This window comes from Coffea arabica, chromosome 1c (assembly GCF_036785885.1).
Source record: "Coffea arabica cultivar ET-39 chromosome 1c, Coffea Arabica ET-39 HiFi, whole genome shotgun sequence".
Classification (NCBI taxonomy): Eukaryota; Viridiplantae; Streptophyta; class Magnoliopsida; order Gentianales; family Rubiaceae; genus Coffea; species Coffea arabica.
This window is the reverse complement of record NC_092310.1, coordinates 50154177-50257532: the sequence shown is the minus strand read 5'-3', so window position 1 is coordinate 50257532 and position 103356 is coordinate 50154177. Positions and strand designations below refer to the sequence as shown.

At 35.9% G+C, this 103356-nt stretch overlaps 13 protein-coding genes and 1 pseudogene across 19 annotated transcripts; 7 read left to right on the top strand and 7 right to left on the bottom strand.

The window, feature by feature from the left end:
• Nucleotides 1–1984: 1984 nt before the first annotated feature.
• Nucleotides 1985–4627, top strand: LOC113726485 (uncharacterized). Its single transcript, XM_072075701.1, has 2 exons — nt 1985–2150; nt 3901–4627. Exon 2 carries the CDS (start codon nt 3908–3910, stop codon nt 4358–4360), a length of 453 nt encoding a protein of 150 aa, XP_071931802.1. The 5' UTR covers nt 1985–2150; nt 3901–3907; the 3' UTR covers nt 4361–4627.
• Nucleotides 4628–5269: 642 nt separating this feature from the next.
• Nucleotides 5270–7053, top strand: LOC113726476 (uncharacterized). The gene is made up of 2 exons (XM_027250218.2): nt 5270–5575; nt 6462–7053. Exon 2 carries the CDS (start codon nt 6469–6471, stop codon nt 6934–6936), a length of 468 nt encoding a protein of 155 aa, XP_027106019.1. The 5' UTR covers nt 5270–5575; nt 6462–6468; the 3' UTR covers nt 6937–7053.
• A 10952-nt stretch (nt 7054–18005) lies between these two features.
• On the bottom strand, nt 18006–20867 carry LOC140035299 (glucan endo-1,3-beta-glucosidase 14-like). Its single transcript, XM_072075692.1, has 3 exons — nt 20349–20867; nt 18510–19564; nt 18006–18399 (listed from the first exon to the last, which is right to left on the bottom strand). Exons 1-3 carry the CDS (start codon nt 20410–20412, stop codon nt 18349–18351), a joined length of 1170 nt encoding a protein of 389 aa, XP_071931793.1. The 5' UTR covers nt 20413–20867; the 3' UTR covers nt 18006–18348.
• A 3331-nt stretch (nt 20868–24198) lies between these two features.
• Nucleotides 24199–27438, top strand: LOC140035297 (biogenesis of lysosome-related organelles complex 1 subunit 1-like). Its single transcript, XM_072075689.1, has 4 exons — nt 24199–24397; nt 24525–24730; nt 26360–26458; nt 26991–27438. Exons 1-3 carry the CDS (start codon nt 24295–24297, stop codon nt 26447–26449), a joined length of 399 nt encoding a protein of 132 aa, XP_071931790.1. The 5' UTR covers nt 24199–24294; the 3' UTR covers nt 26450–26458; nt 26991–27438.
• Nucleotides 27439–29228: 1790 nt separating this feature from the next.
• Nucleotides 29229–34242, bottom strand: LOC113705800 (probable calcium-binding protein CML48). The gene is made up of 5 exons (XM_027227708.2): nt 33357–34242; nt 32125–32171; nt 29897–30072; nt 29763–29781; nt 29229–29554 (listed from the first exon to the last, which is right to left on the bottom strand). Exons 1-5 carry the CDS (start codon nt 33892–33894, stop codon nt 29447–29449), a joined length of 888 nt encoding a protein of 295 aa, XP_027083509.2. The 5' UTR covers nt 33895–34242; the 3' UTR covers nt 29229–29446.
• A 2320-nt stretch (nt 34243–36562) lies between these two features.
• Nucleotides 36563–47806, bottom strand: LOC140006626 (small ribosomal subunit protein eS19x-like; annotated as a pseudogene).
• A 1205-nt stretch (nt 47807–49011) lies between these two features.
• Nucleotides 49012–51842, top strand: LOC140035296 (DNA polymerase II subunit B4-like). The gene is made up of 3 exons (XM_072075681.1): nt 49012–49332; nt 49654–49772; nt 51500–51842. Exons 1-3 carry the CDS (start codon nt 49097–49099, stop codon nt 51652–51654), a joined length of 510 nt encoding a protein of 169 aa, XP_071931782.1. The 5' UTR covers nt 49012–49096; the 3' UTR covers nt 51655–51842.
• Nucleotides 51843–52430: 588 nt separating this feature from the next.
• On the bottom strand, nt 52431–59324 carry LOC113726442 (heterogeneous nuclear ribonucleoprotein Q-like). 4 transcript variants are annotated; one of them, XM_072075670.1, is made up of 10 exons: nt 59186–59324; nt 57423–57438; nt 56440–56943; nt 56244–56360; nt 55904–56044; nt 55599–55772; nt 54946–55156; nt 54683–54858; nt 53658–53743; nt 52431–52830 (listed from the first exon to the last, which is right to left on the bottom strand). In XM_072075670.1, the coding sequence occupies exons 3-10, from the start codon at nt 56851–56853 to the stop codon at nt 52680–52682; spliced, it is 1470 nt and encodes a 489-aa protein (XP_071931771.1). In that variant the 5' UTR covers nt 56854–56943; nt 57423–57438; nt 59186–59324; the 3' UTR covers nt 52431–52679. The 4 variants fall into 4 exon arrangements, with proteins under 4 accessions (XP_071931771.1, XP_071931765.1, XP_071931778.1 ...); XM_072075664.1 differs by having other exon boundaries at nt 56440–56886; XM_072075677.1 differs by having other exon boundaries at nt 54946–55153; nt 56440–56886.
• Nucleotides 59325–60707: 1383 nt separating this feature from the next.
• Nucleotides 60708–68059, bottom strand: LOC113726436 (protein transport protein SEC23 D-like). The gene is made up of 14 exons (XM_027250156.2): nt 67661–68059; nt 67104–67163; nt 66078–66131; nt 65808–65980; nt 65470–65656; nt 65078–65223; nt 64851–65005; nt 64564–64645; nt 64365–64480; nt 63893–63991; nt 63395–63518; nt 62413–62690; nt 61475–61689; nt 60708–61333 (listed from the first exon to the last, which is right to left on the bottom strand). Exons 1-14 carry the CDS (start codon nt 67986–67988, stop codon nt 61122–61124), a joined length of 2229 nt encoding a protein of 742 aa, XP_027105957.2. The 5' UTR covers nt 67989–68059; the 3' UTR covers nt 60708–61121.
• A 3627-nt stretch (nt 68060–71686) lies between these two features.
• LOC113726421 (uncharacterized protein At2g27730, mitochondrial-like) lies at nt 71687–74491 on the top strand. The gene is made up of 4 exons (XM_027250128.2): nt 71687–71822; nt 72244–72370; nt 73513–73551; nt 73980–74491. The coding sequence occupies exons 2-4, from the start codon at nt 72269–72271 to the stop codon at nt 74187–74189; spliced, it is 351 nt and encodes a 116-aa protein (XP_027105929.2). The 5' UTR covers nt 71687–71822; nt 72244–72268; the 3' UTR covers nt 74190–74491.
• A 4059-nt stretch (nt 74492–78550) lies between these two features.
• LOC113726411 (rho GTPase-activating protein 1-like) lies at nt 78551–85557 on the top strand. Of its 2 annotated transcripts, none has more exons than XM_072075633.1 (5): nt 78551–79826; nt 81868–81988; nt 82120–82239; nt 83827–84057; nt 84793–85557. In XM_072075633.1, the coding sequence occupies exons 1-5, from the start codon at nt 79297–79299 to the stop codon at nt 85369–85371; spliced, it is 1581 nt and encodes a 526-aa protein (XP_071931734.1). In that variant the 5' UTR covers nt 78551–79296; the 3' UTR covers nt 85372–85557. The 2 variants fall into 2 exon arrangements, with proteins under 2 accessions (XP_071931734.1, XP_071931737.1); XM_072075636.1 differs by having other exon boundaries at nt 78553–79754.
• Nucleotides 85558–88700: 3143 nt separating this feature from the next.
• LOC113741934 (uncharacterized) lies at nt 88701–90155 on the top strand. The gene has a single exon (XM_072075631.1). It carries the CDS (start codon nt 89037–89039, stop codon nt 89916–89918), a length of 882 nt encoding a protein of 293 aa, XP_071931732.1. The 5' UTR covers nt 88701–89036; the 3' UTR covers nt 89919–90155.
• A 2088-nt stretch (nt 90156–92243) lies between these two features.
• Nucleotides 92244–97449, bottom strand: LOC113726404 (N-carbamoylputrescine amidase). Of its 3 annotated transcripts, XM_072075626.1 has the most exons (10): nt 97115–97415; nt 96699–96771; nt 95960–96008; nt 95618–95709; nt 95326–95477; nt 95178–95224; nt 95041–95074; nt 94628–94794; nt 92954–93050; nt 92244–92850 (listed from the first exon to the last, which is right to left on the bottom strand). In XM_072075626.1, the coding sequence occupies exons 5-10, from the start codon at nt 95474–95476 to the stop codon at nt 92675–92677; spliced, it is 672 nt and encodes a 223-aa protein (XP_071931727.1). In that variant the 5' UTR covers nt 95477; nt 95618–95709; nt 95960–96008; nt 96699–96771; nt 97115–97415; the 3' UTR covers nt 92244–92674. The 3 variants fall into 3 exon arrangements, with proteins under 3 accessions (XP_071931727.1, XP_027105911.2, XP_071931718.1); XM_027250110.2 differs by lacking the exon at nt 96699–96771 and having other exon boundaries at nt 97115–97449; XM_072075617.1 differs by lacking the exon at nt 97115–97415 and having other exon boundaries at nt 96699–97108.
• A 1683-nt stretch (nt 97450–99132) lies between these two features.
• On the bottom strand, nt 99133–99931 carry LOC113725784 (uncharacterized). The gene has a single exon (XM_072075606.1). It carries the CDS (start codon nt 99822–99824, stop codon nt 99273–99275), a length of 552 nt encoding a protein of 183 aa, XP_071931707.1. The 5' UTR covers nt 99825–99931; the 3' UTR covers nt 99133–99272.
• Nucleotides 99932–103356: the final 3425 nt, after the last annotated feature.

Below are 103356 nucleotides of genomic sequence, written 5' to 3'. Positions count from 1 at the left end.
TTCTTTTAGGCGAGAAGCAAAACCCCATGTGGGCTTCATGCAACCTTATGCACGTTAAATTTATATATGGCCATTGTGTTCCTCGAGGGCTCTCGACTCTTCATCGCCCTTTTGCAAATCCGTTCATGTTACTATCATGTCCTTTCTCCTAGCTATTACTAGTATCTTTTTTTTCTTCTTCCTTTCGGGTAGAGTTCTAATTGGAGCAAAAGCATTTGAGCTTTCCTGCCGACTTCATCAAGATGACCCACCACTGAGGAGGCGAAGCAAATGACTGGGGAGCTGACAGAAACCACTACTGTATGGTAGTAATTCAACCACGGCACAAAATTAGTTCAAATCCCAAATTAACTTTTTTGAAAAATAAATAGATGAGCTTAAAAGACAAAGGTGATTGTCTCCCAAATCCAGACTCCATATCTTGAAAAAAGGAAAATAAAAAGGAGACGCAAACGCTCCGTGTCCTCCTACATGTGTTATTTATACATACAGCAACTTGAGAGAATTCTAGTAGGAGAAGAAATGGATTAGATAGCACGGAGGGAGGGAGTATAAACATGAGAATTTCAGTACTATTTTCTTAAAATTTGCTTCCAAAAAATGCAATTGAAATGAAACAGGAATATTTTGAGCCAAGAAAAACAAAAGTGGGGTTGTTGAAGAAAAAAAAAAAAAAAACTAGAAGCATAATGGCAGAGGAACATTTATATTGTTTTGAGAGAAAGTCAAATGAAAAAGTAACTACACTCCAAATTTCTCAAAAAAAAAAAAAAAGAAGAAGCACAGTCCAACTTTTAACTCCAAACCTTTAAAAGAAAAAGTGAAAGGGGGAAAGTAAGCACGAGATCTATTTTTTTTTAATAAAGTGCTCAAGTTCGCATACCTTATTTTAGAATATTCCTTGAACATAATTTTCAGTTAAAGTTTTATTATATAATTATTCCATCAATAAAATTTGCAATAGTAGCATATTTATTAGTAATTTTCTCAAGAACAGCTTCTGAAAAATACAATTAAAATGAAACCGAAATTTGTGAGTCAAGAAATACAAAAGTGTGATTGTTATATAGGACTAAATACTCTGGTCTGGTGTGTTTCAAAAGAAAAATTACGGACGACTGCGAAAGCGAGAGGCGGCTGGAATGCTAGGTTGGGGTTGCACCCCGTGCATCATAAACAGTAGTTTCATTCAATGTTGGTGGCTGCGTATGCTCTTTGCTGGATTGCATATAATTGTCAGCAAAAAGCCAAAGCGCAGATGCACGTCGCCTCCCTGCGAATCCCAAAAGGCATCTCCCATTTATATATGGCCCCTTTCAGTTCTGGTTAGAGCTCCCAACCAATCAACTTATTTGCAAAGGTGTTTGTGCTTGACTCGTTAAAAATTTAGGTTTGTTTGGACTGTATTTTTCTGAATTTTTTATGAAAAAATTACTATAACGATTTGATGTAAGTGAGATAAAATGATAATTAAAAAATATATATCTACTAAAAACGTAGCAAATTTTTTTAAAAAAAGAGGCAATCCAAACACACTCTAATCATTTAATAAGCAAATCGAATTCGAATATAATATTGGCTCTGTTTAATAATCCAATCGAATAGTTCATAAACACATATATAAATATAAATATAAATATATTTAATATTATTAAATATATATTATATTTTACTAAAAAAGTTATTATACATAAATTAGCATTATTTATTTTTAAAAATTAATAAATACAATTAACCTTTTTCTAAATAATGTATTATTTATTAAAAGTATAACTAAATCCTTTTCAAAATCAAATTCAAACTCAAACTCCATCTCAAATTCATTTAATAATCGAACTCAAATATTTATATAAATTAATAAATTAAATTCAAATAATATTTATAATTCATTAATATTAAAGTCGAACTCAAATCATGCTCACGTAGTATCTCAACACCAACCATTAGCCTCGTTCCACTCTTCAGTTTTTTGTCCTTCACCGTACTCGTCATTCAACTCTCCCTCTATAAATAATTCACATTTTCCACACTCCCTTCCGCCCCCCATCTGTTGCTACTACTGTTCAGTATTGGTCGCCACCTCTCCGCTCCGCCTGAATCTATCTCTCTCTTGTTTTCCGGGTCCTCCTCCCTTGCTGCCTTATAAAAGGGTAAGAAGAAAAGGGAAACTTTCTTTTCTTGTTTGGGATAGGAAGATCAGCGCAGTTCTTTTCTTTACTTTTTTTTTTTTTTTTGTAAGATTTCATTTCCGGGCTTTTTTTTTCTTTTCTTTTTTCCTTTAGGGTGTGCTTGCGGGCTTGCTTTATTTCTGTTTTTTGTTTTTGAGTTTGTGGACTATTTGTTTGTTTGTGGTTAGATGGAGAGATGTGGTTAGATTAGCTGAATTTTGTTAGATCCTGATTACTCCTAAATCAATCACGGCTTTTGGTTAATTAAATTTGACTATTGAGTATTTTAGGATCTAGTTGAGGAAAGATAAGAGCCCTTGTTTTATTTATTTTGACCGAATTAGAGCTGCTTTCTTGAATTCCAGTTTTATGGATTTTTAAGGTTGATGGTCTCACTTGGTACTGTATTAGCCAAGGTTTTGTGTGTGTGTGCTTGTGCCTAGAAGCTTTGGTATATCTTTGTTAAGTATCCTGACAGAATTATGGGACTTTTCCATGTAGTTTAAGCACTAGAATATAAGGCAATTCACTGGTGTGTTTCAATAGATATTTGCTGATTATCATGAATGTTTTCATATTCAAGACCCCCCTTTTGTCCGTGTGTGCTGATAAAGTTACTAGCTTTTTCCCTTTTTCCTTGCCCCTTTGCGTTGTATTGAGTGAAATTTCAGCCCTCCTCCCCAGGCCCTTCCTTCCATCACTAGTCTATCTGGCTTATGGCTATGTACGACAATAGACCTTGGATGCTGAATTACTTGTTTAGCGAACATAAATTGTAGTAATGAGTAGACCATTGGACAGGTTCTTGCTGATAATTATTGTTATGGTTTCCTTTGTCATTTGCCTGCGTAAGCTAGTTTGCAATATTACTGCATATCTTTTCTCCCGCGAATGGTTTTAATACTACTACAAGCATGATGGTACTTGTGCCCTAGATTGCAGATAAAGGTGGTAGCCAAAATTTCAAAACTTATTTCTCTGTTTCAATGTGTTGGCAAAAATTTTCCCTTTTCTGTCTCCATCCCCCTCCATACCTGGATCGTTCTTTTTCTTGGGTTGACATAGTTTGGCAGACAACGTGAATATCTGGCTTAATCTTTTGATAGGAAGCAAATGTCCCGCATCTTCTTGCTGTCTGTGTTTCTGAGTCCCTAGCACCAGTTAAGTAAAGCTTTAACTGGCGAAATGATACACATGGTGTCTTTCACATGGTAAAGACACAATATATGTCTTTCTGAACTTGACATGGAGCCTCGAGTGAAGAGCAGAGAGCTACTCCCCTGTTTCTTTTCATTGTGCTCCAGATAGCTACCGCCTTGATGTTATGAAGATGGAACATCATTTCCATTTCTGTTTGTCTGAGATAAGGCATACACAATATTCCTTACTCTGTTGTTCTTTTGGAATGTGTCCTCCCTCTCTTTCTCGTGTACGCATACAACTGGGATAGTTGCTGAATATGGTTTGAATCCTTCACTTCAAGGTTTTTGCATTGCTGTTGTATATTACTGTGTTGATTGAAACTGATTTACTTTTTTCCTGTACGGTGAGAAAGCATGATAATTTTAAAGCTGAGAGGTGGTTAGAAATTCTCTTTAGCTGTACTAAAGCGCCCCTAACCCCACCTCCCACCCTGCGCTTCCTTTTTGTTTGTGTCAATTCTATGTCTCATATGTTGTATATAGCCTTGGAGCAATGGCTTTGGACTGTATTCTAAGTTGTATATTTTCAGGTAAAAAATGGCCACCACCAGACTTCCAATCAACTGCATGGTGAGAGTTGCACCCCAGAACCAGAATTCAAGAGCCTTGATCAAAAGCCCACCATCCCTAACATCTGTTAAGAGCATCTCCAAAACCTTCGGTTTGAGAGCTAAACCTAATTTCAGGGCCTCTGCCATGGCAACATACAAGATCAAACTAGTTACTCCAGAAGGAGAGCACACTTTTGAAGCTGCTCATGACACTTACATCCTTGATGCTGCTGAGGCTGTTGGAATTGACTTGCCATATTCTTGCAGGGCTGGCGCATGCTCTACTTGTGCTGGGAAGATTGTTTCGGGTTCTGTCGACCAGTCTGATCAATCCTTCCTTAGCGACGACCACATCGAATCTGGTTATGCGCTGACTTGTGTGTCCTACCCCACTGCTGATTGTGTAATCCACACTCACAAGGAGGGCGAACTTTACTGAGAGTCCAGGTCATACCCATTAGCTTGCTAGGTAGATTGCAGATGGATGAATGTTTGGGTTTTGTCCTGAAGAATCATGTAAGGTTCAAGTGGGATTTCGGACACTTGTTGCATTTGTTTCTCAAATCTTTCTTTATCCCCTCCAACTGTTGATTTCTATGTATGCCATTGGGCAAGTAATTCTGGAGAATTGATACTCCAAGGGCAACTATATCATTATGGTATTATGCCACTGCCCGCAATTAATCATCAGTATTTTGGGGTTGAATCTTGTGAACTGCCTCAAGTATGCTTCTGTGTTGCTATGCCATTGCCAAGTGAGTCACATATGTTTGAGTCGGGTAATGCAAGTACATTGTGGTTGTCAAGAGCTAGGATTGAATTTTTCAGACTACTTGTTTTTGGCGTCTTAGCCTCCTAGGAAAGAACTGGCTTGCTTAGTCAGAAGCCAAAATACAAAACCTGATTCAGAGGACTTTAGGCAATTAAGTGCGGTCTTCTACTCTTGGTACTGCTTGCCTGCGTGAAAACCCAAGAATCTGTTCGTATGCAAGGAGCATGGATTTTTTTTTTGGATAATATTGCCCCATTTGTTTGATTGCTCTGATCTTTTGAAAAATGGTTGGTCAAGTTATTTCGTATTCCTATGAAATCAACCTCGAGGCTTTTATTGTGAATGGAGGGAGCAGTCGAATTTAAAGTAGCCCAAAGAATTTGAGTTTGGACTTTGTAGCGAAGAGTCATACTGGTCATAGTTTGCTCTTCCATTACCACACCCCCTTCCCCCCTCCCTCCTTCCCCCTCCTCTTAAAAACCCCCCAACGCAAAAAAAAAAAAAAAAAAAAAAAAAAAAAAAAAAAAAGGACTAGCATTTAAAACTTCACGAGAAATGTTATTTGTTAGTTATATTTTTATCATCTGTTTTATCATATAGTCTAATAAATAAAAATTATATAATTAGAATGATAGTTAGAGTGTAGCTAACAAAAATAGGAGTGCATAAGGACGTGCTTACAAGTTTGCATCCATTTTGAATGTGGATGGATATGGTGAATAAGGACATGTGCTTACGGCGAACTTGGGTTGGGTCACTGCTAAAGCATTGGTAGTAAGTGCTCTCAGCTGGACTCTTATCTGTTCTTGCTAAGCCACAGAAGACCCCTCCTCATCCGAGCCACATTAGAGCTGCAATCTGCTCCAAAACAATAACAACCCTGTAAGATTCAATGTCTCTAATGTGCAATTGCTATTGCTTCTCTGCACTTCTTTGCTCTATTTTACTTGAGTATTGAGTCAATCTTGTGCATTTTCATGTTTTTCAAAATCAAGATACGCGAAATTTATGATTATGTTTGTAGATGCAGTCAATTCTCTTGAGCAGTACTACTCCATATAGCTGTTGAAATTTAGTGCTGGTAGGAACCCACGATTCGATGGAATAATTCATACTGAAGACCCAAGAACGCAGCCTGCAAAACAATAGTTCACTCTGCTGACTGGTTTTGCCAGCTTGAGAAAACACTCTTTTAATTCTAAGCAGTAAAAGTATGCCTGATAATCTCACTGTTTTCTTCCTCTTTGGTACCCTTGTGAAACTTCTTGCCTAACCAAGCCTTGTACCTCATTGCGTTATCAATTGTTGAAGAACTTTGCAATTTTTGGTAGCAGTGAATGCAATGGCTGCTCTAGTACCGCAGAACTGCTCTCAATACTGTACCTAATGCTGCCAAGAAACTCCATCCTAGTTGGAGCAGCGAGACGTTTATCTTCTATTGATCACCAAATGGCCATTCTTTGGTGGATTATAATATCTGCATTCAGCCACTACCATTTCCAAATACTGATTTCTGAAGTATCTTTGCTAAAGTTGTCTGCTTTCTGCTTTGGCTTCAGAGTATTTGTGAACTGCAGCTTAACGCTATAAATTTACCAATCACTATAAGCTTGCAGATTTGGAAAGTTATGAGTTAGACTAGCTACATTTAATGTCTGTATTGAAAAACGGATGGTTGCCAAGAATCCAAGGGTACTGCACCTAATACTACATTAAAGATTTTCTCCTGATTCTCATTCATCTAACCAGCTGAAGATTTCTTGCACAGGTTAAAGATGTCAAGCTCAAACCTTAAACTTCCTGCGAGCTGTGTGTCCAGTAACCCACCCCTTAACCAAATTAAGAGTCCCTTTCTCAAGAGTCCCTCATCCTTAGGATCCGTAAGCAGCATCTCTAAAGTCCGTGGTCTGAAGGCTATGTCTGCCTCTGGTTTCCGGGCATCTGCCATGGCAGTATATAAAGTAAAACTGATTCAACCTAATGGTGAGGAATGTGTGCTTGATGTGCCAGACAACGCGTACATCTTGGATGTAGCAGAGAATAAGGAAATAGATATACCATTTTCTTGCAGGGCTGGTGCGTGCTCCTCTTGCACAGGCAAGATCGTTTCAGGATCTGTTGACCAATCTGATGGATCATATCTTGATGACAGTCAAATTAAAGCAGGATATGTGCTGACTTGCATTGCTTATCCGACTTCAGATTGCGTGATTTTAACTCACAAGGAGCAGGAACTTTTCTGACTACAAGTTCAGATTGGGAGTCATGCTTCAGGCTGCTATTGCATATTTGTCGAACAAGTAGATAATGCCTCTTGTGCATGATCATGATTGAACTTCAACTGACATTTCTTCATTGCATCTTCTTTGGTAGGCAGAAAAAGGAAGAGGGGTGGGGGTGCGCTTTCAAGTTTCAATCACATTATTTCCCCTTCTTAATCAGTAACATATTTTCCCTTCTTAATCAGAAATCATGATATCTGGGAACTAGATGGATGGCCAATCGAATTGCTGGCACGGTCCTTCAACAAACAAGTCTTTTCTCCATTTCCGTGAACTGCAACATTTAAAAGCACAGCAGAAATAACAATTTAGATGCCTAGTCGCGGTGTCAATTGGAGCAATGCTTGTCAAACTGGTTTCTAGAGAATTTTCAATGTTTTAAATAGGTCTCCTAGCAAACAAATAAATTACAGTCTTTAAAGTTTGAACTCTCAAGATTGATAAAACATTTGTCCAAATGGGGACTTAAAGAATGCACAGAAGATTTAACTTATTCCTTGGTCTACATACCCTTCACCCCATAAACATATTGTTCCCATCCCCCCTCCCCCCATGTCTAGTTTATTGTGGAACATAATATTCACGCACCATTGAGAATGTATTGATCTAATGACTAAGATTGAGACTTCAATAATTAGGGTTTTTCAGATTTAAATCTGCTTTTCTCTTCCCCACTTTTTATATTTCGTCCATCCCTAGCTGAAAAATGAAAATAATTTTTTTTAAAAAAAAAACTTCTTTTCCATGTACAACATTTATGATTTATTATCAAATTGAACATTGTATATACCATTTATTAATGTTCTCAATTTAAATGTATTGCAGCTGAATTGGAGTTATCTTTGTTGTTTGTGCCGCTTGGTCAAAAAATGCCTAGGAGTTCCAAATTGGGCCATTTTTCTTATTATAACTAAGACATAATCATCTAAAACCCAAATTGCTTCCTAGAAACATTATTCTATTCAATTGAATTCTGACAGGCTGAAACCCAACTAGTTCACGAATTGTAAAGAAGTTACAAACTGCGGCCTCCTCTGTAGTTTTGGGTTGCGTTACGAAGCCTGGCCCAATTCGGTAAATTCATAATAATTTCCAATTCGACATATGTTGAAGAGCCGGCTGAAAAGTTTTCATGCATTTTCAAAATAGTTTTACCATATTGTTTCCCCAGCAGGGATTTTACTTGACAAAGAATCTAAATGAAATCGGTTTATTGAAGAAAATATTAACAAATTTCCGCGAATCATGCAAAGAGATGAGGAGTGAATTACTTGCATATGCTTAATAATCTGCTTATCCATATTTTTCCACTCTAAGACCCTGTTTGATAACTCAATTCAGCATTTAGACTTAATGTATTCAGATCTTAATATGTTCAGATGCGTTCGATAACAAAAAATTGAGCATCTGAATTAATTAAGTGGCACTGAATATTCTAAACAGAATTTGCTCCCAAAATTAAGTAATAAGTTATTCACTTATTACTGAGTCTGATGTACACTCAAATGTATTAGATTTAATACTTAATAATTCAACAACTTAATGGATTCAAATTTCAGATTTCAAATTTCAGATTTCTGTTTTATCAAACGCACCCTAAGTCAACCTACTAATCCCACATTTAACTCCTCCCCTCCCCCCCCATCCAAAAAAAAAAAAAATTCACTTCTCGGTGATTTGAATCTTGTCAAAGTTATCTCATTGAATTTCTAAATGCTAAAGAATATATGGTCAATTTTCAAAAGTAGTCTAGTACCATCTCTTTCCTACCGCTCTAGTTTTTGACTCATGGGCACTGCAGAGTCTACATTAGTGTATTTATTTACAAGAAAAGACAAGGGCATAGGAATAACATATATTGGCCTTGAATTTATAACTTTTGGTAAAGTTTGGATTGTGACTTAGGTACGTTAAAATTATAATATATTTGGGAAGTGGCCAACTGAGACAGCTTAGACGTTATCTTGGATATCAAAAGCCACACATCTAAACTCAGGCCCATAGAACATTGTTGAAGAACAAAAAGGGTCCAACTTTACCAATTTGAGACAAATGAATTGGTTGCTAAAGTGATCAGAATAAGAATAAAGCTCTCATTTGTGACATTGGCCGAGAAAAAGTTGAGGAGATAAAAAGTCTGAAATGGCATGCATATCAATGTTATACCCTTTCATGAGAACCCTTTTGTAAAAGGGGCCTTTCTTGGCCTGACGATTTTTGTTCTGGTCAACTACAAGTCCAATTTGGGGACTAAATCAATGCACAAGATTTACTTCAAGAATCAAGTGGGCAAGTTTTTCTGGGTCCTAATGCGGATTTGCATCTGACATGCGAAAGTATCTAGTCCAATTTGGGGACTAAATCCAAGTAACAACTTGAAAATGCTAAATCAATGCACGAGATTCACTTCAAGAATCAAGTGGGCAAGTTTTTCCGTGTCCTGATTCAGAATTGCAACTGGCATGTGAAAGTGTTCATTTGGGGACTAAATCCAAGTAACAACTTGAAAATGGTAAATCGATGCACAAGATTTACTTCAAGAATCAAGTGGGCAAGTTTTTCCGTGTCCTAAGTCAGAATTGCAACTGACATGTGAAAGTGTTCATTTTGTTCAAGTGGACTACTAGCCCAATTTGGGCACTTGATGCACAAGACTTGCGTCAGGAATCAAGTGGGCAAGTTTTTTCTGTGTCCTAATTCAGAACTGCAATTGACATGTGAACGTATTTATGTACCTCAAATTCAAATATTTAGGCCTTGCTCTCAGTTACTCCCTCCGTCCCACTTTAATTGTCCTGTTTTTCTTTTTCGTCTATCCCAAATTGTAGTCTACTTTCCAATTGAAGAATGTAAATTTTCCTAAAATACCCTTATTCAATGTAAGTTGTTGTTACTATAAAATTACCCCATTTAATGAGAGTTGATTCTTTTTTTACTATCAATTCAAGTTCCCATAAAGTTGTACTCTATTTAATGTGAGGGTATTTTACAAAAATAGCAATCTAAATTTACTTTTCCAACAAAGTTAACTACTTTTTCTTAAATTGTGTGAAAAAAGAAACAGAACTATCAAAGTGGGACGGAGGGAGTACTTTAAATTTTACAAAATCTGATTATAGATAATAATCAGAATCAGCAAAAGCTGCTCTTTAGGTGATTTTATAGATATTAGATTTTTTTTTTGTCATTAAAAAATCTATAATCAAAATACAAAAGCAACCGAAAACATCACAAAAATTGATTATCCAAAATCAGAATCTATAATCAGTTAAAACAATTAACGGAGAACAGTCCCTTAGCAAAAGACAGGTCTAATTAATGACCACATTAGAAGTTCGTTTAAGAGCTTCAAAAGGAAAGATGACTATATGTTGGCCAGATGTGTTACAACGTTGTGATCGAAAGAAAATGCTGTTTCTTGCCTTTGATAGGTATGAAGCCAACTAATATATTTTGTCTGATCACAATTAACAGTCGCCAACCAAAGGGTCAGAAAGGAATAAGAGGTTGGCAGGTGAAAAAAGGTGAGGTCTCTTGTACCCTTACAAGAGCTCATTTCAAAGGAAGTGACTTTTTGTTATTTGAAATGTGAACAAAAAGAGTTTCATTTAATTAAGCAAGTGGCTTTTGTTTTCTTTAATCTACTGATAAATTCTCACGTAAGATGATGCCTTATCTACTGAATCGACAGGCCTAGTCAGATGCTAAGTGCTTTTCCATCGAATCCCTTGATTAGTGTAAGAGATTTCAAAGTCAAATCCACGCTTTTTTTTTTTTTTTTTTTGTCAAATCCACGCTTATTTGGTTATCATACTTTTCACCCAAGATTAAATATTAGTTTCTTACATTTCATTGTGAACCTCAAAACTTTTTAATGAGATGTGAAATGTTTTGAAATAATTAAGTTCATGTGTATTAATATATTTGTCAAATAAAATATTCTCAATTGATTTTCTCAATAACTTGAAGAAAAAACTAAAATTTTGAAGAAAAGTAGAAGGATTAAATGAAAAAAATAGTCACTAAATTATTGATAATTTCCCGTCGTAGTCACCGAACTCTTCATTTAGCCAAAATGGTCACTCAACTAATAGAACACTGCATTTTTTTTCACTCAACTAACAAAAACATAATTTTTTTTTATCATTCAACTAATAAAAAATGTACATTTTTTTTTGTCCAAATATATATGTTTCAATCAATTGATCGAATGACTAATTTGGACCAAGAAAAAAAGTTCAATAGCCAATAAGTAGAATGCCAAATTTGTCACGAAAGAATTAATGTCCAAATCTTGCCATGCCCTTAGCCATCATCCTAGTGATCGAGACTTATCTGTGGCTTTGAACATGTTATGTTTGACCAACTAAAACTTGTGTTTCATTTTTTTTTTTTTTCAAATTAAGTGCCAAGAAAACGTTTTTCTTCCATGCAGTCAAAGTTGAATTTGAACGTTATCCACTTATACCTCTTTAAAAAAAAAAAAAAAAAGGAGGAATTTGATTCTTCTAACAGCCGCTATTAGCCCTCCTTAATTGATTGTCAATTAGGCCCTTTAGAATAAAGTGGTGCATGGTGTATATTTAATTCTATTTATTCCTCAACCTACCCATTGAATTCTATTTTTGAAGATTCTACCCACATTTTCTGACCAAAATGTCACAAGGGTTTTGATTATAACCTCGGAAAATTCAAAGGGCAAGTTAGGAGCTATTCAAGAATCAAACGTTTGTCTGAGTCATCCAAAGTGTGATCATAGTAGGATAACAATTATATATAATTAGTTAAAGAACAACTTGAACTTATTTACTTTTGGAGAAAAAGGCATGACCTCTTGTTTTTATTTCATATATTTATAATCACTTTTACAGTTGTTAATTTTATGTATTAGGCTGAAGTCCACTAGAGTCCCAATCTTGCTTTTGGTAAATTAGACACTAAGAAAATATTTGAAATTTTTTTTTTTTTTTATCTAGAGGGCTTTGTTTTCTTTCAAGTCAGTCCCTTATGTATCTTAATTTTTTTTTCTCCCTCCCTAGAATAGGAGAGTATATGTATTATTGTTTTTCCTTAGAACGCTGCCATCCATTTGTTTTCTCACGACCAATTAATTTACAAAAAAAAAAAAAAGAATGGTGTTTTTAGTATACAATTTAACAATTACTTCTTTTATAAATGCACGTGTAAATACTGTGGGAAATAACAGAGAACCTTTTCTACGTACGTTTCTATAAAATTAGCAAACTTTGTGTCCCAATTAAATACGGAATCAATAGTTAGGAAAAGTGCAGGACGAAATGAAGAATGGACTAGACGAAATGAAGAGGACGAAACGTCTGTCCTCTAGTCACTAGAGGACAGACGTTTTTGACAACTCCTCTGATGGCTGATGATGTGTTAATTTTTGACCTGTGAGTGACTCCCAAGATTTCTTCCATTAGCTCCGTAATCAATTGAAATTTTGCCCTTCTTCGAAGCAACGTCTAAAGAAGATTGAGCTGACGATGACCACAACAACATAGCATTCATTGAAAGGTACTTTCTCTTAAAGCAACAATTTGGGCTTCCTTTTATTGAATATTACCCTCCCAATGAGATCATAATTATTAAAAAAGTTCGGCAAACAAACGATGCTGATTGGGTACTCGTTAATAGCGACTTCAAATGTTAGTTTTATTTTTAAAGTTTAATTAATTTAGAAAAATGTCCAAAAAAATACAATAATTATGATTGCGTGTATTTATATATATGATAAATTAAATATAATTTAGACGTGTGAAGCGGGTACCCATTAAAAAAAATTCTTATTAGAGATAAGAACAACATATAGTACTACTAGATTGTTTCTCAAGCTAGCGATTCTCATCTTTTACTTCGTTTGGAAAGAAATCTCTTCGCAAATCTCCATGAATTTTTGGGAAATATGAAAACTTTTTTGTTCTTTACTCTTCTTCTTTTCTTTTTTTAATTGTTACTAGATTAATTTTGGATTAAAAGTAAAATAATACTAATGACTGAGTCGAGACTCCAAATTTAGAGATTTTGGATTTAAGTTCCCTTTTTCCTTCTCGTTTTTCAAATTTCACATCTCTCTTATTAGAAAAGAATTTTTTTAAAAAAAATAATAGTTGAATAATACAATATGAAAAATATTTAAAAAAATGAAAAAATGAAAAAGTGAAAGACACATCAGGCCGACTAAAAGGTGCAGTAACCGTAGTACACATGCAAGAGTGGCTGCTAAGATGATGACATGGCGGTGCGTGGCGGTCCAGATCTCGCCGACCACTGCTTAGGAACACGCATTTTTAGGCGGATCTCGCGATGGCTGATGGAAAAGCACGTGCGCCTACTAAGATTCGTGTCAGCATTTGGTCAATCACGCAATTGACAGGTATTTATGTTTCTATTATTGGTAAAAATCACGGAATCAATTACAAGTATTACCTTAAAATCATAACATGAACATGTTTAGATATTGACTAAATTTTTATATAAATGTATATAATATCACCGTTAGATTACATTTTGTGATTACCAAAATGCGTTGATTACATTTTGTGATTATACCTACAACTAAGGTTGAAAGATGAACCCAATTACTTGATATTCGAATCGAGCTCGATTTAGTAAGAATTTATTCGAGTTTGGTTTGCCGATTAGTCAAGATAAGGATAAATAGCGTCTTATATTTAATAACATTCAAACTCGATAAAAGTCTCATTTAAATTTAGTTTATCAAATAAATAAGTTAAGTTTGAACAAAATTTCAAATTCATTAAAATAGTCAAACAAGTTTGAACATTAAAGTGTTGGGTTTGATTAGGTTTGTTTACATTCGTATCTGCAACCATAAAAGTTTTGAATATTCACTAAATTTTAGAATTAATCTTATATACACCGATAACATATATACGGTTAATTTTGGAGGAATGACAATTACGTAAATTTTAAATTTTAAATTCAATTTTTGCACATGTATCGTGGATCTAATAGTGATATTGTATATAAAGATTTACTCTAAATTTTATATTACTCGAGCAATGCAAAATCTTTGCAAAAATAGTGTCAACCTTGAGACCTTCCGAAAGAACAGCTTTGGATTTTGAGGAAAAACCATTCCCTCTCCACCCCTAACCTAAGGAGCTTCATTTGTAGTTAGCCTCATCTGTACATGTGAAAATTCACTATTATATGGCTATTAATTGCATTATGCGTCATATAGTGCTATCAAAACTTATATGTTTTTCTAAATGCCAAATTCCTTTTCATGCCTCAACTAATCTGTTTATAAAACTACAAATACTGAGAGGGCTTAAAACTATTGAGACATGAAATTCCTAATATTAGTTCCTACTACTTTTACCTGCTTCCTATGGGATTCTTTGCCAACCCCACCAAATTACTTGGAGATATAAAACCAAAGTACAGATGTACTAATATTATTGTTCCTTATATTTGTCGTCTGCTTTTCGGCCGCACCATTGAGAATGGGTACGGGATGCCGACATACGAAAATGCCCCTTGTCCTCTCGTAGGATTAAAATTACTGAGGATGACTCTAGACAAAAGGCCAACTTTTTGGAGAATGGGGCAAAATGTGCCTCCATTGCCCGTTGCTATGATTACTGGAAGAATTTCACTTCTATTATCATGAAAGTGTGTAATTATTGCGTGCACTATAGAAATTACTTTTTTTTTTTTCTATTTAATCTCTCAAGTCTAGATAAAACTAGTTTCAGGTGAATAAGGCTTAACTTCGGTGGTTAAAAACTATTAATAAGACCCAATTTAACTAATCGGGACGTTATTTTTTATTTTGAAGAAAGGAGATATTAATTAGGTGACCGTAAAATCTCTGATTTGACTCTTTTCCTTCCCGCTTATAAGGTTTAAAGTCAACCCTTAATCCCAAACAAAGAGTAATATTTCTAGCTTCTATCCCATAAAGATAAGTCCACTTTCATTTTCACACAAATTGAGAAGCGTAAGTTATTGCAGTTAATGCAATCATTTTTGTTTAGTACTTTTCTTATATGCCCCTGAATTACTACTAGTTTTATTGTTGCGTTTATTACTACTACTAGAATAATTGATGAATGAAGTAAATATTTGTTTAATATGAGTGTAGCAGGAAATGGGCTTATAATTTGTGAACGAGACAAATACAAATGAAAAGTGAATCTATTTTCATGAGACAAATTAAAGAGAGTACAAACATTATTTTTTTTAAAAAATTGAAGTATCATTTACATGGATTAATCTTATATATACTTTCAGTGTATACAGTATCACGGTTAATATATGACACACGTGCAAATTTTGAATTTAAAATTCAAAATTTATTCATTCATTCAACCGTGACCGTGTATGCACTGACAGTGTATATTACTTTTTTTTCATGCAAAAAGTCTTTTAGTTGGACTAAATTGCTTTTGGAATCAAATAATTGGCTTCTGGCTGAACCTAACAACCACTCCAACTAATAATTCAAGCCGGAGCCAGATCTTAATCCTTGCAAAGCAAATCCAAAATTTTGGAATTGGGTCTTGCTTGCTACACATTATTAGAGAAGTAGGACAAATTTGAGTAACATTATTTAATTGAGATGATTGCTCAAGATTAATCAGCTGCATGTAAACGGGTTTCAAAGCGTCACTCAAGTTCATGTCCCATTAAAATGCTTCAGATATTTTAATTCAATGTGTCACCTTCTTTTGACATTCAATTCGTATTTGGTGAAGTCTGGTGAGCAACAGAAAAGACATATGAACTACTGCAAGATAAAAATGCTTAACCGTTGAATCAGCACAGATGGAAACACAGATGCACAAAAATTTCTTGTCATGGTTTGGCCCCATGCAATCGAAGGAGCAGCACCACTGCATCACTATCATATTGCGTAGACAGTCAAGAATTGTAGCTAACAAAAGTTTGATTGCGTTAAATATCAAATCTCCATGTTGAATGTTCAGAATTTGTCTGTAAAAGATCACAAATCAGAGCCTTCTACATCATAGAATCGTAGAACAATTTAATACTGTACATGCTTGGATTAGTCGTAACAGTAACAGCAGGCCGATAATTTACAGTTCCCAATTCCCACTTCCAAGCGTATGATGATTAGATCAATTAATGTTATCCATCTCTATCAATCAATCAACTAATGGCCTGCCACAAATGAAAAAAGCAGCTGGTGTTCTATGTATACGAGTATGAAAGCTAGTTTCACACATGCATTTGTTTCTATAATTCACAACATGCAGAAGATATTCCACATTCTCGTTATGTCATGAACAGGCCATAAACATGTTCGACGAAAGAATCATCTTATTAACCATCCAGGTTGATCGGCATTTTTAGGCCACTTTTCTTGATAGAAGCAACAAATTTGAACAAACTCCAGGGCATCAGCCAACTGGGGAAGGTATGCAGTATTAGTTAAGCCTGCTGACATTGAAGAAAAATTTGTCCAAGTGCATTGGTCCATCTGCCACCCTTACCTTATTTTATAGTCATTGCTGATGTAGGATATGTAAAGTTGAAAATGCCTTTGATGTTGAAGCCCACAAAGCAGTTGTGTAACTTAAGCATCAATCTGATATTGATGCCCTAGGCTTTGGCATCAAAAGATTCCATCCCCACCAAATATAGGGCTTCTTGGAAGGTCTCTCAAGGAGCCCAGAAAAAAATATCCCAAAGGGAAATCATATCTAATCTGACCATGCATATCAAGAGCTAATAATAGTTGTGTTAGAAAAGCCTACAGCGATGAATGAGAAAATTGACTGCATATTGAGGCAAGGATTTATTGCTTGGAAGAAAACTACGACCACCCATTGAAAAGGTCAAGAAAAAGTATGCAAAAGATCAAGAAAAAGTATTCAGGGATGTAGAGTTGGAAATTGACATAGAGGGGTACAGCAGAGAGAGATTGCTAGTCGACATAAGAGTGATGCAATACATTCTCTTTACGAAATTAAAAACACAATAGGTAGACACAAAATGTCATTTTTCCGATGTGGGCTTGACGAAAACAGACATAAAGTTATGAACTTTCAGCTTTGGCGGTTTAGATTAAATATGTGCGGCGGTTGGAGAAAAGATAGAGACTCTCGAGGGCGGCTTCTTTTTGTGATAATTTCAGAAACCTCCCCTGAGTTTCTAATAATTTCACTGAGGTCCCTCAAAGTTTTAAAAATTATACTTACCTCCCTTATTCACCTAAAATGACAATACCGGCCTTAACAATTTAATAAAACTCCCTTGTTGAATATGCATATACAAAAAATGGTATTTATAGTCATTTTGATAGATAATTGCTTATCAAACAATGAATTTGATGGTGAAAACTTGACAATCTTTTCTTATATTTGTACTAAATATATTATTATTGCTTTAGAAAGTAATTGCATTCTACAAAGTGAGGGTATTTTGGGGTATTCATTTAAAATTTTGGCCAAATCTAAGCTTTGGATATCAAAAGCGTCAAATCAGGGGAAGGAAGTGTAAATTTTGGAATCTTAAGGGAGCCCAGTGAAATTGTTAGACACATCAGGGGAGGTTTATGAAATTATCCCTTTGATTTTTTCCTCCTAGAAGCCAATAATGACGAATATGGGAATTTCATCTCATAAGCATGATAGCAGGCAGAAGCAAGTGGATGGAGAGCCCCGCGTGAATGGTCCAGCGGCAGCGCCTCTCACCAGTGAACCTTGAGGTCACAAGTTCGAGTTTCCGCTTCGCTAGATTCCTCCGCGCACTTAATGTGTTCGGGCCGTGTTGGGGTGCTGGACTCGGGTCGCAGGAGATTAGTTGGACCCCGTAAGGATTGACCCGGACACCTCTGTGTCGACAAAAAAAAAAAAAAAAAAAAAAGTGGATGGAGACCTAATATTTCATGGTCCTATCTTCATTTAAAAAATGATGGTTGAAATATATGCAAGAGTTGGGTGTAACAGCCGACCTATACCACATCTTGACATTAATATCCGCTGTTGTAAAAAAATCCATTTCAGATAACAAATCAATGATAAAAATAAAGAGTCTATGACAGATCAATTGATGGATGTTCCCTCCTTACAAACTCCTAAAATTTTGGTATTGGTACAGTATGTACAGATATAGGGAATTTAAAAGACAAAACTGCTACCAAGTGCTATCAATTGCTATAGTTCTAGTCCTGCTTCCAGTTGAGCCACCTTGACTACTTATTACGATTAAGTTCCAAATGGATGGTCAAAGAATTCATGAACCGAGCAAAAGAATTGATCTTGTAAGTGGGTGGTAAACATCCCTGAGGTTCTGCCGAGGCTCCTCCTGTTCCCATTGCCTTTCTCTGGCTTTTAATTTGAGCGTCTCCCATTCTGAAGCTCATATTAAGAATGCTAATGCAATCAGCAGAAGAGAAAAACTGGAATAAACCTGCAAAACATCTCATATAAGTGTAAAAGTTAGGTCAGCATTCGTATGTGCATACATGAAGTGTGGGGCGCTATAGAAGAACAGATAAATGGTGGCAGGAGGATTCTTACGGTTTTCTGTTGACCAGAAGATGAATAATCGATATGGGGGAGATATCCCTGCTGTTGCTCCTGCAACTGCAACCCAATCCGATAAACTGGAGAACCATCTGGGTAAAGCAGGCCATAATTCCTCTCCGATGCTGGACCGGGCTTCAAATCCTCGTTGAAAAGTGCAAAAACATAGACATCAATTGGTATTGATGGATTTGCAGGGGTACCTTGGTTCTGTTCGATCCGTTGCAGCAAATTGCCATTATACAATGCAGCATTCTCGGGAGTAGCTCCTACCTCATCTGGGTCCCCCTTTGATGGCCACCCTGTTTCAGATATTTTAACTTGAACGTCCGTATGGCCCAGTGCTTTCATAGCTGAGTAAACGGCATCAATTTGTGCATATAACATGTTATCATAGTTTAAATTTGTAACTGGATCGCGAATTCCTGGATTTGGCTGGAATAGCACGTATTCCAGTGAGACTTGATCGGGGCTACCTTTGTACGCAAAGAAGGGATACGCGTTTATGAGGAATGGTGAATTTGTCTGAGAATGAAAACTGAGGATAGGCTGGATATATTCTGCAAGATCTTGTCGGAATGACCCTGAGGAAGGTGGGAAGGAGTTACCTAATATGCCTGTTGAATGAGCAGTTGTTACATAGACCTCTCGACTGAGCCCGAGATTATTAAGAGCATTGTTGACAGTTTGCATTGCAGGGAGGAGGTGAGATTTCATCTGGGTATCATTCCCAGTTAGGACCTCATTTCCGACAGTGATACAAGTGATCTTAGTCTGAGAAAGGTATGGTTGAACATGTTGCTGAATCCAGGTTTGAGCTTGACCAGGATCAGTCATTGCTTGAAGATTTTCATTCCCTAATCCAATGACAAAATCAACATTGGAATTGGAGAAGGCACTCAACACATTTGGATCTGCATCATATAGCTTCACCCTGCTTATATTGAGAGATCTAAGGAGAAGAGCAACCCGGGACGGTGAAGGTAGATTGTTGGCTATTTGGCCATAATTTATCCCAACTCCAAGGCTGAGCACGCCAACAGATAAATCTGAGCAAAAATTGAAGGCCATTGGTGAGTGTAAACGAAGAGGGTGATAAATGCTTGAGCTTATTCCCAAAGAAACAGAATAATAGTGATGACTATTAGCTTCAATATTCATAATCCTTCAAAATTTGGCAAAAGAGAAGATAGCTTCAACTGTTTTCTAGTTCATCTTATAGTATTAACTAACAGTGAAAATTCATAAGTACCAATACCAGGATAAACTTCCAGAACATAAACCAATCAGAGGACAAATAAAAATCAACAGGTCACATCATTCCTACGACGAAAACTCTGAAAAGAATCACAGAAACACGGTAGTAACAATAAATTCCTATTCTTTTGTGTCAAGAATCCAGGTCACCAATCCAATAGCAAGCATATCTTGAAGAATTTCAGAACATTATAGCTCAAATATGATAAAAGAATCATAAAACTCAAGGCCCTGCAACTTGAATGCTCAGATAATCAAACAAAAATTGAATCTTGAACATTCCAACTTCTTGCCACCGAAACCCAGCAAACCAAAATAAAGGAAAACAGAGAAAAACAAGAAAGCCCCACTTCAGGAAAGCTCCTCAGCTCGCAAAACCAGAAGAACTAGCTAGCTCAATTCCCCCAATCCAAAAGATCAGTAGCCAACTATTTTTTCACCTTGTTTTCCCCTTAACCAAATGGTTACGCACAACCAACCAAAACCCAGAAAAACCCACTTAAGAAGACTCGTAATATGATGAAAAATGAATTAGGAAAAAAAACAAGAGTAGAAAAGAGATGAAAGATGAAGGACCTGATAGGAGGGAGAAGAGAAGAACAAGAGCCCTGAAGCGGTTGAGGGACCTCAGGGAGGCCATTGCTGTAATGCCAGCCTAGCCAAACTTCAACCACGATGCCCTTTTAATGATGCCTCATGCCTTCCGATATTTATACGTACTATTTATTCTGTCACAGTATCCGTGTGGGACGAGGGGCCTGGACGGTGGTTGTCAGTGTGTGAAAGTAGCAACTGCACAACAGTACTAGTAAAACAAAAATTGTTTTCATCCTGTACTAAACACTTGCAACCATGATTGATTTTCACTTCAATAACGTTTCTATTCAGCAAGCGTTTCCAGGAAACTCTGATTCAGTTACCAAAGGCTGCACGCGACATGTTTTTCTTATTGCTTAAGGTGGAGTTTAGTTTCACCGACATTGGCTTGCAATTATTTCGTAAAAATCCTTTCTTTTAGTGCCACCTTCCTTCACTTTCTGCCGGGTGGAGGTAATGAAATATTTTTTGGGAAACTGGAAAAACGGAACCGTGTGTGTGACACAATGTGACTGTGTGTGGGGATGTGTAGCCCTGGCAGGTGTATCTATCTATCTTTCCTACTAGCTTTGATAGCTTGGACTTCTATTTTGGGGATCCGTGTTTTGAACTGAAACCTTTTTCGTTTACTCGATATGGTCAATGCCGTAGGACATTCAGGCACCAGGCCCTGGCTTGGAGTTCTGCAGAATTGGCACTTCCATGTGTTTCGTAGATAAGTCGGTATACGGTAAAACGCTATAATCTGTGTTTAATCTAACTCGGCTCGCTCCATCCTTTTTTTTCTTTTATGCGATAATTCTTTTTCTATCGGGGGTTTAATTCCTCGATCTACAACTTAAAAAGGATTTAAGTCGCTCCTTGATCGTATGAAATAAGATTTTCCTAATTATGGGTTTTCAAAATTATCGTTTGATCGAAAAGAATCGAGTACAAGACTATAACTAAATGTACCGCCCATTGAGATTTATTTTTTGGGGGTTTATGTTGAAAAACTACATTATAGCATTATTTTTATACAAAAAAATGTGATTAACAATCATGTCGAGAGAAAACTTTAGAAAATCCAAAAGAATTTTTTGCAGAAATGTAGCAATTCAAACAAGGCTGTAATTTCTTAACTACGTATTATAGAGAGTGATAGCAAATTTAACCAATATTTATTATGTAGAGAACTCTTATCCTACGGCGACAATAATATTTACAATCAAGACGGGTTGTGTTGAGGAGCAATGTGAGATAAAATTAATGTGATGTGTCCGCATGCATTATCTTTTAAATAAAAACTAGTAGTATTTGTTGAGGACAATCCTATGCAAATCACAAACGTAAGATGCAAAGTTGCTTGATTTTTCCTTCATTTCACCACGACAGTTGGATAGGGATCACAAAATAGATTCTTGAAAAAAAAAAAAAAGGATGACAAATAGATTCTTTAAAAAAAAAAAAAAGGATTAGAAATAGATTAATCTTAGTACGTAGAAATCGCCTTTTCTAATCTTTTTTTTTTTCACTTTCGATATGTTACTTCTAGTGCACGAGCATGAGGTTAATTTACACTTCACTTTTTGTAGATGTGCAAAAGATATAAAAAGAGATGGAATGCGATTAACAATATTCCTAATTTCAATGTAATGAATAAATTATCTCGTGACCCTCGCGAATCGCATGCAGGCAAGAGGAATCTCAATGCAAGGTGGACAAACACATCGTGATACTTTTCATTTATTCCAAAGCAATTTTGTTGGTAAAATCTAAAGGTCAAATGATAATAACCCTCGAGTTCGAATCTTTACTGGGACATCCGCCCGTCGTACAAGATTTGTCTTATGTGTCTTACCACTTCGTATGGTTGGCGGACTATTGCACGGCACGAAATTTACTCAGCGCGCACCTTCGGATAGTGACTGCAGGTTCCTTTGTCCAAAAAATAATAATAATAATAATAATAATAATAACCCTTCTTTCGTAAAATGACGATTAGCACATAGTTTTCACTTCAACCTAAGGTAGAGGATGCCAGAAAAAGGAAAACATATAGGAATGGATCCAGTTAACCTTTGTATGGAAAATAAATTGACTTGCAATGCCTTGTCTGACAATAAGAATTTTGAAAAACTAGGTGGTTAGGTTTGTATGATATTATCATAAGGAAGTTCCTAGTCTATTCCATTGCAGTTAAAATAAATGAATGTTATGGTGAAGAAATGTTTTGTTCTCATATATATATATTTAAAATCAAACGGAACTCCTACTCCTACTCTAACCTATATATATTAGGGAGAGTTCGATTGAGCCATGTTCCCATATGCAGTGCTTCAATCAATTTAAAGAAAGTCACATCACACATCTGCCAAATTCAGCAAATACAAAATTAACTGAGGTGTAACTTTAATCATATTAACTAACCGTATAAGTTAATCTTTAACTGTATTAACTAAAGGTGTAAGTTAATCTATCTCTAGCGTGAATACTACTAAAAACTGCAAGTTGACCACTTGTGATTAGTTGGTGAAAGCATTTCCTCATCCTTTTATCAAAACAAATGGGAAATTAGTTTTGCATAAACGCATATCTTTCAGCGCCCAGACAAGACACATGATTTTCCCTTTTTTTTTTTTTGATAAAACAAAAAAATTTATTAATGAAATTGTCGAATATTGTCCAGTACGATTTGCTTGACAAGACGCATAATTATTTTTTTCTTACGTAGCATGCAAATATCCCAAAGTCGGTTATGCAATTCATCACACTTTTCATAATATGTTTCATGAAATAAATGATGGATTTGCAAGAGGGGCACCAAATGTCATGCATGTGTGTTCATTATCTAGTGATCATTAGTGCTTTAGACCCCAGTAAAAATTATTATTTACTTAACATCCAACATCAAATCCATAATTTCAATTTGCGCTAACAAACAACAAATGTCCCCAACTTTTTGTTTCTTTCTCTAATTCATGATGTTTTTACCTCAATTGATAAGATGGTGGACCTTGTGGTTCACTATGGGCTGCATAATTGATGCGTTGCACCTAAGTAACTTTGACACATGATCAAAGACCATTTTGGGGTAGGATCTTTTACTCTCTTAGTCATTCTTCTAGATGCTAATTATCATGATCTTACTTTTGCCTTAGTGCGAAACCTTTTCTCCAAGATTTGTCATCTTGCCCCTACCACATCAATAGGTTATTTTCATTAACTCAGATTGGATTGGAAAGCAAATCCAAGCTTCTATCACGTACATGAGACAATCAACGATCAACTTTCATAAGATACATGAATCTATGCAATATTTAGTTTATATACAATTTTACATATACAATTAATTCATCAACGACAAGAAAAAAAATTATTGTTTTTTTTTTTATTTTGCAGGCACATTGAAACTAGGTAGTACTCGTGGAGCTAATAAACGAATCAAACAATTCAATTCCCTATGTGACTTCAATCTTGTATTTCAAATAATATATCGCTTGCATCATAAACACATTTCCCAACTCACATTTTTATATTCTCAATTACCTTTTTATCTCACATACATCACATCACCAAGTAATTATTTCGAATAATACTCTATCCAAACAAATGAAAAGCTAGTACAAAAAAGCATTTTATATTTTGACTCAAACCTAGTTTAACATATAGAAAGAGTATTAATTAGTCGAGTTATTCAAGCTTAAAATTTCATATGAATTCCAACTTATAAAAACTTAATGGCTCAAAATGTAATAATATTCACAAGTTAGACTCCAACACAATTTTTTTATATATTTTTTAATCTGCTACAATTATAATTTTAATCTCGTTAAAAACAAATCAAAACTTTTGTAATAATATATTAACACCCCCACAAAATGGGAAAGTGCATCAGAAATTGAAGCTGAATAAGGCTGCAACTGTATGCCCTTTACTTCTGGAGATGGATCGATCAAAACAGCCAGAAGTTGGAGGTTTAGAAGCTTCATTACTTCAACTGATGCATGCTCACAATCAATCATCAATCCAACTCCGGGAACATACAGGTCAACCCATTTGATTGCCCTGTCCAATCCTATTTTTTTATCCCTTAAAAGAAATTTCTGGGATTTTGACCATATATTTGAATTAAGTAGTATTTTTATTCAGCTGGGTTGTTGTAATTTTTTACAGACAAGGCAAAGAAAGATGCAATTGAAATTGCCAAAAGAGTTTCTGCGCTTTTAGTTGATTCGGTTGATGGAGGTGTTCAAGAAGCCTTTATCACGGAGAAAAGGATAGAAATGGAAATTCGAGCATTGGCAGCTGCTATTGTCCAATTTGGGAAGCAGACTGATCAGTGGCTAGCAGCTTCTCATGCTATCAATACAGCAATCAAGGTTGAGAAGCTTTTTTTTTTTCAATTGATCGTCTGTTTTGATATATAAACCTAAAAGTTGACATGGTTGAGGCAATGGTTACCAACAGAGTAATGCAAGTTTAATTATTTACTTGATATGTCAGTTATTTGTGTGATTATGTGCTAGCCCTTAACCATTTTGGTATTAAAGGAGAAGAAAACTGGGGGTTTATTTAAATGTATTGCATTAAATTCGGTTACTGCGATATTTAAATGACCAATATACAATAGTTTGCGTTGTTATTTTTTTCCTCTTTTTTTTTTTACCCCGAAATTTTCTTTGCACATCTTTTTTTGGGTGAAGTACCACGAGTTTTTGGTATTCACATGAAAAAAGTGGGGAGTGGTAGAAGCTTTCTAGCTGAGCTTTGGTGATCTTGCGGAGAGAGCACAGGAAGAGCTGAGAAAGGGCCTAAAGGCAGACGAATGGAAATAGTTTATGTGAGGTCTGAACCACGTGCCAACTACATCACATTTAATGTGGATGGGGCAGCTTCTGGCAACCCCGGATTTGTGGGAGTGGGGGGGCTGATAAGGAATGAACTTGGTGTCTTTCTGAGGGGCTTTTGTACAAACCTGGGAATCACTACTAATGTATAAGCTCAACTCAGGTATTCTGTGTGAATTGGAATTTGCTTAGGCTGAGGGATACAGGAAAGCAGAGGTAGAATCTGATTCTCTCACCAGCATTGGCTTGGTTAAAGAGGTTACAAAGGACAATGTACAGTTGAACCTAATTGGAGAAATCAGACAATGGCTTCAGAAGGATTGAGATTGTAGATTGCTACATACTGGAGACAAGGGAGCTTTGTGGCAGGTGGTCTAGCAAAGCTCTGGAATGAGGATTGCACAAGTTTGGGGATTCACCAGAACAGATTAGGAAATTGTTGAGTGACAATGTTGCATGGATGTCTACCCTGCATTTAATCACATTGTAATGGGCCGTTAGGCCCTCTAAAGAACCCCCCCCCCCCTTCTCTCTCTCCCAACAAAAAAAAAAGAAGCTTTGATGATCTATGTGCAAGATCATAGGTCATAGGCATTTTTGGAGACCTATAGTTGAAAGTTTACACAGATGATTTTCGAACGTGAAGTTTTTCTTTGTTTGAGGCTTGCTGAATAATGACTGGTTGGTTATTACCTGCAGTTGTTTCCTGGGATGCTTATTATTGATGGATGATTGTGTAGAAGTGGGAATGAGAAATTATTGAATCTAAAACGTTGTTGGTGTGTAGTTTCTTCTTTTTTAAGATTATGCTAGATGCTAAGCATTCCCAGCACTTAATTCTGCTTCATTATGGCCAGCAACAAAAGGTTAAGAAAGAAAAAAGGAAAAAGAAGTGTGATGCTCAATTCTGGTTTTATGCCTTCATCCCTAGGGATACAGGATACACTGGGTCACCTTGATTGCCAAGAAAATTAGGAATTTGTATTACCTAAAATTTTTATTTAGCTGTGATACTTATTCAGCCTCATGACCAGCTATTTCACTACATTACTGCTATTGTCCTGGACTTGTAATTATTTAATTTTTTTTTTCATTGTGAAGATTTTATATTTTAAAACCTGGACTTTCTTTTGATCTGATTGTCTTTGTTTTGCATGACAGGAAATTGGAGACTTTGAGAACTGGATGAAGACAATGGAATTTGACTGTAAAAGCATTAGTGCTGCAATCTACAACATTCACCAATCATGAGATCACGAGGTGAGCTACCTATACCACCATTTATGATGCTTTTGTAGTTCTGTGTATTTCCTTTTTGTGTGGGGGCGTACTCTTTTCTTGGAATATCTTAATGTATGAAATTTTCCCAAATGAAACTTCCTGGTTTTAGAATCTACTTGTATTATCTTGGCATATGTCATAAATCCGGTAGTTCAAAATTATAACACTAATAATTGACTTGTAATCATAAATTATCCTGTCCTTCAACCCTGGGAAAGAAAATAAGAACAGGAACTTACGCTTGGCGTTCAAAACCTTTTTACATTTCCATCACCACTTTAATTGAAGACAACAGTTATCCAAGACAGCAATTATCATGTTTGATTAGATGCTATGTTTTGATGGGTCTGAATCTGAATCAGCTGTTAATAGCTTAACGTCAATCCCAGTGCAAAAATTCTCCATTTCTACCGAACATATCTGCTATCAGATTTATGGTTAGCTTTCCGCATATTATCTTAGTCAAGGGGAACTTTACTGAAGATTTTGTTCATGTAATTGCTTTTTCCAGGTGGACTTTTGACTGAATGCAATGACTTTGGCAAAGCAAAATGAACATCATCCTTCTGCCACAGCAAAGTGTTAGCGTCAGTTTCTATGCACTTCTAGTACTTTGCATGATGAGCCATTTAAATCAGCAAAGATTTCGAGAGATTCTTACTATTGCCTGCCAAGTTTGTTGAAGCTGTTGCCTGATGGTGGGATAATCTCAATCTCTGGAGCAAGAGTGGCTTCCTGGAAAGCATCGGATCTACTTATTCCTGCTTTTTTGGGGTTTGCATAGTTGATGATTGCAAAGGATCACTTAGTTCCAGAATCGTTCATCTGATGGGATCACTTTATTCCTGCGTTGATATTCATGTTTACCTATAGATTAGTTTTCGGGTTTATTATAGGCAAAAACATTTTGGCTTATTATCTGCATTTCATCCTTCAATGAGAGTCTTATTTCTAGTCAATACTCTTACTATTAGTGTCTTTTCTTTCAAGATGCCAAGACTGGATTTTTACTGTGAACCTTGCTTTCGTGGTTTTGTTTAGTAGTTCAGAGACATGAAGAATCTCCTCCAGAGGAAGAGGTGCCTCATTTAAGCGTTCCCAACTTCAAAAGATCTGACATGCTATTTACTTTCAAGAACCAAGTGGCCAGAGTATCTGATCGTAATAGCCATGGTATACATGGACACGGTAGTTGTCTAGCACTTTCTGTTCAGTCCTCCAATTCATTTATAAAAACATCAGCCGCTTTGAGTTCTGGCTTTATTGAAGAAGGGTCAGACAGAATTTTGACAAAAAATCAGATGATTATAGACTACAAAACAATATCACAAGATTCTTTGTCGTGTTCAAATATCCCAAGTATTACGCGTCAATACAATCAGTTAACAAACACTTGATGTAGGAAATATGGTGCCTAATAAATTAGCAAAACAAAAATTGTTGCGAGCGAGAGGATTCACTGGAAGAAGAAAAATGGTTACATGTATGTAATTCGGCATCTTATTGCAACAGGCACCTTTCAATTCCTTGCAAGTCTTGTTAGGATTTTGATGCTCATGATAAGGTACTTTCATGATGGATTGTAGCCACCTTTTTAAATTTATCATGTGCGGCCCTTGATGCTATGCATGTGAGCATAACCATTATTGTCTCTCTCTTTTTTTTTTTTTTTTTCAAAGGCGATAACTGTTGTATAACCTAATTTATTCTACACTAGAGGAAGGGGACGGACCTAAGAAAGCTCAGGGTAATCCGGAGAGGACTGAACCACCACCGAACCAAACGGGTGCGTAGTGCACCCGCTTGAATTTTTTTAAGTAGTATGACAATTGGTGGGAGGCAAGAGTTAATGCTTTGGTGGTGGCCACCAGCCTTTAGACTGGTGGTTGCATAACCATTATTGTCACCTGGGCTGTTTTTGGTGCAGACCTGGAACGTCTGGTATTTGTTTAGAGGAACATGTGAACTTGTCTTGCCCGGGGGTTTGGTAGTAAATTGCCTCGTCCATCCATGTTCCCTCCTCCCCACAAACATCGAAAAGGACAGGCTCAAGCCCGCAGAACTGAAACAAAAACATAAACACTCTCTCTACACCTTAGTCATAGGAATTGGGCAAAGATCTAATCATCCATCTTTCTGTTTGCTTCCCACAGTATTCACACAGCATCATGACAATGAGAAGGCCATGATCCACAAGCTTCACAACCTACTCGGAAGTTTACGAGTGTCCAAGGTCCAAACAAAACGTTCCCAAAACAAAATTCTGCCAATTGGAGCATAATAAAGCATGATTGATTCTGCATAAGGGTACCCGACAATGCTAGCTTTGCCTGATCTGGCTGTGCTCGGACATTAACCATTCATGTCTAAACCCAAGTTGAAAACTCTCAAGAATATCTTGTACAAGTTCGTATGTACTAAATTGAACCAATTGGAGTCTAATTTACTTTCCAAGTAGTGAAAGTCTATGACTCTGCATTGAAAATTGATCTTCATCTATTCCATGTTCCGAAGAGAGAGAAAAAACATCAATACACTGGGGTCACAAACAAAAAAAATTTCAAATGGCCCTTCCCTCCTTGCAATCAACCAGAGTTTGAACCATTTCTGTCAGAGCATGGCAATATGGTCTTCATCTCTCTTCACCTTAGCTGGAAAGCAATTTGCTGATGCTCACTAGATCAAGCACGCACGAGAGAATGGTTGGGGGGAAAATCAATTTGAAGTTCAGACTTGCCAATTACTAGGCTTGCTAGAAAATTTGTCTCATACATAAATAAAATCTCGATTCTATCGAATCTCGAAAAACCAGTCAAACATGACAATAGAAAAACTCTGTACACAAAGATATACATCCCTTCCATGTCTCCTGAACATTTCACGCACCTCACCCTAACGATGTACAGTTTCACCTCAAACAACAGACAACAAATCAAGAATTGATAAAGATTGTTGATAGCAAGGTAGCTAGTACGATACAAGAAAAGGTATGATCATACTCATAAACGAATCATAGGTCATTGTAGCTGATCCAGTATAACGTGGATCCTTCTCCTTGAACTTTTCAGTCAAACCCTGTATTTATAACATGTGTAAGAATCAAGTCTCATAGAAAGGGACATCAATATACTAATAACTTTGAACTTGCAGAAAGAGTGTAAGATTGCAGATTCTAACAAAATTTCCCCCTGTTTCAGCCAACATTATTAAAAACTCTCACAGGACAAAAAGATTCCAACCGTGAAACAAAAGCGCATAAGAGAATTTGAATTTAGTTTCTTACCTTCACAATCATCCCACATCTGCACAAAAGAAAAGAAAAGGACTGAGATAAGAATATATCAAACCATGCTATTCAACAGCCAACAAAAAGCAGAAGACAAAAAGTTCATATACCAAAGGAGGAGGAAGCCTTACTCAACAAAACTGTCAAAACTCAGCTCAACTCTTCTGCCATTTCCTTCTTCGTATCTGGAAATGAGAACTTGGAATACAGAAGGTGGTACTGCATAGCCTATACCATTGAGAGCATCTCTTAGTTCTGTTGCATCAATTTTCCCACTTCGATCTCTATCAAACCTCTCAAATATGGCCTGCAGTAAAGAGTGAAAGAGTTATTCCAATAGAATATTATAGCTTGAAACAAAATATTGTAATAAAATTGAACACCAAAAACTGACTAGTTGAACAATTTTAAGCGGGGAAGAAAGTAAGACTGGAAAGAAAGCAAAATATTAGTTGCCTTTAAGATCGAACAGAAGCAGTTTACCCATTACCAAAGAAACATATTTACCACGAGAGAGTTTTCTGCTCAAATCTATTACCATAACACAGGCATATCCTCCACTTGTACAGAAGTTTACTTTCCCTTCCATCCAAAATCGAAGAGAGTGTAGCATGCCTTTTGTAAGATATGCACCCAACAATGTGTTTGGATTAAGAAATAATCCAAAAACAGACACTAAGCAAATTGTTTTCTTCACGGTGTCTTGCATCTGCTAAGCAGCATTTAAAGTAGCACCAAAATCTAAGAAGGTAAGAGATACTCTATTCTACCTGAATCAGAGTTTATACCTGAAACAGAGTTTATACTTAATTTTTTAGTTATGCTATTATATGCACATCCCCATGATGGAAAGTTTTAGTAACTAAACATTGCACCTTTCTCAACAAGTTACACACCTAACAGGGCAGTAGCATAGAATGTTGGGCCTCTTCTTCCTCAGATATAAGATAACAACACATGCATATCTTGCTAATTTCCTTCTTAAACTATGTTCTTCAAGTATTTCGCAATGTTTGGGCCAAATCAAACTAAACCATGAATTTTTAAATATAGTAGGTGTTTTTCCATACAAAATCAGAAATAACTTGTTAAACAGACAGGATTGTCATCCCAAGACAATGCAAAACTATGCAAGAATTCAGGAAAAGATATGAGCAGAGGTTGACGAAAATGGTTAAACATAAGGGGAACAAAAAAAGAAAAAGAAGAAACTCTTTAGGCCCCAATGTCTTCCCTTTTCTTAAAGGTAAGAAATATGTTATTACCATTAACTACTATTAAGAAATATGATCCCAAGAATCAACTGGGACTGAAAAAATTTAAAAGACTTCCTGCTGTGCAAATGGACCACTCCCAATTATGGCAGGAATTTCCTCATTTACCTCTTTTCTTAAGAATATGAATCACAACCCCTGATGCCATTAACCCATTCCTTGAGAGATTTATATGCTACCCCACGTTAGAAGAGTTCCAACCATGCTTTTGGCTATGACAGCAAAGAAAATTTATGCCTCACAACTATGTTTATAGAAGCATGTTAGTGTCAGACCGCTCTTCTAAAAGACAAATAGATTTAAAAACATACCACGCAATTTTCCCTCTTACTGCTCTTAAGGACCACAAGCATTAAATATAATGAATATGAATTTGTAAGTAGTGCTTTACAGAAGAAAAAGCACATAGCCATGTCAGTAAAGCAATTCTCCTCTTATTGTGTGCGTTTGACTGTTCATCTCTCTATCCAGGTCCGTTGTGTGATTAATTCAGGATAAACAGTTAATGAACTCCAAATTTAAATAAACAGGAAACTATATTGTGGTTTGGCTTACCATCTATCTCATGTATATAAAACTAGAAGATGGTAGAAAACTGGAGCATTACTTGCCATTCTATAGCTCAGTACATCTGCACTTGGTCTAATGAAGTCAAAATGACCTCTTTACACCATGTGCTATAGGTAGTTCAGAGTGAACAATATGCTTCACAGTTAATGTCATGGCCTACTGAATTTTAATCACACAGCATATCCTAGATAAAAATATATGTGCACGAGTAGAATTTACAGCCAATCATTTGATGATGCACTATATTTTGATTCTTTAGTATTTGAAAAGATGATGACCTGAAGATTTCAAGCACCAAAAATCAGGAAGTTATCTTGTATCTCATAGATGACATTGCAAACCAACAAAGAAAGTACCCTATAATTCATCTCAAGATGCATATATAGACACAACAAATATCCAATTTCCATCCTTCCTCCCAAAAAGAAACAATAAACAAACGAGCAATAGCAGAATAAACCAAATAATAGGGGAACAAAGAAGGAAATGTAACAAAGAATCAAAAGATCACTCACTCGCCATTGACCAAGACAACTCCATAAAGCAGAAAACTCCTTGGGCCCTGTGATTTCAAAACCAAGAATAAGCAACACAAGTAACCATAACCATTATCCAAAGTTATAGGAGTCGGTAAATAACTTGAAAGATAGCAAAAATGTTGTTTGTAGTCTTTTGGATGAGAGAGAATGGGAAAGGGGAATGGAGTTGAAATTAGACATCCATAAATTCACAAGTCAATGGGATTTTCCAAATAAAGCAAATTCAACCTACTGCATGCGTTACACTTCCAGAGCCAGTGAAACATATCAACAGCTCTTATCGTTCTCAAGTCCGCCATTGGACACAGAAAATTTTTATGGAGTCAAAAAAGACCACCACTTAAATCCTTTTACTTCAGTATTTTAAGTTTCTGATTCATAATCCTAAATATACCATCTCCGCATAAGAAATTTCTTCTGCATAGTAAATCGCCACTTTCCAGAACCAGAGCAAAATCCTAGTCATTAAGTGCAGACGAGTATCCCACATCAAATCAAATAAAGCCTCACATTTTTTCTCAGCTTTAACACACATCACACTCCCCCTACTCTTTCCTCATTTCTTCACTTCTTCTCCTTCTCATCTCCCACACTAGTAACAGTAGCCACAATTTGAAACAACGCTCTCAGAGATGTCAAGAATAACCTCTACAAACTACAATTTTATCAATTCAGGATGAAAAATATACTAGCTCACTAACCTACATAGGAAAAGCATCTTGTTTACCAACTCATTAGCACATTGAATCCCATTACCTTTTCTCTCTCATAAAGCAGCATCATCCAACCATAAAACCACACAGAACGAGTACCAGAAAAATTGAAAAAAAAAAAAACGAAATTATGCAGCCTAGTATTGGATATCCTAAATCTTCCAAAATATATCTAGCTCCTCAAATGTTAAATGCTACATAAAAGGTGCATCTTGCATTGGGATAAAGCATCATGGAGTATCGCATTAAAGAAAGGGATTCACTTAATATTCTGGTCTTTGATCTTTCAATTGTAATGTATTCACAAGCACCAAGGAAAAAAAGTATCAGTCAGAATCAAATGAAAGAAATAAAACCAAAAAAGATCACTTTTTTTTTTTACTCTGTAAACTTTGAATAACCACAATAAAAAGAATATTCTCTGGAGGGTAATAGCATAATATAAAAGAAACCCAGAAAAGACTCCATTGAAAAAGCGTTGACCAGAATATTTACCGATTCTGAGAGCAGAATCAGAAGGGTTCTTGAAGAGAAAGATTAGTAAACGGATAGTCCGCATGCTGAACCTTTGATAGCCCGAAGAAAGAGCTTGTCGGAGCTCCGATTCCTCAATGAACCCACTGCCATCCCTATCCACCATCTGGAAGGTCCGAATCACACCCGGGTCGGTCCCAGGTGGAAAGGAAGCATTGTAGTTATAGCTCTGATACTGCTGCTGCTGCTGGGGCTGGGGAGGAGGATAACCATACCCGTAGCCAGGATACGAATGAGATGAATGACCTGACCCATAATTGCTGCTCAAGCTGCCGGTCGGTGTAAGCGTCGGGTACTGACTCTGGTGATAAGTGTGACCCGCATAGGAGGAAGAGGAAGAGGAGGAGGCGGGAGGACGGTAATACTGGTCTTGAGAAGAACGAGAGGGGTAATACGGGTGGGCCAACCTGGGTTCCTGATTCGGGTCGGGCACGGGTGGGGCGGAGGGTGAGTAGGCAGCTCGGTGGCTGTCTAAAGATGATGATGATGATGAGTCCATTTGAGTGCGTGTTTCTTGTGGTGTGCTGGTGTGTGTGGCGTGTTTGCTTCTTCAGCTGGGAAATGAGAATGGTGATGATGATGAGTACATTTGAGTGCGTGTTTCTTGTGGTGTGCTGGTGTGTGTGGCGTGTTTGCTTCTTCAGCTGGGAAATGAGAATGAAATACTACTAGTAATTGCAAACTGAGCGATTAAAATACTTAATTCATAAGTACCTTAATCTGGTAGTATATAACTAATTCACTCGTTGAATTTTAGACGAAGCAAAGTCCAAATTTCGACAGGAGACGAGAGAAGTTTGGTGTACTGGTACCGGTGGCGGTGGTTGCCCATCCGATTGATTCGCCTGGTTTCATGTGGTGGGGGTTAAATCCCAATTTACTCTCAGAAGAAAACTAACCATCTTCATTGTCTCACCACTTAACACCGCCTTATGGTGCAATGGAAACTAATCAAATCGAGCAATCTAGTTTGATTATGTTAATGAGTTTAAAATTTTGTTTAAATTTGACTTATTTATTTGTCAAATTGAGTTTAAACAAACTTTTTTATCGAATTTGAATGTTTTTTAATATAAAGCAATATACTCTCGAAAGAAAACCTAATCATCTTCATTGTCTCACCACTTACCGCGCACCTAGCGGTGCAATGGAAACTAATCAAATCAAATAACCTAGTTTGATTATTTTAACTATTTTAAAATTTTGCTCAAATTTGACTTGTTTATTTGTCAAATCGAGTTTGAACAAACTTTTTTGTCGAATTTGAATGTAATTGAACATAAAGTGCACTCTTCAAGTTAAGTTTAGCTTAACTAATTGGCGAACCAAACTAAAACGAACATTTAGTTATTTGAAAATCAAGTAACTTGATTCATTTTTCAGCCCTACCACCACTATATGTTAGTGTATTTTAATTAAATCTTAAATTTTTCTTATCCAAATATTTACAATGAGTTATAATATAATTTATTTGGGAGTTATGGAAATTATAATGTTGGGAGTTACAATACATTTTGAATAGAGTTATTATACAATTATTTGAATAGGAGTTACAAATGAATTTTTTAATCAAATGAAGAATTTTTTGAGTCATTATAAACCATTCAAATATGAATCAATTTTTAGGTTACAAATTCTACAAATTAACTGCAATTTAATATGAAAAAAACCTTTATATGTTGAACTTGGACATTCAACCTATTTTCTAAAGTTTTTGTAGCCTATAAATAGTGAAATTCTTTAGAGAATTTCTTACACACTTCTCTCAATAAAAGATTATTCTAAATACTATTTTTTCCTTACACTCATTTCTTTCTCCCTGATTTTAATTTTCTTTAGACAAAGTAAGGTACTAGGAAGCTTTTGCTTCTCTTGATCGTGTAGATCAGAGGGAAGCAACAATCAAAGAGTTGACCTGTTGTATCTTCTAGGCGGCGCATTAGATCTTCTGCATTAGTTGAAAAAATACCATAAAGGCACGTATCGTCTTAAAGAGAGTGTTCTATGCGCCTCAACCTTACCAAACTTCTTAGTAGCTATCAAATCCAATGTGGTTAGCTTGAAAATCAGAAGTTGTTCGTGTACTATCCACCAACGACACACAAAGAAATAGCCAAAAAAGTATGGATTAATCCAATGTGGTTAGTTTGAAAATTAGAAGTTGTTCGTGTACTCTCCACCAACACCACACAAAGAAATAGCCAAAAAAAAGTATGGATTAATCTACTTAATCACCATCACTATGTTATCACTACCAATAAAGAGATGTAGTAGCAAAAATTAATCTTACATATATCACATATTGTAGATGTATACATTATCAATATACAAAAATTAATATAATAATGTAAAGTGTATTAAGTAGATACTATCGATGACTGATACGGTTTTGATTTAATTATTAAAGATGAGATTCAAGAATTAGAAGTTTTGGGTGCTAATCTCATGTCCTTTCCCTACTTATTAGAACAAATTGAGCTAAAAGTCACTAAACTATATGTTTGTGCTAGTGTAGGGTACTAGACTATTTTCTTAGCCGAAAATATCACTGAACTAACCAAAATGCACATTTCTTATCATTCCATGTAATTTGACCATCAAGTCAAGTAGAATGGATGCCATGTGAACACGCCTAAGATTTGAAGGGCAAAATTGCCCAAAAAATTTAAGCGCACTAAATAAACCACAATAGGCGGTCGCTTCACTCTAGAATCTCAACAAAAAAAAAACCACCCAAAAAAAGGAAAAGAAAAACACAAAATCGCAAGAAAATGTTTGCAGCAATGGCTATGGTGAAGGGATTGGTGCTGTCTCTACCAATGACTTTTATCTCTGGAAATGCCAAGAAGCTCAAGGAAGTTTGTGCTATTCTCGACAAGCTGATTCCTTTTCAATTGTTCAAACTTGATTTGTCGGAGCTGCGAGGTGAGCCTGAGGATATCTCCAAAGAAAAGGCTAAAACTGCTACCAAAGAAATAAATGGACTAGGGCTGGTGCAACATACTTGCCTCCGTGATGAATGGAGAAGATTGGAGATGAAGGTTCGAACAACTTATTGATGGCATATGTAAATAAAGCAGCCCATGCTCTTGGTATATTTTCTCTTGCTCTTGGGTCAAATACGTAGCTAATAACTTTTGTAGAAAAAACTGCAAGCAATTTTAGTCCTACCAGAGGACCCAATGACTTTGGATGGGATCCACTGGATGTGATTCTTCTTGGTCAAGATCTCTTTGTCCACTGGATGTGATTCTTCTTCCACCTTTTGGGTCCCTATCAACAATATTCATCTTGCAGAGTTGTTGAAGAATGTGACAAGCAATACTCCCACTACTTTTACCAAATTGAGGTGGACAGCTTCTCATTCCTCTTGCTTCCTCCATAAATCCTCCCGGAAGCACCAATTCCAAGGCTTTGTCTCAAATAAATTTTCCTAGCCATGGAAGCAGCTCTGATGTAGTACCAATTTGGGTCATACAAAGCAAGCTCCTTAGTGTACCTAATACACGTGAAATGGATTATGCGTGAAATAGGTTGCACGTGCGTGCATGGGGCTACATGTAGCTGTGCATGGAGTTAGTTACAGCTGAAGTTAGGTACGATAGGTTAGTCAATGATTTGTAAAATCTTATGACATCAGTCGACGTCATAAGTTTGTTAGCCGACTTAAGATCACTGCCTAAGTCACTTATAAAATATGAAGTTGGAAATCTATGGCGGTAGTGGATTCCATTTGTAAAGTTGCTTTTTTCACATTTCCTGTAATCTTTTTTGTTCATCATTCAAGGCAACAAATCTTCTCTAGTTTTCGAATTACTTCTTCATCATTTATGTGGTCCCTAGACCAGAGATTAACGACCTCCATTGCTCTTTGCATCAGTGGTATCAGAGCTGGGTTACGCCAGCTCAACTCTTCGATGGCAGAGGGCACTAGGTCGCAGGATGTCCGGAAAATAGAGAAGCACGTAAGATCCATGCTGAAGGAGCAACATGAGCAATTTGAGAGAGAAATGACGGTTCTGCGGAATCTGGTGATCGAATTGCACACACAGAAAGCTCAAGGGGAAGGAAATGGCTCTCCTCGCAACTTGGAGACTCCAACCAGCAGCAGGAGAGGATATCAGGTTCCTTCTCGTCTATCACAAATTGATTTCCCAAAATTTAATGGAGAAGACTTTAGAGGATGGTTATACAAGAGTGAGTTGTTTTTTGAGGTGGATGAGACTCCTAACGCAGTAAAAGTTAAGATAGTGGCGATGAGTTTGGAAGGTAAGGCTCTTTAGTAGCACCAAATTTTTATGAAATCTAGACTTACACATGAGTTTCCTACCTATAAAGAATATGTGAGAGAGCTATCTTCAAGATTTGGAGATTCCCTGTATGATGATCCAATGAGGGAGCTTAAGAGCTTGAAGCAGTCTGGGTCAGTAAAGAAGTACCACGATATGTTTGAGGAATTCCTCAATAAGGTGGATCTTCCAGAAGATTATGCTACTAGCTGCTTCTTAAGTGGATTGAAGCCAAAAATTCAGTTGACCTTACGAATGTTTATGCCTAAGAGTGTGCAGCATGCTCGAATCTTGGCCAAAATTGAAGAAGCAAAAATGTCAGTGCAGTCAAAATGAAAAGTAATGTCTAAATCATTCCTGAATTACTCAGACTGCACGGGTACCACACAGTTCTATGCGTATGCTCCTAGTCACAAGTGGAAAACAGACTCTAAGGCAGTACTGCCCCAACCTATGTTTCCAGCACTTCCCAACAATGAAAGGCAGCAGAAGTCGGGTGCTAAAAAGCCTTTCAAGAGGCTGAGTACATGGTTCGAAGACTCGGCCGAGACCGAGACGTCTCGACCGAGTCGTAACCGTCTAGGCCTAGGCCGAGACGATACCGCGATGAATCGAGACCGAGATACTCGTCTCGCCGAGAAATCGGCCGAGACGTCACCGCGACGGGTTGTCACGGTCGAGTCACCCCGAGTCATCCCGAATCAAGGTTAATTTAACAAAAAATCTATAGAAAAAAAAGCAAAATGGACACAGTACTATCACGTGAAAAGATGCGTTTTCTTTTCCACGTTAAAGTGAAGGTACTACCTTCACTTTACTTTGAAGGGTCCACGTTCACTTTACTAAATTATTGGACTAGTAGTGTTGCAGAACGTAGTAATCCTTTCCGTTTCCTTCAATTCTTCTTCATGGTAACTTAACTCTGTCTTCTTGCCGAGCTTTGGAATTCCGCCCTCTGAAACAAAGTAGAATGTAGCAAAAAGATAGTGCCCAATGGAGTCATTTGGCCATACCTTCACAGAGATAACCCAGATGGTTGTGATTCATGTCCTTTTTGCTTTGTTCTCCCTTGCCTTGTCAAGCTTCAGCAGGTAATTGATTTTCTTATTGTACCTTCAGATATTCTGCTTGTAAGGTGCTCTAAGACATTAGAGTTATTAAAAGAAACTGATCCATTACAAGGGCCAACTGTCGTGAACAACACATGAATTAAAGGGTTAAATGATGCCTTTTATTAAGCCAGCTGCATTTGTTCTTTATTTGAAATCATAAATTCGTAATATTACTTTATTAAGCCAGCTGCACAAAATAAACTACAATCACGACATTATTGCTTTGCTCATGTGTTGTTCAGTTGATGCCAGTAAGGAATTCTTGGGGGCCTAGGTTGTTGAATAGCTGGCCGTCCTGCTCTTCCCTCCTGCTGATAGGTATCCCTAGGTGGAAATTAGCAATCTGCATTCACAAGTGACTCCAAAGCGTGAGTAAATTTCTTGTCTTTTTACCGGCTTTTTAATGGTTAGCAATCTTGGAGGTTGGATTTGTACTTTGCTTACTAATCCATTGCGATGCTTACTAAATTATTCTTTTTTCCAAGAATAATTTTTCCTCTATAAATTTAGTAATCCTTATGTATAAAACAAAAACTTTTGTAATTCTTGGACGACTAGGTAGCAAAGTGAGTGAAAAATCATGTCTAGTTATATATATATATATATATATATATATATGACGATGGTTAACAAAGAAATTGGAGAGATATGAGAATTGCTTCCGAAGTTCTTATAATAAATGAAAAAATGATCATTGTTGCAGGTTTACATTATAGATTAGATGTTTAACTTACTAATATAATAGAAATAAATTATTATAATTACAAAATGTTAGAAACTGCTTGTTGTATTTTTTTCATATATCTTTAATTATTTTGTGATGTATTAACCATTTATATTGATATGTGTAATAGTTACAATGACGAGCAAGGATATTGGTTGGGAACATGGTAAACCCGTGGGAGGGAATAGAAAAATTGTGAGATGCAATTATTGTGGAAAAATAATGCATGGTGGCATTACAAGGTTGAAAGAACATGTCGGTCATGTCATAGGACAAGTTGAGCCTTGTCCAAGGGTCTCAAGTGAAGTTAGAGATTTAATGAAAATGCATCTAAAGATTGGTAAGATTCAAAGAGCTACAATAAAACAGAAAAAAGAAGAAATATTGAATTCTTTCCAACAAGAAAGTATGCATGGTAATTTCAACATGGTTGGCGACGAGGAGGACGAAGTCTTTTTTGAAATTGATGAAGAAAGTCGGATGGCGTTGGAAAAAAAACAAATGAAGCAAGCAATTAGAGAGAGTCAATACTTGCAATTTTTAGACGAACAACGAAGGCATTCGGTATCTGGGAGTCGACCTTCTATGTTTATGTCAGGTATGATTTGTAAACTAAAATATTATAACAAATTTGATACTATTTTATTAAATATAATTACATAAATTTGCAATTTAGTCATTCATTTTTTATTTGTTAAATATTGTGAATTTTAGGGAATATGGATGTTGGCACTTCAAACCCAACGAGTTCTGAAAATAAAAGAGGATTGTCACGTAATTTCAGTGTCAAACAAGCAGATGAAATGACAAGCAGAGGAATTGACTCACATATGTTTCCTTCGAAACAAAAATCAGTCAAATCAATGTTTGCGAAGGAAAATATAAAAAGAGTTGGTAAGGCAGTTTCAAAGTTTTTTCATTTCAATGCTATACCATTTCATGCAGCTGACAATCCTTATTATCAATCGATGATTGATGAAATTGCCAAAGCTGGTTCTGGTATTAAAGGGCCTTCAGCTTATCAAATTGGAAATGAATATTTAGATGAAGAATTTGAAGAGCTTGAGAAATATCTTGGAGATATTTATGATAAATTTTCAACTTTTGGTTGTACACTTATGTGTGATGGGTGGAGCACTCGTACAAAACATCTAATAATAAATTTTATGGTATACTGTGATAGGCACATGATATACCATAGTTCAGTTGATTGTACCAATATTAAGAAAACTGCTGAATATATTTTCAAGTTAATGGATGAGGTAGTAGAGGTTGTGGGGGAAAAAAATGTTGTGCAAGTTGTGACAGATAGTGAATCTAGTATGAAAGCTGCTGGACAACTGTTGATGAAAAAAAGAAAAAAACTTTTCTGGTCACCTTGCGCTGCGCATTGTATAGATTTGATGTTGGAGGATATTGGCAAAATGGATAATGTAAAAGAAACTATTGCTCAGGGGAAGAAGATAACAAGTTTCATATATAACAGTGACAAAGTAGTGAATTTGATGAAGACATATACAAAAAAAAAGGGAACTGCTACGTCCAGGTATCACTAGATTTGCAACTGAATTCATTTCTATGGAAAGTCTTCTTCGGCATTGTACAGAACTGAAAAGAATGTGCACCTCAGATGAATGGGCAGAGTTTAATAACACTACCAAGAAAAAAGCAGAAGCTATTAGAGTAGCTGAGTTGATATTGTCAGAGAAGTTTTGGAAAAAAGTTAGAAATGTGTGTGCAATAATGGAGCCTCTGGTCAAAGTTTTAAAAACTATTGATCAAGATAATAAGCCAACATTGCCAATTATTTATGAGGCAATGGATAGAGCAAAAATGGCTATTCAAAAGTCGGTGAAATCTTGGAAAACAATTTGGGAAGTGATTGATAATAGATGGTACAATCAACTTCATCGGGATTTACATGCGGCAGGTAATTTAAAATATTACATCCAATTTAAATATGTAATATTTATTTATTTATTTTCTAATTTTGTTATTTTATTGTATTTAGCATATTTTTTGAACCCGATCCTTCAATATTCTGGAACTTGTGAGTTTAATCTGAATGAAGTTCGAAGAGGGTTAAAGATGCACAAGTTTAGATGCACAAGTTGATTCAATAAATGAGGTATTCTTTTGATTATTTTATTTATTTATATTAATCAACAAATTTTAAAATTTTAACACTTGTGTATACATTATTTTTGTAGATCAAAATTTTTGCAGACAAAAAGGGAGGCTTTGGAAGTGCTATTGCAGCAAGAGCATTACCAAAATCTTTATCAAGTTTCAACTTAATTCATATTTACATAAACATCCAAATCATATAAATGAAGTTAATATTTTTATAATATTAAAATAATAATAATAAATGAATGTTATTATTACTTTGTTTGTTTAGCTGAATGGTGGCTTAACTACGGTGAAGATGCGCCAAATTTAAGGAATATTGCAGTGAAAATATTGAGTCAAACCTGCACATCCTCTGGTTGTGAGCGAAATTGGAGTACATGGTCATTAATTCATACAAAACTACGCAACCGTTTGACAGTTAAAAAATTGCATAAATTAGTTTTTGTGCATTACAATATGCGATTGAAGGTGAAAAATTTGATGCATCAAAGAGATACTGATGATTTCTACAACCCAATTGACTTGAATCACATTTTTCACCAAGATGATATATTGGATGATTGGATAAGAGAAAATGAACAACCCACATTGCCTGAAGATAATCTGGATTGGTTGGATAAGGGCATTCATCAAACTGAATCAGAAAATAGTGAATATCAAGAACATGACAACGATGGTTTTGGTGATACATTGTCCCAATATATTACCAAAAGAAATAAGAAAGGTCTTGCTGCATCCTCAAGTAGGAAACAAAAAAGTAAGACTAAACAAACCAGTAAGCAGACTGTTCCGTCATCTTCAAATAAAAGTGATAGCAGTAATGATGATGATGACAATGGTGACAATGGAGATGGAGGGAACAATTCTTCCAGGCATAGTGGTTACAATCGAGATAGCCAACAAGCAGGAGGTATGTCATGGGCTCAAGGACAAGATAATTATTATGCCACTCAAGATACTGATCATGGCTATCGTCCTGGTATAGAAGTACAATGTCAATTCCTCAATGATTTAACTCAATTTTCAAGTGAGAATACTTTCTCTCACCATTCAAGGTCACAAAGATATAGAGGAGTCAATGATCAGATGCAAAATTTGGGTATATACTCAACTTATGAGCATGAATCTAATCAAAACCGTAGTACTAGTCAATTGGGATATGATTATGACCAATCATATGGAATCACTCCTGACTATTACAGTGGATATCGGCCATTTGACAGACCTGGACAGATTGAAAGGCCTACTAGCATTCATGGTAGTGGATACTATGAAAAAGAAATAGATAAGTCTCATGATGGTTCTTCTTTTGATTCCAATAACATTGGATTTTATGGTCATGATTCTACTGCATCATATGGTACCAGCGATAGTGTTAACTATCGAGGGTTTGGATACTACCATCAACAAATCATCTCCAATCCAGAAGTTCTTCCGTCCAATGATTATGGAACATCTAGTCAATCCTCACATCCAGTAAATACACCAGATAACTCGTTTACACTACCTACTCAAGATCCTATGCCACTTCCACATCTGTTTTACCATTCATCGACCAATCAGGATGATTTTGAACCACATCGTCATTCTACTTGGTATTAACAGGTACGAAAATATAAAGTACTAGTATATCTTTTTACATATTTACCTTTATCTAATATGATTTCTTTTTATTTTTGGTAGGAGATTGATCAAAATATTCCAACTTTATGCTATAAATAAATCTTTAGTTTGTATTGTTAATGGTTGATATTACTTTTGCAATTATTAGTTTTAAAATTGTGGTCTATGTTATTTTGATTTTATTTGTGATGCCATTGTTTTAAATAATTAAAAGTACTTATCGTGTGTAATATGTATAAAAATAGTACATTTTACAAATTTTCTTTTGTTATTTTTTATTATTTTTGTTTAGCATATTTTTTTTTATATTATTAACAGTTTTTAGAATATTAAATGCTTTAAAATTTGCATCTCACCGAAACCGTGACCGATATGCCGAAACCGATGTGGAACGTTCCGGGCCGCGACCGCGACTTTGAACCATGGTTGAGTAGGGCAGAAATGAACGAGAAAAGGGCAAAGGGATTATGTTTTTGGTGTGATGAGAGGTTTACAGCTGGGCATAGATGTGGAAATAAGCAATTCCATAGGTTGGAGGTTTGGGATGATACGCCAGATAAGAAGGAAACGAAGACTGAGGATGAGAATAATGCAATAGATGAGGGGCAGTTAGCTCATATTTCTCTCAATGCCATGACCAACATAGCTGTCCCTAATTTTAAGACAATGAGGGTCACTGGACATGTAAGGTAGCAGTCTGTGAATATTTTCATAGATTGTGGCAGTTCACATAATTTCATTCATCCCAAGGTAGTGCAAAAACTGGGGCTAATCACACAAAGGGTTGAGCCACTAATGGTAGAAGTAACAGATAGAAACAAGTTGACTACCCACAATCTCTGCCCAGTCTTTACCTGGAAAATGCAAAGGCAAGAATTCAAGGCTGATCTGTTGGTGTTACCTGTAGGGGGTGCGAAATAGTTCTGGGAATGCAATGGTTAACCACCATTGGTGATGTGAAATGGAATTTTGGTGATCTCAAGATGGAATTCCTGCAAAGTGGTCACAAGGTGGTCTTGAGAGGAATGAAACAACACGGGTTACAGTTGGTGAAGCAAAAGAAAATGCAGAAAATATTACGAAAACTTGAGCAAATTGCAGGAGCACAACTCTGTCTGATTAGAATTGTCCAGGAACCGGAGCCAGGGCCATTATCTCTTTTTTCTATTATGGCTGGAACTAATGGAAGACAGGATAGTAACTTGCTGGATCTAGAATGTTTGCTGAATGAATATGGTGATTTGTTCAAAGAACCTAATGGTTTACCTCCTAAAAGATTGCACGACCATAGGATTGTTCTAAAAGAAAGCACTAAACCTGTCAATGTAAGACCCTATAGGTACCCTGTTTTTCAGAAAGGTGAAATTGAAAAACTGGTAGCGAAAATGTTTGCTTGTGGGATTATCAGAGCTAGCTCTAGCCTTTTCTCCTCTCCCGTAGTTTTGGTAAAAAAAGAAAGATGAATCCTAGAGAATGTGTATTGATTACCGGCAACTAAACAGGCACCATAAAGAATAAATTTCCTATTCCTCTAATAGAAGAGTTACTGGATGAACTTTTTGGAGCTAAGTTCTTTACCAAGTTAGACTTGAGGTCTCGTAATCATCATATTATAATAAAGGCTGAAATGTGAAGAAAACAGCCTTTGGAACTCATGATGGCCACTATGAGTTTCTAGTTATGTCCTTTGAGCTAACTAATGGCCCCTCAACATTTCAAGGTCTGATGAATGACATCTTTAGGCCTTTTCTAAGGAAATTTATTCTGGTTTTCTTTGATGACATTTTGGTATACAGTGGTGGTTGGAATGAGCACCTGCAGCACCTGAGACTTGTGTTTGAACTGTTGAGAAGGCATGAATTGCAGGTAAAAAGGAGTAAATGTGTATTTGCTCAGCAGCAAATTGACTACTTGGGGCATATTATCAATACAGAAGGTGTTCAGGCCGACCCTCAGAAAACTGTTGCCATTAAAAGTTGGCCAATACCGTAGACAATCAAGGAGCTACGAGGATTTCTAGACCTTACTGGATACTGTAAAAGATTCATACAAGGCTATGGTAAGATTACTAAACCACTGACAGACTTGGTTAAGAAGAATCAATTTCAGTGGCATGATGGGACTCAAGCTTTTAAAAGACTACAGGAAGTTATGAGCAGTCCCCCTGTCCTAACTCTACCAAATTTTACTCAAGAATTCATTGTGAAAACTGATGCTTCTGGAAATGGGATTGGCGCGGTGTTGATGCAAAAAAGGAGACCACTAGCTTTTTTCAGTTGGCACTGGGGACTAAACATCAAGCTCTGTTAGTATATGAAAAAGAAATGTTGGCCATAGGCACTACGATTTTGAAATGGAGAGCTTATTTGGTGGGACGGCACTTCATATCAAAACTGATCATCAAAGTTTGAAGTATATAATGGAGCAAATGGTACATACACCACTGCAGCAGAAATGGATAGCCAAGTTGATGAGGTACGATTATGAGGTACAGTACAAGAAGGGGAGTGACAACATTGTGGCGGATGCATTGTCCAGACAACCACAGGAAGGTAGCTCACTGTACGCCTTGGTTACTGTCACAACTTCTCTCATCAAAGATATCCAATAGAGTTGGCAACAAGATGCGATAGTCCAGGAGTTGATCCAAAAGTTAAGCAGCAATGGTCAGCATTCTAGCAACTATTCTTGGCAGCAAGGGTTGCTCAAGCGGAGGGGCAAATTGGTGGTTGGCAATGATCAGTCTTTAAGGAACAGGTTGATTGCCTTGTGGCATTCAAGTTCACAAGGGGAGCATTCTGGAATGGAAGTCACTTACAGGAGACTTAAGCGGGTTTTGTATTGGCCGTGCATGTTCAAGGATGTGGCCTATTTTGTAGCAGCATGTGACGTTTGTCAAAGAAATAAGTTAGAAAATGCAACTTAGTCGGGCCTATTACATCCTTTACCCATACTTGAGAAGATTTGGTCTGACATCTCTATGGATTTTATTGAAGCTTACCCCTCTCACATGGCAGGAAGGTGATCTTAGTGGTGGTGGACAAACTCAGCAAATATGCTCACTTCATGGTTGTGGCTCATCCCTATACCGCCATCTCAGTTGCCCAACTATTCATGGACCAAGTTTACAGGTTACATGGTCTTCTTCAGACCATTGTTAGTGATAGAGATCCCATTTTCTTAAGCTCTTTCTGACAGGAAATTTTTAGGTTGCAACGTGTCTAGTTAAACATGTCCACTTCCTACCATCCTCAGAGTGATGGCCAGACAGAGGTAGTTAACAGATGTTTAGAGAACTATTTGAAGTGCATGGCTGGTGATCATCCCAAGGATTAGAGTTTATGGCTACCAATGGCCAAGTACTGCTATAATACGAATTTTCATTCCCCTGCCAAATTCACTCCTTACGAGATAGTCTAAGGCCAGCCTCCCCCACTTCACATTCCTTACCTACCTGAGGCCACGGCAATTGAATCTGTGGACAGGAGCCTACATGCAAGGAAGAAAGTCATTCACTCCCTCCGGCATAATCTGTCCAAGGCTCAACACAGGATAAAACAGTTAGCTGATGGAGTTTGATGTGGGTGATTGGGTTTATATTAGACTTCAACCTTACAGGCAACACACTCTACACTCTCATCACTGTCAGAAGTTATCTCCTCATTATTTTGGTCCATTTCAAATGTTGGCAAGGATAGGAGCAGTGGCATACAAATTAGCCTTACCATCACATGTTCGTATTCATGACACTTTCCATGTTTCCCTGCTCAAGAAGAAGGTCGGCACAGGGTCTATTCAAGCTCAGATTCCTGTTGGAATCACACACCAGGGACAGATACTGTTGGAACCCATTGTAATTTTGGACCGATGTTTGGTCAAGCGTGGGAGAGTTGTTGCTACCCAGGTGCTAGTTCAATAGAGTAACAGCTTTCCCGAAGATGCTACCTAGGAGTACTTGCAGGACTTGCGGCTACAGTTCCCTCATTTCAATCCTTGAGGCCAAGGATTGTTTGAGAGGAGGGTATTGATACACGTGAAATGGATTATGCGTGAAATGGGTTGCATATGCGTGTATAGGGCTACATGTGGCTGTGCATGGAGTTAGTTACAGCTGGAGTTAGGTACGATAGGTTAGTCGGTAATTTGTAAAATCTTATGACATTAGTCGACGTCATAAGTTTGTTAGCCTACTTAAGATCACCACCTGAGTCACTTATAAAAGGTGAAGTTGGAAATCTATGGCGGTAGTGGATTCCATTTGTAAAGTTGCTTTTTTCACATTTCCTGTAATTTCTTCTGTTCATCATTCAAGGCAATAAATCTTCTCTGGTTTTCGAATTACTTCTCTATCATTTCTGTGGTCCTTAGACCAGAGATTAACGACCTCCACTGCTTTTTGCATCAGTACCAGTTTTCACAATATCAACCCAATGTGGAAGTTCCATCCCTCCAAATCGCCTGAGATGGGCAGCACAAGCCTTGACAAAGTTATGAGGAGAGACGTTTTTTCACAGTCCTTGCAGTCGCCATTGTCGAATTTGTCTCTGCAACAGCTTTGTTGGTGGCTACCGTTGTCGAATTTATCTCTGTAGCATCTCTGCTAGTGCAGCCTAGGATTTTGAGAGCAAAATCGAAGTAGATGTGCTAGGGTTTATTATTCGGGGAGTTGTTTATGAACATAAACTTCAGCCAAAAAGTCAAATCGATGATTTTGCCCCTCAAAAATTAAGCCTGGAAGTCATGTGACAAGAATTCCGTTTGTCCTAACGATTCAATTACACGAAATGCTACAAAATATGCATTTTAGTTAGTTCAGTGATATTTTTGGCTAATATATTAATTTAGTGACTTGAACAAGCACTAATGTATAGTTTAACGACATTTTCCGTGATTTGCTCCTACTTATTAAATCCTACACTTCTCTTGTTAGAAAAAAAAAAAAGAGAAAGTATTAGTATACAATATATTATAAACAACTAGGCTTAGGGTATCAAAGCATTTCTTCGTTAATTGTGTACTCCTTGGTTGGAGTTGAGTATTGAGGGACACTTTTATATCTAGAAATACTGAACCTTTTTTTTAAAAAAAAAAATTGCAGCATTGACTTACATCTACGTAGAACCCCTTTAGGTCAGAATATTTTATGCTATAAAAAGTCATCACGCAAGCTAAATACTATGGACAATGACTTCCAGTACCATATACTTATCAATGACTGGATTGTATTCTCATCTGACAAGGGATCAAATTAGCCAAATCATATGGTTAAAAGTAACAGTGTTGAAATGATTTAACAAGAATGAAAAGAAAACAATAATAAATCCCAAAATTAAATTTTTTTTTCCCACAACCTTAACAGTGATTAGGAAATAACAAAGAGCCATGCCACTGAAGCAGCGGTTTCATCTTCACTATGAGCAAATTTGTTACTCATAAATTTGGCTAGCCTAATACATCATTTTATATACAGATAATTTCTATGCCATGCTACAAGAAATTATGTTATTGGACTCTTCATTTTGTATTAGAGTATTCATATCCATAGCTCGTCTATATCCGAGTCCAAGTGTCTAGGAATTGTATCAGTTTGGACACGTGCGGACTGTATTGTAACAACACTTTCTACAAATACCCTTCGAAGCAAAAAAAAAAACCCACAAAAATAACAAAGACGTGATAGTGAGCATAACGCTTTCTACAAATGGCGGGAAAAAGATGGGAAGCAGGGTCAAGGCAGAGGCAGGCCGCCAGCTACTATATAAGTATCAATAATCAACGGGTATGTATAAGAGAGCGCGCGTGTAATACGTTTATGTAGGAATGGCGGAAAAAGAGAAAGAGAAAGAGAAAGCGAAAGCGAAGGAGAATGGTGAAGTGACGACGGTGACGGAATCGCCGGCTGGGGAATTAGAGGAGTTGCCGAAGACAATTGTCCGGCGGCTGGTGAAAGATAAGCTCTCTCAGCTCTCTGCCGAGTCTGAAATCACCGTTTTCCGCGAAGCCCTGCAGGCCTTCTCCGAAAGCGGTCGCATCTTCATCCACTACCTCACCGCCACGTGAGTTCGATTTACAGATTCATACGAATATTTCGATGTATGATAATTATTAATTGACGGACAAGTATAAGAATTTGTGCTTTCCTAGGGTTTGAAGTTTTCTTTTTCGGCCAAAAATATCGTAATTCCGAGCAATTTCGGGGATTCACTTCTAAGATCTCCGATTAGTCGATGCAATTTCGAAAGTTTTTCAAATGAGAGAAAACTGAAGCTTGAAATAAACCAAGAGAATGCATTTGTTGTTCCGAGTTTGTACACTGTTAAATCTGTTTGTTAAGTGAAGTGTGAGTGGGTGATATGTTTTCAATGAACGGTTTGTAGTGCAAATGATATATGCAAGGAGTCGAATAGGCAGATAATAAATGCCGAGGATGTTTTGAAGGCGCTTGAGGAGATAGATTTTCCAGAGTTTGTTCAGCCTCTCAGGGCCTCTCTTGAAGGTCCGTACCTCTTTTATGTCAATGCTGTTGCTTAATTATGTTTTTGGTAGCAAAAGTCAGCATTGTCTATATCTGGAGTGGTTAAAAGCTGCCTTTCACTTGGGGACTTCTATGGCCTAACTTTATCCATTTGTCTGGAGGAGCATCTTTTTTTTTTTTTTTTGATCAAAATGATAGATTGCATATATTGGTTAAAAGCATATACAGTTCGAGCAAAGGCTCGAATGTACTGTTGTGCATTTAGCACAGTAGGTTGGGGTTGACCCATTCTACATCATGATAATTGCTCAAGGCTTGAGCACTAAGATAATAACTAAGATCATTCTTGTTTACATCATTCAGGCAAAAGGAGCATTTGTAAAACAAGTACTCAGCTCTTATATTAGATTGTGAAAAATATGAAAATTCGTGCTCTACAAGATCTCAAGGCAGCTAAGCTAATTTTTTTTTTTAAAGATGTCACTAATCTACCATGTTCCATCTCTTAGTGACCAAATTGCAGGAAATGCCCTGAAGTGGATGTATGGTTGCAGGTCCTGTAGGTATTATGCCTTTCAGCAGTTGACCATGTCCTAATACTGGCTTGAAACAAGCATATCCAGAGAGTTATGAGATGAAACAGACACAAAAATCCCTGCTTGTGCATTAGCTTTAGAAAGAGTCCCTAATATGTCTATATTTCTCTCATATTGAAGCCCTTCTCCCTGATCATTCTTGTATTACTTGCTCCAAAAAGTCATTGGAAGTGCTTAATAATAATTAAAAATTTTGACAAACTTGTCTTGAAAGTAATGTATCGATGTGCACTAAATCACTTGAGCATGAAGAAGAATTAGTTGGAGCATCTGTACTAGTTTGTTATCTTGCAACCAATTGAAATTCATTTAGTTTCATCAGTTGAGAAGTCAAAAGTCAATTATAAATCTATAAAGATGCTCGCTCTCAGGAATTGCAGTTGTTAACTTTGATTCAATTTGTCTGGCTTGTATCATTTTAGATATCCTTAAATCCTATGTAGCGGAGTCTATTTCTAGTAATGCATTCAATGGATAGAACATCAGACAACCAGTGTGTGCTTAAATTCATTAGGCAGTATTAGTCATTTGGTGCTTTGGCAGCAAAAGTCCTGTCCATTAGCTAGTTTTTCCCCACTTTATTTTTTGTTTCAAAGTTTCTTCCTTGTAGAATTTGCAACCAAGATTTGGCCTTGCTCATGTCATATGAACTAGCTGTTTTGAGATTAACCAGAGCTCTGTATATGCATCCTATTTTTTTTTAACCGATCTGTGTTCTCTTTTTTTTTTTTGAGCCAATGCCATATGTGACTGTTGGAGATTGCCTTTGTTTTCTACCTTGGTTTTCCCTTTATTCAAGACATTCTACAGGACAAATTAACTCTTTCAGCGCATGAAAAAGCATTAGCAAGACACTCGTTAATGGACGGAAGTTATGCTTCCACAGTAAATTGATCATGTAGGGATCACCATATTATTTTATTTTTTATTGTATCCCTCGATGCTGCCATTCTTCATACGTATTTAGCTGAACAATTACACGTAACTGGATGGAGAAGTTGTGTTGCCTGGTAATTTTTAAGAGATTGGAAGAATTCGAAAATGAAGAAAGAAAGAGTAATAAATCTCTTTATAAGACAATTATTGGGTAGATTGTGAGTGGTGAGCTTACTGGATTTCTTGCATTTTTTTTCCTTTTCCTTCATCAAACAGAATTTCGCCAAAGGAATGCTGGAAAGAGATCAGGATCTTCAAAGGCCAAGGAAGCTGATAGAAAGGGCAAAAGGAAAGAGCCACCTACAGCAGAAGTGGAAGATGAGCAAGATGCAACTAAAAGTGATGAAAGTGAAGATGGTGCTGATGACTGAGGAGATTTTTCCCTAAGTTAGCATAGCCACCCCCCCCCCCCTTTCCTCCTCCTCTTCTCTCTTAAGAAGGTAGCCAAGCATAAATTATAGTAATACGGTCCAGATGGATATATTGGGTATGCTTGAGCGTGTGTAGCCTAAGCCTACTGAAAGTTGACGTGGTTTACAAAATTGGCATTTTTGGTGCAGTCTCACTTGCTATATTAGGCTTTTCTTTGGTCTTCTTGAAAGCTGATACTTGCGTTAACTGAGTCTACCTATTGGCCATCCCTTTTGCTTCTGTCCTCTAAAGACTGAATTGGAAGAAGGGAGAACATTCAGTTGCAAAAATATGCTATATGATGCTGAAAGCTACTACTATTTTTTAAATGCTGAAAGCTACTTGGAACAAAGAAAATTCCGTTCACCATAGAAGGCTATTTTCTCTGTAAATTCACCTTGGCTGATGTTTATGTTTCATATCAATATTTTCCAGTTAAATATGGTGATCTTTTACTGCCGTTTTATTTGTGTGCGATTTTAATTGACCTTCTCTGTAGCAAGTTCACAGATCAAACAAATTTAGCACTACTGCCATGACCGATTGTTTGGCTGGCGAATGCACCAACATTTCCGTCATTAACGTGGAACCTAGGGTGAGGCTAGTGCAATAGTCTGTCTAGTTTTGGCTTTTCGGTATGGAGGCCCTAGACATGAAATTGAGCGTAATATTATCCTCACAGTTTTTCATTTTTTATTTGTCCAATTCATTGTATAATTTTGGTGAACATTACAAATTTCATAGAAGCATTCGAAAGAATTTTGGCATATTCAGCTTTTCCCGAAGGCTCAAAGCCTCGAAGAACATCTTTGACCTAAGTAATTCAGCAATGTACTACAACACCAAAAAAAAAAAAGCTCAAAATGCTAGGACTTAGATGAGTAGAACAATTTGCCTAAACATCCAACATATTAAGTCCCAACTTTCAACTTAAAAAGCCCAAGAAGCACACGTCTGTAGGCTCCAAATAAAAAAAAAAAAGCAACTAGTAAGGCCGATATCGACGCCCCTGGCTACTATTGTTACTCTGCCTACCCCTGCCTGAATTGCTGCCACTTTTGTTGCCACTACCACTGCTAATCCTGCTGTCAGCTTTCTGCTGTGGGGGTGTGTATGGCTGGCCTCCTGGCTGTTGCCTGCAAGACAAAGAAAGAATAGTTGACATCCTTCTGCGGATATACAGTTAATGCCTCGTGCAATAGAACAAAGGACCAGATTGACTTTGTTCTTCATCTCATATCTGCTCCCCTAGGCTACGACTTGCAATTCCATAAAAAACTCTGAGGAAATCAACCTTATGCACAACCAAATTTATGCTTCACCTACCCTCCTCCATTTTATACACCAGGTACCAGTTAATTTGCTTTTACAAGATTTCCAATGTATGTAGCCTAGAATTGAACCCAAAAAGTACCCATTACCAAATTGTCGAACATCATATTATTAGTACTAGCACCCTTATTATCATGCCAATAATCACATATCTAGCGAAGCAAAACCAGAACTACTGGAAAAATGAAAAATAAAAAAAGAAACCTCCAAAGTTTATGGGCCTAATTCTTAAAGTAACATATCAGAGTTAGTTCAGCATGCAATCTGTTTATCTACTGAGAATTACTCAAATCACATCTGGTGGTCACATATGCAAATTCAGAGGTTTCCCCAGATGAACATAGAAAACTAGCATTCTTTCCCAGGTTAATAAGGTCTATACAGGCCAGTTAAAAACTTGGCTTTCAACAATCATAGGAAGAAGTACTTGGTCCAGATAATCAGATTATGTTTTTACTACAAGTTATGGAAGTATGCATACTGCCATAGTGAATATACATACCAGAGCATGGCACATAAACACCAAAGAACCATAGAACCAAAAAAAAGTTAAATAAGAAGCTCACTCTAGCAACAAGTCAACTGAGTATAACTTTATAAAAAGACAAGAAACTTTCAGTAAAACACTTACAGGACATATCCTATCCGTCCATCAGGAAGAAGCATTGGCATCATGGCCATGCCAGCGGGTGATGGTCCCCTGCCATAGATGAAAGGCTGCACCATAGACACAGAAGAATGTTATAAGAAGGCCAAAAATGTGAAAATAACCAGGAAAGAGATTGAACAAAAAAGTCAACCCAACGTGTAGAATTTATGACTATTTAACCATACAATACCATAAATCAGTTTTCAGATACAATTATGTTCCACAAGATGATAGGCATAACAAGAAAGATGGGACATTACATATTTTAAACAATTCAAGTTAAATGTTCAAAAAGGCACTTCTGTCTTCAGTTCACCAGCAAACACAGTGAATGAACAGGTTTTTTTTTTGGGGGGTTTTTTTAAGGGGGGGGGGGGGGGGGGGGGAGGTTGGGGGGAAGATGTAGTAACATGTATAGCAAAAGTTTCATAACTACAACCATAAATGGATTTCCTGATAAATTCCAATATGTCTAGAATTCTTAGAATTTCAAACAACCAGTAAAACAGACATATGAGAATACAGAAACTATAATTTGGTTGGTTTTCATAGATCAGACACAGAAAACAATTCAGATGAAGTGGGACATGTCTATAAATATAATAAAAGATCATGTTTGGTTTGCAACTGCACACATACTGTAAACAATCACAAAAAGTGTGTTACACGATTTCAATCAGTGACCCAAATGACATAATCCTGACATAATCCAATCTCCTCCTAAATCCAACCAAGAAAGCAGCCTATCGGCCGCTCGGTCAGCCGACAGAAAATCTAAGTCTTTCTTTTGTCTATTTTATTTTACTAATCCATATTTCCAGCAACAATCTATTTAGTAAAACCCTTTGGTTTACAAGATAATGTTAGGAACAGAAATTAATAACAGAAAAAATTAATGATACTGAACAAACAATAAAGTGGGAAGTATAGATTAGGTAGCACCATCTTTCACGATCAGCAAGGGAGAGAAAGGGAATGAAGGAAACCATGGATACAAACATTCATACCTGAGCAAAGCCAGTCGTACCAAATCCTGCCCCTACTGCACCATATGCACCACCAACCAAACCAAAACTAACAGGGGGTGCATAACTAGGCAGCAAAGCAGACTTCTGTACATTTGGTCCTCCAGTAGGTTTTTGTTCTGCCTGTGGTTTTGCAAGAGAGCACTCGACCACTTGTCCTGGCATTCATCAACAAAAGATGGTTTATCAGCATTTTTGCTGAGAATAAAATAGCAAGAAACTAGAAAAGCTGACACAGGCAATACCATTAATCTCATATTTCTCAGTGTTTTGAAGTGCTTTCATGGTGCTTGATCTCTCTGCAAAGTGCACAAAACCGATTCTGTTCTTTTCCTGCCCAGCCTTTGCTGGTGGCAGCACAATTTTTGTGATTTTCCCATGGTGTTCGAATAGCTTCTTTAACTGATCTTGGGTGATATCTTTAGGCAAGCTTTTCACATAAACTGCCTTCACCTGCTAAGAGAAACACAGACATATTACTCTTGTATCCACAAAAACTTCCACATGAACAGAATTGATGTAACAACTTCAGAAACCAGAGAGGCTGACAAAGTAACCAGTTAATAAGAAGCCAAAAACACAAAATATTCCAGAAGCACTAGATATGTACTTTCTAAACTTTGATTGTCTAACTTTGTGGGTGTGTATGTGTGTTAATTGTCAACCATAAGAAGACAGATTTTGGCCGCAGCTCTGAGGGTCCAAGTCATTACCCTAAGGTTATACACTGCAGACAATACATGCTTATGCAGATTTTCTGAAACCATATGTGAATCCACAGCACACATGCATATACGTGCAGACTCCAATAATTTAGTAGTAGCAAAACCCTTACCCTTCTGTCTATCATGCAATACCCCTCCTTAAAGGTGTATAAATCCATATAATATTCTCAAACCTGTGAAGCAGCTGAAGACTCGGCATGTTTAGGATCAGCCCAACTGACAGTTGGAGCATTATTATCCAGCTTAAAATTTGGGTTGATCATCTTTTGCCTTGAATATTCAGCACATGCATGATTATGATATTCTATAAATGCAAATCCCCTATTGTTTTGTGAATTTTTTATGTCCTGCATATAACAAAAAGAGGAGTAAATGATCATGGCTTGGGTAAGACTTACAAAAATTATATTACCTGCATTAAAATTTACATGCTGAAAAATAACATGAAATGAAGAATGAAGCCATATATGATACAAACCTTAACCAGTTCCACAGAAGTAACACCAGGTCCCACCTCCATCACAGCCTTCTTTAAATCTTCATCACCCCAGTTCCTTGGAACATTACCAATAAATAAACGATGCTTCGCTTGAGATGTAGAACATTTGATTTTTTTGCCCTATGAGTGAGAGAGAAATGGGAAGAGAAGAAGAATAAGTTAAAGAGCAATCAGTACTTCCAGCATATAGAACATTGTCAAGCATAAAACACAAACAGCACAGGAAAGAAGTAACAAAGTGTGTTGTGAGAGTAGAAGCAATAGCTACGAGTATTGCCATAGTACCCACGAAATCAGCTCAACAATATGTTAAAATTACCTTGAATTCAGTGTTATTAAGATCCCGAATTGCTTTAGTTGCAAGCTCAACACTTTTAAAGGTGACAAAAGCATAGCCCTTCTTCTCACTGGAATCTTTCCCTTTCATTATTCTTACCTAAATGCAACAAGAACGACAGAATTAGATGTCACGAGAACCAACATCAAAGTATACCTAAAAAGCACAAGAACCTTACCTCTGTGACTTCTCCTATTGATTCGCAAAATCCCCTTAATTCCTCTTCAGAAGCATCTCGAGAAATTCCGCCAATATATACTTCTGAACCATGAGGAGGAAGAGCAAGTAGCTCAGCATGCTTTTTATTGTCATCTTGTTCATTAACTCCTGAGACACCACTGATGGACCCATTAGCAGCTTCAATTTCCTCCTCTTCGTCCACCTCTACTTCTTCAACCTCTTCCTCTTCATCATCTTCTATCTCTTCTACTTCCTCTTCTTCTTCCACTTCTTCATACTCAACTTCTTCATCCATTAGGTCTTCATTATCATTATCACCATCAAAGGCTAATCTCTCGTCAGAATCATTTGATTTCTCAGGTTCAAAAAGCTTCTCAGCTTGTTCCAATGCATTTGCTTTCACCTTTGGCATCTTAGTATCTATTTAAGCTAGCGTTCAAGGCAACTGTGAAGAAGGTACAGAAGCCAGAAGAATTCATCGGAAGCACCATACAAATAATGACTGGTGGCAAGAAAATGAAATGCCAAGGAGAAGTGTAAGGTTGAAACCGCAATTTAACGTGACATTGACTCCAAAGAATTCAATGTGAATGATTTGTGCAGCGAAAATTTAGATATCATGGGACTAACAGTTTAGGGTAGAAAGAGAAGCCTGTATGATAACAGAAAGGAATATGAAGGAAATACAAAAAACCAAGAAAGGTCTGTTTTGAGACAGGAATAAAGGTGATGCCAGAGAAATAATCAAACCTAAATTTGCAAATTGATGTCAATGAAAGGTACATGCAACAAGGACAATGTTGGGGTATAAGAGAAGTAGCATGTAGGAACCAAGAAGTAAACAGATAATTATAACAAAAACAGAGAATTTTAAAACGAAACATCATCAGTTATAGCATGAATCAGCCTGCTGCACAAGAAAGGAGCCAATCCACAAACTCTCCACTCTCACAAAAATAGTATCAGTACCAAATTACGTACCAAATTGTGCACCTTCCTGCAATTGGACAAAATAGAAATAGTTAAAAACATCAAAAAGGTTACAAAACATGGGGGATTAACAGGTGGGGGGGAGAGAGAGAGAGAGAGGGAGGGAGGGAGGGAGCACCAAAACAAGTAGCTAAACAAATAATAAAACTTATTTAAAAAAAAGGTAGAGCTTCTTAAAACAAAGAATAACAAAAAAGGCACTTAACCAAAAGGACTTGCAACCCAATTGGGAAACCTAAGTATAGAAATCACTGGGTTTTTGGCATGGGATCCTCATATCAGGAATGGGTACCAAACAAGTGACATCCATGCTGCTGTTCAGTGAGCCACAATTGAGGCCAATCTACGGGAAGTGTTAAACTGGATGTTTTTACCATACCACACATGGGACTCGGGTTTCCATTTGATTATCCCCTTATTGGTAATAAAAAGCATTGCAGTTCTAGAACAAAACGCAAGGAAAATGATATAAATCCATGCCAATCGTGGGGTTTATGATTCTCAATCCGATTCCTATTACCAAATCAGCTTTAAGATATTTATGCAAATTCTCGATCATGGGTGGATCTATCTCACAACAAATTCTCCAGTGACAGAACAACCACAAGGAAACAATACCAATCAATTAAGCATAGCGACTGACGAGGACCGCATGTTCCAGTGGTAAGTGGAAACTCCCACCTCACTCTCTCACTACACACAAAAACATGTACACTGACACAGATATGAGCATGACTTGTTCTCAAACAAACCCCTACAAATAAATCATACATCTGTCCATTCTCCTGCTTGTGTTATCCGACCATGTCACTGAGGCACTATTATAAGACTATATCACTCAGATTCGATAACATGACTTTCTGAGTTTTTCTCAGCCTTATAAATGTTCTTCACTACTTCCCTTCTTCCCAATCCTCCTCATCCACCGCCATCTACCCAAATAATTCTTCAACACTCAACGGTACTGCCTAGGGAAATTAATGATGGATTGTAATGTGCTTACACTCCTTATCAGGCTCTGAAAGCTCCATTTCCCTCTTAGCAATGAATTCAACACAAACAAATTCAATCAGCCTGAGAATTTCTAGTTGATCTTCTCTCCAGCATCATCATTGTCCATTCATAGTACAGTTCCAGCACCGCCCTTCCATCAACCATCCTCAAACCCAATATCAAATATACAAAGCTCACTACGTATCTCAAAAAGAATCCATTACACAGAACATAATGCATAAAAATTTATCAAAAACTTACCTAAATCTGCATCCTCAGCTAAATAAAGCTGTCTGAGGAGGTCAAATTTTCGTGATTCAATCATTTTCTATCCACACTAATAATTCCGCACAATTTAGTTTTTCAGAAAATTTAAAAAGAAAAAAACCCACCTTCAGCTTATAAAAGGCCCACGGAATATTTATAACTTTTCTACAACAGCAATAAAGCCGAAATCCGGTAAATTGATTGATTTTCCCAATCCCCCTAGAAAGATACCACCAAAATGCCAACACATTTAAACCTTTCAATGAACTACCTTCCCTTAGATTTCAATATAAAAAATTCCTATCACCTTTTACCTATTAGAAACAGAGAAGACGAAACCCTAGTTTTCAATTTGCTACTTAAACATACAGACCTAGAAACATACGGAAGCTAGCTTCATTGACGAAAAATACCTCATTGGAAACGTATGAAATCACGAAAGAAACGTTAAAAGCGTAGCATAAAATGATGCAAGTAGCAAAGAGAGAGAGTACCAATTCTTTGGAGCTCCGGCGACGTCCGAAGAGCTTTTCAAGGAGAGAGTGAAAGAAAGCAGAAAGGTCTCGTCTCCTTCGGGCAGTTGGCCACTTTGTGTGTTAAGTATAAAACTTGGGTCCCCCCTTATGGGCATTTTATTATCATTCGTACAAAATTTGTTTTTGTAAGTACTCACTATTATAAGGTTGGTGTAAAAAATACGAGAATGGCAAAATCATGCAGATAAATCCACTCATGAATAATATAATAAATATATTGGAAAGTTATGGAGTAAAAAATGTGTATAATTACGAAAATGTTTTTAAAGATTGTGATATATTAATACCAATTTTAACTCTTATCCATGCATGTTAGACATTAAACTAGTTGAGATTTTATTGCCTTATTAGTATTATACACATTAATCTATAAAAAATTGTGATTTATAATTATGATATACCTTGTTGCTAGTTCGTGATAACTCAAAAAATATGTCATTGTCTTACATAATTTATAAAGCTTTTTAAAAATTAAAATATAATTCATGAACTTCAATAGTTTATTTCTACATGTTTTACACAATTCGATGAAAAGAACGAGTATTTTTATACAATATTTTAAAAATACAAAAATTTGTTTGAGAATTTGGAAGGCAAGTTTTGCCTAATTTTTCTTCTCCAAGTTTTTTTAACTACTTCAACTATAAGAATATCAAAAAATTTCTCAAAATTATTAATATATATATATATATATATCAAAATATCTAAATATACAAAAAAATAATTAAAAAAATTCCCTGTTTCCTTCCTTCTCCTTGTCCTCCTCCCACCTCAATTCACTATCAACAACTCCGCTGCGGCCATGGCTGCCTAGCACCTCCACCAATGCCTCCTTTTTTCTTTCTTTCTTTCTTTTTTTCGTCTCCTCCTCCTCCATTCCCTTTCTTCTTCCTCTTTTTTCTTCCTCCCCCTCGATCCCTCTCCCTTCCCTCGATCCCTCTCCCGCCTCTCTCTGGTCATGCAACCAGAGGAAAGCGCAAGAGGGGGATTGGGGGTCGAAGGAAGGGAAAGCCGGAGGAGGAAGGAAGAGAGGAGAGAGAGAAGAAAAAGGGGAAGGGAGAGAAAAGGAGGAGAAGGGAGAGGGAGGGGGGGAAGTGGGCCGAGGTGGTGATGGTTGTTAGTGGTACAACTCGGGATGTGGAGGGAGGGAGGAAAAACAAGAAAAAGCAAAAGAAAAAAGAATTTCTCTAAACTGTCAAATCTAAAAAAAAAATTTCTATACTTTTTATAGTAAATTAAAGTAAAATTTTATATAAACACCCAAAAAATTAAATTCTTGTTCGGATGATACTTGTGAGCCTGATATCATACAAATGTGACACGACTAATTTTAAGTTTTGGCATTACTGAACCTTGGTCGTCGAAGGGTTCCCGCCTTAATGAAGACCAACCTTGGTCGTCGAAGGGTTCAAGAGTACCAAGTATGAGCGCAAACATACAAGGAAATATATATATATATAGAGATTTGATACGACTAAAATTTATGTCTCAAACATTCAAACTTTAAAATTGCAGTTGATTGCAGAATACGACCCGCATTCAAAACACTTAACTACAATCACAAAGAGGAATAGGCTACATGGGCTATGTCAAAATAAATTGAACCAAAAAAAAAAAAAAAAAAAACAAGGGAGGCAATATAAACATGTGCAGACAAAATTCTAATTTGAGGAAAGGGAAAAATGGATTCCCTCCTTTTCGCGACTACAGCAAATACCTTGGATGGAACTAATTTAGTACAAGAAGACAGCCTCGTCTCTTCTGCTTCAAGACACGCACACACTCTGTCTCTCTCTCTCTTTACTGCAGCTACAAAAGCACATCAGTATACTCTTTGTTTGCCAAGTGATCCTGTCCTTAATTTTACATCTAACTGAGGTATGATGCGGCTCACTCATTTCAGATATTCCAACACGCCATGATTTATCTCCTCCAGGAAAGAAACGAAGCCCATGACACTAGTGAATCCACTGCCTTCAACGTCTTGTTCCTCTATAAGATAGTTTTCAAAAATTGTGGAATCATCCTGCCCTCCTCTTATAAACATGAGTGTTGGTGTAATGCATCGCTCTTGCTTTAACTTGTTTATGGTAGTTCTTAATAAGCCTGGCAGGGAAAAGAAAAATGAAAGTGGGCAAAATCGAAGCCAACCTTAATTCATTGGATAAAGAAAAATTACAATTCTCAGAGTTATAAGAAACAGTTATGGTTATCGAAAAAGCATCAAAGCAAGGCAAGAAAACTTACAGTCTTGAGGTGGAGGAAAAGGAAGTGCAGGGTCTGCAGTAGAAGAATAGAATACAATGAGGGTAGTGAATGCATCGAGAAAAAATATTGGACTTCCACTTGTGATCAATGCAGCCCGACTCAAGGAATGGCGTGGAAAGGCTTGTTTATCCGGAGTGGCAAATGATGTCAAGATAGGATATATAGCTCGGTGAAGAGATGAAGGTTCTAAAGCACTGCATCAAAAGTTCAAAACAGTGAATTGTAACGTATTATCCAAATTTTTCAATCAACTCAACAACTGGCACAAGAGAATTAGAAGAGTTCCCTTGGCAGTTTCAGAGAACCAAAATTCCATCTCCATGTGTATCCTACCTTGACAAATGCTAAACTAGTCAACTAGATCATGGCAAATTGACTAGACTGAAGAAAACATTTACCTAGTGCTGGATAATCAACCATAAACATTTTCAGAACAAAAATAAGGCAAAATAATGTTGAGAGTTGATCAATCTTGAATCAGAAATCAGCTAAAGAATATTTGCGTCACCCTTAATCAACCCCATTACAACCTGAGATTAAAAACAATGATCCTATATTATGATGACCACACAGCAGACACATGATTTAGGCACAAAAGCAATTTTAAGAATCACAGTCCATGCAATCTTGTGTGGGTTTCCCTCTTGATCTAACAGCACTTAAATCATGCAAGAAATTTTTCAACTGCTTTCTTCAATACCAAGGAGGGCAGATTAATATATGAAACATGGCACTTCAATCCAATCTTATACTTGATTAGCTGACCTCCTTACCTTAGTCTTTTACTGCAAGGAGAAACTAAAGAAGCATATACTTGCAACGCAACACAAAACAAGCTGCAGTTTTACGCCTACTTGCATCTGAAATGACTGATTATACCTCTGAGAAGAGTCTCAGTAACTAAACTCCTAACTTACCTGAATAGACACTGAAGATATATTCGGTAATCTGGATGAACACCTTCTTCATGCAGGCGGAGTAGAGGATTTCGCAGCAAAGCAAAAACTAAGCGGGGCAAAGGCTGAAGCTGTGGGCACTGGGAGAATGCAACATCAACATGAGCTGTAGCTGAATTTCCACGCTCAAATTGCAGAAGTTTGCAAGCATCATTATATCGAGCTGTAAGGAGTACAAGCCAATCATTAAGTAAGACCCTGCCTTCTCTAACTCCTTGCTCCAATGAAATCAATATGACCTGAGTCAAAAATATATGAACAATCAGCTAGAAAAAATTAATGCCTCACTTCCTTGAATAATGACAGCATCACCTTCTATTTATCAACAACAAGTTTCTACACTTGCTGGAACTGCAGGTGGTATTATATGTCTTCTATGTTCCATGTCATCATATTACTGATTTTCAACTATGTGATATAGAAGGAGATTATTTATTTTAACCACCGCATAGGTGCATATTTATGAATAAATTGAAGCTAAGCTGAACTACAATTGAGGGAGAGAAAAAAAAAGGCAAACAGTTCTAAAGGAAAACAAACTGATCATTCAAAAGCAAACAGTTCCAAAGAAAAACAAAGTGATGATTCTAATTTATCATTTTCTTTGTGAAATGAAAGAGAGAGATATGTAAATGATGTACAAAGTTTGTAGTTTTCTCTTCAAATGTATAATCCTGCCAAGTGTGCACCAACACATCCTGACTATAATAAAGATGCATGTCTAAGTATTAAACCGCAATAGCATTGGGCATCTTCCTTCCACCATCACTTCTTTTACAAACTAATAAACTTTACAAAATCTGGTCATAAAGCCATCCTCTGATTTATTATTCTTCACCCTTTTCGCCCATCTTGTATAGTCTTTTAAGAAGATGTACACAAAGAATTCCTTCCAAATATTGTAATGTATAAATAAATCACCATCGAAGTAAAATATAATTACCTTGTGCACAAGTATAGAAAGGACCACTTCTGGATCAACACTATCGTACACTTCATTGATATTATGGGCAGTTGTAAATTGCAAAGTATGGATCCTTAGTCTCCTCTGAAGGGAATGCTTGTTTCTGCAGAGTAACAAGATTCAAGATTAAAATAAGATCTGTAAAGTATATTGGGAGCTGAACATTTCTTTAAAACTAAATGACAAGAAACAAAAGACAGCACACAGCAATGTTGCTGTGACACCAGAAAAAAAAATATAGGATCAATCACTTCCAGTAAAAGGATAATAATTGTCAAAAATTGCTTATGAAACTTAAAAATTACTCTGATATGCAAGATGATATATGTTTATGGTTTAACAGACTTAATTAAAATTACAGATGATGCCACTGGAGTTATCATTCTTCACAAATGGACATCTAAATGAAAGGGGGAAAGAGTAGTCTTACCAGCAAATTACCTAATTGAAGTTTCATTCAGCAATTAGTTGGCATACCTGTTTGCAGAACTTGATGTTGATTTTGACAGTTCATCAGGGGGCACTACAACGGTGTACTGAAAAGCAATTTGCAACATAGGAAGTTCTGTAGTATGTCTGCATTGAGATTGAACAATACAGTATCAAATTTATATCTACTCCAAATTAGAAAAATACTCAAATAAAACCAGGAAAATAAACCAAAGAGGGGAAAAAGAGAAAAAAAAAAAGGGAAATATGAAGCAAGCCTACCCCCTAAAAATACTGAAGAATTAAAAATTCCAAAAGCTTTTACATCTCATGGATTCTAAAGGTAACAAAGTATTGAGACATGTTCGTCACCAGCTACATACTCATATAAGGTAGCAAGATGCATCATTTAGTGAAACAACAGACATGATCAAGCCGCACAGTAAGTAGGAACGACATGAACCTAAAAGTAGATATTTAAAAAAAAAAAAAAAAAATAGACGGAAAAGATTCTTTTTACCTGGAAAATCCAGAATCATTTGCAAAGTCAAAATCATAAGCATATGTGGCAAAGGAATCACAACAAATGATATGTTGTACATTCTCATATTGAGGATCTGGGAAAAAATGGCCATACTGTACGAAAACAAAATGCCAATGTTATATATAATGACCAATCACGGAAGTGAATAGAATTGCAAAGACAGATGAACACTTACTGAATTACCAACTTTAAACTCAGAAGATGTTCTCAACCGGAGTACACAATTAAAAGCATAAGGACGACTTAACATGCGGTACCTGTAAAACATCATCATATCACCCAGACTCGTAAAAGATCCCCAAGAATTAGGTAGTTAAAATGTAGAGAAATTTGACAGAAAAAAAAAATTAGTTCCATTTTTTATTAAAATAAGACCAGTACTCCTTTTCAGACTAAATATAGGCCTGGTATCACCTTCAAAATACAAATAAAGTCAAAAAATTCACTCGCACTCCTACTCACATGTCCTGTGGCAGTGTTGAGTTGTCAGTATTTGTATATAAAAACAGTGAGCCCCCACTCTCAATACTGAGAAATTTTAGAGATGCTAGATCTGTGTACTCATTTGTAACAGCAAATATGTCCACACAAACACCTGCTTGAACAGCGACAGTAGCCTGTGAAATATATGTCAATGCTTCCATAAGAATAATTAAACATCCATTTAAAACAACATGAATTCTATATACCAAATCTTTATAAAATGGTGTCTGTTCTGGAAGTAGAGCCAGGTCTGCATCCTCCCCTTTACTGGCATATTGCTCACCATACCTTCTAGTATCCAGCTCTCCAGCACCAAAATCAGGTGGACCGGATAGAAAAGCAAAAATTCTTCCTGCACTTCAATTAATGTGCAACAATGTAAAAGGATAAGATCAACGTCACATCTCTGATAAGCACATTCAGAGACATTAATGACCTGACATTTAAAAAAAAAAAAAAAAAAAAAAAACTCTTGGAGCACATTATATATGAAATTCTGGGACCAAAAAATAATTGCAATTCAAGAATACTAAAAAATTAAAAGAACCCAAAGAAAAACAGATTGTACAAGTAGAAGAAATTATAAAATCAGTACTACCTAATGCAAAAGTATTTCCATATTCTGAACCAAGATAATTAAGAAGAGCTTCCATTGCCACCCCAAAGCCCCGACCGCCCAACAGAACCCCATCTACTCCTTGACCGGCAGCTGTGGTCCTCTCCCACGAATTTGTGGGTTTTAGCGTTTCAAGTGCAGATGCAATACGGTCCTTACAGGTATCAACCTGCAAGAGAGATTAGAGAGACTCAGGCCCACAATTTCTTCAGTAGCGTAACAACCCTAATGGAAGATGTTCCAGATTCACCCTAAAGCTTGATATAATTTTGCTTTTACAAGAGAGAAAATCGCAAGAATGATTATGTTAACCAACGCACTGGAGCCAAAAATGAAGACAAAGGCATAACATCATCAAGCTCAATTGGCAGGCCGCCATCTGAATCTGGAGGAATGAGAACATTTTTCACCACTGGGATTGGACCTTGAACATCGAATAAACCAACTTTGTGGCTAAAAGTAGCAAGCCCAAAAAGTGATCCAGGTCCAAGGGCTGAAGAAAAGAAAAAAAAAATATCAATGTCTAATAGGGATATGTTTCTCCAACAGATTGCAAAATTATGAGCAAATCATCCAAAAAAGTCAATCACCTTCTAAAGCAGCTAACAAAGCACTTTTAATAAGTTCCAGAAACTCTTCCGAGGCTGCAAAAGAGTTCAAGTAAGTAATTAAATCCATCACACATAACAATAGCTTGAAAACAATTTCAATAACACAGAGGCCTTCCTACTAGTGTTAAACTACAAACAGGACAAAACCATAGGCATTACTAGGATCCACATATCAAAAGGTCAAAACCACTCTAAAGAAACACTATCTTATCATAAAGCCACCAACCAATTTCCATTGCCGGTGTTAAATTGTCCTCGACGAGAATTACTCATTTTATGAGAAAGTGCACCCAGAGAGGGAGGGAGAGCAAAAAGGTTAAGCAGTAAAAATAAGTCAAATTCAATACTGGCATTACCCCCATAACTTCAGCACAAAAAGTTACACAGTGAAGCCTAAATAAATGGCTGTTCTTTATTCTTAAACTGCATATAACTACCATCTTGTTTATTCTTTATTTGTCTTTTAACCTTAAAAATCATTATGACTGGTAAAACCATTTGTTAGTGAAAAAATGCAGTACAACACTGAATTAGAAACTTGAACTCCGATCATGACAATTGCATAGGTTCCAGCTTGAAAACACAAAGGAACCCCAACGTTTCCAGTTCCTCTAGCAAAGGAAACAGTGCAGACAGAAACCTCAAAACAAGTCTAAATTGGAAAACTTTAGTGTTTCAATGAAGAAGATCTATTAAAACCTATTTCTACATGCACAAACCCAAAAACCTATGGAATCCTCCAATATTAAACTATTTTTTCCATGTTTCTGCTGACAGTAACTTTCAAATGATTATTGCCAAGCAATTAAGTTCTTGTGACCTATTCACTGAACCATATAGCAAAAGCTCAAGGTCTGTTAAACTTCTTATCATCAAGGATAGCAAATCCAATACCCGACCTTTAACTACTGTTTTACACATTACAACAACAGAAAAAAGGTAAAATTAACAATAAAAAAGAAGAAAGCACACAGGAGACTATTCTTACGACCAGTTAAATCTTACATGAAAGATCCACAGCCGCCACATAAACAAGTCGTGCTTGCATTTCCTCAGATTCATCTACTGCAAGAACAAGAGAACAACATAATTCAACAAACCATATTAAAAAAAGCATAGTAATGCAAACGAGATACCCATGTAGGATCTCATTTCTTGGTAACCGACTGGCAATGTATGAGATATCTCATTCAATATAATTGATAACACACATCCTACACTATCACCAAAATCTTAAGTTGGAAAACAACTTTAGAACCTAAATTATGCCGAAACCGGGTGAATTCACAAATACATAAAAACTTATACTCGCACGCTATTTAACAACAGAACAATTTCCACAGACAACTGACCATAGAAATGCAAAATTTACCATTGCCCAGTACTGGAAAAAGGTCCAGTGAAATGCAAACCATAATCATGATTTAGCTCCAATCCACAATTTAAATATACACAATCCCAAATGGAAAAATCATATTGGGTGCTGTCCTGAATCCTAAAACCATCAGCAAAAACTTCAACCTAACAAATTTAAAAAAAAAAAAGAAGAAGAAGAAGAATACATGGCAATTCGAGGTCGATGAATGAGGAGAGATTCTCAGCACAAGAGTGGGGAAGAGAATAACGAGCGATGGCCTGAGAAGAAAGTCCGTTGAGGGTTCCACAAAGCGCACAAGTCCAAGCCCACTGCTCTTGGTCGCAGAAAGTGTTGTAGTAAGCCCAGCAATTCTCGCATCGGGGCAAAAGGTTCCCGTCCGATCCGTACGCCGGTGGGCTCCCGTTCTCGTCCTTCCCGGCGAATGGCGTCACGGTTACTCCCCATGGTATCCCGCTTGATTCCAACGCTTCCTGGTTCTCCGGGAACCGGCCCACCGTCGCCCGCACCGCCATGGTGTGTCTCAGTTGCCGGAGCTGGAAATGGAGGAAGAGGATTGAAAGTTGCAAGGTTTTTTGGAGGGTTTTTTATTAATTTTTACACGTGAATCTAGCTAATAGTGGCTTGCCACCTCAGCTTTTGAGTTTTTTTTTTTATTACTGAAAATCATTCAAAATGTACCTCATTTTGTAAATAACTTTATCGTCCATCACTTTTAAAAGTATACTTTTACAGTCCCTTACATATTCACATTAGTCAAATTTAATCTCTATCAAATTTCCGATTAGTTTTTGGTCGAAATCCATCACGTACCTTGTACATGATCAATTTTTAAGAACAAAATTATCAAATTAAAATTTATATAATCCAATACACAGTCCCTTACATTTCACAAAATGAATTTTTTTCATTCCTTACATTTTACCGTATAAATTTTTTCATCTCTCATTGATTATATGTACAAATAACTTTTTTTAACTCATGTATATATCTATTTTTTCACTTGAATAATACGAACAGTATATAATATATTTTTATTTGATTTCGCATGAACATACTGTTCATATGAAATTAAATAGATATATACAGAGGTTTAAAAAAATTTGTTAGTTTTTCGCTCATGTTCATTTCTTTTTACTCGAAAATTAAAAATAAAGAAGATATTTAATCTTAAACATTATCAAGTGTTTATATCGAATTAAAATTGGACAAAAAAGTAAACAAATAAAAAGTCTGACAAAAAAAAGTAAGTGATTGACACTTTCAAATTTTAAAACAATCATAAGGTAAGAAATTTAACTATTGGTCTTAAAAGTGACAAGTAAAAACTCTAAATTTAAACTGCAACTTGTTAGCCTGACTATAGAATTCGAATTAGAACCGATTAATTAAATGGTTTTATTACACAACTCAATAAAATGAATTATTACAAAAAAAAAAAGTTACAAATATTGAATAGATTTACATTGTGAAATCAAATATATAGATACATATATATGTTTTTGGTTTAAAACAAAATTGTTAGATTTAAACACATTTATACATCTATTGAATAATATATGTACAACTACAATTAGTCTGTTTAGGTGAAATCAAATATAATTATATTACATACTATCAATAATATATGTACAACTACAATTAGTCTGTTTAGGTGAAATCAAATAGAATTATATAACATACTATTTGTATTGTTCAAGTGAATTTAAATAGATATATACATGAATTTAAATAAAAACTATTCGTATACATGATTAAAAAGGGATGAAAAATTCATTTTGTGAAATGTAAAAGATGAAACAATTCATTTTGTGAAATATAAGAGACTATAGATCAAATTATATAAATTTTGATTTGACAATTTTGCCCTTAAAAATTAATCACATGCAAGGCACACACTGAATTCCGATTAAAAACTAGTCAGAAACCTAGGTAAGGATCAAATTTGATCAATGTGAATTTGTAAGGGATATAAAATTACACTTTTAAAAATGAATGACGAAAAAAATCATTTTATAAAATGTGATGGATGTTTTGAACAATTTTGCCTTTTAAGTAACCATGTATCACAATTATACTTTGGATTATTATCATTTTACTCCCTTAATGTTTGGCGTTACTATTAATTTCCTCTTTAATGTTATTTTTAGTCATTTTATCCCAAAATTAATGGTTAAACTTAACGGAGTTTTTTATTAATTTAAGTGATAAGACGTATTTAACATTTAAATTTATTATTACTTTATCCCCCATAAATTATAACTTTATTATCAGTTTACCCCATAAAGTAATTTTTTAGACAATTTATCCTATCATTAAACCAACTTAAAAAGTTAAAAAACTTTGGAAGATAGACCCACTTTTTTTTTTGTATAAAACAATAATAAAAAATTTAGAGTGGTTCTTCTCCTTTTTAGTATGAAGAAAAAAAAAGTCAAAATATTAATCTCTTTCTTATTGGCAATCTTATTTATATTGAAAAAAAGTAGAAAAATGGGTGAGAGAGAGAGAGAATTGAATTACTTTTTTTTAATACAAACAAGAAAGGATTCAATATTTTTATTATATTAAAATTATTTTATTTTTCTGTTTACTACCCAGTTTCAATTCTAATTTAGAGAATATTAAAGTAATACGATAATACTAGATTCTTCCGTATTTTTTCTTTTTTTTTGCAAAATCTAATTTTCCATTTCCTTCTGTCCTATCTCCTTTTCTTTTCCAAGTATTAATAAGTGTGAAAGAAGAAATTTGAGAAAACCCTTTTATTTTTATGTTTTTTGAATCTTAGAGTGGAAAAAATGAAGAATAATTATTCCAATTTTTTATTTTTAATTATATATAAAAAAGGTAAATGCATTCAAACATTTTTTAACATACTTTTTATATTAACGATGGGGTAAAATATCTAGAAGAGAATAAAGCGATTATATTACTATAATTTAAAGGGATAAAGTGATAATAATAATGTAGTAATGCTATAAAATAAAAGAGTATTGTTGTCAAAATTTTATTAACTTGCTGAGTTGAATTACCTATATGGTGAAGCAACAAAAAGATAACATTATGCGGTAAATTGATAGTAATGATATAATTAAAGGGGGGCAAAGTGATAATAATGCTTATCTTTTTACCTTACATACATTAAATGACAAAATCGCTACCATATAATTTTTGTATAGAAAATTCAAAAAATATTAATCCAAATGGAACATATTTTTGTAATTTGAAAAGTGAAGGAATTTGTTGCTACTAAATTTGGGAGTGCTAATATGAATTCACAAGAATTCAATTGATTGCACCATTTGAAAAACAAAAGCATGATATTTAACAATATCATAGGACAAGAATATGTTTTAAATTAATTCGTGAACCAATCAAAGTAAATAGCAAACAAATTTTGATGCTCAACAACTTTTACATCAAATTTTAAGGTTAAATTCTTGTTCAGACTAAAGTTGAAATTCTAAAAATTAGAGATCTTAAAATTTGTTTAAAAGAAAAGGTTAAATTCATGCCCAATAAGATATAGTAACAAAATTTGAAACTTATGTGCAAATAAATCTAAGGTATTCATGGTGTACTAGATGATTTTAGTTTGATGAATATCCATTATTTTAATGCTAAAATTCCCACACAAATAATTATGAGCTCCTTAAGAACACTAAAACCAGACCTTTGTACATTGATTTTAGTTTGATGAATATCCATTTTTTTAATGCTAAAATTCCCACATAAATAATTATGAGCTCCTTAAGAACACTAAAACCAGACCTTTGTACATTGAACTTGTTCAATTTGATTATCCTCGTTTAGGTTACACCAATATTAATAATCTAGCAAGATACACTGAAAAATATGAGTAATTTTTTTGTATACTGCTAGTATACAATTTTTTTATACTAGCATGTTTAAACCATGTTACATAACATTAATTTAAATTTAAAAGTCAAATCATGTATACGTTCATAACTATTAGTGTAAAAATTTACCACAATGTTAGGGCATAAAAAGTTAATCCAAAAAATATATAGCACTTCAAATTATCCAAAATATATTTTCCCAAGATAATTTAATATTAGTAGTTCCTAATACTGGAAACTTGTGCAGAAAACGAAGATGATGTTTGTGGGCTTTGTATGTTCTAAGCCCAGAATGGTATTGGACCGGTCCACAAAATCAATTCTTTTCTTGAGCCCCAGGTATTGTGCTTCTTATTAGAAAACTACTACTAATCCGCTGGTACAACTTTCTAGTCTGCTGACGTATTTTCTTCCCAATCTACAACAAAACCCACGCAGAACTCTATTCAGCTACTCTCACAATTTTCTCTCAATCCGAATTTATTGGTAAGCACCCAACCTCTTGATTTTTTTTCATATTTTTATTTAATTTGGAGTATTTTTCTGATTTTTTTTTTTCGCATGCATATCCTGCATTATTAGTTGAAGCGGTTCGAAATCAGATGAATTTATTTCGATTGTATGAAGTTCTACATTTTGTGGATTCTGGCTTGTGGGTTTTGCCTCTACATTACTAATATTCTCTTTTTGTTGGGTTTTTTAAGGATTTTTAATTATTATTGTTATACATGTTTTTTCGTTTAAAATTCATTGGCAAAAAATTTTTGGACTGTTTAATTTTTGTTGTGAATCTATGATGGGATCGATTCATTTTCTTGATTATATGTTTAGATTTCGGTTTAGTTTGCTAAAGCAGTAGGTTAGTGTAGTCAGTGGAAGATTTTGTAATTATCTACGTTTTTGACAGGGAATTCTTGTTAAGGCAGCTCACAATGGCGAGTAGGATGGCTATGAGATATGTTTCTCGCAGGTTCTCTAGCAGTGGCAAAGTTCTCAGTGAGGAGGAAAAAGCTGCAGAAAATGTCTACATCAAGGTTAATAAGTACTGTTGTTTATTTGGGATATTGGGTTTCTTTTTCCTGATTGATCTTTTGGATGTTGCTGCTGGGTTGCAATTTACTTACGCATTCAGTTTTGATTTTTAGTTGCATATTTTTATGAAGGTGCTGTATCCTTTTTGGCATTTCCTGATTGTGTTCTATTTTCGGCATAGTTATCTGAGCTGCTAGACAGTTTGTATCTGTTTCTTGTTCTGTGTCTAGAACTGTATCCATACACAGAAAGGATCATACATGTGCATTATTGTATATTATCGGCTTTGGTACCTAAAGCAAATGATTAGTCGGAAATGTCAAAATTCTGAATGCTTATGTTTCCTGCAGGAGTTGTAAGTTGTTTTTTATGTTTTTCTCGTATGCTTGACTAAATCTTTATAGGAAGATCGCATATTCTGGTTCTCAAATGCTTGGGGTTGGGTATATTGAGTACTCTGACATTTGATGGTATTGATACTCCTCAAAAGGCTTCATGTTTCGATGGTTCTTATTTTGAGTAAAATCTAACAACTCAGATCCCTCAGTTATGCAGCTGGCAAGCACCAAGTCATATTCTAGTGTTTGTTGTGTGATTCTCAAGTCTAAACTAGGTCATGAATCTTCAAACAGTGTTGAATTCTGTTGGATGTCTAGTCTAAGAATGGCTCTTATGTGGATAAAGCATGTTTAATGTGTTTAATAGACATGATCACTGGTAGGCGTTCCATTTGTTGGGCTTCTCAGTGCTAGTCTAGGGTTTACTGTGCATTTCTAGAAACTTAAGTTTGCTGTTTTGACTCTGTCCCTTTTCCTGTTCGATGTTGATTGGTCACCCTACCGCACAAAGGATTTCAGATTGAAAAAAAGATATTTATGTCTAGCTCTCTCTTGATGGCACATGAAAATTGATCTTATTACTTGGTCTTTTCTCCTTTTACTCATTCTTCTACTCCTAAGGTTAGGAAATTAATTTCCTCAGAGCCGTAATGGAGGATAAATGTATGAATTCAGAACTATTTATGATGTAGTTATAATTATTATACATGAATTTCTGCTTCTCTATGTTGACTTGATTGTTCATTTCAATTTCCTTTGTGTAGATCAAATTCTTTAACTGCTGCATTTGTTTGTTTGCTCTGCAGAAAATTGAGCAAGAGAAGTTGGAGAAGCTTGCACGCAAGGTACACAAAAAAATGGCTATGATTTTACCTTGTTGTTTGTGAACTATTAGTGGTTCAGTTTATACACTTTTAATTCAAAATATTCTGCAGAGTGGAAAGAAAATTCTCAGTTACTTTGACACTAGGGAAAGGAATCGTCAGATTAATTTGCGACATGATAATCATCTTGGTGATTGAATATTTGCTGCTTTGGTGTGTTCTAGCCAGAATTTGTTTGGCCTTTTAGTATGTTGCATATTTTCTAGCACAACATTTTAGTTTGCATATTTGTAATTCATTCTCATCAACGTGTTATCCTATGTGGTGATATGATATCCAATTGAGGCGAGATTTAAATGTGTTCATAATGTGTTTACTTTCTGCTGTTATGAGCTTCATGATTTCACTTAAATTTTGAATCTTAAATCTTCGTGGCAAATTTCTAACAGGGACCAAAAGCAGAAGAGACAGCAGCAGGCTCAGGGGGTTCAGGATCTGTTGCTGATGCTAAACCTAGTGCTCAGAGCTCCTCAACACCTGGTGTGTCAACTGACAAGTATAGAAACTATGCAGTTGTTGCTGGAGCGGTGACTCTTCTTGGTGCTGGGGGTTGGTACTTATTGTCAAAAGACAAGAAAGCAGAAGAAGTGCATGACTAAGGCAAATTTACACAAAGCTATGGCTAAGAGGAAATAATGCAGAGACTAATCTTTGATGTGTTACCTCTTCTCTTCCCCCCTTGTAACGAGCACTTTTACACTAAATGGTGGATATACAGTGTGAAGCTGAGATATAATAACTTGTCTGCTACTTTGTGACGATTTTATCCATGTTAATTCTAGTAAACTACAGCTCTTTTAGAGGAGGAGGAAGCACACGCTGATACATGCAAATGATTTTTGAGTTGATCTGTTCTCTATAGATTCCGACTTGCGATATTATAAGATTTTCCTTTCTCCTACTGCTGCTTTATGGTTTATGAAGCAAATTTATGGTATTCGTTGTATGTATCCACTGCATTTACAGGAAAATGCTGGGCTTCAAGTTGTGCCCTGTACCCTTTGCAGAGGAATGAAAAAAATTAGGCCTGAAAATTTTAGAAACGGAAGGACGTAGATGGTGGATCTTTTATGACAGGAAGATGAAGGCAAATTGAAAGTTTGGAAGGCTCTAGGTCTCTTGGCAGACTTTTTTCTTCCCTCAAAATGAAGGGATGAAGCCTGAAGTAAAGGAAATTACAGTGCAGTGATATAAATTTCATTTTTGTCATGGGGGAAAGCTTGAGATCAATGCACAATTTGTTGATTTGAACGTGCAACCCAAAATGATTCCTTACAGCTTAGTCTATTGAAAGAAAGCTAGAAGTTGATGGCTTGACATTCCAGACTTGGGTGAGCGTGAAAATGCAACAGCGGATGTGACTTCAAAAAACTTCAGGAGGAGAGAAATTTATGCCTCTCTAATCTTCCTAAGCACAGCAAATATAGCTCCAACCACAGCAATCACCACCCCTGAAAATAGAAGGGTGGACTTGAGGTTATCAGGCATCCCATGCTTGTTTTCTTTCCTTTCTGCATCAGCTTTTTCATTCTGCAAATTGCCAGCAAGTTCCAATGTAGTAGTAAATCAAGTCAACCAATACAAGAACAACTCAAAACACCTCTGAATTTTAGGAAAATCATAAAATTAAGAACATCTTTTGGGTTAGTTCTCAACTGATTCTTGATCTTGGCAACATCTTTTGGCTAATTTTTGAAGTCGGAATCCTAAAATTAAGAACCTCCACGTTTTGGGCCTCAACCTTAGAATCAGAATAGCACATAATTGCAAAAAAGGTGGCACTTAATTGTAGCCAAGCCAAGATTACAAGAAAGGTGACCAGTTAAGATTTAAGCCATGGTACATAGCTTTGTTCTTCAATACATAACAAAACTATATACAGTACATTTTTTTTTCTCTCCTTTTGGGACATAAGCAAAGACAAAAGCAACACAGAAATTAGAGCTTACAAAGCATGAAAGTTATAAAATAACATAAAGGGTCAGCAAATTTCGTACCTTTAGTTGTTTAGAAGAGGTGGGAATATCAGGATTAAGAAGAAAATCAGAATCAAGTTCTTGCTCTATCTCTCCATCACCTAATTGATCATAACTTATAGCAGCTGCAGCCATTTGATCAGCTTCTTGATCAGGAGTACTGGCCATAATTGCACTTCTTGATTTCCTTAAATTAACGTCTGAGGTGCAAATTAATCTCTAATTAGTACTAGGAAGCAAAAGAATCATCAAGAATAAATATAGCAGAAATTGTACTTGAGATTTAAAAAAAAAAAAAAAAAAGGCAAAAGAGAAACTATGAAGAGGAAGCTAGAGGGCATATGACACGTGGATTACATGTGTTTTGCTTCTTCGGCTTCACGTGTCTTCTGGGCTAGTACAGCACAACACCGTCGCTGCGAGATATATAATATACTTTTTGATGGATGTAAATAATCATGTTGTAAGCTTTGTCCACAACTTCTACTTCATATATTTTTTTAAATTTTTTGTTCAAAATTATTTTGGGTTAATTACATGGATCGCCCGTGAAATTTGACATAATTCCAAAAATCTCCCATGCAACACTACACCTTGATTGTGTTTCCCTCATTGTATTATATTCCCTCTGTTTCACTTTGATATTCTTGTTTTTATTTTTCATTCATCTCAAATTATATTTCACTTTCTGTTGAAAAATATACTAATTAACTTTTAATTTATCTAAAATACCCTTATTTAATGTACTTTTACTGTCAGTGAGTGTAATCCACCTTATTCAATAATTGCTCTGATTCATGCCTTGAATAGTGCAATTTTCTATTTAGTATTATTATTATAATTAAAATAAAGGTATAATGATTAGTCATACTCCTAATATTAGCATAAGGGTATTAAAAAAATATAGTAGGTTAGGTTTACTCTTCCGACAAAGTTAACTAATTTTTCTAAAATTATGTGAAAAAAAAAACAAAACTATCAAAATGGGATGGTGGGAGTATTATATGCAAGGAGATTTTTAAATTGGCATGCATATTTTTGTTGGATAATTTAGCCAAGAAGGGCAGTCGTTATAAATTCTATAATTTGGAAAACTACTTGAGAAACTCATGAAATTTTAATAAATCTTCACCTTTAATTAAAAAAAAAAAACTTAGAAGTGAGACTAGGGAGTTCAAGAGGAAAAGCTTATGATGTCCCTTTTTAAGGTACTCAATCCACTACCTAAATTATCCAACAAAGTGAGAAAAACGTAATGATTAGAGAGCTCCATCCTCATTAAGTCGTCTTAATTTTGAGTAAAGACGAATCTGGCTTGGCAAGTTAATTATAGATTCAATATGATACTCAAGTAGGCTCAACTACATTTATGCCACACTTTTATGTCTATTACCACACACATCTATTTTCACTCAGCAATGTACTTTGAATGGGCATAATTTCCATCTACCAAGTTCATAAAAGAATGAAGAAATGATGCCCAAAATCCCTTTTCATGGTAACCGGAATTGGCACAAATCTACCACGATCATAGGAATATATGTTACAAATTCACTATCTTTGGCATTAGATGTGAACAACAATTAGTACAGACACCAGCAAAGACTTGTAAAATGCACTTGGTAAAACTTATTGCGCATTTTGCTTTGACACATAGTAGTATGTTTTCCATTGAGTAAAGATCAAGCGTAAGTAAGGGTAATTTACCAAACATGATTATCAATCTAGGAAGTTTCCTAGACTTGGTACATCAGAAGCGAGAAATGACTGGCGTTTTGATGGTTGCATGATATGATTGATTCTTGACCAAAATCATTGAGATTAGTAAGTTAAGTTGGTCTCCAATCAAGGTGAAGGTTGTTATGACACATTTATTAGACTAGTAGTAAATAAATTTTCTGTTGTCCTGCTTGAATTTGAGCAAGCACATGCAATAATTAACTACACTTTTAAATCCGACAAAATTTTGTGTCAAGTAAATCATGGCAGGGTCAGAACTAACAAGTAATGAAGCTGGTGCGAGGGTGGTTGTAGATGAATCCAGCAAGGTACCAGGAAAAAAACTGCTGTACAATAAGGGTCATTTGTTATTATTATTACTATTACTATTATTTTCCTTCAAGGACCATTACAAGGATAAAAACCAAATGTCTGGAAAAGGGCAATGAGTTTTGGTGATTGTGGAGTTAAGGGTCAAAACACTAATGAGTTAGAGTTAGACAGTGGATTTATTTGATTCATGCGTTTAAAACTTTGTCTTGAGATACAATGTAATATTAGATGTTGCAAATTGATCCTCTAAATTGTAAGAAAAGAGGGATATAACCATATCTTCAAGCAGATGAGCAGTCATCTTGCTGGATATATATATATGTATATATATGGCATAGCATGATTCATTGATTGCTCTCATTTGGGACCCTTGATATGAATGAACCATCAATTGCTATCACTCTATCTTTTGATCCCAAAACTTGAGCAACATGTTATTGTTGCATTATTGCTCGAAGAATATCCTTGTTTGGATTGCATTTTTCTGAATTTTTTTTTTTATAGAAAAATTACTGTAGCGATTTGATATATGTAAGGTAAAAAGGTGATTGATAAATGTGTTCACGGAAAACGTATCAATTTCTCTTTGAAAAATTGCTGTCCAAACAAGAAGAAAAACATAGAATAAATGAAGAAGAAATTACAAATGGATGCTTGAAAATGAAGAAGAAAAACAGAGAATAAATGAAGAAGAAATTACAAATGGATGCTTGAAAATGAAGAAGAAAAACAGAGAATAAATGAACCCTGGAATGCTTTTTCTCAAGGGATTAAAACTGAATTCAATGAATTGAAAGTTGAGAGAAGAACAATTAATGACATCAACTTTGACCCCAAATGACAAAAACTGATCTATATATTTCTGATGTGGCATAATCTTACTGGATACACCAAGATACCCAAAAGAATATTAGGCCAGAGTAACAATTAGGCCAAAAAGACCCCTGACGAGCAGCTCAGATGTCTGATGAGGTACCGGGATCCAAAGCAAGAACACATCTTCAAGATATCACCTTCTGAAGTGAATCTCCCCAAAACCCAATTTCACACACTAAACACTTGCAGACTCACACATACACAATACACTACTATGTCCTAGATTTATATATAGGAGTAGTATAATGTATATAGATAGTAATTTTTCTGCTAACTTTATGGCTTTCCCCTCTTCTCACTCTCCATTTCCTCTTCTCTCTCCTCGAGCACATATCTGATTTCTTCAACGCTTCCATCATTCAAGAGCAAGCCAGAACAGAGCCAACAACACAAGAAAGAAACGTATACTAATAAAAAATGGGAAAAATTAGTCATCAGTCAGCGGTTCATGATTCTCACGTCCCATCTCTCCTCACTCCTTACCATTCCTTCAATCTAACTCTTGTATAACTGCTACCCCTTTATACGAATCTCTCGCAGTATTCCATTTTTTTTCATATTATTCATGCATCCCATTCGTTGCCTCCCTCAAACTATAACCACCAGTCCACCACCATATTGACATTTTACATCAAGATTGAATCTTTCCACCCCATTTCTTCCATTTTTTTAGACCCTTTACCAAATCTTGAAGAGCCCATATTTTAATTCTCAAGAAAAAGACAAGAGATTCTTGCTTTGTTGATTTTTTTTTGGGAAAATAAAAAAAGCCCATTTTTTGGTTCTACTGAAAAGGCCAGCCATGACAGAGGTACTCCACTCATCTTCCTCCTCTTCTTCTCCTTCAATTTCCACCCCAACCGACAATGGGACATTGTTTCAGTCTTTTCTGAGAAGAAGAGAAGAAGAGGAAGAAGAAATTATTGCTAGAATTACCGGTAGTGAGGGGGAAAGTGAAGAAGAAGGAGGAGAAGTGAAAGAAAAAGAGAACAAGGAGAGAAGGGATCATCAGCTGTCTTTACTAGCTTTTCTGGTGACATTGATTAGGAAAAGTTTTTGGATGGCTTGCAAGACTACTACTGGCGGTGGTGGAAGAGAAGAGCTTGGTGGTAGAGTTGGAGTTGCTGCAGGAGGGATGGAGATTGGGTGGCCCACTAATGTCCGCCATGTTGCACATGTCACCTTTGATAGGTTTAATGGCTTCTTGGGTTTGCCTGTTGAGTTTGAGCCTGAAGTCCCCAGAAGGGCTCCTAGTGCTAGGTACATTCTTTCTTTCTTTTTCTTGCCTGTTGAGTTTGAGCCTGAAGTCCCCAGAAGGGCTCCTAGCGCTAGGTACATTCTTTCTTTCTTTCTTTTTCTTCCTTCTGGTTATTTATTTATCCTGAAATGTAGACGAATTTTCTTTTTCTTGGATTTTGGAATTCTCCATTGTAATTTGTGTTGTTTGTTCGTGTACGTGTGCATTTTGGGTTCAGGGTCTTGAACTTGTGAGACTTTTTTGTTGGTGAATTGTTACTTGTGTTTAATAGGAAATTTTGGAATTGGACAAAATAATTTTTGTATCAATGAGCACTTATGTAGCTGATTCTTTTATTGAACGTTTACTAGCTTGATGGTTTTTCTTGAACGCAATTCTGTAAATTTAGGTTTTCCTTGCTGCTGTTTAACTGGCTGTACGTTTTGCTTATGATTCTATCAGTTCATTTGGCACATTAGATATATGGCACAAAAGTTGGATTACTGGTTCTTCCAAATTGAGATCTAGCTTCAGTCAAATGGTCTAGGGACTGAAACTTATATGCGAGTAGAGCTTTATAAGTAAAAATTTGTTGGTTGAACACCTTTTATGATACTTCAGTAATTTATTTCTCAATTTTAATGTGGGTTAAGGTATATGGGAAGGTGTGGACTTGCTATACTTTACCTCTGAGATATTAAAAGACAGGATTGATTAGTTTTCCTGCATTGAGTTTCTTCTCAAACTGTAACTGGAAAAGATGTTTCCAGAAATATGACCAGAGTTTCCTTATCTTGAAAAAAAAGATAAGCTGGAGTTTGGCTTAAACCCTGGCTTCTACTAATCTATATGCTTATTCTACTGTGTTTGTACCAATTTGCTTTCTGAGAGAACTCATCTTTAGCTGTAACCAAAAAATGATTTCCTGTCAAAACTGCGTTTATCCATCTTCTTTTTGTGATGAGATACAATATGTTCCTCCACTTTGAATCAGTGCATGAATCTACTTATTCATTTGTGCTTTTGTTATCCTCTAAAACAAATCTGTATCTGCTAAGGGAGCATTTAATTTTGCTTTCTGCTGTTCTCTGTTCTTGCCCATTCAATATGAGTTATACGTCAACCTCCAATTGTGTATCAAGTAATTTGGTAGATGTCTCGAACCTTTCTTTTGTTGCAAGTGATAATGCACAAAAGTAGTTTGTATATCCTTCCTCGTCTTGTCTGTGAGCTACCAAATAACTCCCTTGTTATGTGCATTAGGAAAGTGTTGTCTATAAACTGATATTCATTGGCCAAAATGTGCATTATCTCATTCCCCTGGGACACTACTGTTTTCTGGACCTTACAACCTTGCTTGGACCAAGATGGGGCACCTGCATATTTGGATCTTTGAGATCGAGGTGTCCTTCATTTGTTTCTTTTAATGGCAAGCAGGATTGGCATGGGATTGAAGCCCATTATGTGAAGGTTAACTGGAGACCCTTTTCTTTGGTGAACTCTCTTTTTCAAGATTGACCTAATTTTCACGAAACAGGTGATGATACTAGTTGATATTTTGAGAAGTTGGATCTGCTTTAGTTTGCAAATGACTTCTGGTACTTGCCCAATCTCAAATTTGGCAAATACCAAATACAAGGGGGAAGAGAGGAAGAGGTAGGGAGAGGGAGATAGCTTCAGTGGAAAAGTGGGTTCTTGAGATAAAGGTGTTTATGTTTCTATTAAGAGCTGCACATCTGGTATATATGAGCATATGCATTTTCAGAAACTTCCCATGTCTGGATGCCTGCCTTGGCTGGTTTGATCTTGCGTTTATGTATGACAAGTTTGTAATGCAATGTGTGTTATCCACCACTAACTCATGTATTCATGGATGGAATTTAGAGCTATTTTATAGTATGCTGTTTGCTTATCTTTATATCAGTTGTAAATCTCTTTAATCATGCACCAAGTAGAATATAATCTGGACTTGGTTCCTTGGGGTGTCCAGAAGTTAACATCTTTATTTTCATTCCTACATATTTGCAATGTTTCAATGTGTAGTTTACATCTTTGAGAATCCATTTTAAGTGTTAATCATTTTCTTAGCATGAGTGTGTCCTCACTGTTAGTGACTTTTTGAACTTGAACCAACAGTGCCACTGTTTTTGGAGTTTCCACAGAATCCATGCAGTTATCATTTGACTCCAGAGGGAACAGTATTCCAACAATCCTTTTACTTATGCAAGGACGTTTGTATGCTCAAGGTGGCCTACAGGTGAAGACTTTTTGTTAGGATCTTCTGTTTCATTCATGAAATACATTTCTCTGTATGGCTAGTAAACTCTCCACAACCTACCCTTTAATAAAATTCACAAGCTTTGAAGTTTAACTTTTCAACTTATGCAGGCAGAAGGCATTTTCAGAATAAATGCAGAAAATAGCCAGGAAGAGTATGTGAGGGACCAATTAAATGGGGGAACTGTTCCAGAAGGCATTGATGTTCACTGTTTGGCTGGCCTAATCAAGGTGCACCTCAAATGCATTTCGTATTCTGTTATTTGATAATGTCTTGTTCATGATGGCATTAACGGGGAAGCTAGGATGAATGTACATTAATGAAATTTTTATATGTATATTTACCTCTGTTTTTTCAGTTTCTCCCATGGCTGTTTAACTTTATTAGAGGGATATTTTGCAATCATCCTGACCTCAAAATATGAGTAGATATGACTGCCATATCCTTTTTTAGTTATAACTTTGCTTCTTCTGTTGGACAATATTAATGTGAGTGCATATTTATATTACAAGTTAGTAGATATGGATGGTTTATGTTAAGATCATTCGTGTTTATAATGATACATATCTTGTTAAAGGCATAACCTAGATCATACAGTATTGAGACTGACAGAGTGCTTGAGCCATTGATATCTATCCTAAGTGTTATCAAGCAGTTAAAAGTTGAACTAACCTGACAACCTGGTATATATTACTTCTTCTATTTTTTTTTTCTATATGCTAATAAACAATTACAAACCTTTGCTGGGCTTTTCGTTGTAATAAAGGTTCCCGCTTATTGTTCTTGTTTGTATTCTGGAAATGAAGCCCATCTGAATTACCTCTCATTTTTTGTGAATAAATTTGGGGAATTCTAGCTTGTTAAGTACTTCTCCATTTAGTGTATCATACATTTAATGGAATTACTGATTCTATTGGCCTTTGCTATACATGTATTCTTAAGTAAATATGTTCATTTCCCTGTGATTGTGTTTTGCTGTATGAAATCTTATATATAGAATTTTGACATAGTGTTTTGATACTCGCATTATGCAATAAGCTCCTTGATATAGCACATCTAACCTTGAAAGTTGTAATGTGTTAATTCGATTATTCTGTACCCTAGTGTCAGCTCATGCCTTTTATAATCAACTGAAGTATAACTTCTTTGTAATTCATCACCATACTGATGATTATTGTCAGTAACTGAATGATAAAGACTACCCAGAGTCCCATTAGCTTATTGACCAACAATGAAATTCTGCGCTAAGATGGAAGTTCAACATCTTAGGTAGTATCAATTAATCATCTTTTTGGGCTCAGTTTTGGGCATTAATTGACTACATAGGATGGAGATTGTTGGTTATGTAGAATGTAATTAGGTGAATATGTGGACTTTTATGATTAAGCATTAGATATGAAATCTAGATTATAAATCTCTACCAAATGAATTCTACTTGTAATCTGCTTCTGTTTTTTCATAGAGTACGAAGATTGTTTCAAATTTTCCTTTGTTTTCTTTATATCTGGGTTTGCTGGGTTTGATGATTATATTCGTTCCTCTCTCTCTCTCTCTCTCTCTCTCTTAAGTGTCTTTGGAGCAGAAGCAAGAAGAAATTCATCTTCTTGGGCCAGTCCAAATATCTTAAACAGTTGCATAAAAACGGATTGATTATATGCTTTGGGAAAAGATCTGTGTTTGGAAAAATTCTGATTAGTTGTACTTGCTTTTGAGTTTGCAACAGTTACTCTTTGCAGTAGGCATTTTATTTTGCTAACCCATTGACTAGTAGTCACTGCAAGTTTTAGGGTTGACTTAATTTTCACATGATCCTGCAGGCTTGGTTCAGAGAACTCCCTAGGGGTGTATTAGACCCTATCTCGCCTGAGCAGATCATGCAATGCCAAACAATGGAGGATTGTGCAGCACTTGTGAGGCTTCTACCCCCATCTGAAGCTGCTCTACTGGATTGGGCAATCAACTTGATGGCAGATGTCGTTCAATTGGAACATCTAAACAAGATGAACTCACGCAACATTGCCATGGTATTTGCACCCAATATGACACAGGTAATGTTCTAGCAGCTACTTATCTTTTAACTTTTATTCTTTTAACATTCAATTCAATAATGCTGTAAGTTTTGATGGCATTAGGATGAACATCTAATTTAACTTTTTTTTTTATTAAATCAACTTTGCTTCCTTTTGGTTATTGTGATTTGTATTAAGCTAATGATTCACTTTTCTCCGCTGCATACCTGAAAACATACTTTGTTCTACTTAAAGAAAAGGTATAAGAATAAAATCTTAGTTTTTGTCCATTGAGGAACTAAGCTTCCAAGGCAGAATTCTTCACACACAAATGTCAGATGCTATGACAATATACCACTTCCAGGAAATTTGGTAAGCTTAAAAGGGAAAAACTTACTGAGACCAACTTAAAGATACTTTTAAGAGAAGGAATGATAATTTTAGACCATTTCTATCATCTCTATGTGTGTATTACTATCTCATTCTGGCCCAGCCATAAGAATTTTGACAGCAGCATCATACTTGAAATTATGCATCTCTGAAGTGACAGTAGGAGTTATAATGGGCATCTGTAACTGTTCCAACTCCACTGTACCTCCCAAAAAGAAAAAGGAAAAAAGAAAAACCTGTCCGAATGTTAACATATTTATGGTGACCTTATCTATATGGTGAGCTTCGCTAATCATACTTTTGCTCTTCTTGAATTTATTCTTAACAATATCCTTTGTTCCTTTTAACTGAGTTGATTTTTTTTAATTCTTTTTCCTTCTGCAGATGGCTGATCCATTGACTGCATTAATGTATGCAGTCCAAGTAATGAATTTCCTCAAGACTCTTATTGAGAAGACCTTAAGAGACAGAGAAGATTCGGTTGTAGAACAAGCTTCCATGTTCCACCGTGAACCCTATGATGAGAACGGACATCAGAGTCCAGAGGTTTGTGTGGAGGATGCTACTGAGTCAAATGAAGAGCCAGAACCTTTGTTCGTGGCTGGAGAACCTGAGCCAGATAGTGCTTCTGAGTGTCAGCAAGTAGATAACATTAGCGTTGCGGAGTATGTCAGTTCTTCAACTTCTCCTGAAGAATGTTCTGATGAAAGTGTGTCTAGTGGAACTCCCGTTGGTCCCTATACAGCAACCAATCTAGCAAGTGGTCCAAGGACTGACATCAAAGAGAGCATCCCAGAAAGCAGAACTGGCCAGTCCAGTGATTCCATTCAGATGAACTGTACTAAGAGAACAGAGGAGCAGCATATGGTGGCTCTAGCTATTGGAGTTCAGAATAAGAGCAAAGGAATCAGCAATTTGAGCCGTATAAACTCCCTGACAGAGAGAATTGAAGCCTGGCGTTAATGATGCCCAATAACTTAGCACAACTGACTTCATGATGAAACAATTCTGCGTTCAGTTTGATACTTTGATATGTGAAAAATTGTGAATTACCATGTAGTGCTACTCAGTGGTTTGCGACATCTGTTTCACTTTCAAGCGTACACTTAATAGCTTCTATCCTGAACATCATCAAGAAAATGATTTTCATGTGTTTGGTTTCAGTTGGCATCCACGGATGTCAGCATGAGATGGGTGATGGTGCTTCTTCTGGAGCCTAGTCCACAGTCTTCCCTTAAGATTTCAAAGGCAAATTCTCTTATCATTTTCTTGTGGAAGCTGGTTGTGGTGCATGCATCTTTTGATGCACCAGGACCACGTCACAGATATGGATGTTGTTTGCACCACTACTATCTGATGGTGGTAAATTTTCAAGCCAATAACACTGGAAAAGCATAATATCCTGTGGATTTTGGATTCTCACTAGTTGCCTCAGTAGAAATCCTCATCCCTGGATTCTTTAGACAGCCCAGAGATCTGAAAGATCCAGCAGGGTGGCCAGTAGTTGTTGACCAATATGGAATATTCTTTAAGCACCGGCGCTATAGACTTGGATTTATCAAAGCCAAGGATAGGCAACACTAAAGCCAAAATAGCATACTTTTCGTTTGTCATTTTGGGTAGAGATGGAACTTCGAGAAGCCTAATGCACATAAAGTTCAAATACTCCATTTCTTGAATCTACTGGATGGGAATATTACTGGGATCTCATGGTAATTGAAACTAATGTTGTCGGTCGTTATACTTTCTTTTTTGGGACGACAATCCATCTATGATGTAAAGTAAAGTGTAGTGAACATCAAATTTTGCTCACAAAACAGGTTCAAACAGTTGAGGATCACATCAAGAAAAATTGACTTGATGAAGCCTTTCATGAATCAGTACTAACATCCATCCTGATAGGGAAAACTTGAGAGGTGGGAGTTGCTGATATGCTAAGAAGTGTTCGTTGTGGTTTTGGGGTTTTAACAGATCACATCAGTATGCTCTGTAAAGCATTCTGCAGTGCCAGTACAGATTAGGAGTTGCAATAAAGTTGCTGAGCTTGTGATCCCATTTATAGCACAGCCCTCTTTGCAAATATCGTTCATCGTCTTCAGTGGCTTGCTAACTGCTTTTTAAACCTTCCATTCGCACTCCCAATATGTGTACAAAGTAGATGCAAATGAGGAATTCTTTAACCTTCACACGCAAGCAAATGGATTACCTATGAACGGAGAAGAACTCCAATTTCAGCTAAGATAAGATTTTTATGTCAGAAAAGAGTACCATTTTGCCTTTGCATGTAGAATTCAAGAACATCTATTATTTATGGGTTAATCACGTTTAATCCCCTTAAAGAATACCCCATTTTTCAGTTTACCCCATAATCTTTAATTTTGCTCACTTAACCCCATTTATGACAAAATTACTATTGCATTATTTTGACTTTTCATTTACCTTGTTTTTCTTTCTTTTATTTCTTTTTCTCTTTTTTCTTTATTTAATTCTTCCTCTTTCCCACAAAAATCTTCACATTAATGATTGAAATTAAAAAAAGAAATTGTAGAGATATATCTTCTACTTAAATGATTAAAAAAATATTCAAATCACTTTCCTAAAATACAATTTTTTTAGCCTTTCAATTCTTTTAATTTTGGATTTTCCTCTTTCCTTTCTAGTTTCTCATTTTATTCTCAAGAAAATATCATAAGATAAAATTGTTTTCCTTTCTTTTATTTCTTTCTTCTCTCTTTCATCCTTCCCAATAGAAATTCCATTTCAACAAAAATTTTTGTTTTGAGTTTGTAATTGCATATTTCTAGGTGAAGATTTAAAAGACATTAAAAACTAATTTTGATTTTTTGTATGATGTCACAAGTCACAAATTTCAATTGATGATTATTAATTAGGTCACAATTTCATCTTAAGATATTTTCTTGGGAATAAAATGAGAAACTAGAAAGAAAAGAGGAAAACCCAAATTAAAAGAATTGAAAGGCTAAAAAAATTGTATTTTAGGAAAGTGATTTGAATATTTTTTTAATCATTTAAGGAGAAGATAGATCTTTGCAATTCCTCTTTTTTAATTTCAATCATTAAGGTGAAGATTTTTGTGGGAAAGAGGAAGAATTAAATAAAGAGGAAAGAGAAAAAGAAATAAAAGAAAGGAAAACAAGATAAATGAAAAGTTAAAATAATGCAAGGGCAATTTTATCCTAAAGGGGATTAAATGAATAAAATTAAAGGTTAGGGGGTAAACTGATAAATGAGATATTCTTTAAGGGGATAAAATGTGATTAACCCATTATTTATCTATCTATCTCTTTATTACCGTTATAAAGATACCATGAGTGTTGGTGTTTTGAACGTAAACATCACTAGGGTCTTAGTTTTTCTTATCCTCGTTATGCCCTTATTAATTGATTGAAGTATCATATATTGCCCTTATTATGTAATAATCATGACAAAACACTATGTGATGCGTGTTGGTTTAGAAGTGTTAAATGAAAAGACAAAAGATCACCAATGATGAAGCAATGGATTACCTATGAATGGAGAAGAACTCCAATTTCGGCCAAGATAAGATTTTTATGCTAGAAAAGAGTACTATTTTGCCTGTGCATGTAGAATTCAAGAACATCTATTATTTATTTATCTTTCTCTTTATTACCGTTATAAAGGTACCATGAGTCTTGGTATTTTGAATGTAAGCATCGTTAGGATCTTAGGTTGCGTTTGGATTGCATTTTCCATGGATTTTTCGTTGGAAAATTACTGTAGCGATTTGATGTATGTGAGGTAAAAAGGTGATAGGGAAATGTGTTCACGGAAAACAAGGCCATTTTTCGGTAGAAAATGGCAATCCAAACAAGCCTTTAATTTTTCTTATCGTCGTTATGCCTTTATTAATTGATTGAAATATCATATTATGCCCTTATTGTTTAATAATCATGACAAAAACACTATATGATATGTGTTGGTTTAGAAGTGTTAAATGAGAAGACAAAAGATCATTAATGACGAATGAGAAGAGTAAAGGTTAAATTGAGAATTAAATTCACTATATTATAACATATCGATTAAGAAAACGAAAAAAAAAGGCTAGAATAATTCAAAAATACTAAAACAAAAGGTTTTTTTTTTTAAACTGCAATTAACCTTTCAAAATTGTGCTTAATGCACCTTTAGCAGATATTAGTAGTTCCTATATCTATGCGTATATTGTGTAACTTTCAATGATGCTATTTTACAATCTTTCAGATATTTAGCACGCATAAAACGTTGGTATATGCCAAATGTTATCATCTGGCAGGAAAGATAAGGCAACTGGTGATTTCTTTACAGTTTTTACACAAAAACTGTGACCACCAAAATTCATCCAAAGTTTGATAACCACCCATCCTTGTTCCACTCCTAAGTTAGAGGCACCCTGAAACCGGCATCCCCAAATAAATAGCAACTTTCCACTCTTGACTTTATCAGCAGAACCATGCCCTTCCCGTGCATGTCTCCATCTTAGGCTTTGCTGTTTGCTCTCTTATCTCTCTCTTTTTCTTATCTCTGATGCATAACTCTTCTTGTGCTTAGTCTTGTCATGTTTTCTTTCTCGAACCATCTTTTCCACAAGACAGTGGAAAGTACAAACTATGGCTACGGCCTGTGGAAGCCTTCAACACATATTTGACAGGCCATTACCAGAAAGTCCAACTCTACTTGAGCCCTTTTCTTCATGGAAGCAGATTAAAACCATGAACCCAATCCCAGATTCTTCTTTTGCAGAGATTTTTGGAGAAGTACATTTCAAGGAGAATGAAGTTGTTCAATCTGTTGAGTCCCCCTCTTCCTCTTCATCCTTTCTTGATCTCCCTGCTGAATCATCTCCTTGCTCATCCTCATCGTCACCGTCATCGCTGTCCTCTTCATCATTGTTGGCAGATATATATCAACAAAATAGGATTGAAAGGCCACTTGACAACAAGGATGACAGCAGCAAAAGCCCCACATCAAGCTATTGTCCAACGCCAAGCCACGAGAAACATTACAAGCACAGTAATAGCTTTTCTTCCGTGAATTCGGAGAGTTTTTCATTATGCACGGAGGGTCTTGGATTTGAAAGCTCTGACGATGTGGAGGATTTGGGAAATGAAACTGGTTTCGACATTCAGCAGGAGCACCAGCCCCCAGAGGAGAAAATATGCTTTTTTAAGGAATCAAAAAGATCAAGAACAATTAAAGGGTCATTTCCTCCACCAATTTCTTGTATAGGAAGGACAGGAAGGCCTTGGGTGTCTTTTAGATCATATAGACAGGACGGCAGGTTTATTCTTCAGGAGATTAGATTTCCGACTCAAGAGTTTCTGCATGCATGCAGAGAAGATGGACGTTTGAGGTTGCAGCTTATTCAATCAGATGATGAAATTCTTGAGGGTGAGGAGGATGAGGAAGATGAAGAGGATTATTATGATTCTGAGGAAGTAAACTTGGAAAACGAGGGTGATGATAGCGATGATGAGCATGAGCACCGTTAGAATATTTCAGACAGAAGAGAGATTGAAAGAAATGAAGCTGGAAAGCATGTTCTAATCAGGACCAACAATAACCAACATAGCTCACAAAATAGGTAGAGAAGCTCCCAGTCTTGTTTGATTCTTTCTGCAGCCAAAACTTCCAAGTTTGCGGCATGTTTTTGTGATCTTAATTTGGAAAGAAATAGAATATTGATATAGGCAGATGGTGAATTCACCTTTAGATTTTCCAGCAGACAATTTTTGTTTCTTTATTTTCTCATTTATTTCTTTGCAGTATTTCATTCTGCCATATCTCCTGGATTATTCTAACTCCTATTGGAAATGCATTCATGATTTCTTGCCTTAATCCATTCCTCAACCCAAAGTACAAGGAAAAATTAATCAAGATTGATCAGAAGAGTGTTAATAGCAAAATTGTGTTATACACAGCATAGCCTCAACATTTCACAGCAAATAAAGAGGAGGATGCACCTTACCCTGGTCATTCAAGAGCTTGTTGTGCCTGAGCAGTAATCATAAGTGTACTCTGATTTAGTTTTATAACCACATGTAAACATCAAGTGCTAGAAGCAAGCTGAAATCTTAAAAAAGGGGGAAATATTTAATCGTGAATTCAGAAGCCTGCTTTCCATACACTTTGGAAATAAACTATTTCAGCAGTCAAGTTCCTTCATATCAAAATTTTGAATTTCTCTTTTTTCTTCCCTTTCTTGATACAGTAGTTCTTGATATTATTTGTTTTTCCAATTCCATATTTCCCTTTCTAGGATCCACCACAGAGAGGAAGAAAAGCCAAAAAGCATGAAAAAACCGGCATAAGCCAGCCCCAAACTCGGTATCCTTTCTTCTGATGGAAAATGAAAATCACAGACACTTCATCCTATATCCAACCCCAGCTATTCAAACTTTTGCAGCTGAAAATGAACAGGAGCAGTGTTGAAATATTAGTGCATTTTTACTGTGAAGTTGTGCGTAGAAATATTAGTGCATTCCTACTTGGTCTTGAAACACACATAAAAAATGATAAATGTTTCCCAACTCAGAGCTTTGTGTCATGCCATGCCTGATGGTACCAAACTAACATAAAAAAACATGAGGGCTGATAGAAGTCAAGATTGCCTGCATAATACCCTTATTTTCCAGCCAACTTCAATTATGGGTAGCCACTATGCCAACTACAAAAGAGAAAGCACTAGAACATTGACTGGAAACAAGACCTACATAGAAACTGTTCAAAGCCCCGGAGGCCATTGATATTTTGGTGAGAATGGATTCTGAGAGTTATTTTCAGCTTATTTCTGGATAAAAAAAGTAGTAAAGCAAAAATAATGACAGGTACATCTACGGAGGGAAATGGGGCAGGGACGGTTAACGGTCCAGATTTCCCCTAAAAAATTTGTGCGGCTGAGATAACAAGATGTAACTCGATTTTCGCGCCATGTGTGGGACCCACCACTATCTGTTGTGAAAATACATTCTGTGAAAAAAAAATTACACGATGTACAAAGAGACTTACGATCAGTTGATAATGGCTACAATGGGCAGGGACGGTTGCAGGAGACGCTCTTCTGAGGTCATATTAGATTCTGTTGACAACCAAATAAGTCTTTGTTCATGTCACGCATGGCAGGACATCAACCAAGTCTTTGAACACTAAAAGCCATCTGTCTCTTGGCCAGAAAACGGGGAGCCTGCTGTAACAGCTTGCTGCTGCTTGACTAAAATCTGAGGCCACTGTGCTTCCAAGTCGCCGTGGAATAATTTTTTGAAAAAAAAAAATTATAATTTTTTTGGTGTGATGTATGTAGAATAGAAAGATCGAGAAAAATGTAACCATCCATGATATAATTTCCAACCAAGTTGGAGGGCCATCACCAAGCTTATCGGCACATCTTTTTTCCTCCTTTCGACCCAATAATCTCTGAGGAAAAAGTTCTGAGATTTATGTTTACACTTTAACTCAGGTACAATAATCCATATGCAAGAAAAACAGTTGAAGAGTAGAACAGTAGCTTTACTTCGGAATGCATTACAACCTTGTCAAATCCACTGTCTAAGCAGGAAAGGATAATCAGATGCTGTGGGCCAAATGCAGATTGATGAAGAGACAAATGAAGTGAACGTAATCCTACTAGCTTTTTTATTCTCTTTTTTGTTTGAGTGGGCACTCCAAAATTTTGGCAACATTTGGCCGTCACGTTAGCTGAGGACCCAAAGACAAGCTAATGGTTAATCAGATTGCAAGATATGCTATTACATAAAAGATACCATGGACCACCTTGTACAGATACATCACTTTGATGAGCAAAAAAAAACACCAATAACTGGTCCAAAAAATCATTGAATATCTAACACATGCAATCTTCCAGAATTTGATCCTCAAGTGGTAAGTCCTATACTGTTAACACAAATGTTCCACGTAGCCATTCACACAGTGACAGTGCTCAGAAACCTTGATCTGAGGCTCAGGCTTTAGATGCTTCCTAAGACCAAGATATTTTAGATGCCAGTAGTGGATACAACTAACGTATATAGAGAGCAGGGTGTAGCTTTTGAAAGTAGCATAAGATATGCTTGTATCTCTAAAGAAGTCCAATACTGAATACTCTACTACTCTTGCTAAGCTCCTACATATTGGTTCTCTATCTAAAGAAATACCCAAGTCTCAAAACAAAAACCAAACTTCTCTTTCATCAAAAAATTGAGTACCATCTCATGATTTCAAGTGTCTCAGCTAAAAATTGTAACAGCATAAATTACAGAGGTGGATTGCTGCCATCTACTGTCAATAGCACCTTGTATAAATCTGGACGTCGATCGCGAAACACTCCCCAACTATATCTCTTGTATTTGATTTGATCCAGATCAAATTTTGCCACGAGAACAGCTTCCTCTTTGTCATCAGCAGTTGCAACAATTTCTCCAGTTGGTCCTGATCAGAACATCAATGCTCAAACTCCTACTCACACAGATGATACTATGAAAAAACTTTTTAAAGGCCAGCAATATTCTAGTTATCCTGGCACATAACATACCAGCTATAAAGGAATTGCCATAGAACATGATTTCACTTTTGCCATGTTCTGTCTGAATTATCTCTTTTCCAATGCGGTTCGAAGCTATTAAAGGCACCTGAATGTTAACCACATATGTCAGCAAGGCCTCAATTTAGACAAATTAAAACATTTGTGTACTCAAAGGTATTAAAATTCTACAGTGAGGGACAAAAGTATATTCCAGCATATATCAAATGAGGCACAAAATGATCAGGAATGCAAGATTAAAAACTTAGTTCTATGCAACCTCCAAAACTAACAAATCTTACATTCCTGAAGTTCAAAAGCATCAGCTTTTTGTTCATGAACCAACACCTGTAATAGCCAATAGTCCAACCATCATGTATTGCTTTGATTTATGGAAAGGGTCCTTATCATTCAGTGGCTGTCTTATCACAACTTTCAGTGACCAGTGATGAATCAGTTATGCTAGATGCTCACTTCAATGTTGTAACTGAAATAAAAGGTAGAGAAACTCTTCAATTGACACTCGGATGAATACTTAATCTGGTGGCCCCTCAAGAAATGACAATTGTAAACAAAAGGTGACATTGTAGAACTGGTAGGAAGGGACAAGGTTCTCAAAGAGAAGCCTGGAAATATATTTCCTGGAAAGTAATATGTAGAGCTAGGGGCAAAATTTTTTACATGGCCCCCTGAATCAGCTTATACTCATGAAACTTTCAAGTTAAACAGAAGGGGCCAAAAGATAGAAATCTTATTGCATGGCAAAGTTTCTTCAGCTTTAGATGGACAAGAGTCAAATTATCCATGTGAAAATTTAGCAAAGCATTTAGCCCTTGGAAAGAAGAGACAACCATCTTTCCTTGGAAAACAGAAACTCTAAAACTGTTTGGAAAACTACAACAAAACATTCCTAGAAAAGGCATATGAAACAGAAGGAGATCTGTGTTGTTTAGTGCCATAGGCTTCAAGCGACAAGAAAAATTTCAACCAGGCTTATTGCACAAGCTCAAAATATGGAAACTCTTGACACAAAGAGTGGTGCTTGCAAGAAACCATAAAGGATTTGCTGCTTAGCTAATGTGCATGTAGGAGACAGGAGTTTACATTTTTGAATGAAGCCCATGAGAGATAAATTTAGAGCTTCTCAAGGCAAGGAGGGAACAGGACAACCTGGAATTAGCATTTCAATACTTCAGTTTAAAAGACAAACAGGTATCTAGTATCTCTGATAGTGTTAAGGTAGTGGAAGTGCTTCGGTGCCTTAGCCATAGACTTCGACTCAATTCTGAAAACAAGCATTTGAAATCATGTCCCACCTATATGTAATCTCCCAGGCAACAGCAGACTGAATGCCATGACACTTCTTTTCATTGTATAAAAATGGGGGCAAATCTAAAAGAAGACAATTTTGGTTAACTGTGTATTGTATGGTCAAATGAAGTCCAGGATACTTAAGAGTTCTACCAAGAGGAAGTACACGGTGGTTTGTTATGCATTATACAGTGCATGCATATAGGTCCGACTCCTTCAAGCCAAAATAACCAGAACCACTAACTTATGAACACAAAAACATCTGCAACAATTACTGTGGAAGTCCCCACTAAAATTTTAATCCAACATATAAGATGTGTGCATTAACTTGACAAGGTCCAAGGTTAAAAACATCCTTCAGGATATGCAACTCACCAGATTGGCCCCAGCATGCCCTTGCATCACTCTCTTCCAGTGATCTCGAGAATCAAGGCCTTCATCTTGAGGTTCAGAACCAATAGCAGTAGGGTACAACAATATTTCTGCACCTTGAAGAACCATAGCTCGTGCAGTCTCAGGAAACCATTGATCCCAGCAAATTGCTGTCAAGCACAAGCAGTAGAAAACTTAGATTTCCTATTTCCTTCTGGAAGCTGATTGTATTATTTGTTTAAGCCTTCAATTCTTTCTACTGCTACCAGTAATTTTGAGCTTTGGAAGACACAGCTTCTATATCATTTGTTATGCACTTTGACCATGAGTGGAAACATCAATCTGGAACCTATGGGCACACCTCATTCGAAATGATTGCAAGATGATATGAAAATCAAGGAAAAAGGAAGACTTACCAACTCCAACTTTTGCAAATTTAGTTTGGAAGACCTGGTCATTGTCACCATGATCAAAACATCCAGGTTATTAAAAAGAAATGACAATTGGTGTTGACAGAAGCAGTATATGCTCAGAACTAATCTAGCTAAATCACCTTAAAACCAGTGTCTCCTGGATTAAAGTAAAACTTTTCTTGGTATCCTGAAGAGGAAACTTCACGTATCAGACTTAATTTCTTATCAGATATAAACAAAATGAAAACATCACATATCAGATTTAAATCAACTATCACACTCGCACACCTGGACCGTCAGGGATGTGGGATTTCCTATAAAGCCCAAGATCTGTCCCGTCAGCATCAATTACAGCTACTGAATTGTAATGGGCATTGTTTGCCTCCTCAAAGAAACTAACTGGTATCACTACTCCCAGTTCTTTGGCGAGCTTTTGCATTCTGAGAAGCACACCATGCATAAAATATTGCTTAAGGAATGTCAATGAATGTGAAGCAAATAAATCATTTCTATTAAAACAAGCTGCTCCATCAGCCCATGAGTACAAAGAGGAAAAAATGAAGAAAAGAAGATTTTTTACCTTAGAATTGTTGGATGTCCCTTGTAAGGCTTTGCTCGCTTAAAGAAATCCTCCCTTTGAGCTTGACAAAAGTAGTAACCCTCAAATAATTCCTGGAAATCCGAAAGGAAAATAAAACACAAGTAGCATCCACAACAAAAGATATACTATGACTACATCATCATCCAACTCTGTTAGGAAATGTAACTGGTTGTACCAGATTTTGGCCATTGCACATGTCATTTTTCCCCAAAAGTGTCACAAACATGAAAAAAAAAGAAATGGCAGAAGACTTTCAAGATTGATTAAGACTAGGAGGACTTTTGTTTGGAGCTGTATATTCCATGTATGAGGAGGACTAACCTGTATGAGAATGATATTAGCACCCTTCTGACAAGCTGCTCTAACCAATCTGCATACATGAACAAGTCAGAGATAAAAATCAATAGTTGATAAAGGTCTAATTTTCTTGTTCTCAAGGTTATTATCTCAGCAACAGTGTTCTTACATATGATGAAGTTAAATTCTTAGCAAGCCCAATTTTGTTTTAGAAACATGGTTTTCAATAAAACAATTGGTACGAAAAACACAAGCAGGCAACGTTCAACAGTAATGTTGTTTTCGTCTCTTGGGTGATTAGCTCCAGATTATTAATACAAAACCACAAAAGTGCAACCAACGATGTTTTTCTACCATTGTTCTAATAAGGAACAGCTATTTCACTTATTAAAACAGAAGAATATCTCAGTCTGCCAATCAAGAACTGCCCAAGAGGATCCTTTTACTCACACGTGCCATGTAATTATTTTGTCTAAATAGACAAATCTGCTTCATAATGCCCTGACCACACTCAGGACCCAGTGTAAACCAAGAGTACATTTCACACAACCTTAGAGTCATGCAGCCAAAGAATCCCCATGCTTTGAAATTTAAACCTCCCACGTTAAGGTTTTCTATCCTTTTCTATGTTCCTAGCTGCAAATGAGCCACAGAAATTCATTCCTCTGAAGATTATGTCATGTTTTACTTCTTCCAATTTCTGATGGGGGTGACCCAAGGTAAAGAAGATGGCTAAGCCTCAATTATTGGCATTTACACCCACCAGATTCAATCTCAGAACCTCATGTTTCACAGATGCTCCTTGACCATCAGCTAGTGCTAGAATTCAGCTACATCTAATCCAGTGTTTGGAAGTTCCAAACAAACAATAAAGCTCCAATCTTTTAGCTTAAAGGGATCTGACAAACACATTACTGGAAGAAAATTCAGCAAGTATATCAAAAAATGAAAGGCAACAAGATCAGATTTTTCACATTCACATATTAAACTCAACGAAACCTCAATTACCCTTATACTTAAAAACCTCAATCATTTGCACTAAGCCACCAAAACCCTTTTCACATCTTTATTTATGTCAAGAAACTCCTTGATTCCGATCCAAATTGTCATCAACGGGTAAAAATTTCTTATGGGTTCATGCTGAAAGTCGCTGCAAGAAGGAAAAAAAAAACTTGGGACCTTTCAGCAGTGGCAACGTTGGTGGAGACGTCATCAGTGCAGGAGAACTGGAGAGCAGAGACGGTCACCACCCTTTTCCCATCCTCCATCGGTACTACTATGCAAAATCTCTTACTTCAGCTCTTTTCTGAGGGGTCGTTTAATAAACGACAGGAGTGAATTGAGTAAACGCACGGGAGCTGGGACTTGGGACTGGGGAAGCTTAGACCGGCACAAACTACAAAAGAGCGGTGGGCTGTGGCGGTTTTGTTACGAATTACGATCAAACGACTCAGTGCATTTGAATTTTTTTTTTATTGGATGGCTGATTTTTGGGAAAAGTTTTTTAGTAGAATAGAGCAAACGAAAAAAAAAAAAGTCACTAAACTAATAATACCAGTTTTCTTATTGGGAAGAAATCTCCTCTCAGGTTTCTCTTAATATCACATAGTATCCTTAAAATTTTAAAAATATCACTTCTTTCCCCTATTTTTTATTATATGTGTAACAAAAATTTTAAAAACCCTAAACTACCCTTCTACTTACTAAATAAAAATACTTTTCAATCACTTTGTTTACTTCAAGAAAACTATCATTTAAAAAAAATATCTAATAATACTACCCCATCATAATGTTATAGTCCATAAAAATATATATTTAAAAAATAAAAAAGACATTTGTAAAGAAATACACTTGACTAATTTAAATGTATATGCTCAAAATCGTTTTTTTTAATGAATTTTATATATTTTTTAACTTCTTCTCAATTCTTGCCCAAATATTTAAATTATACTGATCATTATAAAAATCAATCCAAAATAAGCAAATAAATTATACCATACTCTATCATAATAATAAAAAGTAAAAGATAAATAAAATTCAATTTATTATAATTTACAAATAAAAAATTGCATAATCATCCAAAAATGAGTAAGAGAGAATGTTGGAGAAAAGGAAAAGAGAAGAAAGTGACTTTTATTTTAAAAATTTTTGTAGGTCCATTTATTTGATATGTAAATTATGTATCAAGTGAAAGTTAATATAATCTTTTTACAATTAGTAGGGGAGATAAGTGATATTTTAAAACTTTAGGGGTACCAAATGATATTAGAAGAAACCTCAGAGGAGGTTTCTGATATTATCCCTTTCTTATTTCGGTTCTTAAACTTTTTGTTCTGTCAAAGGTTTTTTACTCAATTGATGAAAAAATATACAATGTTTAGTCACTCAACTTATGTACAATTTTGATCATTCAATTAATAAAACATACACTTTTTGCTCCAAAAATGTAAGCATCAATTAGTTGAATTATCATTTTGATAAAATAAAATGGTTCACTGACCAAAAAACAAAGAATTATGAATATTTTAGTGATTATTTATTCCTGTCAGTCAACTAAATCATGTATGTAGGTTGTTGTTACACAACCATTTCTTTAAAAAAAAAAAAAAAGGATATATTAAGTTGGTTGTTGAAATTCGTCGAGCACCAACTATTTTATAAAGGTCAGAGAAAAATTTCAAAGAGATTCAAATAGATCGGATGATTTAGCCAAATTATGCGCAACCTTATTTGCTTCTCTAGACATGTAGGCTTCGTCGACCAGTATAGTGAGAGCTTATGTCTCTTCCGAGCTACTAATGAGCTTTATAACTGCGGCTGCATCTTCTTCCAAAATTGCAAGCGATACCACTGCTTCCCTTGCAGCAAGAACTCCTGCCAATTCCGCACTAGTTAGGGTGTGTTTGGATTGCATTTCTCGTTATTTTTCATGAAAAAATTACTGTAGCGATTTGATATATGTGAGGAAAAAAGGTGATAGAAAAATGTGATCACGAAAAAACGATAATATCCAAACACGCCGATTAGACCATCACCCACTTTCTTAGATAAGCCAGAAATAAATTGACCATAGTAAGTGCAAATGCCAATGACTTGTTCAATTGTTGATACAGAAGCATCGATCAAAGCTAATTATACTCGAACAATCCTCTTTTCTGCACTTTGATTTTTTTGAACATGCAGCGGACACATCAATATACTATTAATATCAGACCCATCTCATATTTAATTTTCATCTCAAAGTCTGTAAATTACACAATTGGAGATTGCAATGACAAATTCTTACCTTTCTACCAGCGAGGAAAAAAAAAAAAACAATTGGCGTGAGTATCCAAAATTAGGCATTAAGGAGCATCATTTCAGATTTATTTTCCTGGTCAATTACATCAAGAAAAACAGGGTCAACAGTCACGTGACTGTCCACGTGAGCCTTAAACCTATGGTCCCACCACAGAACCTTAGCATCTCCTTCGATATCCACAGCTGCATTCAGCACCATCTCCCGGCGCGCCACGTCAGCCAAGAACTCCTTGGCATGATGAGCCAGCTCCAGCCCGCTGAGCCGCGCCGGAAGGTGGAGGAACTGGCAGGATCTCGGCGGCTGGGAACCCGCTTCCACCACCGCTGACCCGAGGAGGCAGCCGGCGTAGTAGATGGACATGTTCGCGGAGGAGTATCGGACGGTCGCGACGTTTGGGTTGCTCACGTGGACGGTCAGGATCATCTCTGCGTCCAAAACAGGGAAGTTGAGCTTTAAGGAAGTTAGGTTGATTGAGATTAGGTGGAAAGTGGGGTCACGCGGCTTTGAGGAGAGTATTGCTGACGCGGCTGTGGCGGTTGCTGCGCCTACTAAAGCGGAGGTCCAGCTCCATTTGGCCTTTTTGCCCATGGGTTTTTGAGAAGGATACGGAAGAGATGAGAGGTTCACGGCGATTTGTCCACGCAGAAGGAGCTGATGAACGAGGACGACGACTATTGGGGGACTTTTTGTCTTTGGAGTTGGACCTTCCTGACGATATTGCCCTTGATTAAGTTGCTTTGCTGGCTTTGGCCACCAGGGCAGTGAAGGGTAGCTTAGAAATTTTATATGCTTGGAAAAAGTTCCAACATTTGGTGTCCAAGCGGTCGGGGAAATCGTTCAAACATCCATCAAATTTCAAATTCTTTTCTTTTTTACTTTTCAAATAGTAAGATTAAATGGTAAATTTTGATCCTAATCTAAAGTTGTGTTTGGATTGCATTTTCCGTCATTTTTCATGAAAAAAATTACTGTAACGATTTGATATATGTGAGAAAAAAAGGTGATAGGGAAATGTGATCACGAAAAACGATAATATTTTTCGATGGAAACCAACAATCCAAACAAGGCCTAAGTTTTTGAATACTTTTCATTCTGAATTCATCACGTGATGGATACATAATCATTCTTTTAAGGACAAAAAGATTAGATCCTATTCAAAAAAAACAAATGATTCGATCTATAATCTTTTTTGTTCCTAAAAAAGTAATATTTGATTCAAACTATATTCATTTAGGATTTGACCTATTTTGTATTCATTTTACCACTAAAAAAATTGGGATCTAACTATTTTGTACATAAAAAATAATTGCATGTAGGTTACATGATGATTTCAAATTAAAAAATGGCCAGAAACTAAGGTTGAGATCAAATTTTGCTAATTAATTTAAATTTATAAATGACGTAAAATTAATATTTTTAAAAGTGAATGATGAAAAAATTCATTTGACAAATGTAAGGAACGTTTTAAATGATTTTCCTAAAGGGTTAATCATGAAAATTGCCTCGAGGTACGTTCAGAATTTGCAATTTACCTCTTAAATTTTTTTTTTTATCACCTAATCCCATAAGAGACAAAACTACTCCAAGAATATATAGATTTCGAATGTGTTCCTAGATTTGGCGTATGTATACAATGTATGTATTGTGGATCAGATTAAGTCCATTTGTATTGAAGATTATTTGAAAAAATCATGTAGATTAATAGTGCATTATTTTTTATAATGTAATATATATGAAACAAAAAAATAATTGAATAAAATAGTGATTAAAAAATGTGTTTCAAGAAAATATTCTAAGTTACAAGGACAGAACTTGGTTTTAAGTGGGTTTTCTTTTTGACAAGGACCACATTTTCCCTTTCAATCATTTTGAGAATATTTTCAAAATTTTTAAAGATACATTTATGCCACTAAGAGACAATTGCCATTTCGGTATCTCTTAGGAATAAACTCCAGGAGATGGGATGGTAATTCTATACCTTAAATTTGAGCAAACTTATCCAAATAAATTCAGGTAGTGGAGGTACTTCAATATATTGGCATGTGATGATTGCAATGCAACCTCAACATCACAAATCCAGGTTTATTGCCAAAATAACTTTTCTTTAAACTTTTGTTTCAAAACATATGTCCAAAGTAACTTATTTTTAAAATTTATTATCTTTATGATTTTTTTTGACACATAAGCTCTATGTGTGGTAGGATGAAGATAGAGACATGCTCCGTTCTCTTTTCCATCTAATATTTTCCCTAATTTCCTCTCTGAACCTTGCTGCATTTTTTCTTTTCATTATCTAACAAATGATTTCTAGCACCATATGTTTGATAAAATGTCTATGAAGAAAACTACATAACAATATAAATTCATATCTAGGATGCCTTTTGCTTTTTATACTTGTTGATTACTTATATAATAATTTGGTAGTTTTCAATTTGCAATTCAAAATTTGAAATTTTCATCTTGATTACTTTTTGCAAAATTTTTTTCCAAGAAATAGGAAGGATAACATAAACAAATATGATTGCCTTGAAGTTTTTCTAACTTTTTCTTGTTATTGCTTAATTTTCATTGCAATTTTCGTTGTAGTTTTTGTATTTTTAAATTTATTTTTGAAAAAAATATATGTAATAGGTTTGATACATTTAAAAAAAAAAAGTAGAGACCAATAAAAGCAAGGTCAATCATTTTAGAATTTATTTTAAATAATTATAAGGAAATTATCAAAGTTATGCAATTTTCTTGTGCCTCAATAATAAAAAAAAATTTTAAATTTTAATTCATGTTGGAAACTATAGATTAGATTAAATCTTTCCTTTATTATTATTCTACATGGCAATAAGGAAAACTAGATGGCAACAATAACACCATTATGGAAATAAAATTTGAAAGTGAATTACATTGAAAATATTTTTTGAGGCCATGATTTTGGGCATGTTCAAGAACTCTTCTTTTCTTTTAACGGCCATGATTTTGCATGGTCTTGTGTTTCTAGATGCAATTCGAAAAAACATACGACTTGTCTAAGACCTAACCCAAATCTCGAAATTTTCGGCCTGCAGGAGTCTCATTGAGCATCACAAGTAAACCTGATTTATCTATCTGTATCCACAAGAAATTTAAGGGGTATGGAGGGTTCTCAAAACGGCCCTGGGTTTTCATTTTGTAATTTTCTGAACAAGTTATGTGTTTCTCCCAGCACCATCAACCTCAATATCCGATGCCATTAATGTGTTCGTGAGCAAAGGACTCAACTCCACGGATATGGTTCTACTTCTTGGTGTTTCACTTTACTTGTCTGCAACCTTTTGTTTTTTTATTTTCATTGTTTTTGGATAAGAGTACAAGATTACAACCAAAACCCAGGATTATATCTCTGCAATCTTTAATCTGATTGAGGAATCTTTCAAGAAGAAGCACACTTAGATTTGCTTCAATTATAACATAATCGTGTTATTATATTTCATACTTCATGCAATTGTACTCACAAGTGTCATCTATGAACTTTTGTTGAATTTTGAAGGTGGTCATACAGTTGGAAATGCTTATTGTTTTGTTCCCTCATTCAAGATCGCCTCTACAACTTCCAAAACACAGGGAAACCAGACCCGTCAATGGATTCCAATCCAGTGAGCAAACCGAGAAAAAGGTGTCCTAAGAAATCTGGATTCGATCAAACTGTTAACATCGACCAAAAGCCTCCTAGTGCTAATACTGTTGATGATCCTCACTATAAACAAATAGCTTTGCATAGAGGGGTTCTTCAACTTGATCAAGAGCTGGCATTGGAGCTAATGACAAAGGACACTGTGACCGCTACATAGCCCACCGCCCATGGTTGGGACTTATCTAGTAGATTTGGCCAAGCGATAGTTAAAATGGGTGCTGTCGATGTTCTAACTGGAAACCAAGGAGAGATTACAACATGCATCATGCCAGGCTGTGAACAAAAATCCAAGAAGTTTTGATCATAATTCAAGATAGAGCTTCAATTGGGATTTGTTTTTTCAAAAGAATACCTTGTGAAGTATTAATTGTTTGTGTAACGTGGAAATTAATTCATATATTAAGATAAGATTTGTGTCCCTCAAACTCAATTATGAAGTCAATTTTACATTTTTCT

Excerpts from the sequence above, each read along its gene's own strand:
- LOC113726485 (XM_072075701.1), top strand. The coding sequence starts at position 3,908 with ATGGCCACCACCAGACTTCCAATCAACTGCATGGTGAGAGTTGCACCC.
- LOC113726476 (XM_027250218.2), top strand. The coding sequence starts at position 6,469 with ATGTCAAGCTCAAACCTTAAACTTCCTGCGAGCTGTGTGTCCAGTAAC.
- LOC140035299 (XM_072075692.1), bottom strand. The coding sequence starts at position 20,412 with ATGGCCTCCCTGAGGTCCCTCAACCGCTTCAGGGCTCTTGTTCTTCTC. Across the intron at positions 19,565-20,348 it reads TCTCTTCTCCCTCCTATCAG|ATTTATCTGTTGGCGTGCTC; the intron begins GTCCTTCATCTT and ends ATTTTTGCTCAG. Across the intron at positions 18,400-18,509 it reads CTTCTGGTCAACAGAAAACC|GTTTATTCCAGTTTTTCTCT; the intron begins GTAAGAATCCTC and ends GATGTTTTGCAG.
- LOC140035297 (XM_072075689.1), top strand. The coding sequence starts at position 24,295 with ATGGATCGATCAAAACAGCCAGAAGTTGGAGGTTTAGAAGCTTCATTA. Across the intron at positions 24,398-24,524 it reads CCAACTCCGGGAACATACAG|ACAAGGCAAAGAAAGATGCA; the intron begins GTCAACCCATTT and ends AATTTTTTACAG. Across the intron at positions 24,731-26,359 it reads CTATCAATACAGCAATCAAG|GAAATTGGAGACTTTGAGAA; the intron begins GTTGAGAAGCTT and ends TTTGCATGACAG.
- LOC113705800 (XM_027227708.2), bottom strand. The coding sequence starts at position 33,894 with ATGGACTCATCATCATCATCATCTTTAGACAGCCACCGAGCTGCCTAC. Across the intron at positions 32,172-33,356 it reads TGATTCTGCTCTCAGAATCG|GGCCCAAGGAGTTTTCTGCT; the intron begins GTAAATATTCTG and ends TTGAAATCACAG. Across the intron at positions 30,073-32,124 it reads GTTGTCTTGGTCAATGGCGA|GCCATATTTGAGAGGTTTGA; the intron begins GTGAGTGATCTT and ends TCTTTACTGCAG.
- LOC140035296 (XM_072075681.1), top strand. The coding sequence starts at position 49,097 with ATGGCGGAAAAAGAGAAAGAGAAAGAGAAAGCGAAAGCGAAGGAGAAT. Across the intron at positions 49,333-49,653 it reads ATCCACTACCTCACCGCCAC|TGCAAATGATATATGCAAGG; the intron begins GTGAGTTCGATT and ends AACGGTTTGTAG. Across the intron at positions 49,773-51,499 it reads TCTCAGGGCCTCTCTTGAAG|AATTTCGCCAAAGGAATGCT; the intron begins GTCCGTACCTCT and ends TTCATCAAACAG.
- LOC113726442 (XM_072075670.1), bottom strand. The coding sequence starts at position 56,853 with ATGCCAAAGGTGAAAGCAAATGCATTGGAACAAGCTGAGAAGCTTTTT. Across the intron at positions 56,045-56,243 it reads TTAATAACACTGAATTCAAG|GGCAAAAAAATCAAATGTTC; the intron begins GTAATTTTAACA and ends TCTCACTCATAG. Across the intron at positions 52,831-53,657 it reads GGACGGATAGGATATGTCCT|GCAACAGCCAGGAGGCCAGC; the intron begins GTAAGTGTTTTA and ends TTTGTCTTGCAG.
- LOC113726436 (XM_027250156.2), bottom strand. The coding sequence starts at position 67,988 with ATGGCGGTGCGGGCGACGGTGGGCCGGTTCCCGGAGAACCAGGAAGCG. Across the intron at positions 61,690-62,412 it reads TATCTTCAGTGTCTATTCAG|TGCTTTAGAACCTTCATCTC; the intron begins GTAAGTTAGGAG and ends CTTTTGATGCAG. Across the intron at positions 61,334-61,474 it reads TTTTCCTCCACCTCAAGACT|GCTTATTAAGAACTACCATA; the intron begins GTAAGTTTTCTT and ends TTTCCCTGCCAG.
- LOC113726421 (XM_027250128.2), top strand. The coding sequence starts at position 72,269 with ATGGCGAGTAGGATGGCTATGAGATATGTTTCTCGCAGGTTCTCTAGC. Across the intron at positions 72,371-73,512 it reads CAGAAAATGTCTACATCAAG|AAAATTGAGCAAGAGAAGTT; the intron begins GTTAATAAGTAC and ends TTTGCTCTGCAG. Across the intron at positions 73,552-73,979 it reads TGGAGAAGCTTGCACGCAAG|GGACCAAAAGCAGAAGAGAC; the intron begins GTACACAAAAAA and ends AATTTCTAACAG.
- LOC113726411 (XM_072075633.1), top strand. The coding sequence starts at position 79,297 with ATGACAGAGGTACTCCACTCATCTTCCTCCTCTTCTTCTCCTTCAATT. Across the intron at positions 79,827-81,867 it reads AGAAGGGCTCCTAGCGCTAG|TGCCACTGTTTTTGGAGTTT; the intron begins GTACATTCTTTC and ends TTGAACCAACAG. Across the intron at positions 84,058-84,792 it reads TTGCACCCAATATGACACAG|ATGGCTGATCCATTGACTGC; the intron begins GTAATGTTCTAG and ends TTCCTTCTGCAG.
- LOC113741934 (XM_072075631.1), top strand. The coding sequence starts at position 89,037 with ATGGCTACGGCCTGTGGAAGCCTTCAACACATATTTGACAGGCCATTA.
- LOC113726404 (XM_027250110.2), bottom strand. The coding sequence starts at position 97,203 with ATGGAGGATGGGAAAAGGGTGGTGACCGTCTCTGCTCTCCAGTTCTCC. Across the intron at positions 95,225-95,325 it reads CCACATCCCTGACGGTCCAG|GATACCAAGAAAAGTTTTAC; the intron begins GTGTGCGAGTGT and ends TTTCCTCTTCAG. Across the intron at positions 95,075-95,177 it reads CAGGAGACACTGGTTTTAAG|GTCTTCCAAACTAAATTTGC; the intron begins GTGATTTAGCTA and ends GACAATGACCAG.
- LOC113725784 (XM_072075606.1), bottom strand. The coding sequence starts at position 99,824 with ATGGGCAAAAAGGCCAAATGGAGCTGGACCTCCGCTTTAGTAGGCGCA.